Source organism: Cheilinus undulatus, linkage group 9 (genome assembly GCF_018320785.1).
Source record: "Cheilinus undulatus linkage group 9, ASM1832078v1, whole genome shotgun sequence".
Taxonomy (NCBI): Eukaryota; Metazoa; Chordata; class Actinopteri; order Labriformes; family Labridae; genus Cheilinus; species Cheilinus undulatus.
The window spans coordinates 7860377-8004555 of NC_054873.1; the positions used below are offsets into that span (position 1 = coordinate 7860377).

General features: G+C 39.8%; 2 protein-coding genes across 16 annotated transcripts in view; one reads left to right on the plus strand and one right to left on the minus strand.

The window, feature by feature from the left end:
* The first annotated feature begins 573 nt into the window (after positions 1 to 573).
* On the plus strand, positions 574 to 90868 carry LOC121515220 (ethanolamine kinase 1-like). 2 transcript variants are annotated; one of them, XM_041795873.1, is made up of 8 exons: positions 574 to 808; positions 39207 to 39469; positions 41197 to 41349; positions 54721 to 54869; positions 55407 to 55490; positions 66541 to 66701; positions 76228 to 76301; positions 90015 to 90868. In XM_041795873.1, the coding sequence occupies exons 1-8, from the start codon at positions 752 to 754 to the stop codon at positions 90082 to 90084; spliced, it is 1011 nt and encodes a 336-aa protein (XP_041651807.1). In that variant the 5' UTR covers positions 574 to 751; the 3' UTR covers positions 90085 to 90868. The 2 variants fall into 2 exon arrangements, with proteins under 2 accessions (XP_041651807.1, XP_041651806.1); XM_041795872.1 differs by lacking the exon at positions 574 to 808 and adding an exon at positions 29249 to 29642.
* Positions 90869 to 116865: 25997 nt separating this feature from the next.
* Positions 116866 to 144179, minus strand: part of LOC121515031 (transcription factor SOX-6-like) — a 232828-nt gene continuing 205514 nt past the window's right edge. For all 14 annotated transcript variants that reach the window (XM_041795585.1, XM_041795583.1, XM_041795584.1 and 11 more), the window contains 4 exons: positions 138981 to 139089; positions 134793 to 134963; positions 127938 to 128151; positions 116866 to 122713 (listed from right to left, as the gene is read on the minus strand). In XM_041795585.1, the coding sequence (XP_041651519.1) occupies positions 122368 to 122713; positions 127938 to 128151; positions 134793 to 134963; positions 138981 to 139089 (840 nt within the window). In that variant the 3' untranslated portion in view covers positions 116866 to 122367. The remainder of the gene's footprint in view (positions 122714 to 127937; positions 128152 to 134792; positions 134964 to 138980; positions 139090 to 144179) is intronic.

Here is a 144179-nt window from a genome sequence, read left to right on the forward strand (position 1 = left end):
AAAAGACTATAACTAAAACTAAATTAAAAAGTGCTTTCAAAATGAACACTGCTTGGTTATAGTAGTGGCATTAGCCTCGGAGATTTGTGGAAACTGTGAGCCACGTCTGTGAGGACTGGGACTTCACATCCCTTCTTCAGGACATTTCTGATGGAGGATAGCAGCTCACACGCGCCTGCCAGACTCAGAGGTGTGACTGCAGCCAAAGATGCATCGACTAAATACTGACTTAAAAGGGTGAATATTTCTGCAGTCACATATTTTACATCACATACTTTTATTTTATTGACATAACTTTGTAGAAATCTGTTCTCTCTTTGCCAAATTATATTGATCGTGATTGATTAATAAAATCAATAAAAGGGTTAAACATCCAAGGGGGAATACTTTTATATCACTGCGCTTTCACTGATCTTTAGAGGGCAGTATTGAGCCATCCAAGCAGAAATACAGCAGAAAAGAAGACTTTGAAATCGGCTAAAATGGACTCCAAAATGAAGGGGGCGGTAATGCACTTAAGTAATTGATGCAAACTGCTGTAAAACCAGAAGAAGAAGAAGAAGAAGACTCACATGGAGACAAAGTTGCTGCAGGTTGTCTTATCCAGAGCTTCTTTAGAGTGGGTTTTAAAGGGGACACTTAAATGCATGAGTATATACATGTATTTAAGTTTTTCAGCAGTACTTTAAAGTATACAGTAATGTAGATTAAGTTCAGTAAAAGGTGATAATGCAACAATTCTGGATGCCGAATGCCAACCGCACAAAGAAGAAGCTTTATCAGAGTTCAAGGTGATTTACATTCACAGGTAAGACTGCGCTGAGCAGTTTAGAAATACCACAACTGTCAAGTCTGTGCAGATACATCAAGGTATTTTTATGAAAGCTGGGAGCACCTACCCTCTTCACTTCATGAGCTGTTTGAGTCCTTTAGGCCTAACAGATACTTTAACTTATCCCATTTGTCTTTAAAAGCCTGAAGACTTTATTTGAAACCAACAGTTTGTTCATTTCTGCTTTAGGACAAACTTTTAAACACATTTCATGGTGATACTTTAATCATTGCACCTAGGAAATCCCAATCCCTTCTTTGAATCTGTTAACACTCCTGAGTTTCACTGTGGCGTTGAAGAGGCTGAGGTCAGATGTCTAAATTCTGATTTGTTATTTCAAGAGGCACCAAAACTCTCCTCTTCAGACGCTGAATTCCTCTGAAGCTGTCCTGGATTTCGTTTGTGAAGTGGACGTGGCTCCGCCCATCAGTGGTGCTGCCAGGCAACACCATTTAAAACTCAAGGTGAAGCTTTGTGGATGCTTCCTACAGGAATGCATCCTGGGAGATGTGCATTTTTTAGGTACTCAGGCTTCTAGTTGGACTTTTAATTTAATTCATTTGGTCATGTGTGATGCTGAAGGATAAATCCTCCAAACTTCTACCCTTTAAGCTCCTTTAATCACGTTTAGTCTGTTGTATTTGTTTGAACACAAAAATGCTGCAATTATGTTTGTTGTATGCATTGCCAAATAGGATAAACAAGAACATTTTAACATCTGGTGTTAAAGATGCACCTTTAGTTCTGTTAATTTTCTAGGTTCAATTTACTGGAGTGATAAATATGCCTACATAGAAAGCTACATCAAATATATATTTATTTATGATCCTGCATCACTTATAATACACCATGCACATTCTTCCATTTGCAGTATTCTACTGCACTTGGGCTTTTTTATTTGAATAGCTTCTGCAATTTTCTGTCCAATATAAATGGTGTTAGCTTTTTGTTGGTTTTCCTTGCCAGCCACCATAGTATGGTACATTATCAGCCAAATACTATTGTACTTTACGTGCAATCACTGAGCCAGGTAGTGGTTGGGTTTACTGCTGATCCAGTTTTTAATTGGACAGAGATTTATTTTTAGGTTTTATGCCTTTATTTGGCTAGGACAGCCTGAGGGCCACATCAGGCCCCCAGATGATTACTAAGGTCTGAAAATGGCATTTGATAGGGGAATAAATCCCCTGTTTCATCACCATGCATTACAATATTTTCCGATATTTTAAATTCTGTCATGATAAGACCATTTTTTATCTAAACTTATTTCACAATAAAAGAAAACTACTACTACTTTTAGAAAAATAGATGCAGCATAGCATTTCTAGCCTGAAATAAATCACTACATACTTTATTGAAATAAACTTCAGCATAAATTAAATTTGTCCTGTTTGATCCTGTTTACCCGATATTTAGATTTTTTTCAAATTCTATAAAAAAGTTTAAACATTGCACAGACCTACCTCAAAGTCTGCATCTTGGTGAATGTTTTGCTCTGCAAAGATGAGCATATCTGCCTTATTGCAGCTCAGTCTGTTTCCCTTCTTATCCAGGATGTAAAGCAGCTCCGTCTCAGCACTGGTTGCAGGTATAAAAGTCAGTTGCATGTAGAGCTGCGCTTGTGCACTTTCTTTGACATCCTTATCAAAATAACAGTCTTTGTACCGAGGATCTAAAAAGGAAGCAAAGCAGAAGAGTGGATCAGCTTCTAATAGCGTCTTTGTTGTTTTAAAATGATGTTCTATGACCACCTCCCTGTGTAAAAGTTGTTTCAGGGCTCTGACTGAGGGGATCACATCAGCAGCTGATCAATCCTTGCCCTTACTTCTCTTGTCAGTTGATAAAATGGAGAGAAAATTGTGACATTTTCAGCTTTTCCCCACTGCTGTGGAGTTTAAGTTGTGGGGAGATGGAAGGTGGAAGCATATGTTGTAAGAGTTAATTTTTGTTTCAAGAGGCTTTGCATCCTGTTAAACGTACTGTTCCACCACGTCGAGACGTCCTGCCGCAGCCTTTTGGTTTCATTCCTGACATCACCTGCACAGCCTGCAGGCACGAGTGAGAACTGATAATGTATCATGTGGAGAGCCATTTAGAGGGTGTGGCTCACACGGCCAGATCTCACCAGACCGCTGTCATTGCTTTTGTCATATTTTAGCATTACCTGTCATGACAGAATGCACTTTAGGTTTGTCCATTTACAATGTTTGAGACACATCGGCTACTGCCTTCAGCGCATGTCCCATTATTTTCTGATGGGCCGTTGACACTGAAAGGATGACCCGATGTTAGATAGATGAATTGGTGCATCATTAGTTGAAACAAAATTACAGCACTCAATATTCATTATTTTTGGGGTGTATTTTTCTGCATTCAGGCAGTGTTTTTCACCTGTATCTGGCAACACTGTGCATGAGCTTGCCTCCTGATCTCTTGCCTCCAGCTGCTTAGGGCATTGCAAAGGAGGAGAGAGCTTGCCGTTGGATGGAGCCAGCTACAATGCATGCAACTCTGCAGACATGGAGTATGTAGAATTTGCAGGTTAATCTAGGGCTGACATCAGAGATCAGGAACTGTCTAGTGCCCAACTTAAATAAATGAAACACTGCTTACGAGTAACTCTGAATGATAATAGGATGAAGCTTGTGCAGGTTAATTTGTGCTGAAACTGAAAGCAACTACAGAACACTTGACTTCCATGACCTTCGTGGTAAAACAAAACCTTTTTTTCCCCAGAGTTTCCTCTAGACTGCTGTGAAATTGTTCATTGTTGCTTGAGTGCACCTTAATTTGTTCGTGCCACACAGGACGGCAGGAGGTCGCTCTGTGTGGGTCAGCATTGACTCTCAAATAAACGCTCAACAGCTTCTTTTTGTACCAAGACATTCAGCCTTGATCGCACATTGAGAGTATTCAAGGCTGCAATTATTTTTTTTTATCCCATAAAGTGAGAGATGAACAATGCTGATTAATTTTCATCTACAGAAAACGAACATTTTTAATCCTTTTCTGCTGCTAAAATAGCTCTGCAGTTTGGTGTGCAGCGGCTCGTTGGACAGAGAGAACTGGCTTTGAAAAAAGGAATGAATTAATGAAATGTGGTGATTAAAATTTGAGCAGCCACAGTCTTGTTAGTTTCAAAGGGTGTTTTTATTAAGCCTGCTTTTTTTTTATTTGTGTGGGTATATGTGAGTGTGTGTTTTAGTGGGACAGACTGATGCTCTAAAGGGTCAGGGATGGTTCCAGCAGAGAACTGTCTATAACTTTTCACGCAAGCTAGTACCTCTTTACTGAGGGGGCCTTTCCTGACACTAAGACAGGAAGAGAAACAAAGTCAAACTTTATAGATTTGATGTAATGTCATGTAATGTAACAGAGCAGTTTTGTGATTGGACGATTGTGAAAAGGTGAAGCCGAATTGGACAAAGAAGCTCTGGATAATGTCCAAAAGAATGAGATCATGGGTGCAAGCAGTCAGAGGAGATTCCCTGAGGAGGGAGTCTGGGTTCAGCTTTAGGGATAGGGTGAGGCGCTCAGACATCTGGAAGGATCTAGAGTGGAGCCGCTGCTCCTTTATGTCAAAAAGAGCTGGTTGAGGTGGAGCATCTGATCAGGATGCCTCCTGAGCGCCTCCCTGTGGAGGTCTTCTGGACACGTCCAACTGGGAGGAGACCCCGAGGGAGACCAAGAACTTGCTGGAGGGATTATATATCTCCTCTGGCCAGGGAACGCCTCGGAATCCCGGAACGTTGCCGGAGAGAGGGATGTCTGGGTTGACTTGCTTTGCCTGCTACCAACGCGACCTGACCCTTAACGAAAGAAGATTGATAGATTGACTCAACCAGTTTGAAACCTTCCTCTTCTTGCCCCTGATGAACTCCTTTGTTATTTTGGCAGTGTGTGTGTGTGTGTGGGTGTGTGTGTGTGTGTGTTTGGGCACCGGTACTGTTTTAAAAGGAATAGTATATCAACAGCAGATTATTTTGCCTTTATGAGGTTGGTCTGTTGTTCATTTAGACATGATTCTATGATTTTATGTCTTCTACCATGACTGAGTACATTATGAAGTTAAAGGGTTAATGTTTGCTGCAAAGGATGTGTGTTTGGTGTAAAATTTTTGGCTTTTTACCTCAGAAGTTAACCTTTCTTTGTCAGTGGCACCCTAGCAGCTCTGTAACCCACTAATCTTCTGATGACCATGTAGTTTATACCACAGAATGATGTTATTAAATCAGCCTAAATTTGTATGCAAAAATTTTTACAGACGTTATTTATTCTAATTGAGATAAAGTGTTTAAATTTCTAGAGTACTTCCATTTTATTTAAAGTTTGGTGTAAAATATATAAGTTCCACCACTGAACAGTAGGGTGCACACAGTTTAATGGTTAAATTTGTTCATCCAATTAGCCGGTGCGAGATTTACGAGTCGGTTAAACTAATTATCTATTTGTGTTAACATTGGCTTGAAATCCTGGTCTACAGTGCTCTTTTAAACTATAATGAACCTCCAGCCAGCAGAGGCCGCTGTAGCTTCAGTAAATGGCCGCTGCCTTCCTGTCTGAGCTTCCCTTGGAACTTTAGCGCAGGGGTTCTCAACGCTGGAGTCGCGAGACACTGAGAAGGGTCTCCAGATGCCTTTAAAAAACTAAGAACATTTTTGAATTACATCAGTTTTACCAATTGTAACATATTTTTGCAACTTTAACCCCTTTTTTTTTTTAAATCAATTTTAAACCCTTTCCACTGCTGTCTTCTGCCTGTTTTTGCCACTTCTAAACAAATTCTTGCAACTCTCTGCCTATTATTGGCTCTGTTGACACATTATTGCCACTATTAACCCCTTTTACCACTTTTTTAGCCACATTTTTGCCAGTTTCTGGTGTCTTCTGCCTCAGCTAACCCTTTCTTGCTGGTTTACATCAATTTTCATCCCATTTCACCAAATGTCTACCTATTTTTGCCACTTTAACCCCATTTCAGCCACTTTTGAATCCCCTTTTACCACCTAATATGCCCATTTTTGGTAATTTTTTTGTTACTTTTGTCTAATTTTTTGGCCTTTTTTTAAACCATTTCTGCTACCTTTAAAATCTAATTTTACCACCTTTCACACAATATTTTTCCATTATTAACCAATTTCAGCTATTTTTAATTCTGTTTTTAATGTGCATGGCTGTGTTCAACCACCTTCAGGTACAGTGGGGGTCGCCGGTCATTGGCACCTTTATTTTGGGGGTCGCGGGCTGAAAGGTTGAGAACCCCTGCTTTAGCGCACATAAATATGAGAAGCTTAGTGATTAGCATGTAGTGGGAACTGGGTGGTATGGTAGATTTTTACATAATAAATGGAAATAAAGTGGTATGTAGGCTGTCGAAGGTTGAACTCATGTATAACTACTCAACCGAAGTGAAAAGAGGACACATATCAAAGCATGATTTTTATCCGCAAGGGGAACAAAGGCTGGCAGAGCTAGCTGCTAATGTTAGCTACACTCTACGCGATATATCAGGCTCACATCACACCCACTAACACAGTGACCCTGTGACAAGTATTTTCTTTAGACTAGTTGGTCAAACAGAATCTAATGTTGAATTTGGCTGAATGGGGAATTAGACGCCTAAGAGCATCCCTACTGAGCAGAAGCTGCGGCTGAGCAGTGTTGAGTAAAGATCATCTCTTTATTCTTACAAGTATTGACTAACAACAAAAATGTGGGGAAAAAGAGAGAAAAGCTCTTGAAAGAGATCCGGCTCCCACCCATCCATCCATTTTCCACTCATCCGGGACAGGTCGCGGTGGCAGCAGGCTAAGCTAGGTGACCAGGACACCCCTCTCTTCAGCAACCCTTATCCTGCAGGATACTGAGGCGTTTACAGGCCAGTAAGAATAAACAGCATAAGCTGTAGCCTCTAGTGCTCACTTGAAAAGAGTCAGCTCTTTTATGACTAACATATCACTACTTTTATTGTTGGCTATTTTGGCTTCACTTCCAGGCAGTTGTTTTTCTGTCCGTCCTAATATACAGCCTGTGGTACACACAGCAACATCTGTTTAGTTCATTCATAGCTGTGTCATGTTTTTTCCATTGTCTCTTTATAAAACCATTGAGGCCAGCTTTATTTAACCCCTGTTTACTGCTGCGCCTGTTAACACACTCGTCTGTTCTTCAACAAATCATCCAGGGTCTATAATCACACAGTGCTCCCCCTCTCTGCTCCTCTGAGCCCCTCTCCCCATTAACAGGCCACCGCTGCAAGCCTCCTCCATTTAGGCCCTGCAGTCGAACCAACCAACCCCCCCCTTCATCCACCGTACACGCACGCAGTCTCCTCTTTCCTCTCTCTCCACGCAGCATCTCGGAGGATTTGTGGGGAGATTGTTTCTCCTGCAGACGAGCGGCTGTATTTGTTTTTTCGCTCTGGCTGCCTGTAGCTGCAGACAGTAGCCGACCGCCGGGCGGACTGTGTTAACTGTCTGTGTCCACAGTTCTGACGGAGTGGATCGTGTAACTAAAGATCTGTGGCCTTTAGCTTCCAAACGTCTGACAAGGCTGAGTGTGTTTGACACTGTTTGGGATTGGCAGGAGCAGCTCCGGGTCTCCAGGGTGTTTATATTTTCAGTGACATGTGTCATAATTTCTCCCAAACTGTGCTGGACGGGAGAGGATGCCTGTGGCTTCCACATTCAGATTGAGTCTTTTTTAGGGGTTTACACAGAGATATAGCTATGATTTCTTTTGTATTTGATTCCAGTTAAATCAATTGAAGTCACGGTTGATCTCAGTCTCATTCTGCAGCGGTAAAGTAAACACAGAGAAGGTGTCATGTATGTGACCTCGCGTGTCCTGAAGTGACACTCCTGGTTAAACATTAAGGCTGATGGTTGATTGAGTTTGCCCTCGTGGAGGAGTGAGTGTAGGAGACTGTGAGAGACTGCAGGTATTTTTGTGACTTGTATTGGCAGCAATTATAGCCTCGAGTCTTTTTGAATATGTGCAAAAAGCACACGGGGGATTTCCTGCCAAACTGCTTTGTAAATCCTCTGAAGCTTGGTGGGGACTGTTGGTGCACAGCCATTTTCAGGTATCTCCAAAGATGTGCGATAGAGTTTAAGTCAGGACTCTGTCTGGGCCTCTCTAGGACGTTCACAGAGTTGTCCTGTGTTGTCTTGGGTCATTGTCACATTGGAAGGTGGACTTTTGGTCCAGTCTGAGGTCCCAAGTGCTCCATTCAGCTTTCCCTCTAACCTGCCCAGTCTCCCAGTCCCTGCTGCTGAAAAACACCCCCACAGCATGATGCTGCCACTACCATGCTTCACTGTTGGGATGGTATTGGGCAGGTGATGAGCAGTGCTTAGTTTCCTCCTGATATAAAGTTTAGAATAGAGGTCAAACAGTTCCATCGGGGCTTCATCAGACCAGATAATCTTGTTTCTCACTGTCTCAGAGTCCTTCAAGTGCTTTTTTTTAAACAAGCAGGCTTTCATGTGTCTTACACTGAAGAGAAGCTTCCTCCCTTCCCCCCTTCCTCCCCGATTGCTCAATTTGGCCAGGTGACCAGCTCTTGGAAGAGCCCTAGTTGATGCAAAACTTCTTCCATTTGAGAGTTATGGAGGTCACTGTGCCCTTGGGAACTTTAAGTGCAGCAGGACTTTTTTGTAGCCTTTCCCAGATCTGTAGCCTTCCAAAGCTGATGGATAGGTCAGACTCTATGTCTGTCATCAGGCAAATCCATGTTGCAAAGCTCTCAACTTTAACATTTGTGGCAAACCAGTTCAGACCAATCAACGCCATTAGAGGAGAAGGACGCAGTAGCTGTGGGCGGGGTTTAGTTGTAGTGTGAGCCGACAGCAACTTCCTTGTTACTCATGGTTAGCTTGGTGGAGTATAGCGGCGGTTTTCTCACAGCTTGACCACATTTCTTTGAACAATAAAGAGCAGGAAACAACATTGAAAGCTTTTCATGGCAGACCTGCTTCGGCATGAGTTTGCAAGAGTTACGGGGAGTGGTGGATGTAGTGTGGGTCTGTAAACAACGGGAGCTGGTGGAGCGGTTAGCTCAGCTGTAGCATTGTTATAGCGGCAGTTTAATCAGAACTGGAGCACATTTCTTTATTAGAACAAGTGCAAAGAGCCACACTGTAAGCTCCTCTTGGCGGAGAAGATGTTCTTGCTCCTTTCCCGACCGGCCACAGCGTTTAATCCACATCATAATCCACAGTTCCTAAACTACAGTAGCATTTACTGGTAGGTTTGTTGCAGAGCTGCGCATGCCTGCTACTACGTCACATGTTTTGTTGCTCTAATTGGCCCGTGATGTATGTGACAGACAGAGCATTTGCCCAGTCACCTTCCTGGAATTTTTGAAAAAGTTCTAACCTACCCAAATGCCTTGATAGCAATCTTTCCCAGATGAATGTGAAATATCCATACAATGGATAAATAAAATGGTCTATCTGGTGTGTCAGGTTACCAGATCTGTGCCTTGCAATGTAAAAAAATTCCCACTCTTATAATTTTTTTTTTTTTTTTTGTGCTGTAGTAAATAGCCTTTTTAGTAATTTAAATCCTTTTTGTTGAAAACAGTATTAAAATGGGTTAATAATGGTGCAAAAGGTGGTAAATTTGAATTTTAAAAGTACCAGACATGGATTAGAAGTGGCAAAAATTGGATAAAAGTGGCAAAAAATAACCCCAAAAAATGTTTAAAGTGTCAAAAACAGGCATAAATGGTGATAAAAGAGGATTAAAAGTTGCTGAAATGGATTTTAGTTGGCAGAGTGGGAGGAAAGTTGGTTAAATTGGATGAAAAATTGATATACTTTGGATAAAAAAGGGTTAACCAAAAAAGATAAATAGGCAGAAATTGGCAGCAATGGGTTAAACTGGCAAAAATGGGCATATGACTCAGTGATGTGTAATGTGGTTAAAATGAGCAAAATGGAGGCAAAAAGTGATAAACAATGGTTAATAGTGGTTAATAATGGGTCAACAGAGACAACATCAGGCGTAAAGTGGCATGAATTAGTTTTAAAGTGGCAAAAACAGTGGTGGAAAGGGTTTCAAATTGACAAAAAAAAAAGGGGTTTAAGTGGCAAAAATTGGTGGAAAAGGTGGTGAATTTGGATTTTAAAAGTACCAGACATGGATTGGAAGTGGCAAAAATTTGATTGAAGTGGTAAAAAATAACCCACAATTTAGTTTAAATGTCAAAAACAGGCATAAATAGTGATAAAAGAGGATTAAAAAGTGGCTGAAATTGATTTCAATTTGCAAAAAAGGGTGGAAATTTGGTTAAATTGGGTGAAAAAATTTATACAAACTGGAAAAAAGGGTTAACTGAGAGTGAAAAAAAGGCAGCAATGGGTTAAGTATTATGGTTAAATATCATTTAGTGAATTTAGTAAAATGTGGTTAAAATGGGCAAAATGGGGGCAAAAAGTGTTTAAAAAAAAACTGGTTGATAGTGGCAATAATGGGTCAGCAGAGACAACATTTGGTGTAAAGTGGCATGAATTGGTTTAGAAGTGGTGGAAACAGTGTGAAATTGACAAAAAATGGCTTTAAGTGGCAAAATTGATGGGAGAGAGTGATGAAAACAGGTTAAAATCAGGCAAAATTGGTGTAAATTGGCAACAGTGTAATTTTAAAAATATTCCTTGTTTTTTTTGAAGGCCTTGGGGTCAGGCCCGGGGTCCCGACCCCAACGTTGAGAACCACTGCTATAGAGAGGGGTGAACCTTTCCACATCATGTCCAAACAGTTTAATTTGGCACATGTGGGCTCCAATCAAAGTGTAAAAAAATCTCAGCAAAGATCCAGAGAAATGGGAGGAACCTGAGCTACATTTAAAGTGTTTTTGCAAAGTCTAAACATCCATGTCTATGTGATATTTCAGTTTTTTAATTTAAAAACATGTGCAAACATTTCTCAGCTTCTGTTTTCACGTTGTCCTGATGGGGTAAAGAATGTAGAAGAATAATCATGAAAATGAATTTCTTCTATTGTGGTATCAGGCTGCAACATAAATTGAAAAAAGTGAAGGTGGTCTGCTTCATGTTTCAGACTTCCTCTGTAGCCATCTTAAAAAGCTCCATGCAAACTTCGTGTTGTTCATCTTTCTGCATAGAACGTCTCTGTTGTTGCTCGGCAGAGAGCGCTGAAGCCTCTGCCTCCTTCTCTCCCCGTTCATCCTACAATGGCAGCATCATTACATCTGCATGTAAATTCCTCTGAGCGTGGCTGAGTTTGACCGCTCCTCCTCCTCCTCATGTACCCTGGCACCAGCCGCTGTACTCAGGACTATTCCAACCTTTTTCTATTCGTCACTTGAAGTCAGGATAGTCTTTCATTAAGGGGGGAGGAGAGTGATTCTGTGTGTTTGCGTCTATGCTAGTCATTTTAACAGAAGATGACCATAGACTATCCTAACCTGAAGAGCACAAACACTTTTACCTTCTAACATGATGAAGCGTCTTCTCCCAAGATTTCCCTGAGAATCACCAAACAAGGTAAAGACAAGCTGTAATTAACGCGGAGCACTTGACAGATGTTTTTTAAATACAGTACAGTGCTTTTTTCCCCCTCCATCAAAAGCCAGCCAACAGCAGCATTGAGGGCAGATCTGTGTGATTCTCCAGCAGATGAAAGTGAATATGTAATTAACACGCTGTAATTGCTGGCAGTCTCTCTTCTTTTTATTTCAAGATGAAATGATGCGAGCACTCTCCCCGGCCAAGGTCAGAGGCCCGAGCCTATGAGATGCATTTTTAATGCAGAAAGACAGAATGTGAACATATGTGACTGGAAACTCGCTGTATTTTAAACATCCTCCTCTGCTGCTGCTCCTCCTGTGAAATCAATTACTCAGTCAAAAAAATCACTGCGTAGCATCTTAATGCTGCATTATTTATTATTTTCAATTTGTCATTAATATGAAATGTTTTTTCTTTCAGTTTGCAGAGTCTCAGTCCAGAGGATTATTGTTCATTTCCTCGACTTCCAGCATAATTCAGTAGCCAGACCACAGCTAGAACACACTCTGCTTTACATAAAAGTAAATGGGCTACCTCTGCCTCATGTGCTGACGTGGTTCTGTGGCTCATTTTTCATTTTAAAATTGTTGCAGCGTTACCGCCATGCTCTATAAACGCTCTCCCGACCGCCGCTCCGCTCCCTGCAAACAGCATCACAAGCCTTAAATGGACATCAAATGAGAGCGATTTAGCTCCACAGAGGGTTTCTACGAATCCGTGCTGGCGAGGACAAGACAGCATTGTTGGACGCTGAACACCCTAAAAAGAGTGCGGTGAGTGATGGAGCTGTTCGAGCGTCTCCCCGCCGTTGACATCAGATTAAGTCAGGCTTTTGGGGGCCCGTCCGGTGCTGGCTGCACGGATGACCTCATCAGATGTGGCTTGGGCGGTTTGGCAGCGGGGGAGCGTGTGTAAGCTGTGGCAGGAGATGACAGAAAACACAGCAGAGACATTTGGTGCATGCTGGTGCAGACACTGGCAAAGGGCTGATGCTTTATGTGATGCAAGTCTGCAGGAGTAAGACTTTGGACACACACAGGGGTCTGAACCCTCAAAGAGCCATCCATAATAAAACTATTTTATTTCCTTATTGATTGCAAGATAAGTAGTGAATAAATGGTGGGAAAAGGTGCACAACTCAACATTTAATACAGACAGTCATATAAAATATACATAATAAAAGACTCTTAAAGCAGAGTAGGCAAAAATGGATAAAGTACGGCCCTGTGGTTAGGCCCATCTGTGTGGGTGGCCTGGGTGGAAGGCTATCCTGTGGCCCTATCCCATCTGATACCCCCTGTTCCTCCAACCCAGCGCGTTCTCGCCACTGAAGAGGGCACTAAGTTTCGTGTGTTTTTGAGGGCACTTAAGACATGTTTATATGTTATACAAATGGCACATCATATAGCCTTAAAACAGACTAACCAGACAGACTACTCAAGTTAGTTTGTAGTTAGGATCAGCATCCACAAGAACTGTGTAGATTCAACGTAGGACTGTGAAGAACACACAGAAATAAATAAAGTTTAGTGTGTTTTCTTCACCCAAGAAGGCAGTTTAGAGTGTTTTGCGAATGAGGAGGTTACTTAAACACGCCTTTTTGCCACCAAAGTTGGCAGTTTATCATGTTTCAACCAGCCAAGGGGGCAGTTTAGCGTGTTTTTTCCACCCAAGAGGGCATTTTAGTGTGTTTTGCCAACCAGGAGGGCACTTTAGCATGTGTTTTGGCTGCAAAGAGGGCACTTTAGCACAAATTTTGGCTCTTGAGGGCACTTCAGCGTGTGTTTTGGCTCCAAAGAGGGCACTTTAACGTGTTTTGGCTCCCAAGAGGGGCCTTTAGCATGCATTTTGGCTGCAAAGAGGGCACTTTAGCACACATTTTGGCTCTCAAGGGCACTTCAGCGTGTGTTTTGGCTCCAAAGAGGGGCCTTTAGCATGCATTTTGGCTGCAAAGAGGGCACTTTAGCATGCGTTTTCAAATATTGGGCCACAAAGGGGTGCGACTGCCCCCCCTGCCCCCCCTCTGTGCACACCACTGCAACTAGGTGTCTGAAAACAAAATGGCGGCAAAAGTCCTGAGTCCTTATTGGACATACATCTATACCTTTTATTTTACCCTGTGTTACTGTGATACATTCAGTATACGTTTCAACAAATGTATCTCCTCTTCTTACAATAAATGGCTACTTTTTCCATTATAATGCAGTAATTTGACAAGTTCTCTGGAAAATTGGTAAGAATGGACACATAATGATGGGGAGGGTATAAATTTGTCAGTTTTGTCCCTTTTCTTTTTTTCATATCAGGTGTTTTGGTCCAATCATGTTCCAAACTGCAACACACTGAAAATTTGGAAACTTGGGTCGCGATCTGTCGTAACATAGACTGGTGGGTCCTGAGGCTGAACCAGTTGAGAACCACTGATCTACACAATCTAGAAATGCTGCTGTCTTCTCTGGGCTGCAGCACCTTAAAAAACAGACTGAGACAAAATGGAAAACTGTTCTGTGGTCAAATGAATCAAGATTTGAAATTCTTTTTGGAAACACTGATGCTGTGAAGGACCATCATGCTCGTTATCAGTGCACAGTTTAAAAGCCTGCATCTCTGACGGTATAGGGTTGCATTAGTGTCTATGGTGTGTCCAGGTGCTGAACTGGTCTGCCTGCAGTCCAGACCTTTCACCAATACAAAACAGCAACTGCAATCCTACATCAGACAAGAGGGGGACACCATTCCTCTCCCAAATTCCTGTAGCTGGTCTCCTCACTTCCAAGACATTTACAGACTGTTGTTAAAAAAGAGGAGATGCTACACAATGGTAAACATGGCCCTGTCCCTACTTTTTTGAGATGTTTCCCCCATCAAATTCAAAATGAGAATGTTTTTCATGAAATGGTAAAGTGTTGGAGTTTCAAAAATCGTAAAACGTGGTTGTAAATAAGGCTAAACAACCGTGTACTAATGCAACTCAGTTTACCACTGAGGTGAGTGAAGAACACTATGGGCTGTAGTCTCTGTTAACAGGCAGATGATCTCCAGAAAGCTCAGTGCGCTCAGTTCACAGTGATGTCTGCACACCTACTCCTCATCCTGACTTCTCTTTTGTCATTAAGATCTCATCCAAGCAGATTTATGACATTTACACAACTCAGAATTGTAGTTTAAACTTTAAAATAACAGGCAGCTTTATAAAAACTTACCAGAGTCAATGGGACAGGATGGACCTGAAGGAAAACATGCACAGCCTTGGGAGGGTGGAGCCAGATTATTTGGGACTGATCTAAGCTCTAATATCAAGGTGAAACTTTAAGATTTCAAATTTATTTCCTTATTTCTGCTTTTGTCTTCAAATTTTTAAAGAAAATTTCCAAAAATAGAAACAAAAATCCTCAGCACAGTGATGCCTGGCCCTATTTTTACATCACCAACCTGCAGCACATCTGAGAAAAGGTTCTTGTAAATGCTGTACAGTAGCCACTCTACAGCTAGGCCTGTCACAGCAAAGAATAGGTGACAGGAAATCTTCATCCACGTCTAGTCTGTCAGAGCTTGGAGATGATTAATTATAGTTGTGAAGTACTTTTTCCTTCATGTAGATCAACTGTGTCTTTAGAAATTAGGCTCCCCTTCCCTTCCCCTCCCCTCCCCCGCTCCGAGGCCTGAATCCTGCACGCCACCCTCTTCACATAATGAAGAGACAGCGGGTGTCATGTGTGGACTCGGCAATCTGCTCCTGACATGAGAGTTAGAGTATTAAATGGACTAACTGCCAGCTTTGCAGCGGAGGAACACCGGAGCGTGAGGCCAATGATTACCTCCGCCCCAAACAAAAATGACATTTGTCTGACAATAAAATTGGATACTAACCTGTCTGAAAGCAGTCTCCATTTGCCTAGAACAAACATCGGCAAACAGTTTGACACACTTTCCCCTTGAATGCAAAGAGACGGCGAACCATCCTTTGGCTCACGGTAATGGCCCCTCATTGTTGGCCGCAGAGGATGTGGCGCTATTCATACCGGTGGATGATTGAAAAGAAAATTGAATCCCTTTTGATGTGATAAATGTGTCTATTACTGCATTTGCACACAAAATGTCGGTGGAAATTATAGAGGGGAGGCAGGGCTCAGAGGAGAAAATACATAGGGATGGCATATTGGCTAGCTTTGATTGGTGCTGAAATATAAATATACTGTACCGGTGGATGTAATGAGTCCAAGCTCCCTGATTTTTCCACAGGAACTTCACAAATGAAAGGCCTTGACAGCCCCAATTGTAAGACTATATAAAAAGGTTAAATGTCTGCATGGCTCCCTTTCCCTTTTTCTCTTCACAGAGCCATTTGATAAAGGACACCAACAACTGTTTGCCTTTAATAAAAGGGGAATTTTCTCTTTTCAAAAACTTCTGAAAGACAGCAGGAGCCTGAAGGAAGAAAGGAGACGTGCTTTTTTAGTGGTGCATAAACGCTTGTACTGTGAAGGACAAACTCATTTGAAATTGTTAAGTTAGTTGATGAAATAATTTCATTAATACGTGTTAAAAGTTTCTCTTAACAGGAGAAAAAAATTCTCGTTTTTAGCCATTAAGGTTAAAAATTTAAAGCAGGAATATCAAAAAGCCATTGAAACTTTGGGCCAAGTATTTTTGTCCATTGGGCATGCACAGGAAGCCCAGACAAGCCGAGGTTAATCAGAAAGTTTTGGTGGACCAGGCGCCTTAGAAAGAAAAGGATGGAAATAAAACTCAAGCCAAATTAACTTATTTCAGTTAAATCGATTTAATGCTCTTTAACTGATTTTTAAAGCCTGTATGAGATACCTATATTAGGCCAGATGATAGTCAGGGCCAAAGGCTGTTCTTAAGTTATTCATCCATTTTTGTGAATACAGTATCTCAGGAGCGCTTTGAGGAATTTCCTTCAAACTTGGCACACATGTCCAATCAAAATCAAGGATGCACTGCTCTGATTGCAGAGGCCAAAGGTCAAGGTCATTAGCCTTCATGCTTAGCAGCACTTGTGAGTGTGAAACATTACAAAAACTCTGCTGGATTCTCTTCAACTTCGACTTACAGGATGAAGTGATTAAATAAGATTTCCCACAAATACTGACAGTTTATGGAATTACAAAATACATCAAAGGATTCCAGCAGATAAGAAATATGTAAACAAATGTATATAGGCTACTTTTATTTACAGCAAATGCAGTATTTACTAGTGTTGTACTCAAGACCACACTATCTGAGACCAAGACAAGACCAAGACTTTTGGGGTTGAGACCAAGACAAGACCAGGACCATTAAAATCAATTTTAAAAACCCATGGCAAGGTTTGAACAGTTAAAGAGTATCCTCTCTTTAATTTTAGTTTCTTTTTAAAAAAAATCTGACAGATAAAAACAAGCTGTCAGCAACTCTTTCAAAGCACAACATGCAAAAATCTCAAATCTTGACAAATTTATTCAAATAACTTCTTATAAAAAATAAATCCTTGTATTTAAAAACTACTGACAAGTCCAGAATTATTTTAAATATCTGAAAATTAGATGTTTATCTAGATTTGTCAGGGGAATGAGGCCTAAATCGTTCAGAGGTATTTCTGACCAGAAAAAAGATGGACTGATGTCCGAGTTTTTGCAGGTGTAGCTTCTCCTCATTATCTCATTAATGAAGTGGAAGAATAGCAGATCAGTGCTGGTCTCGATTGGTGTTGATGCCAGTCTGAGACTGAGACAAGACAGAGTAAAAAAAAAAATTTAGGACAAGACCAAGACATTCAAAATGTGGTCTCAAGACCAAGATCATTCTTGAGTACTACAACACTACCATTCACATGAGATTCAAGACAGTCTGGCTGCAGACCATTCATTTGAGACACCATTTATCTCAGAACAGAAATACAGGCAAAACTTTTTTGAAAAAAAAAAAAAAAATCAAAATAAACTTCTGTTTAGGGTAAGTGTTCAGGTAACAGTTAGGATACCAGAAGTTAAAAGTTAAAAACCTGACCTGCACAATGTGTAATAAAACCGAGTAAACAGGATATGTGTATCCTCCATGAAAATATTCTAACACGGCAAGCATAGTTTATGTAGCTCCGTTAGCTGCATAAGCCACGTAGATAAGATAAGATATACTTTATGGTCCCCGAGGGGGAATTTGCCTTTGGCAGTAGTGCAACATACACCACTTGAAACATACACCGACGTGCATTCTTCAAGATTTAAGAATATAAGTACAGAGTCTGAAAATACCATATAAAGGGCCAAAAACATCAGACATTATAAGAATTCTACAATAAATACTAACAATTCCAACTTCCATATTTCAAAAATTCAACAAATATACACTCAATAAAAGGAAATTACAAATTACCAGCTAGACTACCTATCACACAGAGTGCTACGTAGCTTATGTAGCTACAAGAAGCTACATACTACATATCTATGCAGCTAAGTTAGCTTGAGCTATGTTTGCTAAAGCTCATGTTGCTGTCGATGATTGAGCTACATAGCTAAATCTAAGCTGTAAGGCAGCTATGTAAGTTACATAGATATGTTAGCTTTAGCTAAAGCTCATGTTGCTAAAGCTAACTTAGCCACAATGGCTACATGTAGTACGTAAACCCTCAGGGGAGGCTGTGCACATTTTACGCAGTTTTTCATTCTTCATTTTGTGATATTTTGGCTGTGTTCACAAATATGGCATGAATTTTGGCAAGATTGTGTATTTTTATTTGGTTTCGTTATCTCCAGCTCAGCTCCTATAGAAATGTCAAAAGTACACTGTTTGCAAGTAAAAGTTACACTCAAGCTGTTAAGCACAAAAAATTCACCATCGAAACGCATTCAAAATGCAATTTTTGATCTCACTTCCATTAAAGCATAAGATATGCATTTATTATATCTGGATGTCAATCAGGGCTTTTGTCTTGGAATTGATCATTTTTACTACTCTCCACCAGATGGCGTCATTTTGAGCATGTTTGGCATATGGAGAAAAAACATGCTAAACTTGCCAAAAAAAACCCCAAAAAAACAATGTATAACTAGAAAAGCACTCGGAGAGCGCAAAGGGTTGAAATGAGTGAATATTTGATATCAATAATTAGGTCAGTTGTAGGTGAAAAACTGGCTCAATGACAGTAGAATAAAATATTAATGTATATTATTTTTTATAGGTATTGAATACAAAGGACATTTTTGTGCATAGCAGCTTGAGTGTGACTAATACTAAAACAATCCCAAAGGGTTAATTATGTAGCTAGCATAGCTTTGTTAGCTTCAAAACGATAAAGTGAGCTAGCTGCTTCTAAAAGTAGCCTATACATGATTTATACATAATTGCACGTCTGGCCTTTTTCCTCTATTTTATTTATGAAATGTTTCTTATTCTGTAATGTTTACAATGTAGCTTTATCATGAATATAACTTCCAGGCTTTGTTTGGGAATAAAGCTGAATCAGAAATAAAGAATCTAAAAGTGGAAACACATTGTACCCGCGAGTTATTACGGCACTTTCTTGTCTAAGAAAAACGGCGAACGAAGATGAACAGTCTGTGAGAGGGGCTGTCAGAGATATACGGTCTGCAGCCAGACCACTCTCATGGGATTAGTATTACCTGAGGACCTCTGGTAATTCGTGATAATCATGTGGGACATCTGTGTTTTTAATGTTGTATAAATCAAGCAAGTTTGTTTTTTGTGGAGTAAAAACTCCAGGGCAAATTACCTACCATATTTAAGCATACCCCTAGTTTCACAGGTAATACTAATCTTGTGCGAATGGGCATCTGTGCATTTTAAGTTTTTTATATGTGAGGTTTTTTTTTTTACAGTTCGTGCAACATTTTCAGCTGATTTTTCTAATAAAAAAACAAATAGAGGCTGCTTAGGACTGTCAAAGTTTTGACACAGCTAGATTATAAGTAGAGCTTTTCTTTCAGTTCATTTTACCCCATGTTTGCAAATAGCCAAATTTTGCTCAATTTATTTATCTTAACTCTACTATTCAAACTTATATGTGTGCACCACTGCTCTCTAAATACCAACAGTACTTCTGCTCTGCCTCCTACAGCTTCTCTTTACCTGTGCCCGATCTCAAATCAGTATCATCTAGCCGTAAATTTAATGCATAACACAGTTTATGTTAGGAAATCTGTCGCTTAACATTCAATGATTTGGCTACAACAGCTGATCAGTGTGAGGAGGGCTGATGTTATTGTAATGATCCTAAATCAATCAAATGCAGGATAACATTGACAGCAACAGCTACATAAACATGGTTAAAGACGACAGGAAAGGTTCATATTGAACATGAAACGTCTCTCTTCTCTCATACATCAACGTGGGGGACGTTGCGATGCTCAAGGTTTCCTCTTCCTCTCTGATCAGCCATCAATATAACCTGACACGCCAGATGGATTTGTTTCACACATCCATCTGGAAAACCTTCAATACTAAGTGTTTGGAAAAGGGCAGAGGAATTGAAAAAAAAACTCTGAGGGTGATTGGATGAACGTTCTGTCACATCTTTCCAGGCCAATCAGAGCGTGACGTAGCCGCGACCGAGGTGTGCATGCACAGCTACGGAGGAAAAACGCGAACCATGGCGACTACAGACATGTCAGTGCACGACTTTTGTCGTTTTTGAAAAGAAAACAACTCACTGCTGTTCTTTGTTCTTCTTTTAACAAAGAAATGTCGTCAAGTTCTTATAAAACTGGCGCTTTAGCAGCATCCATACTGTCTTCTGTCCTCTTGTTGCTACTTGCTTACGTCACGACTATGCCGCGCCTGAAAGTACTGACCCTCGACGCTGATTGGTCCTGTCACTTTCTAACCGGGCCCAGACAGTTCAGATGGAGCTGTGTAAGATGGATTCGCCAGTGAGAAACACGGAAACGGGCATAACCATCTGCTTTACAAGGTTACTATCAATAGGCACAGGTGAGAAGTGACCTCGATGCAAGGGGCGATCATTCACTAGTTTATTGATCATGGAGAGCCTGCTACAGATGATAAAAATAGAATTCAAATAAACACCTTATGTTTTTTGGGCCTTTATTTGATAGAGAAGGACAATGGATAGAGTAGGAAACTGGTATGAGAGAGGAAAGGGTCACAGTCCGGATTCGAACTAGGGGTGCGCCTTAAACCACTAGGCCATCTGCACCCCCTCATGCATATATTTAAATACAAGTTCAGTTGGCTATTTTCGATAAAGAGTAATCTGAAAAAAAAAAATAAACATAAACTTTAGCATAAAGGAGGATTTTTTAAATAAGAAAATAAAGTCTACACATTCTCATGAGTTTGGAGGTAACTCTGAGTCTTGTTTAAATGGATGAAAGCTGGAAGATATAGATGTGAACAAACAACCAGCTCCTATAGTTTATAGACTGTTATATTCCCCTGGCCATTATTCTGTCAGAAATCCTTTGTTAACCATAATAAATGCTTTTACTGGCATTAGAGTACAGCATTCTTCAGAACTAGCGGACAACTGTCTAAAGAATGCATCATAACCATTCACATTGTTACCATCTCACAACACACAATCTGATTTTACTCAGATTCTTTGAATAACTTTCTTACATAGAAGATTGAAGTATCAAGGCCATTCTCTTTACAATGTTGAAGCCCTGATTCCCATTATAGATCTGCATCAGATGCACCCACAGCTGAATGTACACAGTCTGAGTCAGACTGCAGGGTTTATAATTACATCACACATGATCATTTCCCTCTCTGTTTCACAGCTCATATCTTTGATTCTATATGATTCTAAAGTTGTAATCAGAGCCTGTATAAATTTTACGCTATACTTTGTGACATTAAGAGGCTATTTGTTGCCAGCTTGAGCTTTATAATAAAAACATCACATTTTTCCAGTGCTGCAGCAGCTCTTAAATTGCATCCTCAAGCATGGCTGAGATTCTATTGACATTCCATGCACTTCAAATGATCCAAGCAAAGATGCACTCAGAGACCATCGTGCACAGTGTGCACACTGTGCAGCTGCATAGCTTAAACTTTGCTTTATAAATGTCTGAAGGTAAAACACCACTTTAGTCTGGATTTGAACAACTCAACCACCACTGAAAATTAATTTTGTCGACTCAAGCGATCCCTAGATTTTCTTTAGTGCATTCATTTAGTTGAAATTTCTGAAAATATTAGTTTGTACACAGTAACCCCTGGATGGATTGGTGAGAATAATGTGGAATATACAGGAAAAGATGGTACTGTTGTAAAAATACAATTTTTTTTCCTAGTGCTGTTTGACACAGCAAAGAGTTTTTAACACGGCTTTTCCAAATATCCCAGTGTTATTTTGGATGCTGACAGTATTAAACTTAGCACACAGAAACAAAATTATTTCTAATAGTCAGTTGTGTCTCTTTTTTGCTGGATAACATCCTACAGTCATTTGTTGTAGTTTTAGTCTCAGACTCGTCTCCTGAGGAATCCCAGCCCGTTCTTCTTTGGCCAATCTCTCAAGCTCCTCCAGATCTGATGCTCGTCCTCGGTCTTCACTTAACTCCGATGGGACTCAAGCCAGGGCTTTGTGCAGGCCAGTCAATAATGTTCACTTTGGTCTCCTGGAGGTAGTTCTTCTCCAGGAGACACATGTATTGGGTCGTTGTCATGTTGGACGGCAAAGCAACGACCCAGACTCAGTTTTGCTGCTGACTGCTTGAGGATTTCTTTTGAACACTTTATATACCCTTCTTTCTTCATGATTCCTTCCAGCTCTATATTTTCCACTTCCATAGTATCCCTACAGCATAATACTCCCACTGCCGTGTTTCTCTTTGAGGATATTGTTTTTTGGGCCTGTTCTTTCTTTCTCCAAACACAAGCAATGAAAGAGCTCTAGTTTGGTCTCATCTGATTAAAGGACATGCTTCTAGTATGATAAAGATTTCATTGAACAGCGTTAAGGACAGTTGTAGCTGGGGGGATGCCGAGCAGTACGACACACTGTCGTCAGGGCGATTTATACTTTTTTTGACACATTTTGATAATGTGTCTTCCTTCCTGATTTCTTGTTTTTCTGCATATTTATCATGCTTAAATGTTCTAGATTGTCAAACACATTTTTATATAAGACAAAGATAACCAGAGTAAATAACAAAAACAGATTTTAAAGGATGATTTCATTTGTTAAGGGGAAAACATCATCCAAACCTACCTGTCCATACGTGCAACATTCACACATCCATCTGGAAAACCTCCCATAGATGGGGTTTGGGAAAGGGCAGAGCCTTTGAAAAAGACTTGAATGGCGATTGGTGACTGTTACATCTTTATCAGAACAACAAAAAAAGTGAAGATTAGACACTTGCTGAACATAATTTTCGCAAGAAAAGAACTCAGTGCCGTTCCTTGTTCTTATTTCAACAAAGGAATGTCGTCAGGTTCTTATAAAATTTATTCTATAGCAGCATCCACACCTATCTTTTTCACCAATAACTCTTGTGGCTGCTGCTTATGTCATGAATCCGCTGCACCCTCAAGAACTGCCTTCTACTCCTCAAACAACACTGATGGGTCACTCTCTTACAGGACCCCGTCTGTTCAGATGGGAGCTTTGCAAGATGGACTCACCAGTGAGAAACACAGAAACGAGTGAATCCATCTGAAATTCAAGAACAAATGAGAAACAAAGTCATTGACATCTATCAGTCTGAAAAAAGGTTGCAAAGCCATTTCTTAGGCTTTGTGAATCAGTGAACCATGGTGAGAGACATTATCCACAAATTGGGAAAACTTGGAACAGTGGTGAACCTTCCCAAGAGTGGCCCCAAGAGCGCATCAACGACTCATCCAGGAGGTCACAACAGAACCCAGAACAACATCTGAAGACCTGCAGGCCTCACTTGACTCAGTTAAGGTCAGAGTTCATGATTCAACAAGAAGAAAGAGACTGGGAAAAATGTTAAAGTTCCAACCACTGACCAAAAATAAAACAAAGGTTTGTCTCACATTTGCCAAAAAACATCCCAATGATCTCAAAGACTTCTGGGAAATATTTTGTCATCCAACAAGACAAAGGGGGAACTTTCTGGATGATGTCCATCCCAACTATCACAGCATTTCATAAAGAAAACATCACTCCAACAGTCAAACTTGGTGGTGGTAGTGTGATGTCTCGATCTGCTTTGCTGCTTCAGGACCTGGACTACTTACTTTTGTGATGGAACCGTGAATTCTGCTCTCTACCAGAAACCCCTGAAGGAGAATGTCTGGCCATCATCTCATGACCTCCAAGCTCAAGCACACTTGGACACTGATCGGAAACACACCAGCAAGTCCACCTCTGAATGGCCTGAAGAAACAAAGCAAAATGAAGGCTTTAGAGTGGCCTTGGCACAGTCCAGACCTAAATCTGTTCGAGAGGCTGTGGCATGACCTTACATAGGCCATTCATGCTGCAAAACCTGCTGATGGGGTTGAATAAAAACAATACTGCAAAGAAGAGTGGGTGGCATAACCAGTTATTAGGTTCAGAGGGTAATTACTTTTTCACACAGAGCCAGGCAGGTTTGGATGGCTTTTCTCAAACCCAAAATAAATCAGGATAGGGTCTAAAACTTATTCACAGCTTGTATATATCATTATCATATGTTAATATAATATATAAAGTCCATCCCTACTAGTACAACATTGAATTTGTATAAAACTTCCTTTGAAATTAATCCCCAAGGACCATCATTTTCAGTGACATGGACACCGGACTGATTTTTTTAATAATAGAACTTAAAGAGTATAACTTCCTTTTTGATCACTTTTCTGGTGCAGTAGTAGGAATATGCTTTAAAAGGAAAAACATGTTGACATTTTTAATTTGCTGTACTTTTCATATTGCCAGGGGAATTTTAAGATTTTTCTGACCTCTGCTCAATTCAAATGTCCTGCTATGATTTGCTCCATAAAAGGTACTGCCCAAGAAAATTAAAATCTAAATTCTGAATAGTGGGAAAGACTAGGCTCGTCTATCAGGCTCAAAAATAAAATGCAATAGATAAAAATCATTTTCTCTATTCTGCTTTTCTCCATCTTCTCTTTTTATTCCCACATTTGGCTGAACAGACAAAGCTCGTGTTTTGTTGCTCGACTCGGGTGAAAAAAAAAATTGTCTAAGCAGTGTCAAGGAGTCAAGAGAAACTCCAGCAACATTAACTCAGTTTTGTTACTCTGTCATGCTGTATTCAACACAACTGTTACTTTGTTGATCCTTTCATAAATGATTAATTTTCAAGGCTCAAAGGCCCAAAAGTTAATGTCTGCATTCTTCACATCAACAATCAGGAGAAAGAATTAAAAAAGGAGCCAGACGTTTAGCTAGTGAATGTTTCTGAAAAGCGTCAGAACAGTGTTTTAATGCACGCGTGGGTTATTGTCTGTGTCATCTCTTTCAGCCAGCTCTCTTGTTCAGCTTTATTTGAGAGGTACGCACGGCAAAGCAAACACTGACTCCTCTCCTCTATTCTCCAGCCTGACCCTTACATTTTTAATCTCCACACTCATCTCTCTTTCAATGCACAACATCTTTGATGATGAGACGCTCTTTGATGGCAGGCGGATTTCATTTGCGTCTAAAAGCTTGCAAAGTATTCGGTTCAAGATGATCACCGCGTTCGTGACTTCTAGGCAATTACTGTAATGATGCAAAATGGTAAACATTGGCCCAGCATCTAAATAATTTAACAGGCTGAAAACATGCTGCTCCAATGTTTGAAATTCATTTTGTGCTTACAGAATGATCGTGTTGAAACATTTCGTGGCATTGAGTTCGCATAAAAGGTCATGTTTGAATGAACTGATATTTAAATGGATCCTCTGGATATCGCCACGATTTGGGTTAGACAATAGACTTCAAATGTAGGGCTGCACACGGGCCTAATCTGAAGCATCTCAACATATTCACGGTACCAAAACTCATCTTATTGGCCTTGTTTTTGTTAAGTGCTTACTTTAAAGCTTGAACAAAGATCAATGAGGTAAACTGTGACCCAAAATCTGCATGAACACTGGATGACTTGCAGAGGGAATGTTGGCAGTGTGGTCTATGTTGAGATTAGAACAGTACCGCATGTAACAGTAAACTTGTTACAGTAAAGTTATCACCCCTTTTGAAGGGCTTACCCTTTTATGGATTTTATGAATCAATCACTGTCAGTATAATTTTGCTTTTTTGACAAAGGTAAAAAAGTAATTGCATAAATGTGTCTGAAAGGTCCAGTCATTAGTATTCCTGGCTACCATTACACCATGAAGACAAAAGAACACCCCAAGCAACTCAGAGAAAAGGTTATTGAAAAGTACAAGTCAGGGGATGGATATAAAAAAAAAAAATCCAAGGCTCTGAACATCTCCTGGAGTTCAGTTAAATCCATGGAAGAATTATAGCACATGTGTAAGTCTGCCTAGATCAGGCCGTCCTCACAAACAGTGCAAGAAGGAGACGAGTGAGAGAGGCCACCAAGACACCTATGACTACTCTGAAGGAGTTACAAGCTTCAGCAGCAGAGAAACTGCAACAACTGTTGCCTGGGTTCCTCACTAGTCAAAGCTTTATGGGAGAGTGGCAAAGAGAAACCCACTGTTGAAGAAAACCTTTAAATAAGTCTCGGCCAGAGTTCGCCAAAAGTCTCGAGGGAGACTTCATGGTAAAGTGGGAGAAAGCTCTTTGGTCTGATGGGGCCAAAATGGTGATTTCTGGTCATCAGACAAGTTGCTATGCACACTGCACATCACCACTAGAGATGGGCGATATCGATGTATTTTAATGTGGTACATTACCGATACTTTTTGAGGTAATTTTATTGATAGTGATACCCATTCTTTGAAGAAAGACTAAAATATTGGAGTCGCAAACTTTCAAAAGGTACACATTTCAGGCAAATAAAAGGATGTATTCAGGTCATTCAGGAGTTTATTTAGGGAGAAACTTAACATAAAAATGCCCAATTTCTTTTCGTTTTTAAAAATTCAGATAGAAGGGCTTTATTAGCCACTTATAGCCATGAGTTTCAAGCAAAAATGTAGAAATACAAGTCATCAAAGACTTTTAAAAAAATATCTATCTTTTTATGCTTCTACAACTTAGTCTTCATACATTTTATGGTATTGGCATGTGGTCTCAGTATTTTCTTTATGTTTTCTTACAATTTTGAAATTTACGTAGGGACTACATTGAGTGAGAAAGACAGACGGGTTCACATCACAGACTGTAAAATTAAGTCATATACGATTGAGTGGAGTTACTAAAATCTGTTATTCATTTATGACTGGTCCCCAAAGTCACATGGTACGGCAGGAGCGACGTGTCCGATTGGCCTCCAAAGTCACGTGATACGGATGATCAGTAAAGCCAAAACAGTCTTGAGGAGAGAGAAGCAGGGAGGCACTCGGCGGAGAAGGGTTGCGAGACATATTTTATAGTACTCACTTGGTATCGATACTTTGCTGGAGAGATTGATACCAAAAGAGTACATTGTAAATATCGATATATCGATACTGTAGTATCAATTCTCCCACCAGTAATCACCACAACTCACTGTGAACATGGTGGTGGCAGCATGATGCTGTGGGGATACTTCTAGGCGGCGGAAGACTTGTAAAGGTAAAGGGTAAAATACACACAGCATAATATAGGCAAATGCAGGACGACAATCTTATTCAGTCTGCTAGAGAACTGCAGCTTTGGGGAAGTTTTATTTTCCAGTAAGACAATGACCTGACGCCTAAAGCTCTTTACTGTTCTCACATACAGTTTAGGAACTGAAAGTTTGATGAACTTTATTCCCCAATCGAACTCAAAAGTTCCTGCACACGTTTTATGACAGTTCTTGTTCTGGGATCAAGTTTCGCTATCCAAATACCTAGCAAACCAATGACCAGAAAAATTCAGATAAGAAAAACGTTTGGTTCAGTGCAAACAGAATTCGAGACAGAGGGAAAGGAAATACGTTTTCCACAATCTATTGTGTTTTCCTTAACCCATTGTTAGCGATAGCTTCTCAAACTTCCAAAGTGCAAATTAACCTTCTTTGAAAATAGATTTTTAGTGTTGTGTTCAAATTTTTGATAACAATTTAGTCCAATATTGTTATTTATAGTATTTACACTACAGCGACAGATCCGCTATGGAGAAAATGAATGTGAGTTTTACATCTGGAGCCACACTAATGCATTCTATACACTGAGAGAATTGCAATGGGTTGTGGGATATATAGTTCCCTCCATTCCAGAAAAAAATATAGACACAGTCCGAAAAATTTGTCTCTCCAGGTGTGTTTACTTTTTGCATTAAAGCCATGAGTATTAGGGTCAGTAGTTGGCATGGTTCCTTGATTTAAAATGTTTTTCTATAACCTGGCATCTGGGAAACCTCTCATACGCAGCGTTTGGGAAAGGGCAGAGCCTTTGAAAAAAAAACTCGCAGGGTGATTGGATGAATGTTCTGTCACATCTTTATGGACCAATCAGAGCAACAAAACACATGACGTAGCCGCTACTGAGGTGTGCCCCTACCGGTGAGTAGGCTAAACTCCGTAAGAACTGCGTAACCATGGTGACCTTAGACATGTCAGTACACAACCTTTGTGGTTTTTGAAAAGAAAACAACTCAATGCTGTTCTTTGTTCTTCTTTTAACAAAGAAATGTTGTCAAGTTCTGATAAAACATACATTGTAGCAGCATCCACGCTAATGTCTAACGCCATAATTGCACCGGTCTCTTGTTGCTGTTCGCGTAAGCGGTTCAGATGGGAGCTTTGCAAGATGGATTCACCAGTGAGAAACATGAAAACGGGCGTATCCATCTGCTTTGCAAGGTGAGTTTTTTTGTAAGGATTTTGTAAAATATGTAAGGACGGCTTGAGTGGCGAATGCTGATTAACGTTCGGAAACAGAGCTGCTGAGTTTTTACCAAGTGGCAACCTCTGGTCCTGAAAAATGCAGCCAATGCGGAAGTGCAAAAATTTGCTATATCGCGAATGTCCTCTTGAGGCTGGCCGCAGGAAAACCAGAAGTTCTGTCTGCACACATGTTGAACTGGTTTACAGCCCGGTTCAAAACATCAAACGTGTCTCATTAGCTAGTGTCTTATTGTGCTCCCACTGTACGGGGGGTGAATTTTTTTGTACCACGATCGTTTGGATTATATTTAGGATAAACTTCACTTCACGGTGATTGGCGCATCTCATTTGATTGACAGATAGCTTGGCAGGCAGAGTCTGTCAACCGGAATGCTAGCTAGCAGGCTGACCAGAAGTCGCGCTTAGTGGGCGGCCCGTTAGGTTGATCTAAAGTTCGGTTGAGACCGCAATTTCAATATGGAAGCATCCACAAATGGGCTTCAAAAGCCGTTTGAGTTTGCCTATTGTAAGCAGACGACCGACGTCACACAGTGTTTGTCCAATTCTTTCTACAGTCTATGGTTTATACATGGTACACAGTGCAACCAGAAAGTTAAATATACAATTTCTCATTACTGCTGAATTGTGCACAAAAATTTGGACATACTATTGCACATTGCAAATATTACTAGTGAATGTTTCAGTAATGGAGAGCCTCTTAACTGGACTACTGGGAGGAGTTCTGCATAAAAATCTGACTTTAGAAAGGAAGGACTGACTTGTGGTATAAGGAAAAATTAAAAGTGTTGTAAATAAAAAGGGCAATCATTACAGAGGCTTAAATCCCATGGTTGTTTCCCCCACTAACTTTTGTCACTGGGTTTTTATTAACACTACACCTGCCTGCAGCAGAGCTACGACCACCAAAGGTTAATGTGTAAACTCTGCAGTGTGTCTATGAAGATGCCCACAGGAACATTGGCCCCTGATAAGGCTGCTGACTCACTGGACACACGAGTGGACAACTTCAGCTGACTGAAATATCTCTGGATGGCTCTGATAAAGCAGCTTTAAAGCTTTGGTGTTCGTCTTTTATGGTTATTAGATTGGATTTTTCTGACTAAAACCACATTTAACTAAAGTTGTCAAATGCTTCGATGGTTTTGATGGACTTGTAACGTAACTGAGCAGGTCTCTGGCGGAAAACTCTCTTAACACATTCTGGGCTTTTAAAGAAAACACAGACACGGCTTTTTAATAATGGACAGACGCTCCGCTGGTGCTGGAAGCTCGTTTTTCCATGTGGATGTTCATATTGGTGAGCAGGAACCTCGCAGAGGAATCCTGAAGCTCTTAGGCAGACTTCGTCCTCACTGGAGGGCAGAGGACATTCAGATGAAGGCAAGTGATTGTTCTGTTTACCTTGAGTTACCTGTATGAGTCATTCATTCAGTAATGACTTTGAATCTAGATGAAACACGGTGGATTTGAAGGACAGCACTGACCAAACTCACAAAGCAGATCTGTCTGATTTCATGCTCAGGGTTGAAAGACCAGACGCTCTTATAATGTCACACAGCTCGCCTCTAAGTGGCCAATGCAGGTGTGGAGTTTCAGGAAAATTGTCAGTTTAGGCTTTTCAGCATTGATAGGCTGATGTAAAGCTAGTACATGGTGACATTTTGGAGGGACATATTTCAACTCTTTGCTACAGTCTGCATGTGCATCAAAAAAGTAAAGATTTAATCCTTCGTTAAGGTTTATTCTCCAGACTGAAGAGAGTAGCTGGGATATCTCAGGTATAATTTTAAATGCAGAAACACTCCTCTTAGTGTTAGACCCTTAACCCAATCACAGCAATCCAGAATATTTTGATCCACTTTTTTTCTGCTTAATTTTCCAAGTAATATTACAGTATACAGTGGAACTTAAATAGTTGCTGAAGACAGCCTGTCTATTCTTGGATGACCTACTCATGGGTCTGTATGTGACTGACTGACTGAGTGACGATGCTTTCAGAGTCGTACATACAGAGCGGCACTCATCAGTAATGGCTGCCTCCACTGCAGATAACCTTGGATGTAGCTTTAGCATAGCATTTTACTGGAAGTAAACCATGTTTCTGTGTGAAATAAAGAACAACAACAACCCTTAAAGCCTTTTGTTATGTGAAAGATGTTTTGGTTTTCTGCTGTCCTGCTTTGGCATGAGATTATGAAAGTTATGGGGAAAGGGTTAGTTGTTGTGTGGGTGGTTGTGCACAACACCTTCTAATAGAGTGATTAGTTCAGATGTAGCTAAAGTTTTTCAGAACTGGACGACGTGTCTTCATTAAAGTAAGTACAGAGAGCAACACTGACAACTTTTCGTGACAAAACATATGTTTTCACTCTTTTCCTGGTCTGCTTCAACAAGGGTTTGTTATCGTTACATGTAAGGTTTAGCGATGCGTCCAATGGCTGCTGCCACAGTAGCTGTTAGCTCGGATGTAGCTGTAGGAAAGTGGCAGTTTAATTGGAACTGGACCAGATTTCTTTTAAAAACCCAAGCAAAGAGCCAAACTGAGAGCATGTCTTGGCAGAAAAGACATTGCACATCTCCTGATTGGCCTTGGCATCAAATTATTCACAGAAGCTCCGCCATTAACAATCTATGGCAGCAGTAACCTCTGCAAACTTTAGCACCTTCGTGCTAACAGTAAGGAGGGATTGAATTGTTGCTGCTTAGAGAGAGACAAAGCCACTGTCTGCTTTGTTTAAATATCCAGGACTAAAGACAAGTGAAATATAGATTCAAACACACCTTCAGCAGGTCAGATGTTTGTTTCTGCTGCATCTGGTTCAAGTAAAAATTAGACAAGCACTCCATCAGTTAGCCTGCCCCCTGACCTTATGGTGAACTCTGGCCAGAGTACAGCTGTTTGGCTCTGTGCCAGAGCAGAGGCAGAAGTTGGGGATTAAATTTACTGTTTTCTGGCACAAATCTCTCTGTAATGATACTTTAATGTTCACTGTGGCTTTCAATGAAGGCAGTGACATGGGCTTACAACAGACTGTACTGAGATGAACTGATCTGGGATTTTATATGCTTATAGCTTTGGGGGCGGGGTAATTCCCCATAGTGGCCCGTGATGTAGTGGGTCCCTATATTTGCCCTGCTCAAATTACACCAAGCCAGGAAAGAGGTGGACAACTTTCTAATAGTCTAAATCCAAAATTCAGTCAAATGTCAGTACTTTCACATGTTTGCAGCAGCCTTATTCCAACATATCTAGAGTGTTAGGACACAAAGTTTGTGTTCCCATTGGTTCCTGACCGGTGCTCTCCCTTCCCTGTCCCCCATCTGATCTTTGCACGCCATTCCTATGACGGGAATGCAAACGTGCGACAACGTGTCTCTTTTGCTGTCCCAGGCTTGGGCGGGACAGACATTGACAACATCAGAATGTCAAAATAAGCAGAGAAACTTTGAAATGACTTCTCTCAGTAATTGGTTCCCAATTTAAAAAATTTAGAACTGGTGTTATCTATCATATATCTGAGTTTTTGTAAGAACTTCTGTTGCTGCTTTTTGAGTACCTTTAAGTTGCTAAATCACTTGTTTAGAGAGCCCTGAGAACAGAGCATGGCAATAATCTAACCTGCTAAAGATAAAGGCATATATGAGCTTTTCAAGGTTAGAGCCCTGCTGTTCAACAACAATATGAAGGGCATTTTGGGGTGTTTTATGCAGAAAAAAGTAGGCCTTGAAATGACAGGAGAAGTCAGATATGGACTACTATTTAGTGGAGTCTGGGCTTTTCATGGACAGGATTACAACCAAATGGGCAAAAACATGTAATAAAAATGCCTAAAATCTATAAAATGTTAATTTGTGATAACTCCAAAGTTATGTTTTAGGTGAAATAACAAAACTTCTTGTTAAATGTTCCATTTACTTGTTAAATTTTGCTGAAGATAAAATCCTACCGTGGTTGAGATGTTGGTAAAATGTCAGAAAACCTAAAATGTCACATCGTCTGCACATATGTCCCCCTATAGAATAACATCCCTCAAAACCAGCAGAGCGTCCAAGGTTACAGGACACAATAGCAGACTGTATTATGTTTTTTAACCCTGGGAGAAGATGAGCAGTGTTGTCAGAGCAGCTGTTCAGAACACGATAATCCCTTTTCTGGTCCCATGTGCAAACACAAGGTCCAATCTTTCAGAGAAATAGAGTTTCTGTTTGTCAGGTGGCAGCACGTTGGGTGGGTGACCTCTCAATCTACAGCAGGTCCACATATGTACACAAAGGAGTGGATGATTCCTCTCAGCCTGCAGAGCCCAAACTGTCCCTTTAATGATGTATTGTGTTCTTCTTTTCAAGATTATACTACACAGTGAAAGGGAAAGGCAGCCACTAATGCTACTGTACTGTCGACTCTTTATCTGAGACCTGCTCTGTCAAATTACTTCCTTTTCAGCCTTGTTTAGCGTGAATATCCGTTTGACTGTTCTTACTTTTGAGGCTTCCTTTGAGGCCCTTTTTAATCTATTTTGGAACAAATAAGCACTAAAACTCAAGGTGATGCCTAAGTGATTTATTGACAAAATGCAATTCCCTGAAGGAAACAACTAATTACAAAGGGTCTCAGTAAATACTGGGGTTTGATTGGCTGCAGGTTGGCACTGAATTCCTGGCAATTTGCAGCTATTAAGCATGTATGGTGAGCAGTCTGTTTGTTGGTGCACAACCCCAGTTCCACTGTTGGGGCAATAATAAAACAGTGTTACTCAGCCCTGCTCAACCCTTAACCAAAGTGCCAAATTGTTGAAAAATGCCTTTGCAAGAGTCACAATCTAAGAGGTGAAAGTGGCAAAAATGGGCTGATTGGTAATAAAAGAAAGTTAAAAAAGGCGAAACAGTCAAAAGCAGCAAAGAAGTAGCAAAAAATGGACAAAAATGAGTTACAGGTGGCAAAAATTTCAAAAAAATGTAAAAATCAGTGAAAAGAGACTAAAATCAGTGGACGCCGAATAAAGGGGCAAAACTGATTTAAAAATGGATTAAAAGTGGCAAAAAAAGAAAACAACAGTAAAAATGTGGCAAAAATTAGTAAGAAGATAAAAAAAATGGCAAGGGCAGGAAAAAAGAGGCAAAACTGATTAAAAAATGGATTAAAAGTGGCAAAAAAGGAAAATACAACATTAAAAATATGGCAAAATGAGTGAAAAGAGACTAAACTGGGCAAAAGCAGCATAAAAGAGGCAAAACTGATTTTTTTTAAAAAGTGGATTAAAAGTAGCAAAAAAAGGAAAAAACAGTAAAAATGTGGCAAAAATGAGCAAATAGAGACTTAAATGGGCAAAAGCAGGATGACAGAGGCAAATACTGATTAAAATAGTCTAAAGGGTCTAAAGGAAAAAAAATGTAAAAATGTGAAAATGAGTGAAAGAGACTAAAATGGGCAAAAGTGGCAAAAATTGAAAAGTAGCATTCAGTGGGAAAAGGCAGCTAAAATGGGCAAGAAGGGGCAAAACATGGGGGGGGGGGGGGTGCAAACAGAACAGGAAAAAAGAGGCAAAAACTGGTGACAGGGCACAAATAAGTGGCAAACTTAGGCTAAAATAGCAGTTGAAATTAATTAAAAGTGGCAAAAAAAAGGAAAAGAAATGGGAAAAAAATGCAAATAGGGGCAATCAAAATATATTATAATATATTTTTAATATATATATGTATATATATATATATAATATATATTATTATAAATTAAGGGTTGACAGTTAAAGCCAACTCTACAAGGATGGGGACAAATTGATTAATGTTACTTGCAATGGATAACTTCCAAGGTCAAAGTTGACCTTTTTTAGGTTTTCTGGGGGGATAATATTTCAAATAAAGACACGAAAGGGACACATGTGAATCAGGAGCCACATGTTGAGCATCACTGGTGTAAAATCTAAATAAACACAGAATGTAACGCTTTTTAATCTCATGAACCCATATTTTATTCTCATTATACCATAATAATAGACATTTTACCAGTTAATGAAAATATGAGCTCATTTTTAATTTGATAGCAGCAACACATCTCAAAGAAGTAGGGACAGGGCCATGTCTGCCATTGTTAGCATCCCCTCTTCTTGGAAGCAAGGAGACCAGTTGCTGGAGATTTGGGAGGAATGTTGTCCCATTCCTGTCTGATCTAGGATTCTTCTTTGCTGGGTTTTTCCTTTTAGGATGCTCCAAATGTTTTCCATTTGTGAAGGTCTGGACTGCGAGTAGGCCGGTTCAGCACCCGGACTCTTCTACTGTAGCCATGATGTTGTGATGCATGTGGTATGTGGTTGAGCATTGTCTTGCTGAAATACGTAAGGCCTTCCCTAAAAGAGACGTCTGGATGGGAGCATATGTTGTTCTAAACACTCTGTATGCTTTTCAGCGTTGATGGTGCCTTTCCAGATGTGTAAGCCGCCCACGCCATAGGCACCAATTCAACCCCTTACCATCAGCGATGCAGGCTTTAGAACAGTGTGCTGATAATAAGCTGGTGGTCCCTTTTCATTTTAGTTTACAGGACATGGCATCCGTGGTTTCCAAAAAGAGTTTAGAATTTTGATTCATCTGACCACAGAACAGTTTTCCATTTTTGCCCGAGTCCATTTTAAATGATCTTTGGCAGCGAGGAGACAGTGGTGTATCTGAATTGTGTTCATATTTTGCTTCGTCTTTGCATGATACAGCTTTGGCACAGGGAACTGTGTTGACAGACAATGATTTCTGGAAGTGTTTCTGAGTCCGAGGATCCCGAACTTCTAACATTGACCTTCTGCATTGTCACAGAGATTTCTCCAGATTCTCTGAGTCTTTTGATAATTTAACTTAACCTTTATTTAATCAAGTTAGTCCCACTGAGATCAAAGATCTCTTTTCCAAGGGAGCCCTGGCCAAGAATGGCAGCAATGCAAATATTCAGAGACACCAAGTCCTGCAGTTTTAAACTCAGCCTGCAGATCGTTCAAAGCAAAAGGAGCAGAAAACCTAAAATCCTTCTTTCCCAACTTAGTTCAGATTTTTGCACAAATGGCACAAAGTCAAATGAACACAGGTTGTGCAATCCATCCTTGAAGATCGTAATATCATGTACCATAGTTGTGGGATAATTAAAGTCTTTGCAGTTTTACATTTGACATTTAACTTAAATTGTTCCATAATTTTTAAACATATTTTTATGCAGATTGGTGAACTTCTGACCATCTTTACTCCTGAGGGACTCAGCCTCTCTAAAATGCTCCTTTTATACCCAGTCATGTTACTGACCTGTTACCAGTTAACCTAATTAGTAGGGGTGGGAATCACTAGTGGCCCCACGATATGATATCACAATACTTGGGTCAGGATTCGATATTATTGTGATTTAAAAAAATTTTGCAATACAGTGAGTATTGCGATACCATCTATACCATCTTTTCAGCTGTTTAGCTGATCTAGCATTAGTCTTGTCCTCATGTTTGTCTTCTTTCTGCAGTATTTTATTTTCGTGTAGCACTTCTTGCAAACCTCATGTGTCATGCCCGTCTCATTCATGCCCTGCTTGCATTCCCAACGTCCTTTCCCTGGTGCTGCCATATTGGTGCTGACTTTCTCTTGCTGTATGACCACCACCTCTGCCGACCTCACTGGACAAACGATTGATTTTATTTTTCCATTATCATAGACTTCAGTTCATGTTGGCAATTAATTTGAAAAAAATCAGTTGCAAACTGCACATACTTTTCCAGCCTTTTGTTTCCCCATCCCTACTTTTTTGAGACGTGTTTCTACCATCAAATTCAAAATGAGCTGGTAAAATTTCTCAGTTTCAACACCTGATATGTTTTTTATGCACTATTGTGAATCTCATACGGGTTCATGGTGTTTCATTTACATTTAACACAGTGCCCCAACTTTTTTTGGGAATTGGGTTATTCAGCTAGGGAGGAACCCTAAAGAGTTAAATATCTAACAGTTAACTTAAAGGAGCCTTTTTCACCTGCCAGTCTCATAGTTGAAAACCTGCTTCTGATCATTCCAGCTCATAGATTAAGTTTTAAATGTCAGATTCAAGTTTCAAGGTTTCCTTTTATCCACACAATAAATAGTTAAAGATGTTAAGGTGGACATGCTTGTTCACTCTCCAGTCTGATGAAAACTCTTGTGTGCAGAGAAATGTGAGACTCAGAGACCTCAGGGACTGTGACACCGAATGAGAGACTCTGAAACCACTGAATGACAACAAAAGCCCCATGAGGCTTCAGCAGACAAACAGTGGTCAGTGTGGTGCTGCTGTGTACACACACTCGCTGTGGTGGGACTGCGATGTGGAACCTCGACAGGTTCAGCTCTTTCAGGCTCTGCCTCTGTTAACCTTGGATTACCATGCTGTTGTTCCTACTCATACAGATTAGGCCGAATTTTTCTGTTCGCAGAAGAAAACAGCAGAGAAAGCTGATGACTGCCCACCATCATCATCATCATCTTCTTTGTGGGATGTTTTTATGTGAATGATGGGAGCTGCTTCCCTTTTAGCCTCTGTTCATTCTCATTAACCTCAGGATAATAGAGGTCTACATCCCTCTACCACTGGCACACCTTTGCCTAGTGGGAAACAGTAATATTAAAGGGATATTTCAGTATTTTTGAAGTTGGATTGTATAAGAGGGTGGTTCTCAACCTTTTCAGCCCGCGACCCCCAAAATAAAGGTGCCAGAGACCGGGGACCCCCACTGTACCTGCTTGAACACAGCCATGCACATTTAAGAACAGTCATGTGCAGACAAGGCTGACCATTAGGGGGGAAAAATGGGAGAGCTTTCTTGGGGCCAGCAAAATCACGGTCATTGTAAAGTTAAGCTGTGATATTTTATATTTAATCTGAATAATTACCACTCTTATCAAAGAAACAAACATAGTTTTAATTCATTTGTGTAGTAAGTAACCCTCTTAAAAATGTAAATCCTTTTGTTAAAAACAGAATTAAAATATGTTAAAAATAGCTAAAATGGGTTAATAATGGCAAAAAATGGTGGGAAAGGTGGTGACATAAGATTTTAAAAGTGGCAAAAATGGGTTAGAGGTGCCAAAAATTAGGTAAAAGTGGCAAAAAATAACCAAAAAAGGTAAAAAATGGGTTAACTTTTTGACACAATTACCCATTTGTGACATTTTTTTGGTTAGGTGGTAAAAGGGGATTAAAAAGAGGCTGAAATGGCATTAAAGTGGGTGGTTAAAATAGGTGATAATTTTGGAAATGGAATGAAAAATTTATATAAATCTGCAAAAAAAAGGGGGGAGGGGGTTAGCAGAAGCAGAAATAGGCAGAAATGGGTTAAACTGGCAAAAATGGGCATATCAAATTGTGAAATTGAGTGTAAAAAGTGGTAAAGAGTAGTTAATAGTGGCAATAATGGGACACCAGAGCCAACAACAGTGTGGCAAGATTTGGTTTAGACGTGGCAAAACAGGCAGAAAAAAGTGATGGAAAGGGTTTAAAACAGACATTAAAGGGTTTTAAGTGGCAAAAATGTGTTAAAATTGGTGGGAAAAAGTGATGACTACGGGTTAAAATTTAGCAAAATAGGTATGAAGTGACAATGATGTAATTTTAGAAAATATTCTTAGTTTTTTTATGGCATCTGGAGACCCACCTTCACAGTGTCTCGCAACAGGAATTTTTTAAAGGATTCTTTACTATTGGGAGATAGGGCTAATGGCAGAGATCTGCACTGTTACCACTTCGGTGAGACCATGGGTGAGACTGTCAGTGCATCTGTTGGCACCGGCAGGCAATGCTTCCACCATGATGGTCCACCTGACAGTAGTGAAGCCAATGCTTGCCTCTCCATGTTTCCACCCCACCAGGGAGGGAGTAATCGGCGAATGCTGTGGTGGAGGACACGGGGAATTTTTTAAAAGATTCTTCACTATTGGGAGATAGGGCTAATGGGGGAGGTCTGCGCTCTCCGAGTGCTTTTCTAGTTTGCTAAGTTTTAGCTCTTTTTTTTTTTTTTTTAAATTTATTTTTGGGCCTTTTCGTACCTTTATTACATAGAGGAGGATAGTATATAGACTTGGAAACAGGAAAGAGAATGGGGGAGACATTCAAACCTGGGCCGCCCACGTACATGGTGCGCGCCTTAAACCACTCAACCATCTGAGCGCCCCTAAGTTTTAGCTTTTAAATGTACCAAAGATCATCTGAAGTTTTGCTGCACTTTTTTTGCCTCCTGAAGCTCTGTGGAAGACATGAAACTCAGAGTGAGGTTTAAGTAGCGTGCCAAATGTATACTTAGGACATATTTCACTAGGGATACTAGGAAAAAAAGCTTGTTGTGCAAACTAGTGTGACCTGAGCACTCAGTAATGGTAAAGTCAAAATGTTATCATATCCATAAACTAGATCTTACATCAGAGAAAAAGCCTCTTTTACAAGGCTATGAGTTGTCACAGCGTTATCGCTGTTATCTATAAAGTAACACCATAAGCACCAGTTTACGGCCTTCTTAGAATATCAGAGTTGATTTAAGTCTTGTGGACTTTTTGGAGACAACAGGAATGATGACTCTGTAAGAGCCAGAGCTTAAACCCTGAGGTGGGGCCCCTCTGCCTGAGGAGATAAGGAGGAAAAACATCAGAAAAATCTGAGTTTCAGTTTTCTTTAAAATCTCATCTTTTTATTGTTGCTTTATCTTTTCATTTCTTTTAATGCCTCTTCATCACTGATAGCCAGCAGCTGGAGGCATTAAGTTTTAAGTTGGTCTGTCCAGCCAAAGGTGATGATCTAGATTAGCATTTTCATTGCACCTTTTGGTTCCACATGTGACCAAGAAACTGAATTCTACGAGCTCTTATATTTCTGTAATTGAATTCCTTTTTCTCTGTAAATGAGCTGATCATTGTGTCATCCTCTTTACCTTTTGTTTTATCCATGTCCCTTCATTTCAGACCTTCACAGAGGGGATCACCAACCAGCTGATCGGCTGCTTCGTGGGCTCCCTGCAGGAGCCTGGTTGTGTTCTTGTTCGTCTGTACGGCAGAATGACGGAGCTCTACGTGAACAGAGACAGAGAGGTGGAAATGTTCCAGGTGCTTCATGCTCACGGATGCGGCCCTCAGATCTACTGCAGCTTCCAGAACGGCATCTGCTACGAGTTTGTGAGAGGGACGGTGCTGGACGACGAGCTGCTCCGACAGCCCTCCATCTACAGGTCTCTGCCAGATCAGCTTTTAATGTTTCTCTGATTTCTTTTGTCAAGACATCGATAGATCTGATCAGAGAGCGTGCACTGAGAACGAAAATGTTGGGCAATCTCTGCATTCACATTCCTAGGATAAAAATACAAATAATACAACTTAGCAAGAGTCAATCTTACCATTATGTTCAGCACCAATAACTGCACCACCGTGTAAAAATTCAATCTTGTAAAATAGAGCATAAAACAACAGATAATATAGTCGTTGCTTTGTATTAACGAAGATAAAGTCCCCATAAAAAGTTGGTGGTGTGGAGTGTTTTGCGACTTGTCTAATGGCCAAAAAGCTCTGCTTTGGTCTCATCAGACCAAGAACCGTCCCCCACGACCATGGAGAACTCTGGAGTTTTCTTCAACAGTGGCTTTCTCTTTGCCAACAGTTGTCTGCAGAGTCTCTCCCATCTCAGCTGCTGAAGCTTGTAACTCCTTCAGAGTAGTCATCAGTGTCTTGGTGACTTTACTAGTCTCCTTCTTGCACGGTCACTCAGTTTATGAGGATGGCCTGATTTAGGCCGATTTACACGTTTTTCATATGCCTACCATTTCTTGATGATGATTTAACTGAACTCCAGAGCTTTGGATTTTTTTTTGTATCTATCCCCTGACTTACACTTTTCAATAACCTTTTCTCTGAGCTGCTTGGGGTGTTCTTTTGTCTCCATGGTGTAATGGTATCCAGGAACACTGGACCTTCCAGACACACACTTTTTTTTTAAAGGGACTGTACCTGTTCCACAGCTCAAGTCAAAAGTTTATCTTAGACCTCACAGTAATACTTGAGTAGGTGGGACATAATGCATATCTAATACTCAGGTTCATGGGTAGAATCACACCACTTGTGCTGCTTGTAGTAATGAGTGTTGGCCTTTGTGAATTAGTTTGTATTTTCACCAAGACTTTTTGCATATAAAGGGAGGAATTTTGGGCCAAATTTTGGGATATTTACTCATTTAAATGCATGCAAACTGGACAGACACACCCAAAGTACTATTTGCTTTGCAGAGCAGTTTGCACGTTCTCTGTAGCTCAGATGCTGTCCTTTTCTGCCCTGAATTAGCACTGACCTGGCTCGTAGATCCAGTGGCGATTTAACATTTAGAACTGATCTATTTTAGCATAAAGAGAAACCTCGAGCATCTGTTTTCACTGACAGCAGGCTGTGTTTCCCAGACTAGGACCATATGACTGCCTATCTAGTCTGATGGGTTTGTGTTTGTATGTGTGTGTGAGCATTTCACTGGTGCTGATGCAGGTGTTTTCTTTTAATTATTTCAGCTGAGTCATGTTTCATGTTGAGCTATGTTGTTTAGCCGTGCCCTGCGTTTCATTCATCATGTTCATGATAACAGACCGGCATCATAACTCTCAACACAGGACAGAAGGACACAACGCAGCCAGCCGAGCTGAGCGGCCAGGGCCGCGACACACATCAATCACCCCTCTGTGCCTGATATGCCGCCAGGGGAAACCCAGGGAATTTTCTGTCACTGCTAAGAAGCTTAAAGAACAAGCTCTCAAGTAGTCAAAAGGTCACGAGAGCAAAAAAGGCCATTTTTTTTTTAAAAGGAGAGCCAGATAAGAGTGCTAAATGGAAAGGGAGTTGTGTTTCTCCTCTGATAATGGTTGTTTGTGCAATAACAGCATCAGCCTGGCTCATCTGAGAAAATGTTTTCTCTCTGCAGATTGATCGCGGCCGAGATGGGGAGAATCCACTCCATCCAGCCAAAATGTGGTCAGCCCGTTGAACCCTTCCTCTGGACCAAGATGTCTCACTTTCTCACACTGGTGCAGAGCAGTATGAATAGCAGCCCGGCTGAGCAGCGCTGCATGAGAAGGTACTGACAAAATGACTCAATAGATTTATATTTTAGACCCTGCTCAGAGCGCTTTTTCTCCTGAGATATTCAGTGCAATGTTTCTAAATATTTGAAATGCAACCAAAGCCACACACAGCTGAGCAGCAGCACCAGGAATGAAGACTCTTTCTCTGCTCACTTTAGCTGATTCTCTGCAGAGCCACATCACATTAGTCATGATCAGTTTTTGCTTTTTAATACAACACCATGTACCGTACTTATTAGGAGTGCTACACACAATTGAATATGGAGAAAGCAAGGACAGAGAGATCATCATACTGTGGATGGGGTTGTTAGGTGTGGTAAATTTATAAGAGGGGTTTAGGTTTTTTAGACATCCAGAAAAGATGGAAGTGAGCCTGACAAGCCAATACCATTGCTGTGTTTACATGCAATGTTTTTCAGTCTGATTAAAGTCATTAAAGCCATATTTAAATGGATGCTAAAAAATAATCTGATTATAACATATGCTTTCATCATATCCGGATCAACGTCAGCTGTCATTTAAGTATTCAGGCCCTGCGATTCTAGTTAACCTCCTGACCAGCGTTATCTTATAAGACAAGAAGAGACATGTTATCCAAAGTTAAATAACTTTTGTACAATAAATCGTAGCCACTTACTTGTCTTTTTCTGCAGAAAACTCTCCGTTGTGCCATTCTAATGACGCTATCCATGCCTTTGTAGGTCTTACAGAATGTTTTCTTGTGAGCCTGGAACTTGGGTGACATTCTGAGGTCTTTAAAGATGAAATCCACACCAGTAACTCCGATATTGACATCCTTTTAATCCATTTTATTATCAATTTTTCCATCGCTCCTGCAGCAAGCAGCTAATTCTGTCCACCGTATTGTCTGTTTGTACCCCACAATGCATTGTGACTCGGTTGTGACAACCAGTGGCAGGCTGTTAGATAGTCACACCATCCTTTGTGTGTAGCAACCACACAATGACACAAGTTAAACTAGGGCTGCAAGCAGCACTGAAGGGCCCTCGCACCCCTGTGCATGTCTTTCTATTTGGATTTGGGCATGGACCCAAGAGGCTTTTTTGTGGGTCTTTTGATGACCCATATGCAGACCAAAAATCATAAGCCTAGGCCGAATGGTGGACGGGGGCTGTATATTTAAAGGGAAAATTTAAAAGGGGGCATATTTTACCCTTTTAAGAAATTAATGTGTGATCATCCCTGTGAAGTTTGGTGATGACTGGCATTAGCATTAAAAAGTTAAAATGGCATTATTGGTATATTTTCACTGGAAAAAAATATACAAAAATCAGTTTAAGTTTGGGCTCTGGTAACGGCCCCACTCTATGGTGAAAACTCACAGTTTGCACAACTTTAGATCTTCAGGTTATCTTGTATGAGCACAAAAAATCTGGAGTCAATCGGGTGAAGTCCCTCGGATGAGTTTGCAAAAATATGAAACTTGTGAATCGCCCAAAAATGCAAAAATTTGAACTTAAGCTCTTTGTAGTGCACTTCCAGTACATTTTAGAGGATGACCCCAAGAGACTTTTTTTTTTTCATCTAATCATGACACATTTGTGTACCAATTTTCATGCCTGTAGTTTTTACCCAGTACCCTATCTCATGTTTGCTTTATGGACTTGCTGTTCCCACCAAAATACAAAGAATTCTACTGGGGACAAGTTTTTGAGCATGTTAAAGCCCCCAAATTAGCGACTCTTTCCTCAGAAAAATTACACGTACAGACACAATAAGGCCCTCGCTGACCCTAGGCTGGTGCTCTGACCCTAATTACAACCTTACAAGTGTCAGTGTCAGGTTTAGTGTGGGCACGTTGACCTAAGAGAGAACATATGCAAAGCTGATAGAACATGCCATAGGTTTTAAGCAATTATTATGAAGTGATAATTTATTATTATATCAGGTGCTGTTACAAGTATGATCTAGCAACTTAAAAAGAATATGATGGCAGCAGAACCAAAGATATTTTATAAATGCTTCAAATTATATATGCTTTTGTCACCTTTATTGTTTGAAAAATTAAGAATCTCTATCATCAACTGCATTTATCTGGCTACGGATGTTAAAAACCTGTCAGAAACTATGCAGGGTGAGTCTTGGCATAGCCATTTCCCTCTATCAGGTGGAGGAAAGGATTGATAAAACTGTTGATTTTCTACTGCACTGAAAGTCAGATCACTTTGAAAGGAATACATATTTGAGCTTTTGTTGGGAGGCTGCCTGATCGCCTTTTTGCATTTATCCTTTTGATAGAAACCAGCAGCATTCTCCACATCTCTATCTTTCAGGCAGCTGCACTTCCACTGCTGCCTTATCATTTTCTCACATGCGAAAAGCTCATTCATCAAAGCTGCAGCTCTCCGCCTAAAACCTCCACTGTTCGCTCCGATGGTGTTGGCACATTCACCTCTCTCCCCATGTGGACAGAGCCCCTCACACCGAGCTGTCATTGGTCAGAGGGACGAGGTGGGGGGCGTGGCTTGCGTAGCATTGACATTGCATTATCTCTGACAGGGGGTTACGGGGTTAGAGGTGAGTGGGGGGGCTTTCAGACAGTACAAAGAAACAGAGCTGAGCTACAAGCTTCCTGCAGAGCTCTCCCTTATCGGTCAAACGTTCACGCTTGTTTATGTTTGTGTGGAGGGGTCGGAAGTCCACAAAACTCAGGCTGGAGCCTCGCTGTGGAACAACTGAAGTTTCTTCTTTGAGTTTTATCAAATGGACATTTAGATCAGAGAGAGTCATCTATTAGAAATAAGGATTGTGGAGGAGACAGTCTCTTATGATAAGAGGTCTCCACTTCCTGAATGCAGAGACAAAAAAACTCCAAAATAAACCAGTTTCACTTCTATTTACTATTCAGCACAGCTAACACAACTTTCTTTTCTTTTTTCTTCTCATACTTTTTACTGTGCAGAACTTTTAGGCATGTTTGGTCCAAAAATGGTGGCTGTAGTAAGGCATCGATGTCTAGTCAGCTGCCTAGGTGGGATTGACACATCCATGTGGGCTGAGTAAGAGGTGGATGCAGTGAGTAAGCACAGCCTAGGGCACCATCCAGGGTGGTAGTAGGGTTGCCATGAGCTTCTGGTCGTACTGTGGATGTTCCAAGGGCTTGAATAACCAGCGGTGGTCTTTGGGCTTATTACCAAGTAAGATGTCATCGAGCTTAACCTTGCACAGCGAGTTTTTTCTGACTCTTCTCACATCCTCTACCCTGGGTATGAACTTTTACCTTTCTTTCGCCTACCTTTCTGGTAGGCAATGCAGAGTCCTTAAAAACTCATTTGTGCCCACCTCAATTAGGATTTTGAATAATGTTTCCTGAAAACGTCGCTGGATTGTGCGGTAACGTCATAGTGCTCTATGTTCTTTTTGCCTGTATTTTTTATTGTTATTTATTTTTAGCATTTTAAACTATTTCTAAGAGAGTCTTGTGCAATATAGGTAGCAATATTTGTGTGGTTGAATCTTTTATTGATATGTGCAACTCTGTGTACACAAGGTCATTGCAATATCAGGTCCTCAAATCTTCCCATTCGGCCCCCAAAATGCTATTAAATTTAACAGAACTTCTGGTCTTCTGTCTTTATATCCTGATAGCTATTAAATCAACCCCAAAAAGGATCAATATTGAAACAATTTCATTCAGAGTGATTTAGATTTGGCCCATTTTTACAGAGACCAGGAGCCCCTTAAGTGACAATTAAGTGTATCGTATCATATGTCCAAATAAGTCCCTATGGAGGACTCCTAGCCCCAACAGCCAGGCCCAAGCCACTCCTGATTCTCCTAAATGTCTCCATATCAAAATGCTGTGGGGGCTGGACTTGACATGAACTGAAATAAAATCTGTTTTTTGTCTGTTTAACACATACTCAAGAAACATTATTTCCTTCCAGTAATGGAACTTTAAACCTTTCACAGTGAGATCAGTCCCTATTGCCCATACCGCAGCCAGCCACAAGGGGGCGTTTGAGACATTTTAGCTACATATTTCTGGAGCCCTCTTGATGTCTATCACTGAGCTTGATGCTAATATGCGTGTGTGTCGTGAGTGGCCGAAAAACGTGCAGATCTGTGAAGATCCTCGGGGGGAAATAACCTTATGTGGAAAATTGATATGAAAACTTGAACTTTGATCAAGATAATAATGAGTATGTGCTTACATGCCAAATTACAGAAATACTAGTTTGCTTCTTGTTTGATAAGCTGCTAGGTTGGAGGTTTTCTTTGGACTTCAAGAGAGAAAGCAAAACTATATCATGCCATATTTTTGCCCCCTCAAACTGACTGAATTCAATAATCCTCTGGGGGACGGATGGGAAGCCATGGGGGCCTGATGTGGCCCCTGAACCTCCAGTTGATGAACACTGCTATAGATATATTGAAACAATGAACTGGTGGTTTACTTTGTGGTAAATGGCATGCAGTTAATAAAAAATAAATGGTATGATGCTCTTCTATGAGCTAATGGAGGATTGTTGGGTATTTATATTCCTCATTTGGGTCTGTCCTGTAGTTTCCTGGCTTTTTTTTTATTTTTATTTTTTACAGAAAACAAAATGTTTTGTGGAATATTCAGTTCACTCACTATGATTGCTTTTACCTTAATTAGGACGGGCCTCATATTGGAGCCCCTAAATTAAGATATTACCTTGTTTAATTCTGTAAACCAGGGGTTCTCATTGGTCCCGAGACACTGAGATGGGGCCTCCAGATGCTTTAAAAAACTAAGAATATTTTTTGAAACTACACTGTTGCCACTTTACACCAATTTTGCCAAATTTTAACACGTTTTTGCCACCTAAAACCCATTTTTTAATCAATTTTTAAACCCTTCCCACCACTTTTTTTCTGCCCTTTTTTGCCACTTCTAAACCAAATCTTGACACTCTCCGCCTATTGTTGGCTCTGTTGACATATTATTGCCACCATTGACCTCTCTTTACCACATTTTTTGCCACAATTCAAAATTTAATTTTTGCCAGTTTAACTCATTTCTTCCAATGTCTGCCTCAGCTAACCCTTTTTTGCCAGTTTATATCAATTTTTCATCCCATTTCACCAAATTTGCACCTATTTAAGACCATTTCAACCACACTTAATCCCCTTTTACTACTTAATATGCCTGTTTTTGCCACTTTAACCCTTTTCTGCCAATTTTTTTATGGTTATTTTTGCCACTATTATCTAATTTTAGGCACTTCTAACCCATTTCTCCTACTTTTAAAATCCGATTTCACCACCTTTTCCACTTTTTTTTTTTTTTTTTGCCATTATTAACCCATTTTAGCTACTTACTCCACAAAATTAAACAGATATTTGTTTCTTTGATAAGCGAAGACCACTGCTTAACTTTACAATGGGCCATGATTTTGCTGGCCCCCAGTAAGCTCTCCCATTTCTCCCCCCTAATGGGTGCCTTGTCTGCACATGACTATTCTTGAATGTGCATGGCTGTGTTCAGCCAGGTACAGTGGGGGTCCCCGGTCTCTGGCACCTTTATATTGAGGGTCGCAGGCTGAAAAGGTCAAGAACCCCTGCAGTAACCCCCTCCTTAAATACAACAAAAAGGCAGAGCGTTTCATACAGATTTTCTTGTGGTCGATACAGTCAGTAGTTCTCACTGTAAGTTGTGTTCTCTCCAAGCGTAAAGCCTGGAATTTTTCCCCAAACCAAGATAAAATATATTTACATAAAAATAAAAACTAGAGATATAACTGAAAAATGTGATGTATTGCATGGCCCTGATTGTAGATGTAAACTTATGCAGGAAATGAAACTAAAAAGTGAGGGAAAAGAGTTAAATCTAAAGAAAGTAACTTTAAGTTTTTGTTCAGTTCCTGAAGAGAATCTTTGGAGAACCAAGGTCTTTGTGTGACTTTGCATCAACTTTCTTTCTGGCTCCACTCTCTCCCAAAGTGAAGGGCTTTAAGCATGAGTCACAAGTGCTATAAAAGCCCTAATCTTTACAGTGTGTTGCTTTGTGTACGTTACAATGTGACACCAGAAGTGCAGAGTTTACGGCTGAATCATGAGGATCTTTTGTGCATCTGGAGAGGCAGACTGCACCTCATTACCAGGCCCAATAGATGGTGCTATATTGTGAGACTTTAGTGTGAATGGCGAGGTTTGCAGAGTCCACCGCTGCTCAAACACAGACATGAAAAACAACTCCAAACGATTAAGAAAATATAAATAATTTGGGTACATGAAATAATAAATAGTGTTGGAAAAGTAAAGCGCTAAAGCATAATTTATGAGAGGCTAATTTATGGTTAAAACTCACGTCTGTGGAGTGTGGGTCTGTTTGCATATTCAGTGGTCTCTTGAGTGTATGAGACACACATACTCACAGAGACAGAGAGGACTAAAAGAGATTTAAAAAAGGGGGTTTTAAACAGGCATCAGAGAAACTTTTGTGCTGGAGAATGTACGAGGGGCTGCGATGAATGTGATCTTCAGAGGAAACGGTGAAAGAAAGGCAGGAAGAGGGTGCACCTGCAGAGGAGGTCTTCAGCTCTCAAGCCACCCGCTGTGCAAAGAGAGAGAGAGGGAGAGGCAGCTGCATGGCTCAGAGAGAGAGAGAGAGAGAGAGAGAGAGAGTGAGAGAGAAAGAGAGAGTGCACAAACCAAGAAGTCAAAGAGAAAAGAGAGAAAAGCAATGGAAAGCAAGAGTGCAGCATCTTCTCCTTCCCCTAAAAGGCCCCCTGCTGTGACTCCGTTTGCTCTCCCATGAATCGCATAAAACTGCAGCTAGAGAAAAAAGAATCAGCAGTGCTTGGCTGGTGTTTGAAATCATATGTAAATAAGGCACATTGATAATGAAGCGCCAGAGGAGGAAATTCCACTAATTACCTTACAGAGACTTGACAAGGAGCAGGAGGCGAACGTACTTGACGCACTGTTTGGTATGAAAAGGCGAGAGGAAAAGATCTGATGGCAAGACGACAGGTTTCCATTTCGAGTCAGCGCAAGTCTTTCATTTAGCTTTTGACTCGGAGCAATCGCGGCTTTCTGTGATAAAGTCAGTTTTGTTAGGTCAAAGAAACGCAAGAGTTGAAAAGGAATCAGGGTGATTCAATGTTCCTCTGTGTTTGAGTTCATCTTTGAGAGGAGATGGATGAATTATGCATGTCAGAGGGGGTCGAGTTAAAAACAAAGATCTCATATGCTGATATTTTTGAGTGGCAACTCTCTTTTAGGAAGATCTTTTTTCTAAGTGCAATTGGACCAAAACTGTCAGCATATGAACAATCAGCGCAGTACTTTCTCTTACATTATTAAAAGATCCAAACTTAGGAAGAAAACTTCCATTTTCAAAAAAATACCTGTATTTTTGCACACTCATCTGCAGGTTAGAAGAAGGATATTTGTTATAATGGGTGCTTTTATATACTCAATCCTCCTTTGGTCAATCCAAAACAAAATAACACACTTATAAATCAAAGAGTTACCCTGATGACAACCCAAACGTCACAGAGTAAACCTGGTGACCATCCAACAGTCACATACAGTCCCCTCCAAAAGTATTGGAACGGTTGGCCCAATTCCTTTCTGTAGTCTAAAAACATTTGGGTTTGACATCAAAAGATGAATATGAGACAATAGATCAACATTTCAGCTTTTATTTTCAGGTTTTTACATCTGGATCCACTGAACCATTTTAAAGATAGCACTCTTTGTTTGAACCCACCCATTTTTCATGTGAGCAAAAGTATTGGTACACGTGACTGTTAGGTGTATTTTGTTGCCCAGATGTGTCCAATGACATTGATTATTCAAACGATAAATAGCCCTGAATGTACACTCTCAATTTCAGATTTGGGTTTTGCCTTTGGAGACTGCATTTATAGTTAGAGGTGTAACCAACATGAAAACCAGAGAGCTGTCTATGGGTGAAAAACAAGTAATTGTAAAGCTGAGAGAAGATGTCAGATCAATCAGAGCCACTGCAAAAACATTGGCCATGGCCAGTACAACCACTTGGAATGTCCTGAAGAAGAAAGAAACTACTGGTGTATTCACTAACAGATGTTGCTTAGGTAGACCAAGGAAAACAGCAGCAGTTGACGACAGAAACATTGTGAGAGCTGTAAAGAAAGACCATAAAACAACATTAAGTGACATCAGCAACAACCTCCAGAGGACACGAGTGAAGGTATCACCATCTACTGTTAGTGATATGAGCAACAATCTCCAGAAGACACGAGTGAAGGTATCACCATCTACTGTTAGTGATATGAGCAACAACCTCCAGAAGACACGAGTGAAGGTATCACCATCTACTGTTAGTGATATGAGCAACAACCTCCAGAAGACACGAGTGAAGGTATCACCATCTACTGTTAGTGATATGAGCAACAACCTCCAGAAGACACGAGTGAAGGTATCACCATCTACTGTTCACAGAAGATGTCATAAACAAAAGTACAGAGGCTACACCAGAAGATGCTAACCACTCATTAGCAAAAAGAACAGGAAGGCCAGGCTGGAATCTGCCAGAAAGGACAGAGATCACCCTCAAACCTTCTGAACAAAGTTTTCTGGACTGATGAGACAAAGATAAACCTTTACTAAAGTGATGGAAAGACTAAAGTTTGGAGAAAGAAAGGATCTGCTGATGATCCCAACCATATAAGCTCATCTGTGAAACACACTGGGGGTAATGTCATGGCTTGGGGTCGCATGGCTTCTTCTGGGACGGGCTCATTAATCTTCATTGATGATGTAGCAGAAATGATCTCAGAAGTCTACAGAAACATTTTGTCTGCCAATTTAAAGAAAGATGAAACCAAACTGATTGGGAGATCCTTCATCATGCAGCAAGATAATGACCTAAAACACACTGGCAAAACAACAAAGGAGTTCATCAGGGGCAAGAAGTGGAAGGTTTTAGACTGACCAAGTCAATCTCCAGACTTGAACCCTATAGAGCATTTTACCTGTTAAAAGAGGATACTGAAGGGAGAATCCCCCAAAACAAATACAACTGAAAGAGGCTGTGGTGAAAGTCTGGAAAAGCGTCAGGACTTGATGCAGGTATTGCAAGAAAAGGATTTCCAACTAAATATTAAGTCTTCACTTGAATCTGCTTGAAGTCTATCTGTTCCGATACTTTTACTCACCTAAGAATTTGGTGTTCCGTCACTAATAATGCTGCCTTCTAAGTTGTTTGTCCGATCCAGATGTAAATACCTGGAAATGAAAGCTGAAATGTTGATCTCTTGTCTCATGTTCATCGCTTTGTGTCAAATCTAAATGTTTTCAGTTTACAGCAAAAATAAAGGAACTGGGCCCACCGTTCAAACACTTTTGGAGGGGACTGTAGTTACTCTGATAACCACCCAACAGATCAGATAAACCGGGTGCACTCAGGTGATCATCTCCCTAATTGTGAGTCTTCTTGCACCAACTGACTGGAGCTTTGTTGAATTAGGTTTAATGGAGGTGACTGCTGTCACTTTTTTGCACAGCATATTCTTATTTGATTGACATTACTTTGTAGAAATCTGTTTTCACTTTGACCTTCACGTCTGTTTGTTTTTTGTCTGTCAAATTATTGATTTAAAAAAATCAATAAAAGGGTAAAACATCCATGGGGGTGTATACTTTTATAGAACCTGTCACACTTAGCAGAAACACTTTTCACCAACCCCTCTGATTTGGGGGTTTTTGAGTACTTTTGCATCTTTTGAGGTTGCTGAAATATTGTACATAAATACGCTGGTGACATGTGACTGTGCAGTTAAGGCAGTGAACAGAAGTTTGCCTACAGTTCTTGAAAATAAAAAGTAATTTTCTCTTTATTTGCTGTATAGGACTTCTATTTTTGTTGCCGTATACAGGAATGGATATTGTTTGTAGGTTCAGAGAAGGCTATTTCACATTATAGATGCTGTTATTTAATCAATCTTCCATTGATGAATCCAAAGCAGAGAGGAAAACTGAATAGATAAGAGGAAATGTACAAAAAATTGCCTTATGAGGATGTGTAGGAGGAATTGTGTAAGGCAGCATAAGATGGTCTGTGTCATGACTATAAACAAGGCTTGGCTCCTCTGCTTTTATTGTGCGTTCCTAACAGGCCTCACTAAATTATGTCTCCCAGTGTGTATAATACCAGAGCATTTGTTTGTTCCCCTTTGAATAAATAGGTGCTGTTTAAATTGCACTGTTTAAATTAGCCTCTTATGGTGGCCTGACCACTGAAAAGGAAACATGGAAATTAATTAGGAGAGGCGTGCTTATGCTGCATTTTTTCCAGGTGCTTTTTCGTCTGACGTCCAAGGACGTTTTGTGTGATAGATGGAGTAATCAGGAGACGCAAAACAAGGCCTGTGACCTCTGGTGGAGGCTCGCCAAGCTGCTGCGGTTTACAAACATGTTGATCCTGGAGGAAAAGTGTGTCTGCATTCTTCTTTTTTTTAATGTTGCAAATCACATCCAATCAATTAAATTTAGCACAGGTGGACTCCCATCAAGGTTTAGAAACATCTCAGCAACAATTGAGAGAAATGAGAGGAGCCTTAGCTAAATGTCAAGTGTTTTGCCAAAAGTCTTAATACTTATGTCAATGTGATATTTTAGTTTTTCATTTTTAATTAATCTGCAAAAAAATTTAAAATTTAACTTTGTCTATGTGGGAAGTGAGTGTAGATTAATGAGAATAAAAGTAAAAATTTTCAACTGTAGCATCAGGCTGCAACATAAAAAACTGAAAAGGGTGAATGGGATCTGAATGCTTTCTAAATGTGGGGTTTATTGGACATCCGTGAGTCATTTTGTACATGCACTCATGCATTTTCTTCATGCCTATCAGTCTTAAACACTGTCTGTCACAGAATAAGCTCTCCAAAACTGTCTCATATTGCCATGTCAAGTACTTTTATACAAATTAAGACAATTTTAAACATGTTGTTAAAATATGTAGTAATAATAATAATAATACATTTTAATTATAAGTGCCTTTCTCAGCACTCAAGGACACCTTGCAGAGATAAAAACATTTACAATAAAACAACAGATAAACGCTTAGCACATTATAAATAGGACAAAGTAATTACGATGAGTATGCTATGTGATTGTACTAAGCAATCAAAGCATTTAAAAAACATTTAGCATGACTTAACTGAGACTGAACAATAATTAAATTAAATCAGGATGTAAAAATTGAATGCATTAGTACCAGACCTTTATCACATTATGACAAAGTAGATATTACATCTGAATAATTATGCAAATTATATTTTTCTCTTTTTTTTTTCAAAAAATAGAAAACTCAAAATGCACTGTTCTGAATTATTATGCACAACAGAGTTTCAAAACATTTCATAGGTTGTAAAGAACTGAAAATGGTCATTTGTTGAATTTGCAGCATTAGGAGGCCATATTTACTGAAATCTGTTGGGACATGGTGGCCATCCACCAACAATCCACTACTCCTCCATCTGGACCATCCAGGGTTGCACGGCACTCACCAGTCAACAAGACTGTTTGAAAATGAGTCTCCATGTATTTTTGGACCCACTGCAACTGTTTCTGCTTGTGAGCATTGGTTGGGGGGGCTGAATAGTAGGTTTATACATGACTGCAAGCCTCTGGAGGATCCTACACCTTGAGGTTGGTGGGACTCCAGAGGCACCAGCAGCTTCAAATACCTGTTTGCTGCTTTGTAATGGCATTTTAGCCGCTGCTCTCTTAATCTGATAAATTTTTCTGGCAGAAACCTTCCTCATTATGCCTTCATCTGCACAAACCTGTCTGTGCTCTGAATCAGCCACAAATTTCTTCACAATACGATGATCATGCTTAAAGACCCTGTAAAGTGAAATCCTAACTTTTTGTTGTAACACACTAGATATGTTGGAATATGGTTGCTGTAAACATGTGAAAACACTGAGCTCTACATGTGACTGAATTTTGGATTTAGACCATTAGAACATTTTTCACCTCTTCTCTGGCTTGGTTTAATTTGGGCGGGGACAATATGTGGTCTCATGATGTCACGAGCCCACAGTGGGGAATGACCCCGCCCCCCTAGCACTACAGTATAAAATCCTAGAGCAGTTCATCTCAGTACAGTCTATTGTTAGCTGATGTCACTGCCTTTTTTGAAAGTTAACAGTCAGTTAAATGCTGTTCTTTTGCTCATTGTGAGGTAAATTTGCCAAAGCTATCAGCCATAACAGAGATTTGAGCCAGAAAAAATGACTTTTTCCTCTTCTTCCAAGGTCAAAAAGGTCAAGAAGCAGGCTAATGACATGAGAGCTTCTCTCCATTCAGATTGCAGCATTTTTTCTTTAATTTGAGAATCTTGTATTTCTCCTGAGTGGGTGTGGCTTCAGCTCATTCAACAGACACGCCCACACCATCCTGGAGCAGATTTTACTGCCTCATTTTTCATGATTTTGAAGCTTAATTTTATGAACTTAGAGATGTTTCATCTGACTGCAGTTTGACCTGGGGGTTCATAACACAGTGACCTGTCATACAACAAGTCTAAATACAAAATCATTTTCACTTTACAGGGTCTTTAAGTTTTCCTGGAGTGTCTAGTATTTTCATACCTTGTCCAGGGCATTGCACTATTTGAGGCTTTTCAGCAGCAGAGAGATCCTTTTTCTTTCCCGTATTGCTGAAACCTGTGGCCTGCTTAATAATGTGGAACGTCCTTCTTAAGTAGTTTTCCTTTAAGTGGGCTCACCTGGCAAACTAATGATCACATGTGTCTGAGATTGATTTCAGTGATCCAGAGAGCCCTGAGACACAATACCATCCATGAGTGTCATTGAAAAAACAAAAAACTTAATGTTTATGAGACTAAAATCCAAATTGCATAACAATTTGGAATGCTGACAGCCCTACAAAAGACGAGTCATGCTTCCTTTTCCCAGTCAGTTTAATCAGCTGTAAGAATCTTTGCCATGGAGCAGATTATAAAAAAGCCATTTTTGGTAACTCATCTTTGGCTGTTAATTTCATAATGATCCTCACACCCTGAAGCAGAGGAGATAAGTGGCAATGTGAGAATATGAAACATCCATTGTTAGACATGCTAAATATGCATAAGGGTCTAAATGTCTTTATTTAAAGCACAGGGTGGTTATCCATTGCTGATTTTGCTGCTTAAAAACTGTTCGGAAAAAGTAAGAGTATACCAGCCTTCAATTTCCAAAGATGATGTGATGTTTGCTGTTTATTTGCTTTGCCTTAAATGACTCTGGAGTGTTTTTGTAAATTTTGGACAGCTTTGAATTAAAGACACCCACTTTCTTGGAAAAGTCAGTGTAAGTCAGTGTTGGCTCCTGTGTTGCAAATAAAATGTATAATTTTATTGGTTGTCTGTGTTACAGCGCTGCAGCTGTGCGAGAGGTCCCCAGCTTTGAGACGCTGTCGGAGGAAATGGAATCATTGAAGAGGCACCTCTCCCAGATCGACTCGCCGACCGTCCTCTGTCACAACGACCTTCTGACCAAAAACATCATCTATAACCACAAAGAGGGTGAGGAACAGCTGCGCAAGCCACTAACTCTGCAAGAAGAGCTGCATGAAGAAGCTCTAAAGCTGCTTTCTCAGCCATTATTGTAGATTTTCATCATTTGGAGGTTTTAAAACCAGCCAAATACCACAAACAGACAGTTTTAGCTGCTGCTCGGTGATAGGGGAGCCTTTTCAAATTAAAATAAATTTTTTACATCAGATTGAAATAATGCCAATCATAGTCTTTATACCTCTTTCCTTTATTTTACATACGCAAGGCAACCTTTGCTCTGCTGAAAACTTGCTCCTTTATTATAAGTCTTACCTCATTTGCAGGATCTTTTATTATGTTTTCTTTTCTCTCACATATTTTACAAGGATGCTCAGGGTGACTCTCACTAAAAAGGGACTCCTTGTTCCTTTGACTCCCACAAGGTTCAGCACTTTTCAATAAAAACCAGGGAGAGTTTTGAGTTTTCAGACGTGTGCCCGGGTAAAGAAGAGTTCGCCATGTTGTCTTGGTAACCGCTGCTTCTTTTCCCCTCTCTTCCTCCATTAGGAATGGTGAAATTCATTGACTACGAGTACGCCGATTACAACTACCAGGCCTTCGATATTGGCAATCACTTCAATGAATTTGCAGGTAGGTATGTGTTGTGATGAAAATAATCTTTTCTTCATGAAGGCCTAACGTGGAATATTGAGAGAAGCACGTGTTGTATTCAGGATGTGATGTGCAGAATCATTGTCCACTTTGTGACGCATGTTCAACTATGATATCGTTTATCTTTCTGCCATAATAAAACGATGTCCTCTTTCTGATGCAGCCAGGACAAATTGCTGCATTCAGAGTGTTTTCTGCTCGCTGATAAATGTCTCTTTGATGTACCAGCTGTGTCCCAGCAATGCCTGTCAGGGTTCATGTGAACATTTGTGGACTAATCAGCAATTTAAGCGTATAGTTGCAGCTTTCACATCTACACAACTCCAAATGATTGTATCTGCAATAATAACAGAAATATCTCTGTGTAATTCAGACTGCTTAACCATGAGACTGATGGAAATAAGAGGCTGGAATGGGCATGATTTCACAGTTTTTACTTATGTCTATCAATGAGGCTGCTATATAACAAGAAAAAAACAGAAATTATCAATGCTGTTAAAAGTATTCATCCCTTTTATTAGTTTTATAAATCAATCATGGTCAATATAAATATGTTTTTATGACAAAAACATTACAAAAACCCTCTTAAATGTCAAAGTGGAAACCGATTCTACAAATTAATGCCAATTTAAGAATAAATTACTGCATAAATATTCACCCCCTTTAAAGTGACTGACCTTATTAAACAGAAGTCCAGCTAAGTGGTGCTAGTAGTCTCACAATTATAGAAGTGGGGATCACCTGAGTGCAGACACACCTGTGTCTGGAAGGTCCAGTCACTGGTTAATCAGTATTCCTGGCTACCATTACACTATGAAGATAAAAGAACACTCCAAGCAGCTCAGAGTAGAAGTCAGATTTTTAAATCTGCCCAGATCGGGCCATCCTCACACACTGAGTGACCGTGCAAGAAGGAGACTAATGAGAGAGACCACCAAAACACCTATGAATACTCTGTAAGAGTTTCAAGCATCAGCAGCTGAGATGGAGAGACTCTGCAGACAAGAACTGTTGCCTGGGTTCTTCACCAGTCAAATCTTTATGGGAGAGTGGCAAAGAGAAAGACACTGTTGAAGAAACTCATTAAATCTCAATGAGAGTTAACCAGAAAGCATGTAGGAGACTCCATGGTCAAGTTGGAGAAAGTTCTTTGTTCTGATGAGACTAAAATGGTGCTTTTTGGACATCAGACAGGACGCCAAACACTGCACATCACCACAAACACACCATCCCCACTGTGAAGCATGGTGGTGGCAGCATCATGCTGTGGGGATGCTTCTCAGCAGCCGGTCCTTGTAAAGGTAGAGGGTAAAATAAATGGGAACACTACAGGATAATCCCGGAGGACAATCTTCTTCAGTCTGCAAGAAGATTGGGGAGAAGATTTATGTGTCGGTGAGACAATGACCTGAAGCATACAGCAAAGCTGCACAGAAATGTTTTATAGACAACAAGGAGAATGTTCTGGAGAGGCCGAGTTAAAGCCCAGACCTCAATCCAATAGAGAATTTGTGGCTAGACTTGAAAAGGGCTGTCCACACCTGATTTGTATGCAAGCTTGAGTGTTTTGTAAAGAACAATGGAGTAAAGTTGCACTGTCCAGATGTGCAAGCCTGATTGAGACCTATCCACACAGACTCAGTGCTGTGATTGCAGCCAAAGGTTCATCGACTGAATACTGACCGGAAGGGGGTAAATATATGTCCATCCATTATTTTCTTATCCGCTCATCCCATTTGGGGTCACAGGTGACAGGAGCCCAGCTGTCATTGGGCGAGAGGCTGGGTACACCCTGGACTGGTCACCAGTCACTCACAGGGCTGACATGAAGAGAGACACAACCAGGCACGCTCACACCTACGGCCAATTAAGAGTGATCAGGTAACCTAACGAGCATGTCTTTGCACAGAAAGTAAACTCCGCATGGAAAGGCAATGACCAGGAGGCAAACCAGGACCTTTCTTGCTGTGAGGCAACAGCGCTAAGCCCTGTGCCAACGTGCAGCCCATGAATATTTTTATTTAATTGCTTTTACTTTGTAGAAATCTGTTTTCACTTTGACATTAAAGATTTCTTTTGTAAAAATTTGTTGTCAAAAGAGCTAAATGATATTTAACATGATTGATTTATAGAATCAACTTAAGTATAAAACATCCAAGGGAGTGAACACTTTTTGTAGGCACTGTACTTTGGCAGCTTTATGTCAAGACTAATCAAGCTGGTTGAAATGGCATTGATTTAAAAGTTTCTCTGTGTAATACAAACTTTCCTTATCCTGAAATTGCAATGGTGCAAAATAGCCAGAGGTAGTCTTACCTTTAGGCAAAGGTAGGCAACTGCCTGGGGCCTCATGCTCCAACAGACCTCATATTATAGTCTAAATGTGTACATGTGCGTTAAATAATGAGGTATATGTCTAAAAAAATTACTAATAAGGGACTTAGCACAGTTAAAAATGCATTAATATAGACTTGAATTATCCAAAATAGCCCCAAGGTAGGATCCCTGGCACAACAGAGGGTGCAGCTTTAGTGTGAACCAACACAGAGTGATTGTAACAGCAGGAATGGTGAAGTTATTTCTTCATAACAAGCTTTTCTGATCCTGAAACCTCAATCACTTCTACAAATCAAAAACGGACGGGGGCTTATGCACAAACACACACTTGTCACAATTGTTCCTGAGACTCTGGAAGTGCACACAAAGACATAAACATGACAATTCCCAACTATAGTTAGCTCGCACTGTCCTGCTCTACTTCTGGGATTTCTTTGCCCAGCTCTTTGGGAATGATCCAGCACTTGGTACTTGGTAAATAGTTGTTGTGAAGCCTAATGAATGGCAATTAGTGATCCCACATTTTCCTTGATTCATTGTTGCTGTCTAAAAACAAACAAACAAAAAAAAAACAACAAACAAAAAAAAAAAAAAAACCAAAACAAAAAAACAAAAAAAACCCCCCAAAAAAACCAAAAAAAACAAAAAACAAAACAAAACAAAAAAAAAAACTACATAAACAACGTATATTTTGGTACTCTGCCTTAAACTCTACACGGCAGCACTTGCGTCCAATTGAACCTGAAGCACTTGATGGCACTTACTGATGTTGTTTCTTCTTGTCTAGATCATTGCTTGTGTTGTTCTTGCTCTCAAATGTACGTCGCTTTGGAGAAAAGCGTCTGCTAAATGACATTGTAACATTGTAACATTGTAACAATTATTTCTTTAAGAATTTTTCTTTTAAAAATTGAAGTTATTTGTCTGACATATTGGGAAAATCTGCAATGAAATTTTCAGGAGTTTTGATGGGTTTTTTTTGTTTGGATTTTTTTGGGGGAATTGGCTGAAAATTTACAAATAATCTCATGAAAAGTTGGGGGATGTATTTTTGTATTTGCTTAGATTTTTTGTATTTCTTTGTGAATTTGGTAAATTTGTTGGGATTTTGGGGAGAATTTGAAAATGATCAGGGATTCTCATGGAAATTCTGAAAATGTATTGGTAATTTTTTTACCTGAATTTCTTTTTTTTTTTTTTTTTTTTTGGGGGGGGGTATGAATTAAACTTGTAGGTATTGATTAAGAAATGCGTTTGTACATTTTTGTGAATTTAGGGATATTAAAGTCCTTTGAATTTTTCAGTAATTTCAATGAAAGTTTGGGGGAATTTATAGGAAATTTGAGATTTTGACTTAGGCATTTTAATGTATTCTCATGAAAATTTTAGGGATATATTTTTATGTTTGCTTTGAAATTTCACTTATATTTGCATGAGAATTTGGGAAATGTATTGTTAATTTTTGGGAATCTTAATGGATTTTTTTTAGCGTGCCTGTGGGGGATTTGCTTTGTATTTTTTGTAGTGCTGTGAATTGATTAAGAAAATTAATCAAGTTTGTTGTGGTAATTTTTAGATTTTTAAACATTTGTATTATCAAGTGTTTATTTTTATTATTTTAACTTTATGTATAGCACTTTGAAAGTGCTTTTTACTAAACAAATTTATTAGTATTATTATCATCATTATAAATTAACATTTGAAATACTACTATTATTTGCATTGTTGTTTGAGATAAGTTAGTACAAGTACAGTGTTTAAATGAAGAAATATTTAACAAACTAGAGTTTTTAAACTTGTGGTTTGTAAATCAGAGTGTCTTAAATCACTGAGCAATAACATTTATAAACTGCAAAGGAACCCAGCAGACAAACACATCAGGTACAAAATAACTTGCTGTAAAGTGAATGATCGGGTGTGCTGTTACCTCGAGGTAGCTGAAGTTGCTGACTGATGTCCAGTGGTCTCTCATCAGTGTAATAAATGTAGCTCGGGGCAGCTGCTCCATTTTAGTTGCCTTTTTAGCTGTCATACAGTTCATGGATTCTTGAGACAGTAGTTCTCGTAGGTGTTCTGTGGTGCGGGTCATCAGAGGCGCCACAGATGATGTCTTGAGGCCCCTTGTTGTCAGCAATGTCTACGGTCTGCAGTCCCTGGTGACCCATTAGCAATCGCATTACTCAGCTTAGATGTTTTTGGGGACAACTCCATGTCTGCAGGACTGCGCCGGTGTAGCTTGCTGTTATGGCTTGATCCCATGTTGTTGTTAGCTACTTTGCTAACATTAGCAACATTAGGTATCATGGCTTGATCCCATGTTGTTGTTAGCGTCTTTGCTAACATTAGCAACATTAGCTATCATAGCTTGATTCTGTGTTGTTGTTAGCGTCTTTGCTAACATTAGCAACATTAGCTATCATAGCTTGATTCTGTGTTGTTGTTAGCGTCTTTGCTAACATTAGCAACATTAGCTATCATAGCTTGATTCTGTGTTGTTGTTAGCATCTTTGCTAACATTAGCAACATTAGCTATCATGGCGTGATCTCGTGTTGTTGTTAGCGTCTTTGCTAACATTAGCAACATTAGCTATCATGGCTTGATTCTGTGTTGTTGTTAGCGTCTTTGCTAACATTAGCAACATTAGCTATCATGGCTTGACCTCGTGTTGTTGTTAGCGTCTTTGCTAACATTAGCAAATATGCGTTTTGGCTGGAGGTGGTACTTCACACTCATGCTTTGGTGTAAAGACAGTTCATCACCACAGTATGTACACACAACTTTTGTTTCATCCAGACTTCCCCTGGGCAGCTTTTTAAACTGTGATTTGCAGTGAAGCAGACCTGGGTCTGTCTCCTCACTCACCACTGCTGGCTGGGTTTGACCCGCCTTTAACCTTTTCACCCCAGGGACGTAAACATCCGCGCAGGAGGACTACAGGAGAAAATTGTGGTCAAAGTTAGTCATATGATTAAATTGCGTTATTATTTATTTACCGCATTAAGCTTTCCAGATTAATCAAGAGTGTAATGTGTTTATATTAACAGGCCTAATTTTTCGGTATTGATTTAGAAATCTATTTTTAAATTTTTGGGAATTTGATTGGGGATTTTTGGGAAGGGGTGTTCTTTGAAATTTTCAAGAATATTTATGGAAATTCAAGGAATTTAGATTTTTGAGAGAATTTCCTTTCATTTTGGGAATATATTTTGCAGAGTTTCATTGGAAGTTTAGGGGGAATTTCCTTCGAATGTTTTTGTCATATTCATGGTAATTTGGGAATTTGGCTATTTGGGAGGGAATGTGAAATTTTTCTGGCATTTTTATGAAAATTAAAAAAAATCTATTCATATATACATATATTAAATTGGATTACATTCATTTTTTAGTTGAGGGTTGCTTTTAATTTGTAGGTATTTATTTAAAAATGTATTTTTTTTTTTTACATTTTGGGGAATTTGATTGGGAATTTTGGGGAAGGGGACTCCTTTTGGAATCTTCAATGAGATATCCATTATCTATCATATCTATTATCTATTTATTTGGATGTTTGGGGAATTTTCTCCATTTTTCAGGGAATGTATTTATTAATTTGGGAGAATTTGATAAAACTGTTAACTGGGGTTTGCCTGAACATTTCAGGAATTTACTTTTTTGGAATTCAAAGGCTGTTTGATAAAGCTTCACTGAAACATTTTGGGAAGAAATTTTGTGGTACTTTTATGAGAAACTTTAACTATAAGTTAATTAAAATAAATAATGAGTAAATTATTTGAAATTCAAGGGAATTTGTGAGGATTTTGGAAAAGAAAATTTCCAAGAAATTCCGAACCCATAGTGGAATTTTGATGCCTGCTTGGCCTTAAAAAGTTCTTGTGGTTTATCATTAAAATAAGAGGAAAAATTACTTCAGCATTCCTCTCTCAGTGACTGACACCATTTCCAACTGACCGAAGACCCCCAACAACCAGCTGACTCAAAACTAAACCAACCCAGCATTTTATTGTCTGCAGAATCAGGACCCTCAGGAGATTTTTGGGTATCATTTTTGGTTAAAGAAAAAAAAACAAAAAAAAAAAAAAAAAAACGACTTCCTGTTCAACGACATGGCTGAGCTTTTAAATTTAAATGAGAGAAACTGAAAACAAAAGCTCAGATCCCAGGAGGATTTACCTACGAACGAAGCAATCAAACAGCTAAAAACCTGTAAATATCATAGTAGGTCTTCTCTGCAGCTTCCTCATGAACACACATCCAACTGAATGTGATCACAATAAACCTGGGACAGTCCCACTTAATATAAACTGGACTGAACTCTAAAATTACAATAATGAAAAACCATCCGAACCAAACCTCATACACAAACACACTGTGTTAGTGTTTGTCTAAATAAATAAATAAAGGTAAAATCCAGTCTTTTATGGTTCGTGCAGCACAGATCTCACATTTTTATGCGCTGATTTTCAGTTTTCCTCTGACGTGCTGCAGATTTCATAAAATGTCAATGACTCTTAGTTTCTTTTATTATGTATGAACCAATTCATGCAGTGTGCCGTGGCTGAAGAGGTATTCAGGGTCAAGTCCTGCATGAATAATTGTAAACAGTGAAAGTATGAAAATGTCATCTGTTAAATTGAACTCAAGTATGAGAATTAAAAAATAGAACCTTAGGGAAAAGAAATTAAAATACTTGAGTAAAACACATCCTTGTCAAATTTGCACAAAACAATGTACTCAGTTAAATTTGAGTGTTGAAATCACGTTTTTGTTACATCCAAATAAAAGTAAAGCTTTTCACAGTTTCTGAATTTTTTAACCAGACTTTAAACAGAGAAAATTGAATTTTAGAGCACCTAAAAATTAGCAGGAAGTAGCAGGAATTTTCTAATCAACTTCAGTAAACACAAGACAATTATAAAACTTTTGTCCAAGAATGGTTACATTTTTTCAGACCTCATTTATCTATCTGAAATTTAAAAATGAGTGCATGTGATGTTTTTCATTTCTAAAATTTCATTTTAATCAAGGCATGTGCATTTTAATATGTTAGGATTAGAAAAATGCTTTTCATATCTGTTTCATATTAATGTGTTTGGTTTGCTGTATGGGAGTTATTTCAAAGAGAATACATAAATTAGTCACACTGGGCCTCATTCATCAATTTCTTCCAGGGATTTTTGTCTGAAATTTGTTCTTCAGAAAGTTTTATGAGAGAAACCTTCCTCAGATTTATTACGTGGTGTTATACAGCTGAGTCTCTCCTCTGTTTTGAAAGATGAATGCTGTGTGCTCTTATAGCTGGAGTCCCCTGTATCTTTTTTTCTAATTTAATTTAATTTCTAATTAACATAGAGACACACCTTTATGCTCATATAAGGGCATGAGACTGGAGGCAGTGAGACATCAGTGATATCAAAATTCAAATAAACAGTAATAACAATTACACACTGGACTCCTGATATACTTAGATATATCTAAAGTAGTTCTTAATGGAGTGTTTTTTTTTTTCCAAATGAAACCAGAAAAAGACCATTTATTTCTATATATTCAGGGACAGTAGTGTATAGCATAATATAAGCACTACAAACAGGAAAATTAGATATCACTCTTTAAGATAAAGCTGTTGTGCATGTTTCTATCAGAATAAAGTATGCCCTCAATATGAAAAATTACAGTGTCACATTAAAAACTTATTGTTATAGGATAGGCATTCCTTTTTTTCCCAAATGAATGGAAGCTTATGTTTATTCTAGCAATGGAAACTATTAAAAGCTGGCATCATTCAAACATTTATATATCCATCAGGGTTGGACATTAGTGTCTGCCACTCATTAGCCTCGTTAGCCTCATCAGCCTCATAGCATAAGTTATTTTTTGTCCAAATTGTGATATCTGCCTATCTCTACTCTCCTAATGCTGCAGATTCATTTTGCATTATTGCTGACATCCTCAGCCAATCAGAATGCTCGTTAACATCCACAATCACTATATGCCTATGTCATCTATTAATTTTATCTATCAAGTCACTTATATTTGTTTTGCAGTCCTTGTTGTTGCTTTTCTTTTTTAAGAAACTTGTTCACTGGTAGAACTTACTGTTACAGTATAAATAAAAAAATCCCACGTGTTTGCCATCATATGTATTTTATTTTTTCTGAAAACCTTAAAATATGACTATTATGCTATGAGGCTAACAATATGCTGGTGTTTTTGTGCAGTGGCAGGTATATAAACCAAAGTGATGAGTGACAGAAAACACTGTATTTGAACTCCAGTCTTATTTAAGGAGCAAAGACACAATCTTCCTCATAAAAGCTCATATATTTCTGAAATGAGTAAATCATTTTTAGTCCTTATTGAGGTTTAGTCAAAGTCAAACTAAACTTTGTAGACAAAGCTCCAATTGAAGCTCTCAACTGCCGAACCTTCTAACTAAAACAGGAAAAATAATGCCTTTTTTCTATTTATGAGTGAGTGTTTTTATTATTTTAACAATTTTTTTTAAATATTTGAATTCTTTAAGTCTTTATTAAAATGTTAAACATCATTACATTACCCTGCCAGTTAAAAACATGATAGACTGATAGATTATTTTAAATCCACAAGCTACAATTTTATAAAAGTCAATTTACAACCATGATACCCATGAAGGAAGGTTTATGCTGTTATAAAAAAGTGTTCAATGAAAACAATCCTACTAACCTGTGAAGTTTGTTCACATTCTTTTAAGATTTTACAATTTCAATGAAACATTGCATGGTTAAATTAAATTTGACCCTGTTTAAATCAAGCAGTTATGCATATGACTTAAACATATCAAAGTGCTACATTAAAAAAAAATGCAGCCAGTTAATATTAAAAATAATATTATTAAGCCTTTATCAGTTTACTTTATTTAAGTGCTGATAATTGCACTTAAATGGGAATAAGAATGCTCTCTGGTGTTCTCACATTTTGTTCATAAGAAAAACAAGAAACAAATAAATAAAGAAAGAAACAGATTAGAGGACTTTGGTGAATGTCAGAATCTTCTTGAAAACTGTGTAAAAATGTTTTGTTGCATTGAGAATGAAGCTTGAAATAACTTAAGATCCTCATTTAGCTCATTAAATTATTATTATAATTATTGTTTTTATTATATTAAAATATTATTATTACTAAATAATAATAATAATAATAATATTGATGCTTAATTTTTTAAAATTATTTTTTGACAAGAAATAACACCAACAATGAAACAATAAAAACAAAACAGTAAGACATTACCAGACATTCAAAAAAGTTCAAATTTCTGGTTACCGTCAGAGTAACATGAGGATTTTTAACACATTAGTTCAGAAATTACAAAATAATCAGAGCTTAGAGTAAAGGAGTGGTACATGAAATTCTGAAGATGTGAAAATGACTAAGGCAGATCACCAGAGGTGTTATTTATTCTTTTAAATATAATTTCCATTTAGCCCATCTTTTAATCTATAAGCCATTTCTCAGTCTCAATAAGAAAGTCAGTCTTTCTAATTCATGAGATTCTTTGAAAATTTCAACACGGTTATCTGTTATGAGAGGATCTATCTGTGTCCATTTACGGGATATTATTATTATTATTATTATTATTATTATTATTATTATTATTATTATTATTGTTGTTGTTGTTGTTGTTGGTATTATTGTTGTTATTATTGCTATTATTATTGATACGATGATTATTGTCATTGTTATTATCAATATCATTATTATAATTGTTTTTATTATTAGTAGTAGTGTTAGAATTGTTATTGTTATTATCAATATCATTATTACTATTATGCTCTGGACCTACCTTCTTTGTTGAGCATCTTGAGATAACTTTGGCTCTGAATTTGCACTATATAAACAGAGATTGAATGGTTGATTAGATTAATTAGAACTTTTTGCATTTCAGTTTGAAAATATGAATGTTGGTCTAATAAATTCTGATGAAAGTGATTGTATTTGTTCCTTATGGAAAAAATGATTTGGCCCTTTTAAAGTTGTCCATCCCTGATCCAGGCTTTTGTATTTCACATTGTTGAGGTCAAGTGTGGGATTGTTTTTAAGTTTTATTTTAATTTTGAAATTTCTGACATCAGGCTACTTCTTACTACTGTGTGCCTTATGTGTTTGCACACAGCCCTGCAGTCCCATGCCCTTATATGGGCATAAGAGGAAATGTTCTATTCTAATAAGGAAAAATGTGCACAAGCTTTCAGCTGACAATCCAACAGCACTCATCAGTATAGAAGCAATATAGAAGCACAGAAGAGAAAAATGTAGCAGTTTAAAAACAAGCCATGAATCTGATGACGTTTTAAGAAGATATTGGCCAATGAGGTTTACTGTGTCCATCAAAACTTTCAGGTAAACTCCTGCACAGGATTGTGCAAACAAACATTTGTTAACAGTGCTTTCAGTTCTGAATTTTTGCCTGTTGACGTGTTTGCTTGTTAGACAGTGCACAGGAGTTTCCATGGAGGAAAATACACGACTTAGTAAGCTTGTGTTGAGCTTATATAATTTGAACAGCTGAAGTGAAATTGACAAGTGTTGACAGCAGAAATGAGCTGATGTAAAGCAGCGCTGCAGCAGATCTTCAAAGCTCTCCCTGTGCATTAAACAGACTCAAACACTGACAGTAGATCTGCTAACACGTGCATGTGTGTGTTTTTCATGTTGGAGGTGTGAACGATGTGAACTACAGCCTGTACCCGAGCCGGGAGCTGCAGAGAGAGTGGCTGGCGGCGTATCTGGAGAGCTACAAGCACAGCTCAGGACGTGAGGTCACTGTTACAGAGGCAGAAGTTACACAGCTCTACATTCAAGTCTGTAAATTCTCACTGGTGAGTGTGTGCTGCTGCTGAAAAGTTGAAATCTGTCATTATGAGGGGCCTCAGCGCTTTGGAAAGACTTTTAAAAAGTGACAAATCTCTCAACGGTTATTTCCGTTTTTAAAGTTCTGCTCTTGGAGGGATTCAAATATCTCAATATTATAAGATTAGTGTGTGCATTTCAACAATATCCATATGTGTGCAGATCCCTGAAATGACAGGGCGGCTACACCCCACCATCACATTTTAACAATTTACTTTTTCCAGCACTGTGAAAAAAAAAAACGCTCCCCAAAGAAAACCAACGCGGCTGACCCACCAAACTTTGATGGACTCCATCTGAGCTGATTAGAAGCTGCCGCAGGGAAAAAATGAAAGACAGCAGCCAAAATTATTTTTCTTATGACCACAATTTTCATTCTTTGGTGGCTCAAGTGGTGCCGAGCTATCACTCTCAAAGTGCTTTCATAGCTCGACACAATACACAGAATTGTCCCACCAATTTTGGGCCGGTGTGAATGTCTCTTGAAATAGCCCAGAAATGATGAGGAAGCATATTACTTTTTAAAATAACTCGCTCCTCGGCCAAAAAACAGACAGGGAGAAGTGAGAGGAGGGAAAAGAAATAAAGCCTGGAATGGAGGCAGAGAGGCGATAACATCATGTTGATTGAAATCAGATTTCCTACGACAAAACCGAGGACGACTCTCCACTCGAGGGGAGACAGAGAAATTGATCACTGATGAGCCAAGTTTCCAGCTCGGCTCGGTTTGACGAGCGCCGTGTCAGAATGGAGGAGACTGAGGCTGTTAATTGAGAAAATAACAGGGTCTATTTCTCACCATTTCAGAGGAATAGTGAGGATGTCTGTGTTTAAAAACCCTCACAAATATCCCTGTTTTCCCTCTTATATGTGATATTTATGACAGCATTTTGTTTAATTACATTTTGCCCTCAAAGCTTTTATAAAAGGCCTTACAGTAAAAGAGACAAAATGCCCGACCAACAGCATATTTCCTCTTATCAAATGATAATTACACATTAAATAAGAAAAGACTCTCTGAGAGGTGCTGTTTTTTCTTTTTGAATAATTTCTTTTTTGGAGTGTACGTCTGAAAAAAAGGAATTATCTCAGTATCTGGGTTACTGCAATGAATGAATTTGTTTGTGCAGAAAATTAGTAACCACAGCAAAAATTAAAATGCAAGCGAGATTATTTTTTTAATTTCTTAATTAACACAATTCAAGCTCAGTTCACTTGAATCACACTCCTGATAAACATCTTATTTTAAGAAATAAAAAGATACAGCTTGACTTTTTTGTTATCATCTGTTGATCTTACAAATCAATCATGGTCAATATAATTTTTTTGACAAAAAATAAACCCTCTTTAATGTCAAAGTGAAAACAGAACTCAGTAAAGTAATGTCAATTAAACAAAAATGTGTAAGTAAAATGAGTGACTGTGTACATTTTTACCCCCGTGTCTGAAAGGTCCAGTCACTGGTTAATCAGTATTCCTGGCTACCATTACACCATGAAGACAAGAGAACACCCTAAGCAGCTCAGAGAAAAGGTTATTGAAAATTGAAAGTCAGGGGATGGACACACACAAAAAAAACTTCCAAGGTGCTGAACATCCCCCAGAGTTCTGTTAAATCCATCATCAAGAAATGGAAGGAATATGGCACATGTGTAAATCTGCCTAGATCAGGCCGTCCTCACAAACTGAGGGGGCGTGCAAGAATGAGACTAGTGAGAGAGGCCACCAAGACACCTGTGACTACTCTGAAGGAGCTACAAGCTTCAGCAGAGATGAGAAAGACTCTGCAGACAACAGCTTTTGGCCGGGTTCTTCACCAGTCAAAGCTTTATGGGAGAGTGGCAAAGAGAAAGACACTGTTGAAGAAAACTCAGATTAAATCTGGACTAGAGTTCACCAGAAGGCATACGGAAGAAAGTTGTTTGGTCTGATGAGACCAACATGGAGCTTTTTAGCCATCAGACAAGATGCCAGACACTCCACATCACCACAAACACACCATTCCAACTGTGAGGCACGATGGTGGCAGCATCATGCTGTGGGGATGCTTCTAGGCAGCCAGCTCTGGAAGGCTTGCAAAGGTAGAGGGTAAAATGAATGCAGCAAACTATATGAAAATCCTGGTTGACAATCTTATTGAGTCTGCAAGAGAAATATGGCTTGGGAGAAGACGAGGCCCAGACCTCAATCCAATAGAGAATTTGAGGCTGGATTTGAAAAGGGCTGTTCATGTCTGGTCCCTGATACCTGACAGAGCTTGAGCAGTTTGGCAAAGAAGAATGGAGTAAAATCTCAGTGTCCAGATGTGCAAGCCTGATTGAGACCTATCCACACAGACTCAGTGCTGTGATTGCAGCCAAAGGGGACTCTACTAAATAACGGGTTGAATTATTGTACTTTATATATCTCTTATCTTTATATATTTAATTTACATGACTTTGTAGAAATCTGTTTTCACTTTGATATTAAAGAGTTTTTTTTGTAATTTTTCAATCAAAGGGCTGAATACTTGTTATTGACATTATATATCATAAAGACTTAGTTTCTATCAAGCAATCAAAGCCCTGATTTTTACCTTCACATATTTTAAAATGATATATTTTTTTTCAATATCTTTTTGACAAGGTAAATAACCAGCCACTTTCCAAATAACCCTGTCTGTCAGAATCCTGGAATCATTGATAAACAACTCAAAACATTTCTGTCTAATCATTTCTGTCCTTGCCGCTCATCAGTCAGGTTTCAGTGCCATGAACGGGACCATCAATGCTGCAACTTGTGTTGTTAAAAAAGACACACAGTGCTGCTGTTGTCACTTACATAATACTGGCTATGATTCAAACTCACACAATTTGTTTCATTTGTTTGTTTCATAACTTTACTAACCTTTTTAACAGACTAAAGTGTGTAAAGTCTGGGAAAATTCAATCTGAGTTGTTATCTTTTACAAAAGGATCAGTTCTGGTCCCTATTTCAATTACAATCTACATCAATAAAGATGTAGATTGTAACTGATAGATTACAGATATTGAATATCTTACTGGTTTACTTCACCAGAAATAAATCTAATTGTCCTATTTTTCAATCTGTGCTGGATTATGGTGATATCATCTACAGAGACGCTGCTGCTTCTGCTCTCAAATCTCTAGACTCTGTCTCTCTGCTGTTAGATTCATGAATGGGGATCCTTATAACACTCATAACTTTGTTCTTCATGACAAAGCTGGTTGGACCTCTCTGGCATGTAGGCGTGATAAACACCGGTATCGTTTAATCTGGAAATCTCTGATTGGACATGCACCATTTTACATAACATCTATGCTGAACTGGACCACTGGACATCATCAAGTCCAAAGGGTTTCCTCTTAATTTGGAAAGTCTGCTTTTGGTTTTTATACTTCAATAATGTGGAACAATTTACTACAAAGTCTCAAGATTGATACACTCATTTCCCTTGGTCAGTTCAAGATTAGGATCTCAAATTATTACTTTACTTTAGTGTGTTATTGTTTCTACTGAGTATCAAACTTTCTTTGTTCTAATTGTTTATTTTTGTATTTTGCCATCATTGTAAATAAGGTGAACCAAAAAGATTTTCTAAACTTAAACAAAAGAAATAATAACAAAAGAATGTGGCTAATAATAAGTGATGTACAGTACAGTCAGGGTATTATTGGTGTCAGCAGATGGTAGCATTTAACGTTAATTTTCATTAAAAGAAAATGAAGAAAAGCGAAGTCCCACACAGAAAAGGTGAACATCGATTTTACTATCACTTGTACTTAAACCATCTATTATATAAAAAAATATTCACCCCCTTGGAAGTTTGAACCTTTTCTTGATTTTATAACTCAGTGGTTGTCAATTCATTAAATTTTGTTTTATCACTTTTTAAAAGTATTTTTAAATAAAAAAATGTGTAATGTAAATGGATTTACTTATCAAGTGAGGATTTTCCTATACTTTGCAGCATTAATTTTACCCTCTACTTTGAGAGGCCTCTTAATGCAGTGTGCAATAGGGGGCGGAGCCCAATGTGGGCGATGCTCAACGTTGGGCATCGCCTACTCAGCGCTGCCTTAGCCTTCCTATGAAACCTGTGGGGTACGAGGAAAACAGCAGTGAAAAAGAGAGTTTGCAACCCACCAATAAAACAATACTTAGAAGAGCTAAATGGAACAATAAGTATCTGACAAAAATCATGATAATTGAAGGCTTAACAACAATATAAGTGGAACGATATGATGTTGATTAATGTGATGATGACGTAGACCAAACGTCTGATTGGATGACAGCTTGAAGTGGGTGGGGCCCAACGCTCGATAGTGGGCGATGTCAGACGCTTGTTGGTCACCGCCCACTATTGCACATTTCATTGAGGGCTACTAGTCTACTTTTGCAAGGCTTCCAGGGCCAGGAAGCATCCCCACAGCATGATGCTGCCGCCACCATGCTCCACAGTGGGAATGGATGGTGTGTTTGTGGTGATCTGTAAAGTTTGGTGTCTGCCAAAAAGGCCAAAAAGCACCATCCACGTAGCGCATGTGCACTATGTAATTTGTTGCTCTGATAGCCTGTCATGAATGGGACAGACAGAGCCTTCCTCAAATCACCTTCTGAAGATTTTCTGAAAAAGTCCTGCCCTTCCCAAACGCTTTCTATGGGAGCATTCCCAGATGAAATTTATTTAGTCGACAGGATTTTATTTTTCACACTTTAAGGGTTCACAATTAAGTCAGGCATTTCAACAGGCATCCCAGACAGTTGCGGTCGGCCATGTAATAGCTTTTAACCTAGTCCTGTTTCACCTAACACTGTTGAAAATGTACGAATTTAAATACTTGACATTTTTGAGTTTCTATAGTCAAAACTTTAGACTTTTTAAACCTGATATTTTTAGCTTTTTCTTGTATTTGTAAGACTTTTTAAACTGAAAATCAGAGTTTATTCCTTATAAATGTCTAAGACTCTATAATCATTTCTTTTTTCATTTGTTTTTTACTTTTTAAAGACTCTTTAATCTTTGAGCGTTGCCTTAATACATAATTTTTAAATCATGGTTTTAAAAATATATACATTTGTATAACTAATTTTGACAACATCAGAGCAGACATGGGCCCTCGCTCCCCCTGAGGTCTTTTGCGTCCCCCCTAGGGGTGCCGGGACCCCAACTGCTCTGTTTCATAGCACATCTGGCAAAAACTATGCTATAAGCTCCCATATCTGTTTATGTGTAATTGGCACTGGAACGTGTCCTAAACTCTAATAATTAACAGTTCAGTCCGATGACATTTTAAATTGTTGTGGATGTTTTTTTGTATTTCCTCTTTAGGATTAAATGTCATTTCATCTTGTGTATCGCTGTCATATCTCTGTAATTGCCTGCAATAATCAAACTACATTGAAATCACTCCATAGATAATAACAGATGCATGGTAAAAAAAAAAAAAAACAGGACCAGAGGAAACCAGTCTGCTCAGAGGGAAGCTGTGTTTATACATCTGCGTCGTGTGCCATCCACAAAGTCTGGCCGGATGCCAGCGCTGTGCGGCGTGAAGCTGCCTCCTTCACATCGTAATCTCTGGAAGACTGTGCCAAGTCGCAGTGGGGTCTTTACCACTCGTTCTCTCCTCGGCAGGGATCTCCCGTCATGTCGAGGCTGAAGCCCGCAGCTCAGTGATGTCACCCCCCGCACGTCTCTCATCGCCGTTTTTCTCAATGGCTCCCTGTCACCGTGGGTCTCTGCTTAGTGTTAGACTAATGCTCTCTTAATGGAGAGCAGTTATTAATCATAATGGAAACACGCTCCATCTCTCCCTCCAACTAAAGACAGAGATTAGAGATGAAAATCTGCCAGGGAGGGGAGAAAGCCAAGGGAAAACCGCACATCGCTCTTCAAGTATTTCATTCCACCCTTTATTTGATTATCAAATAAAAATGTGATTATATCACTGGGCCGCAGAACAGAGGCCTGTCTGGATCTTATTAGGACTCGCTATTAGTGGTCCTACCATGAAGATTTACAATAAGGGTGGAGAACAACAGAAATTTATGGAGGCATGGAAGTCCGCAAGCCTAAGTGAGCAAAGCCATTAAGGAGGGAACCATTCAATACGGAGGTTTGTCATTCTGACTGAGCAGCGTGCAACTGGCAGGCAGCAGTTATAGAAGCGGTTTTACACAACAGCCGGAGGTCACTCGAGTGTTTTTACAGTTCTGCTCAGTGGCACAGGAAAAAATAGCAAAGATAAACCAAGCCAGTGAATAAACACTTCTATGCATTTATTTTAAGTGTGCAAACAAAAATAACCCGGGCTTTGCACTTTGCTTTATTCACTTTTGCAACCCAGCCCCACAGGAGTATCACAGACAAGATAAATGTAGTAATTTATGAGTCTGTTATTCAATCAGAGGGCTCCAGCTCAGGCTCTGACACTACACTTTGGCTCAAGTGTGTCTGAGCAAAACATCTGACCCCACCGTGACCTCAGACTAACAAGAGGAGGGAAGAAATGCTTTTCTTCAGCTGTAATCAGATCATCAAATGCATGTATTTCTATATAAAAAAATGATGTTGTGGTGTTGCTGTTGAGAATGGTATGTTGGAAAAGTCCCGTACACCAAGGGTTGAAATTTAGAAGTGGCAGTAAGCTCTGATGACATGTAAATGTCCTCTGGCAGCCCCCCTGCCAGTGGCGGCTGGTCAGTAGGGGGCACCAGGGCACTGCCCCCCCCCCCCATTTTAATATTTGTTCACCAACTAAACAAATGCAGATGTAAAAAGGCATATTAATATAACTTAACTCTCGATGTAGTAACGCCTTTTGATGTACCTTACATACATTACATATCAAATTGGGATTTTGTTGCAGCCCCGCCTGAAGAAAAATGCACCAGCCGCCACTGCGCCCTGCAGTACATTGTGAAGTACTTTATTACACAATAACTGGTGCTAATTTTTCTTCATTTACCTTTGTAGCCGGTAACATCTAAACTGCTGTTTAATAAAAACAGAATTTATCCATTCCTATCCTGTTTAATTTTGAAAAGGCTCTGTGCACAGCAGGGTGTATCGTATTTCCGGTGGAGTATTAGGCTGTTTTACAACTTTCGCCCAACGATACGTGCCAGGTAAAAACAGAATCTTAACCATCCTATACTGGGTTTATTTATCTCTTTGGTTTTTTTTGACTGTTTTTTGTGTTTAATCCTTACCATAATGGTGTTGAAACATTTTAAAAAATGTTTGTTTTGGGGCGCAGATGGCCGAGTGGTTAAGGCGCGCCCCATGTACGCAGACGGCCTGGGTTCGAATCCGGCCTGAGGCCCTTTATCACATGTCTCTCCCCCGCTCTCATCCCTGTTTCCGACTCTATCCACTATCCTCCTCTATCAAATAAAGGCACAAAAATGCCCAGAATAAACCTTAAAAAAAAAAAAAAGTTTCAAAAGCGGGTTAATACCACTTCTGGATATCATTGCTGTGCACTACAATGTACATCTTCAGCTAAATTTAATTCGTCATTGACAGTCAGATTTGGTAACTCATGCTAACCGCAAGTAAACCGCAATGAATCTGCCATCATATGCAATTCTCTTCTGTGTTTAAATCTCCCGACTGGGAGATTTAAACACAGGGAGCCGCCTAAAGCCAAATACGGGAGCGATTTGTGCATAGAGCCCATAGCCACATACTTTATGGAAATATTGGACTGCTCACTGTTAGATTTAGAGTTGATCTCTATGCAGACGATCCAATGCTATTTATATCAGAAGGACTTTAGTGTTAGATTTACAGTCTGTTGCATGGAGTAGGCCTTATATTGTTACTAGAGGCTAAAATCATTGTTTCAGGGTTATTTGCCTCTTTTTTGTACCATCAGATTCATTTTTAATGGGGATGTCTGATGTTTTCTTTAAAAGCTTGGACCACAGAACAGGTCCCCTCATAAGTGGCCAGTAAATAACCATAACTAACTGACTAAATGATTAAATTCTTTCAAAAATGTCATTTTTATGTTCTGTTTATAGTTATTAATACAGGTGTAACGGTTCACAGGTATCAGTTTTGGGGCCAAAGTTTTGTCACCGTTTCAGTTCAGCAGGAAAAAAGAAGTATGATTCTAGGTTTCTATTATTATTTTTTAACTGGAAGTAGGGACAGCTACAGTTTATTTAGTTTTGTGTTATTTTAAAACTGCCTGTCATAGCTGGTACACCGCAGTGTATTTATAGCCTCACATGCCAGAGAGACTGATTCAAATATCCATGACATAGTAAGCATTTTGAAAGAGCATGAGTGTCCAAAAAATTCTAAGTAGGTGACTGGACGAATGTTCTGCCTGTCACATTCGTGACCGGGCAATCAAAGTGACAACACAAAATGAGGTTGTACACATGCGCTACACGCTACCACTACCGTAGATTGTTAATGGTGGAGCTTCTCAGTGAATAAAATCGATGCCAAGGTCAGTCAGGACACATGGAAATAATATCTTCTCTGCCAAGACAAGCCTTCATTGTATTGTAGCCCGTTTCCGCCAGTAGAAAAAAAAAAAGGAAAAGTTAAAAAAAAAAACAACTTAGTAAACCAGTATGACTTAGTAAGTGTCACATAATTATGACTTAGTATCTCATTATTATGACTTAGTTTCTCATTATTATGACTTAGTTTCTTATTATTATGACTTAACAGTTTTTTTTTCTTATCCTTTCCTATGATAATGGTATGGAAACGGGCTTCCATATCATTGTGGTTCTATGCTCTTGTTAAAAAAGAAATGTGGTCCAGCTCCAAGTAAACTGCCGCTTCCCTACAGCTACATCCGAGCTAATAGCCACCGTGGCAGCAGCCATTAAATAAACCAGCAAATCCCACCTGCAACCATTGCAAACTCATGCTGAAGCAGACCGGGAGAAAAGTGAAAAACAAGTATTCAGTGTTTCTCTGTGCCCTTGTGTTGAAAAAGAAATGTGGTCTAGTTCTGACAAAACTGCTGCTGTGGCTAAGCCTGAGCTAGTCATTCCACAAGCAGCCGTTGTATACTTCCACTCACGCAGTTACGAACCCTTTCCCCCGTAACTTTTACAAACTCATGCTGAAGCAGGTCCTACATACATCAAGTGTTATTTTACTTTTTATTTTATACAGAATTGTGGTCCAGCTCTGGTAAAACTGATGTTACACTAAGGCTACACACAATCATATCACTGCACTAGGAGCTATCAGCTTTCAGTACAACTTAACCTCGCCCATAGCTACCGCCTCGTTCTCCTCAAATGACGCTGATTGGTCCGAACAGTGTTCAGTTCAGAACAAATGTTGCAGATTGGAGCTTTTTAAGTATTGGTGTTTGTACTGGTATCATCATCACTAAGTTTTGGAAACATTGAAAAGTACAACATACTCTTAAACTTGTGTGTGCTTTAAATAGAGTAATGCATAAAAAGAAAGTGGCCTGGCCCTTTAACTTTTTTTTCTTCTCCTCCCCCCAGGCATCCAACTTCTTCTGGGGTCTCTGGGCCATCCTGCAATCACGCTTCTCCTCGATTGACTTTGACTTCCAAAGGTTTGTATTTCCGACAAAGACAGCTCAAAGGTCCCATGGAGCAGGAAGAAAAAAGCCTTTTCCATGTGGCGACCGTGTGTCCACAGTCGGAGGGTTGTGTCTGGGTGTCACTTTTCATAAATATTGTTCCAGTTTCCCAGAGCTCTCTGCTTCTGACATATTTTAGATTAAATGCTGAATAAAGTGGACAAATTGTTAACATTACAATCACTGCCTGCTGACACAAAGCACCACCCTTACATTAACACCACCTCAACAGCTGTTTAATGTTAAAAAACATCCAACCACAGAGACTTTGATAATTCTAGTGGACAACTCATGACCTAATAACTTCATCCCTAATTAAAAGGAAGATAATGGCATGTTGAAATCAAGCATTTACAATATTATTGCAAAATTTAGACAGCGAGGATTATCATTACGGGTTCTCAGCAATGACAGGCATAAATGTCCTAAAAGTACTGGAAATTTGAGGCTGTAGTGAGTCAAATGTCTCATTTATTCTTCATGTCTGGCAGAAACAAAGCAGGGCAGGTCCAGTTTTAATGCCTGGCTGTCCCTGATGGCCTGGGCCAGGCATTATGTATTCACGTTGTATGTCCTGTCCTATCCTGTCCTGTCTACCCATCTATCCATCTGTGCCATTCTTTTTGAGACAATATCTAAAAACCCCTTCAAACTCAAACACTCTGACTCGAGGATTAACTCTTCAGACTTTTGAGATCAGTTGTATTCAGCCTAATGATAAGAGTATATGCATGCTATCCCAACAATGCTCTGAGAGACTTTCATATAACTCCACAAATGTCCACTCTGACTAAAGGTTGAGCTGATCAGATTTTAAAGGTAGAAGGTTAAGGTAAACAGGCCTCATCATCTTCCCTTGTTTGTCTGTGCCATTATTTTCAAGAACCCTACAAGGGCTCATCTTTAAACTATGCACAAGTGCCCACACTGACTTGAGGATGATTTGACTACACTTTAAAGATCTTAGGTCAAAGTTCAAGGTAACTGGTTGTAATAATCCCTTGATTGTGACAAGAGATCTTAAAAAAGCTTTGAGAGACTTTCTTGTAATTTAACACAAGCGTCCACTCTAACTCAAGGATGAACTCGTTTGTTTTTGGAGGTAGAAGGTCAAGGTTACTGGGCTTTCAATTTTACCCTTACTTATTGGTACAAAATTTCAAGAGGGCCCATTGTGCCTTATTATCATTCCTTGCCTATGAGTGCAGTATCTTTAAGGATTGTCTTCAAGAATGCTTTAAAGGACTGTCTTTAAACTTCGCACAAATGTCCTCTCTGAAATGAGAATGTAATTATTAGATTCTGGCCATTAAATGAAAAGGTCCATAACCTTGCAAAGCAGATATGCCCGTTTCTGTGTTTCTCACTGGTGAATCCATCTTGCAAAGCTCCCGTCTGAACAGTTTGGGCCCGCTTAGAAAGTGACAAGACCAATCAGTGTTGAGGGGCAGTACTTTTGGGCACGGCGGAGTTGTAACGTATGCCAGGGGCAACAAGAGGTTGGTGAAATTATGGCGGAAGAGCTTAGTGTGGATGCTGCTAAAGGGCCAGTTTGATCAGAATTTGACATTTCTTAGTTAAAAGAAGAAAGAAAAACAGCAGTGAGTTAGTTTTCTTTTAAAAAATGACAAAAGTCATATACGGTCATGTCTACAGTCGCCATGGTTCACGTTGTGCAGTTCTCTATGGAGTTTACTCTTCATAGTGGCTATGTCACGTTTTTTGTTGCTCTGATTTGCCCTGTAAAGATGTGACGGACAGAACGTTCATCCAATCACCTTCAAAGTTTTTTTCAAAGGCTCTGCCCTTTCCCAAACGCTGTCTGTGAGAGGTGTACCAGATGGATGTGTGAAACAAATCCATCTGGCGTGTCAGGTTACCACGCCACTCTGTGCATCCACCATTTTCATGCTGTAGAATCAAGAAAGTGAGTGGAGCGCAAAGCACGGTGGGTACGCAATGTCAGATGGGAATTGTAGTTCCCATGTCTATTAGCTCTGCTCCATTAAAAAACTACTCTCTCTGCCCTGAAGACATAACGTTTGAAACCGTAACATGTACAGGACGGGATTTAGACACTTCTGATACCAAAGCACCGTGATACTACACATCCCGTTACACCCCTAATATTTACACTCTGGACTATCTGCTTTTAAAATTCTCTGCCCTGACAGGCTTAGCTTTCACACAAACTTTTAAAAGACATTCAAATAAATTAAGTTTCTTCTTAAGTGTATAATGCTCCACAAAGAGCAAGTTATCGTTAAACAAGACCAGGAGGAGACATTCCTCACTTCCAACAACCAGACAATAAAGTTCAGGAGGGCAAAATGTCTCCCTTCTCCCCCACTCTTTCTTCCTCTTTCCCTTCTCTGTGTGCCCCACACCCGCCACAGTTGTGATCGTGATCCTAATCACTATTGACATACGGCACCCTCCCCTCTGTGTGGCTTTCTCTGCACGCTTGCTAGATCAGCGACAGGGCCCCCGCCTCATTTCGATCCGGACTCTGGAGGAAATGTGATCCAGAGGGGTGCCGAGGCACAGAGGCACTATTGTTCCTGTGCCGTCGGTCCTCCCTTACATATACGTCTCTCATCCCTGGCTGGGCCACATGCGCCTGCTAGACGTCTGCTCCTCTAAGCCGCCGGCTGAGGTTGTCCTAAAGTGCACGGTGAGGGTCGGGTTACCTTTCTTCTGCTGGAAGGCTGCGTTGAATGAACTCAGAAAACAACAGTTATGGAAGCAGGTTTTACTCTTGGAGTCTTTGCTATCTTGAAAACAGTGCCATAATACACACAAACACACACAGACACACATAAACTATATACTAATTACATGTGGCAACACTACTTTAAAAACTGATCTATCAAGTTCTAAAGACAGAGACAATGCAGATGGCAACGGTCAAGTTTGTCCTCGCTTTCAGCCTTTCATTTAAATACATTTACAGAGAGCACACACCAGTCAGAACATAATCTTAGGAAACCGTCCTTGCCATTTGTTTAAACAGCATAAAGCAAACTGCTTCATTTGAATTCAATGGCAGAGCTGTAAGTAATGTTACGTCCTCTTATTTTCTGTGAAAGGTCTCAGAGAACATGTTTAATTGGATGCATAGAGGTCAGGTCGCACCAGGTTCTAAAATGGAGGAAACACTTAACAATCAGCTTTAAAGACTCTTTTCAGCAGAACTGTATTTTTGTGGATCTGATATTACGGTAATTACAGCCGGCTTTGTCTACAGACAAACAGTCGCACAGAGGGTAGGACGCAGGATTCCTCTGTTTTTTACTTCTGTCATTCAGATTGCTGTTTTACAACCCTAGTTCAAGGAAAACAGCCGGCAGTCAAAATCTATGAATCAACTAAAGAATGTTTATTTCATAATTATGTTGGAAATGTACACAGAAAAAGGTGAAGCTGAAACTACAGTCTATTTAAGAATTATTAACCCCCTTTGGATGTTTTAACCTGTTATTGAGTTTATAAATCAATCATGGTAGATATAATTTAGCATTTTAATAAGAAAAAAGAAATACAAAAACCCCTTTAATGTCAAAGTGAAAACTGATTTCTACAAAATAATGTCAATTAAATAAAATGATTTAGTCTAAATAAGTGACTGCATAAATATTCACCCCCTTAAAGCCAGCATTTAGTCAATGCATTTTCTGGCATATCCATTTCCTTGTTGAGATGAGTCCAATTTTTTTTTTTTTTGACAAAATAAATAAATAAATATAAAAAAATATCCGTTTTCTTTTTTCTTTTTTTTTTTTTTTCATTTTGGTTAGAAAACAAACAAAAAACAAACAAACAAACAAAAAAACAGAAAAACAAATAATTGGCTCAAATTGTTTTTCTATTTCATTTTTTCTTGTTTTTATGAAATACTTACAATATTAGGAGGAAAATAATTGAATCTGCAGAGATAAGCCTGGAATGCTTGTGACATTTATCCATGTACACAGCAAGAGTCAGATATTGAAAAGGTTTATTTACTATTGATGTTACACAATAAAAAAGTATTTAAGTAAATACATAATTTTAAATACATTGTGCTGTATTTTTTAATACATTGTGTATTAAAATAGGCCTATTATTATACTGTAAACAAGTTGATGAGGGCTTTTATTTTTAAATGATCACCTTTCCAAATTGGTCACATGATTTTCTTTCCCCCCATGTATTTCATTAAAACATGAAAATAAAATAACTGAATTGGAAAAAAATAGACCTCCCTAGAAAAAAAAAAGTTTCTCTGTGACTGAAGTGAAAAAATTAGACAACGGCTAATTTGTCCTATTTTCTGTCAAAAATTTAAAAACTGTATAGCAAGAGTTTTCCTAATTTTAAGTGTCTTTGAGTTTCCTTGAGAAGCACTATGTAAGTCTGATGTATGATTATTATCATTTTTATTTTTAAGGCTTTTTTCAACCAGGAAAGTGAACTGCCAGCGAACTGAGTCAGTGTCGATACGTCTCAATTACACGTGCACACCTGGACTCTGCAATTTTACTCCGTTCTTCAATGCAAAACTGCTCAAGCTCTGTCATGTTGCACAGAGATCAGGTTTGAACAGCCTTTTTCAAGTCCAGTCACAAATCCTGTATTAGATTGAGGTCTGGACTTTGACTCCAGAACATTCACCTTGTTGTCTGTAAACTATTTATGTGTAGCTTTCGCTGTATGACCAAAGAACTTTCTTCCACTTGCCCATGGAGTCTTCCACATACCTTTTGGTGAACTCCAGTCAAGATTTAATGAGTTTTCTTTACCAGCAGCTTTCTCCTTGCCACTCTCCCTCTAAAGCTTTGACCAGGAAACAGTTGTTGAGTGCAGAGTCTCTCCCATCTCAGCTGCTGAAGCTTGTAACTCAGAGCAGTCAGAGGTGTCTTGGTGGCCTCTCTCACTAGTCGCTGTCTTGCATGGTCAATCAGTCTGTGAGGACGGCCTGACCTAGGCAGACTTACATGTGCCATATTCCTTCCATTTTCTGATGTTGGATTTCATAAATGTCAGGGGGATGTCCAGTGCCTTGAAAATTTCTTGTATCCATCCCCTGACTTTCGCTGTTCAATAACCTTTTCTCTGAGTTGCTTGGGGTGTTCTTTTGTCTTCATGGTGTAATGGTAGCCAGGAATACTGATTAACCAGTGACTGAACTGTCCAGACACAGCTATCTTGGTTGATAAAACAACCAAAATTCACTCATTCTCACATGCATGTCCATTTAAAATGTCTGTACACTACAGACTTTTGCGACTTTTCTTTTCCAGACATCCTTAATGACCCACAACTATCCGTGCTGCTGTCACAGTCAGCAGGTAATGGCAGACACTGAGCTGACATCACATTTTCAGTGGCCATGGTAAGATTGCAGCGCTCGCAGATCAGTTGTTAATCTACAGATTAATCTACAGATTATTTATTCTCTGAAACGAGACAATATTAGAGGTTGAAAAGTTAGAGAAAAAAAGGTTTGAATAGCTGAAAGCATGCGTCTTTTGTTGAGAAAACACAGTTAAGAGGCAGAAAGATTGAACCAGAAAATCTGTTTGCCGTAAAATTAACTGCAGATTTGGATTTTATTTTTGTTTTTGTGGGTTGATTACTGCAAGAGAGTATTAAACAGTCATTTGATTCGGTTTCAAGAAAATGATTAATTCAGCTTTAACCATAATTTTCCCATCATCACCATGGTTTTGCTCAAACTTAACCAAGCACTTTTATTCCTTTAAATGGGGGAGAGAGAGCACAGTACAGTTTTTTGTCTTTGTTGAGAAAAAGAAAAGAGATAGGAAGTTAAACCCTGAAAATGTGTGTGTCTGTGTGTGCGTGTTTATGTTTTCCTCCCACTGTTTTCCCCCCTGAGCCAAATCCTCGCCGACTTCCCAACGAGTGACAGGCGTCGTCGAGGCCTTGTGCTCTAACCAGAGCCAGATGTAGAAGTGACAATAGGGAGCCACAAGGGGAATGCAAGCCTCCCTCCCTCTGCGCTCATTATTTACTTTTCTTTATATGATTTTATTCATGTGTTGAGAGCGTCTGCAAGTCAGCGGTTTAGATTTGTGGACGCGTTGGCGAGGTGAGTCGCTGTTTGACAAAGACATTATTATGAGGAAGTGAAGGAAGGAGGAGGCCCTCTGTTTGGAGAAGCATGACTACAAAATTGGGAGAATTGTGCACAAAAGCACATTGTGAAATGGGATACCTGCTTCGGAGGGAGTTCATTTTCCCCCACTTCTGCTAAAGAGGAAAACGTCTCAGTTTCATCTCTGATGATGATGAATGTTAAGCACGCTACTTTTAGGTGTCAGCCCTAATAAAAATAATGATGAAAGGCATCTCCTCTGAAGGTTGGTTTTCTTTAAATAAGAACACTCAAATATAATTCTACTTAAGAAGAGTTTAGGTTTAACGGATTAAAAGTTCAACAATAAAAAAAAATACTATGGTTGGAGTTATTTCATGGGCATTTGTGTATCCGCTCGTACTGAATTTCTTTGTATATTTTATTGTGAAACTCCTGTGGGAAGTTTTGAACAGGGTATGAGTTAGATTTAAATTAATGTTAATGCTTGCAGAAGATCCACTAAAACAATCTAAACTATAAGCATCAATTTTCAAAATTTCTTAAGTTACTTTGTAAGCTCTCAAAGTCCAGTTTTTAAAATCACATTGCAGATTTTGATAATTATAACACATCACATTTTAACCACATTTATGATTTTGCATTGAGGCATGCCAGGGTCTTGATTTTAAAATAAAATGAATGCAAATAAATGTATTTCATAATGTGCTTCTGCTGGCGACGACCAACAGCAGGGACTGGGGCGGTTTACGGCTGAGTGTGAAGTAGACCATGGCCTAGACCTCCAAGTCTAAGGCCATGGTTCCCTGGATTGCTTCCTCCAGGCGGGGAGTGAGTCTTTGCCCCAAGTGAGGGAGTTCAAGTATCTCGGGGTCTTGTTCATGAGTGAGGGTAGAATGGACAATGAGATCAACAGGGGGATTGGTGCAGCGTCAGCAGTTTTGCAGGCGCTGTACTGTACAATCATGGTGAAGAGGGAGCTGAGCCGTAAGGCAAAGCTTTCGATTTACCGGTTGAACTATGTTCCAACCCTCACCTATGGCCATGAACTCTGGGTAATGACTAAAAAAATGAGATCCACAGGTGGGTGTCTGGGCTCAGCCTTAGATATAGGGTGAGAAGACGCCAGCTTACAGTTTCATTTCACATAAGCTTACAACTGGGACTGGTGTTACTGGCGTTAAGGACCCTTGCCAAAGGGCCCACACTGAAAACTTGTGCTCTGACTTGGAATTGAACCCCCAACCTCCCATACCACAGTCAGAAATGTAAACCAATGAGCAATCCAGCCACAATAGACCACCCACACAGTTGAGGTGGTCGAGGCATCTGATCAGGATGCCTTCTGGGCACCTTCCTGTGGGGGTCTTCCAGGCACATCCTACTGGGAGGAGACCCCGAGGCATGACTCCCTGCAGGGATTATATATCCCATTTGGCCTGGGAGTGCTTCAGAATCCCTCAGGAGGAAGTGGAAGACAGTGCTGGGGGAGATTCCACTGCCAACTGTAAGAGATGTTATTAGAAAGTGGAAGCATTTAGGAACAACGGCAACTCAGCAATTAAGTGGAAGACCAAGTGCAATTTACTAAGTGGGGTCAATGACAGCTTAAGGTGCATGGAGGGTAAAGGTCACCAGTGCTCTGTTGATTCCATAGCTGAGAACTTCTGAACTTCCACTGGCCTAAATATAAAAACAAAAACTTTGCAGCGGGAGCTTCATAGAATGGGTTTCCATGTAAGCATAAGCAGTGGGGTAAAGCACACCAACAATAGACCGTGGAGCAGTGGAAACGTGTTCTGTGGAGAGGCAATTGACACTTTTCTGTTCAGCAGTCAGATGGGTGAGTCTTGGTTTGGTGGATACCGGGAAAATGTCACCTGCCTGACTGCATTGTGCCAACTTGGAAGTTTGGTGAAGGAGGGATAATGGTGTGGGGCTTCTTTTTTTTAAAGATTTATTTTTGGGCTTTTTGTGCCTTTATTTGACAGAGGAGGACAGTGGATAGAGTTGGAAACAGGACAAGAGTGGGGAGAGGCATGCAGCAAAGGTCCACAGGCCAGATTTGAACCCGGGCCACCCGTGTACATGGGTCACACCTTAAACCGCAAGGCTATCTGTGCGCTGAGTATGGGGCTTTTTTTAAGGTTTGGGCTGGCCTCAACTGTGGCAACAATTCCAACATGACTGTACCCCAGTGCACAAAGCATGGACTATAAAGACATGATCTGATGAGTTTGGTGTGGAAGAACCTGACTGCAGAGCCCTTACCTCAACCCCATGGAGCACTTTTACTGCGGAGTAAATCGCTCCCTCTCTAGTCTATCAGAGCATTTCCATAGCCGGCGCTCCAGACCGGCAGCGGCGCGTGCCTGGAGCGCCACTCTGCCCTGCTTCGTTTCAAATGTGCTGCAGGTCTATTTTCAGCACCGGCTGCTGCCATACCGTGTCAATACTCATTGATCAGAAAGCTCCAGAAGAGGAAGTCACAAGCGTACAACAGCTGGTATTTTCAAAATAAAACACAATGCATTGACTCCCGATTGTAAATCATCACTATATCGACATTATGTTTCATCCTGCAGTGAAAGCAAAGGGTCACCGAGAGGTCAGTGGGTCACAGAGCTACAACGGCGCCATTGAAGAGGAAAAGTTAACTTTTGGGGATATCTAGCCAAAGAGTTTTGCATAAAACCACAGATCCTTTAAGCAAACATTAACCTTTAACTTCTTAATGTACTCACTCAATGGCGGAAGCAATAATATCATGGACTTACACCGGAAAGGATGATAAATTCACCCCAAAAGGTAAAATAGTCCGCTGTTGACGTACTATTCCTGCATGAACTCGCAGTTCTCCCGTGATCTCTTCCTGCTGATCAGGGCTGTGCACCGTGGCGCTGCGCTCTAGACATATTTTCAGTGGGTGAGGTCGTTTGCCTTCGGTTGAACCAAACCCGCAGCGCTTCAGTGCGCAACGCACTCGTCCTGTGGAAATCGCAGGTTTGGGATGAACTGGAATGGGTATTGTGAGCTAGGCTTTTTTGTCTAACATCAGTGTCTGGCTCAGGAGAGCTGGTGGTTTGGCTTTCAATCAGGTCTTCATTCGGTACCAGTTTGGCTCTTTAAATGTGAATTAAATAATGACAACAATGGAGGAAAGGAAACTGGCACTCAAACAGGGGCTCGCTAGTGATTCACATAAAAGAGCTGTTTTGTAGAACATATGCTAAAGGAGCTCAGCTAGCCTCTTAGCTCAGTACAAGACTCCTAAAGACTCTTGTCTCTCTTCCTCTGGCCAGACTACTCTAGATACCAGGAGGTCAGTGGGACTGGGTTATTTATACCAATCACCTCCAGGTAAATCAGTTATACTGTGGAAGAAATCACTTTTTGTAAAGTGTAAGGATTGTACTCAATGTATCTGGTCGCTTCCTGCCCCCCATGGAGCATTCAGGATCACAAATGAAAAAGTTGGCAGCGTGTGAATCCCAGACATCAGTAACATGCTGATTCTATGACATTTCAGAAGAAAGGGCCACTCACACAAACACAAAGATGTACAAAAATGATGAAAAACAACCAGTGCGTTTCCTGGTCATGTTAACTCAAGCCCATTTTACAGGATTTTCTAAGGGCATTACTTTAATTTCGTTAGGTTAAAGAAAGATTTATGTTGCTAGAAACCACAATAAGTGCTGTTGAGAACGTCTGCAGACTTGATGGCTTTGTGGGTGAACTCTGATTCTTTCCCCCCAACTTTTACCATTTTCTACTCTCCAGTGGCAGAGTTCAAACACACGTTGCTCCAACTATCTCGAGAACAAGCTACAGGTGGAACGAAAGCACTCTAAGAAAAACAACAAAGAGCAGATAACAGAAGCCAGACTGACACAATAATTAGAGAGCAGTTTTGCCCAGAGATGCAGGTGGGGAACCAAGTGATGGAAAACAAGTAACTAAAAGGCATGTGTCAGAATAATCTTTTTGTCTCAGCGAGCAGTAAGAGAGAGAAAACTGATTTGGCATTGAGGAGTTCAGTGAAAGCACTGATTAAAGGACAAACTCCTCTCTGTGCCTCCATTTTCTGTGCTTTTCAAACTTCACTTAATTTCAAAGGGGATAGTATAATGGCCAAGGGCAACAGCGTACTCAGACATCAGATTTATTGAAGCCTTCGATAATATGGTTTGAACAAATACAAAACCACTTTTCTCACAGTTAAGTTCTGAAATGCGCCGAGGCTTTGACACAGCTTTCAGACTGTGTGCTTTATTGAAAAGAGCTTTAATGCTTAATTGTTATGCAAGTTTTGCAAACAAAAAAAAAAACGATATTGCCCACGTTGAGCTCTTAGCAGGGCCGGCAGTGTGACCTGTAGACGACACAGGAAACTGGAAAGATTACAAGTAGCCCCGATGAATAAGTCTTTTGCTTTTATTGTAAGCCATTATTTCTTCCATCTTTTATATTATAGATATTTAAGATGAGATATAGACACAACATATGATTCATATAAAAAGACGTATTTGAAATAAATGGCATTACCAATGTTCCACCTCAGGGAAATAGAAAGTTTTAGAGAGTGAAGGAAAGGCCAAGAACGGCAAAGAAAACTTCAAATTCTCTTATCCACAATAGCAAATTTTATGATATTCAAGTTCTCATTTAAAAGTGAAGTACGTTTCCATTACAGCTGCTTTGAACTTTAAGGGACCTGATTCTAGTTTCAGTTATGAGACAGGTTTACCAAGAACTATGGACTGAGAGGAGTATGTAGGGTTTTTTGCCCTTAAGTTGCCGAGTTTATTACAAATTCCCAACTCCATAACATTACCTCTAATATTTCCACCAGTTTTCAAAGCATGAAAAGCCACCATGACAGACAAGACATCCGTTATGGTGGCGGATTGCCCAGCTCTTCCTTTATTCTGCTCCTGACTTTATCAGGTCCCGTCCACACGGAGACGAATTCAGTGGTATACGCAAAAGTTTTCTGTCATTTCGCCATTTCATCCACATGGAAAGTGTTTTAGGAGGCCGTAATGTCAGAGTGGACATTTGTGCAAAGATTGAATATTTCAGTTCGTAAAAGTTAAAAATTAGTAGTCTTCGTAAATGTCCATCTTTTCCCCAAAACGTCTTGTGGGCCAAAGGTAGCCCGAGAAAGTTTGACACCCCCAGTCTAGCCATTCTGTCACAAGCCCAGATTGGTGGAGGGCTGCAGTGCTGGTTGTCCTTCTGAAGACTTAACACAGGATCTTTCCATCAGGTTCTTGGTCACCTCTCTTACTAAGGCTCTGATCCCCTGATTCCTCAGTTTGGCTGGGTGACCGGCTCTTGTAAGAGTTCCGGTGGTGCCAGACTTCTTCCCTTTTAAGAATAATTTTTTTCATAGCCTTCCCCAGATCTGTGCCTTGCAACAATCCTGTCTCTGCAGGCAGTTCCTTTGACCTCATGGCCTGGTTTTTGCTCTGATATCATTGTCAGCTGTGTGCCAGTGTTAATTTTGTCGACGAGGACTATAACTTTGTTTGTTGATGAACAATTTACAATTTACAACAATTTACCAAAACCATGTTTTTGGTACCAGATTGAAGTAAGAGAATAAATGTTTGGACTAAAAGTTAAGAGTAAAATGCTAGGACTTTTTATGGACTAAAGCTATAAAGGGTAGAAATGACTAAAATGTAACTAAAACTAAAAGGCATTGCATCTAGACTAAGGATTAGGCTGAAATTAAACGTGGCTGTCAAAATTAACACTGCCGTATGCCTTTCCAAAAATGTCTAATCAATGTAATTTACCACAGGTGGATTCCAGTCGAGGTGTAGAAACATCTCAGTAACGATCCAGAGAAATGGAATCAACAGATATGAATATTAAATGTTTTTGCAAAGGATGTGGATGCTTATTTCAGTGTGATATTTCTTTTCTTTTTAAAATAAATTTGCATAAATAAATAAATAGATAAATTAATAATATAAAAAAGAATAAAGAATGAATGAAATAAAATAGATAAAAATGTTTTTTTCATTTTGTCATGATTGTATGGAAGCAGATTAATGCCAAATAAAAAAGAAAAAATGTGAAAGTAATGTGATTCTTAAAAATAAATAAATAATGAAATATCAAACAATTCAATAATAATTATGAGACAAAAAAATCAAAATTATGAGACCAAAGGTCGCAATAAAAAGTTAAAAAGTCAAAATTATGAGATAAAATAAGTCGAAATTATGAGATAAGTTATATTTATGAGATGAAAAGTCATAAAAACGAGATAAAAGGCATAGTAATGAGATTAAAAAGGCAAAATTATGGGATAAAAAGTCAAATTATGGGAGCGCAGATGGTCGAGTGGTTTAAGGCACTATCCATGTACGCGGGTGGCCTGGGTTCGAATCTGGCCTGTGGCCCTTTACCCCATATCTCTCCCCACTCTCTTCCCTGTTTCTGAGTCAATCCACTGTCCTTCCTCTATCAAATAAAGGTGTGAAAAGGCCCAAAAATAAATCTTTAAAAAAAAGTCAAAATTATGAGATAAATGTCGTATTATGAGGAAAAAAAAGTCATAATTATGAGATAAAAAGTCAAAATTCTGAGATAAAAAGTCATAATTATGGGGAATAAAGTCAAAATGATGAGATAAGTCAAAACTATGGGATAAAAAGACACAAATCAGATAAATAATCCAAATTATGAGAAAAAAAATTATGAGATATAAAGTCATAAATATGAGATAAAAAACAAGGGGATTAAAAGTAATAATTTTGACTTTTATCTCAGTATTTTGACTTGTTTTTTTTTTTTTTCAAGTGCCTAACTTCCACATTTTTCTCTTTTACGTAGCAGAAATTGTCTTCCATATGATTGGGTGTTGAGTGTAGATTAATAGGAATAAAAATGTTTTGTTTTTTAACTGGCATCAGGCCGCAACATAACAAATTAAAAATGGAGGGGGGTCTGAATACTTTCTGAATGCCTTGTATATCAAAGTGCTTCAATTATCCAGATATTTCTCTGGATGTGGCCCTCAGTTAAAAAAGTTTGGACACTCCTGATTTAGAGGAAAAGTTGTGCTGAATTTGCTTTCCAAAGTCACCAAGCTTTTTCTAAATTCATCTTTGAACAAAAAGAACGGCACATATTCAGAGTCTCAACAACAACACGTACAAAAAAAGACACATTTTTATGAATAACTAACGGACCAAAACTTCTGTTTGAATGGAATTTGGTCTCCCTGTAAAGTGATGTGGTTGTTTACTTTCATATGACAGTTGCACCACAGAGATTGAACAGAGCTTCACTCTAGTGTCTTTTAAATGTGCCTAATTTTTGTTGAACTAACAAGGACGAGACGCCCTTCTAAAAACCGAATTTATCAGGGACAGAGTGAAGACAGAAGTAAGGCTTTATCATGCAGATCACTTTTATATTCACAGAAACATGACATGAATGTCTATATTTAATTAAAAAAGGAAAACAGTTACTTTTAGTTACAGTGGATTTGTTTCTAAACTTTAAATTATTATCAGTATTTGTCAAAAAAAAAAAGATTGTTTTTTTTTTCTCTGCTTTCCTCTCAGATATGCCATGGCACGACTCAACTATTACTTTGAGAAGAAAGAGGAATACTTTGCTCTGACTATGAGCTAGAAACAGGATAGAAAAGACCGGACACTTCCAGGATCAGCAGTCCCAGGAGAGATCCTACGATGAGATCCATGTCCTCCTCTGTCGCCATGTTGGAAACGAAGGCTTCTAAACGAGCTCGCCATTGTTTGTTTCTCCGAGCTGCAGTGTGAGTTCATATGTTTTGCTATCACTGTGATTTTTTAAATATTTGTTCTACCACAGTCAGTATGCCGATAAGCCTATTTGGCATATTGAGATGAAGCGGGTGCCAGAAACACATTAATTGTTCCCACATTTAGCAGAGTCGCATGAAGCCACAAAAACTGAGCCCGTACATAAAAGCCATAAGATGCTTATTTGCATGCTTATTCAGTGTGCACCACAGATCTGATGGAAAACAAGTTTCCATTTCAGAGTATTTACTTTAGCATGCAGAGCGTTATTTTAAGCCTTTTTTTATCCTAGGAAATAATGTTGTAAAGCTGCTTTTATTTAAGTCTGTTCAGCAATCATACAGTTCAGTGCTAACACTGCTTACACTAAATTCAACTAGTGATTGTATAAAGAGTCCCAGCTGTCTTGTTTTTTACAGGATGTGCTAAATGTTTACTAAATCAGTTGAATGAGTGTGCAAAATTTACATCAACGTGTAATTAAAGTATTCAAATACTAATGCAGAGATTCAACATGTTTTAAACTCTGGTTGGCCAAATCTTTGAACCAAACTGGGGTCATGTGATGACAGTAAGGCCTCTTGGAGGGACAAAAAACTTTGTGATTAAAATAAAAAACATTATGGACAAGACTTTCCTTCTATGCATTGTCATTGTTGGCAGTTCCACTGGACTTTAGAATAACATTTGCATTGTTTTAGTGAAATAATGTCCAAAAGTGGATTGTTAGCTGCACTTTCAGGGCTCTGTGTGATGAAATATATATGAATGGATATATAAATAGGAAAAATATTGCCCAACTAAAGCCCTTTTATCTTAGACAGCCTTTAAGTAGCTGAGCTTTTGGTCAGGTTTTTGGTGATCCTAAGAGCAGGGTCTGGATTTTTCTTTCTCGGGTAAGCAAATATTATGTGGGTAAATCAAGTGTACTTCATTTACTCCACTTCTTGAAATGTAGTATTTTACCATATTTAACAGGCTTTTATTTCTCTGCCTTTCATGGCTAGCTTTACTTACAATAAAAGGGAATTCCAGTTATAAACGTAATGTTAAGGGGAACCTAATTTACAGCAAGCTAAAGATGTATTTTTTTCCAAATTTACATACAACAATTTTTTTTTTAAATGTACACGTTATTACCTTTAAACTCATTAATGGATGTTGGTTAACATCTGCTAATTAGAAAAGTCCAGTTTTTTGAGTCAAAATGTACACTTTTAACAGCCAACATGCCCACTTTTTATTGACCTGATGTAAAATTTCCAAAGTCTTAATGTCCAATTTTTTGAGTCCAAACGTCAACTTCTTACAGCACGAGTGTCCCCTTTTACCTTTTATCAAACTTTTTACAGTCCAAACTGTCCCTTTATAAAGTCCAAATGTTCCTTTAATAAAGTCAAAGTAACATCTTTTTATAGTAGAAAAGGCCAGTTTTATTAAATAACATGCGTTTTTCTTTAGGTCAAAATGTCAAGTTTTTTTACAGTCAAAATGTCCTTATAAATTCATAATGGTTTTTTAACTTCCAAAACGCAAACTTTATAGGCAAAATGTCAATTTCTTACAAAGTGCCCAGTTTTTATAGATAATTTCTCACCTTTTCATAGTCAAAATGTCATTTTGTAATCAAAATGTCAGGTTTTTATATATATTGCCCTCTTTTTATAGTAAAAATGTCTATTTTTTTTGTCAAAATGCTTTATATAGTTAAAATATCAACATTTTTAACCATCAAAATGCATGCTTTTTCATTTCAGTTTCACTTTTTTACAGAAAAAAATGCCCCCTTTTACAGTCAAAATGTCCATTTTTTTGACAGACAAATGCCTTTTCAATCCACATGCCAACTTTTTTTAACAGTCCAATGCCCTCTCTTTTAAAGTCAAAATGTCTGGGTAAAAATGCCACTTTTTTGTAAAAATGTGATTTTTTTATTGTCCACATATAAACGTTTTCAGTCCAAATACCAATGTTTTACAGTTTAAATGTCACAAATGTTCATTTCTTGTTTTATTCCCTGTTTTTATTGTCTAAATTAGGGCTGGGTATTTAATCGCAAATGAGATTAAATCACAATATGGCCTGCTGCAATTTTCAAATCACAGTCCAATATTTTTTAATCCTGAAATTTGTTGAAATAGCAGTTATTATAATTATTATATAATTATTTTCTCAAATCGTTCATCCCTAGATCTAAATGTCCAATTTTAATAGTCTAAATTTCTCTTTTCACAGTTAAAACTGCCTCTATTGACCAAATAAATGTCCTCTTTTTGCCAAACCCAAATATCAACTGTTGTAAGCTCAAACATTCACTTTTACATTACAAATGTTCACATTTTGAAGTCCAAAGGCCTAATTGTTGCCTCCAAATTGCTGCTTTTTCAGTCAACATGTCCTCCTTTTGAAGTTGAAGGCAGAAGTGAAAGTCTAGATGCAGCCACACGAACATGCTAGGACATATTTTTAACCTTGTGTTAAGAATACATCTGACCATTCAAAGACAGCAGGATGCCTTTTTCATTATATAACTAACATAACCATCATAGGATCAACAGAGAGATGGGATGTACTTCTCTGTCCACAGGGGTTGTCAACATGGAAGAAAATGAAAATCCTGACATTTCTAATAAGGCTTCTTCTTTCAGGAGCACAGCTGAGCTCTTAAGTTGAAATCCATTCATAGATTATAGATCGTTTGTTTTTTTCATGCTGTTACTTGTTGAAATATTTCCATGAAAAGGCCTATAGAGTGAGTCAATCATAATAACATAGATTAATGTTATTCGTACCACACCTCTGTCGTTTGTAAAGATGCCAGAACTTTAAGTTCATGCAGCAGTTTTCTGTGTTACAGTATCTGATCCAGGGTTCATAATGTGAGGTAAAAATCCACACCACCAGCTGAGTTACACTGGAAGTCCAGTATGCAGTAAACATCATATGACTGTGTGCACAGGGATCCATTTGTCACTAAAATGCAATTACTGTTTCTTAATTAGTTTATCTTTGGAATAAAATCCTGAGAAGAGGATGTTTTGATTTCTACGCTCCCAGACTGTGTGTCCCTGAATCCCCCTATCTATATTTCACCTGAGGAGAACTCACATGTCAGAGCTTTGTTAAACGCTCATACCTTCTCCTTTTATAGCAGTGTGTAGATTAAAATGAAAGGAAATGTCGGCAGCTCCAGGCAGTGAAGCTAACAGTCTAAGGAATAAATGACAACAGCAGACTTACATCAGCACGCTCGAATTCTTATTAAAGTGGATTTTTCTGCGTGTAAAGAGCTGCTCATCAAATCCTCTTCATAGTACAAATCTCAGCTCTACTTTCTTGTATTCATAATCACTGTCCAGTCACTCTGCCCATCAAGTTAGGAATAAAAAGCAAACAAACATTTCAACCAAAACCAATTTCTAAGAAATAATGCCAGTTAAATTAAGTAATGTAACAGAAGTGACTGCATAAATATTCACCCCCTTGCTGCTTGCTTACATCACAACTCCACCGCACCTGAAAGCACTGCTGATTGGTCCTGTCACTTTCTAATTGGGTCAAACTGTTCAGACGGGAGCTTTGCAAGATGGATTTGCCAGTGAGAAACACAAAAACGGGTGTATCCATCTGCTTTGCAAGGTTAGCTATCTGACATGATAAATCTAATCTATGGCCACACCATGTCACCCATATGTCTCACTTCACATGGTTCCCACACATATCACCATTTAATGCAAGTTTTGAGGCATTTTTATGTACACCCAGAAAGCAGCGAACAGCGCTATTCTGGACTGCTCCACATCTGGATGGACTATAGTAACTGCAAACCCCTGCACCATAGTCTAATATAGGGCAAACACAGGATTTATACAGCTGTGTGTGCATTTCATATCCAAGATCACAACAAAGTTTAACTTTATTAAGGACAGCTCCCAGAGCTCTACCTGCAGATTCTGATAAAACTAGCACTCCTTCATCAAATGTAAGGTGTTCATCAATAGTCGATCCTAGATACTTGTATTTCTCAGTAAATGAAAGGGGAGTAGAACCAAAACAAAAGTCAAACTCAGTTTGTGACTGCCCCTTCTTCCTGAAATGCATAATCTGAATTTTATTTCTATTTATCTTTAATCTCCTTTACTGCACCAACAGTAAACTCAACTTAACAGACTCTGAAGGTCATCTTCAGTCTCTGCAAGGAGGACTATATCATCTGCATACAGCAGGGTGGCTTTGACTCATCTACTTGAGCACCAGTTGCAGTTTGTTTAATTTTGTTTATTAAATCATTTACATAGATTGCAAACAGCGTAGGAGAGAGCACATCACCCTGTTTTATCTCAGAACCTCTGGGGTTCTTTTTTTTACTTCTTATACAGACTCTTTCTTTAGACTACTTTTCACAGTTCTCTTGAACATGTTTGTAATAGTGTTTATTCACTGTTGACCCTTCTGGTTGACCAAATGGTGTTGGGAACCAACCAACCAACCTGTTCTATATTCATTTACCTGCACACAAGATACTGAGTTTTGATAGATAGCTTTTAGAGAATTATAAAATTTTCCATCAATACCTACATTTAATAATTTGAAATTGAGAAGCTTGTGATCAATACAGACGAAGGCTTTCTGAAAATCTATAAGACAACTACAGCACCTTCCACATTTATGCAAAAGACACTTTTCTCTTATTTTCCTAAACATTTATGCAAATGACATCAAGCCATCAGCCGTTAATTCAAATGTTTTTGAACAAACTTCATAATGATAACCATTATTTAAAAAAAAAAATAAAAACCTCAAAATGCACTGTTCCACATTATTATGCAAAACAGAGTTTCAAACATTTTATAGGTTGTAAAGAACTGAAAATGGACATTCATTGAATTTGCAGCATTAGGAGGTCATAATTACTGAAATCAAAAGCTATTTCAATTATAAACATCTTAACAGGCAAAGTTACATGTCAACATAGAAGAAATTTGTGGCTGATTCAGAGCACAGACGGGTTTGTGCAGATAAAGGCATAATGAGGATTGTTTCTGTCAGACGAATTCATCAGATTAAGAGAGCAGCTGCTAAAATGTCATTACAAAGCAGCAAACAGGTATTTGAAGCTGCTGGTGCCTCTGGAGTACCACCATCCTCAAGGTAGGATCCTCCAGAGGCGTGCAGTCATGTATAAACCTACTATTCAGCCACCCCTAACCAGTGCTCACAAGCAGAAATGGTTGCAGTGGGCCCAGAAATACATGAAGACTCATTTTCAAACAGTCTTGTTGACTGATGAGTGCTGTGCAACCCTGGATGGTCCAGATGGAGGAGTAGTGGATTGTTGGTGGATGGCCACCATGTCCCAACAAGGCTGTGACGTCAGAAAGGAGGGGGTGGAGTCATGTTCTGGGTCGGATTCATGAGGAGAGAGCTGGTAGGCCCCTTTAGGGTCCCTGAAGGTGTGAAAATGACCACTTTCTTCCATGGTACAAAAAGAAGAACCGTGCCTTTTGTAGCAAAATTATCTTCATGCGTGACAAAACACCATCTCATGCTGCAAAGAATCCCTCTGTGTCATTGGCTGCTATGGGCATAAAAGGAGAGAAACTCATGGTGTGGCCCCCATCCTCCCCTGACCTCAACCCTATTGAGAACCTTTGGAGCATCCTCAAGCTAAAGATTTATGAGGGTGGAGGCAGTTCACATCAAAACAGCAGCTCTGGGAGGATATTCTGACATCTTGCAAAGAAATTCAAGGAGAAACTCTCCAAAAACTCACAAGTTCAATGGATGCAAGAATTGTGAAGGTGATATCAAAGAAGGGCTCCTATGTTCACATGGACTTGACCTGTTAAGATGTTTTTAATTGAAATAGCTTTTGATTTCAGTAATTATGACCTCCTAATGCTGCATATTCAATGAATGACCATTTTCAGTTCTTTACAACCTATAAAATGTTTGAAACTCTGTTTTGCATAATAATGTGGAACAGTGCATTTTAGGTTTTTATTTAAAAAAAAAAAATGAAGTTTGTTCAAAAACATTTGAATTATGCTCTAACGGCTGATGACTTGAAAAATATTCTGTCATTTGCATTAATGTTTAGGAAAATAAGAGAAAAATGTCATTTGCATAATAATGTGGAAAGCAGTGTAAATGTAGACCTCCTTTCCTGTATTCTAGTGCAGACTATTGTGGATAAGGAATGTGAGCAATACAGGCTCTTTTCTTTTGGAATCCATTCTGCTCTTCTGCCAACAAATCAGATGCTTCCTAGTAAGAGTACAACCTCTCATTAAGAATACTACAGTAGTTTATGAACACAACAGCTTCACTCATCATAGTGTTGTGCCAAGTTGGAGAGCCGGAGAGCAACTTTTAAATTCAGTCTCTTTTACGCAAACTTGTGCCAGGAAGCAGCAGGTGATGCTCTAATAAGCCAAACCCATTTCAATGACTTAGACTGATGCAAAAAGATGTAAAAAATTGAACCTGTTCTGGAAAAATTAATGACAAAAGTTTGAGCGCCAGTGTGGAAACATAATATGCACAACAATAGATGTAATTTCTTTTTGAACGTGCAAAAAACAGACGTGCTGTGCAAATGTTTTAATGCTAGTGTTGATTTCACTCCTTAAACAGTTAATAACACACCAAGAAGTCTGACAGAAACGAAGCAGGAAACAGAACTTTAAAGAGCTTCAAACATAAAAAATATCACTCTGCTGCCACTTCAAATGCTACGTTTTCTGCAGGGAACTTAGCTACGTGTGAAACTTCCCAACATGTTCACTTTTTGTTGTCTTAACCCAAGGCTGCAGGGCTTTTCTTGTAAACAAACTGCCAGAGGCATTCAGGATAGTGAACAATGCGCTGGCACATCAGACTGTGCAAAATGGATGGATGCAATGTCAATGAGTCCTTTCCTCGGCATAACTGAGTCTGAGAGTCTTTGTCTCTGAGGCAGCCACAAAAAAAGAATGTGATTGTAAAATCAGTAGAAAGGATTATGATGGGTGAAAAAAGAGAGGACAGACAACAATGCTCTTCTTTACCTCCTCATGGCCATGCACAGTTCTGCTCATCAAGGCTGCAGCCGTGTCTTTGAGTCAAACAATCCAGCCGCTTTTCAAACTGCATTTTTCGTTAAACATATGATATTTTAATTAGCGGACTAATGCACTTAGAAAGACCCAAGGACTCTGCCTGAAAAGGGAAAAAATTGGCCCTTTGTCCACTGCCAGTCCAAAAAGTGCTGTAGATTCTTTCTTTCACTTCTAATTGCATTAAAAAAAGAAGTATGGGCCTTTATGCAGTGTTTCAAAGACATTGAAACACAGACACAGATAAAGCAACTCCATTCAAAGGTTTTTCCCCATGAATTCTTTTTATTCAGGTATTGCATTTAGCTTTTTATTTATTGTTTAATGCTTCGCAAGGCTGCTGACCCTTGGAATATTAATAAGATCCCTCTGAATTTATGATTGTTTTCGATTTTTATTTTCTAATACTCTTCAACAATGTAACCAAGTTGAGGTTTTGTCATGCACCTGCTAATGTACAGAACATTTTTTCAAAAATTAGATTATTTTAGTTTTATCAGCACAAGAACATTAGTAGAAACCTTTTCTTTAGTTACACATTATGCATTTAAGTGATGCTTTGATCAAATCTAATTAAAGTAAGTGCTTTATTTTCCTGTATTATACGAAATCCTTCAACTTAATCACAGAATCTGAAAGCCAGTCAAAGCAGGTGCTAATGTTCATAGTTCATTTATTTACATTTACTTGTAACTACTCAGTTCCTTTAGTTGTAAACCAGCAGGTAAGACCAGAGAAGCTTTGTAAATCAGGAATGCCTGTATGCTGTTAGTCCTGTCACTCAGGCTGTAAATAAAGTTCAGTAAGGACACAGCAAACTCACTCAGCAGACAGAAGTCCATTTTCTTAAAAAAAGAAAAACTATGAAAGTTAAAGAAATAAAATTTCAACAAATCTTAAATTGAAATTACAAGATAAAAAGTCAAAATTGTGAGATATAAAGTCATAAATATGAGATAATGGCATTAAAAAGTCATACGAGGTACAGGTATTAAAAAATGAGACTGCACTTATAAGGATAAAACCTTGGGGGTTCGCAGTCACGAGTGTTCTACGCTCACCGGCCACTTTATTAGGTACACCTATTCAGTTGCTTGTTAACACAAATAGCCAATTACATGGCAACAGCTCAATGCATTTAGGCATGTAGACATGGTCAAGAAGACTTGCTGAGGTTCAAACCGTGCAGCAACTCAAGTAACCACTCCTTACCACCAAGGTATGCAGAATACCATCTCTGAATGCAAGACACGAGGAACCTTGAAGTAGATGGGCTACAGCAGCATGGGTGCCACTCCTGTCAGCTAAGAGCAGGAAACCGAGGTTACAATTCAAGCAGGCTCACCAAAATTGTGCAATAGAAGATTGGACAAACGTTGCCTGGATTGATGAGTCAATTTCAGCCATGACATTTAGATGGTATAGGGTCAGAATTTGGCATAAACATTAAAGCATGGATCCATCCTGCCTTGCATCAGCAGTTCAGGCTGGTGGTGATGTAGTGGTGTGGGGGATATGTTCTTGGCACACTTTGGTTGTACCAACTGAGCATTGTTAAACCGCCACAGCTTACCTGAGTATTGTTGCTGACCAAGGACAATAACCTTGCAAAGCAGATGGATACGCCCAATTCTGTGTTTCTCACTGGTGAATCCATCTTGCAAAGCTCCCATCTGAACAGTTTTGGCCCTGTTAGAAAGTGACAGGTCCAGTCAGCGTCGAGGGGCAGTACTTTTAGGCGCAGCAGAGTGGTGATGTAAGCAAGCAGCGAGAAAAGACCGGTGCAATTATGGCGGAAGAGATTAGCCTGGATGCTGCTAAATCTTCAGATTTATTAGAACTTGACGACATTTCTTGTTAAAAGAAGAACAAAGAACTGCATTGAGTTGTTTTCTTTTCAAAAATGACAAAAGTCGTGTACTGACATGTCTACAGTTGCCATGGTTCTCGTTATGCAATTCTCTATGGAGTTTACTCCTCGGTAGCAGCTACGATGTCACGCATTTTGTTGCTCTGATTGGCCCGTAAAGATGTGACAGACAGAACATTCATCTAATCACCCTCTGAATATTTTTTCAAAGTCTCTGCCCTTTCCCAAATGCTGTGTATGGAAGGTTTATCTGGCATGCCAGGTTAGTTTCAGCGGGCGTATCCATCTGCTTTGCAAGGTCAAAGAAAAACACCATGGTCACCAAGGATGAAGAAAGCACAACAAAGAAAGTCCATATTCGAGACCATGCTGATTGGTTTCGTTGACATTAGGAGTATAACTTTGGAGGAGTGGATCCCAGAAGGGTCAACAGTGAATAAACACTATTACACACAGGTTCAAGAGAACTGTGAAAAGTAGTCTAAAGAAAAAGTCTGTGTAAGAAGTAAAAGAAAAGAACCACAGAGTTTCTGAGACAATTGTCTGAAGAAGACCTACTGCACTGATTTAATTTGTGGAAGATCTAAATGCAGCGGTGTGTTGATGCAGGAGGAGTATAATGAAAGAAAGACACTGGAAAAATTGTATTACATTAGCATTAGTCTGTTTTTTAATAGTCATATCTCATATTTGACCATGCAGTTTTTTTACGTAGAGAACCATGTGGCATTGTTAACAGAGCCTTTAGGGTGTGCTTTTTATACACAATCCTAATTCTATCACCTGTTACCACTTCACCTACTTACCTGTGGAACATGTGGTGGAGAGTCGTCATTTAATACAGGCACTAATTAAAGCAAAACACTTGCCTGTTGCGTCCCTAAAGGGAAGATAATTTTGAGAAGACAGAGGCAGATGTGGCGGACGGTGTGTCCTGACTCGAGACGGTTATATTGGCCCATCAGAACTAGACGTACAAACTTGGATTTTCATTTTCTTTAATCAACATCTATGCTCCCCAGAGGATCAATCCCACTGATCTGTGCTCTTTCTTGTGCCATCAACACGAGGATGAAATTTGTGGTTGTGAAGAAAATGTCTCAACTCACAGAAGGATTTATAAGAAATTTGGTTGAGACATCAGTTTTTACTCTTGAGAGGACTTTTGAGAAGTTTGTTGATCCCCCACAAAGACTTTTCATCGAGTGCCATCATCACTTCGGTTGATGGCTAAACCATTTTCAAATTAATGACATTAGCATGAACCGCAGCTGTATTTTCTCTGTATTTTGGTGATTAGCTCAAAAGAATTCAGGCACATCAAGTCAATGGGTGGCTTTCTTTTGTACAACACCTATTTTAAGGGTTTTTTGGATGAAAGTCCAAAGGAATTTTTCCATGAAAAGAGTTAATATCACCAAACAGAACATTGTGGATTGTTTTTTTTTTTTCTATCTTTGATTAAAAAGTGTGCCTGACTTAGACTGACACTAAGCTTTTATGGTTGTGGTGTTTATTTTGTATTGAATATTTTACTTTGTGGTACTTCCGGTTTCCGGAGCTGGTTGCTGGCTGCTAACTTGACTCTGTTTCTCCTGAGGCGTTCACCCTGCCCCCCTGGTGCTGTGGAGAGGCACACCTGCAGCGAATCCTCTAATTACACCTGCTATTTAGGACTGGCTGCAGCTCTCTACAGCGCCTGAGTCTTGTCTACATTACCTCACGGTAAACGTCGTCTCCGGGCTCCTTCTCGTGATCCTTCAGAGAAGTTCTTTGTGCTTTTGATGATTCCAGTGATCTCTAGTGTTTGCATTTTTGTGTACATTGTCGCTAACGTGCCTCTCCTCCTTTTTTCCAGTGCCTCCTGCTCAATTCACCACAGCCAGCTCCAGCACTCCCTCACTCCCTCCTGGACTCTTGGTATCCCCTTCCCTGGTGCACTTATCCTCACAATAAAACTGTTAAAACTGCTTCCGTCTCCGCACCTGAGTTCAACCCTTACACAAAACATCACAGAAGACTCAGGCCAGAAATGGACTCAGCGGAATCGGACACCCTCAAAACAGCCATCACCCACCAAGGACAACGCCTAGGACATCACGAGTCCATGTTAAAAGGTATCATGCAATCTCTTCAGACTCTCAACACCCAGGTCTCCACCATATCCGAGCAGTTACTCTCAGCCACTCAGCCTCACCACCCCACTCCTGAGCCTCCACCTGTCAGTGTTCAGCCACCCTCAGTAGATCCCTCACCTTCTCCTCCCCTCCCCCACTATAGAGAGCCTCATGTACCTCACCCTGATTTCTTCTCAGGAGAAATAGGTAGCGCTAGTGGGTTTTTGTTAAGATGTTCCCTTGTGTTTGACCAGCAGCCCCTGAGTTACCCTACGGACAGGGCCAAGATAGCTTTGTAATTAATTTGTTACGTGGGAAAGCCTCCGCTGGGCCACTTCTGTTTGGGAGAGAGAATCCCCAGTGTTAGCTTCTTACTCGTTATTTTCTAGTGAACTATGTCGGATTTTTGATCATCCTCCAGGGCCAAGAAGCAGCCAAACGTTTATTTTCCTCTACCAAGGTAACCAATCAGTAGCTGATTTCTCCATTGATTTTCATTGTAGCCTCTGAGAGCGGGTGGGGAGACCGAGCTCAAAGGGGTTTTTCTTAAGAGTCTTTCTAGTGAGCTTAAGGATGAACTCGCTTCCCGGGATGAACCTGACTCCCTTGAGGGTTTAATTTCACTAGCCATTCGCATTGACAACCGTTTGAGAGAAAGACGCAGAGAGAGGAGTCAGCAAAGGCCCTCCAGCTCCCGTCCCGTAGCTCCCCCCTCTGGTCAGTCTGCTCTTCAGTCTCCTGAACACACTAGGTCTTCCCGTGACTTTTCCCCCACTCCTGTTGATGAACCCATGCAGTTAGGCCGCACCCGACTAACCCCCAGTGAGCGCCAAAGACGCTTTAACCTTAGACTGTGTATCTACTGTGGTCAGACAGGTCACTTTCTCGCTACTTGTCCCCAGACGCCAAAAGACAGGGCTCACCCGTGAACGAGGGCACTCGGGTGAGCCAGACCTCTTCCTCCTCTAGCCCTCCCCTGCGCATAGCCGTTCCCGCTAGTGTCCTCTGGGGGCGCGATTCCGTGCCCATTAGTGCGCTTGTTGACTCCGGAGCTGACGACAACTTTATTCAGGACACGTTAGCTCAACAGCTCCAACTCCCCCTTGAACCCTTACCGACTCCTAAGAACGTCACGGCCTTAGACGGCAGGTTGCTTGCTAAGGTTACTCACCGGACAGCCCCCATAACCCTCATTATCTCGGGTAATCACAGTGAAAAAATTCAGCTGTTTGTTATTCCGTCCCCTCACGCTCCCGTTGTTTTAGGTCTCCCCTGGCTCCAATTACATAATCCTCAGATCAATTGGAAAACCACTACCATAACCAATTGGAGCGTACACTGCCACTCTCACTGCTTGCGTTCAGCCAATCCACCGGTCAGTCGTCCTTCCGTCCTCCTCCTCCTGATTTATCCAATGTCCCTCAGGAATACCATGATTTAGCCCCGGTCTTCAGCAAGGACCTAGCCGTCTCTCTCCCTCCTCACCGTCCCTATGACTGTGCGATCGATTTGCTCCCTGGCGCGTCCCTGCCCAGTAGTCGCCTATACAACCTCTCCGCCCCGGAGAGGGAGGCCATGGAGACTTACATCCATGATTCGTTAGCCACAGGTCTCATCCGTCCCTCCTCGTCTCCTCTAGGAGCTGGTTTCTTTTTTGTCAAAAAGAAAGACTCCACACTCCGCCCCTGTATCGATTTCAGAGGACTTAATGACATCACGGTAAAAAACAAATACTCACTTCCCCTCATTGACCCCTCTTTCGAGCCTCTCTGTTCAGCCCAGGTCTTCTCCAAGCTAGATTTAAGAAATGCCTATCACCTCATCAGAGTTAAAGAGGGAGACGAATGGAAAACAGCCTTTAAGACCCCTATTGGCCACTTCGAATACCAGGTCATGCCTTTTGGTCTCACTAACGCCCCTGCAGTTTTTCAGGCTCTCATTAATGATGTGCTCAGGGACATGCTCAATCGCTTCGTGTTCGTATATCTTGATGATATACTTATCTTCTCCAGGTCACTCCAGGAACACCAGCAACATGTTCGTTTAGTCCTCCAGAGGCTACTAGAGAACAGACTTTATGTCAAACCCGAGAAATGTGAGTTTCACACCCCATCAGTCAGTTTTCTAGGTTTTATCATTGCCCAGGGCCAATTACAACCCGATCCTGCTAAGATCAGAGCAGTCACTGATTGGCCCGTCCCAGGTAACCGTAAGGAACTCCAGCGATTTCTAGGCTTCGCAAACTTTTATAGAAGGTTCATTAGAGATTACAGTAGGGTGGCTGCTCCTCACTAGGCTCACCTCCCTAGTTCCCCTACCGGTGGTCACCTGAGGCTGCTGAGGCATTCACCAGGCTCAAGACTCTGTTCACGTCAGCTCCCGTCCTCAAGCACCCTGACTCCTCCCTCCAATTCGTGGTGGAGGTGGACGCCTCGGAGACCGGAGCCGGGGCTGTTCTGTCGCAAAGAGACCCCGTTACGAAGAAGCTTCACCCTTGTGCCTTCTTCTCTCGTCGTTTGTCCCCGTCGGAGAGCAATTACGACGTGGGAAACCGAGCTGCTGGCTGTGGTGTGGGCACTACAAGAATGGAGGCACTGGCTGGAGGGCACGCGACAGCCCTTCATCATTTGGACTGACCACAAGAACCTCGCCTATCTGCGCACGGCGCGCAGACTCAACTCCCGTCAAGCCCGGTGGGCTCTTTTTCTCAGTCGTTTCCACTTCACCCTCTCCTACAGGCCAGGCTCCAGAAACACTAAACCTGATGCCCTTTCTCGTTTGGACTCCCCAGCTCGTGAGAGTGTTGAGCCGGACCTGATTCTTCCCCCCTCCTGTCTCGTCGGTGCTGCCACATGGGACATCATCCAGGCAGTCAAAGACGCCCAGAAAGCCCAACCGGACCCCGAACTGGACCCCCAGACCGTCTCTTCGTCCCGGACTCAGCTCGCTCTCCAGTGCTCCATTGGGCTCACGCATCAAAACTCACCTGCCACCCGGTTTCCAGAGGACCCTCGGGTTCCTACAGCAGAGTTTCTGGTGGCCGGGCATGACCAGAGACACCCGTGAATTCGTGGCTGCTTGCTCCACCTGTGCCAGAGGAAAATCCTCTCATCAACCCCTGCTGGCCTTCTGCGTCCCCTGTCCACTCCTGGCCGCCCCTGGTCGCACATAGCCTTGGACTTCACACCGGTCTCCCACCTTCTGAGGGAAACACAGTCATCCTGACTATAGTGGACCGGTTCTCCAAAGGCGTCCATTACGTCCCTCTCCCCAAGCTCCCCTCTGCCTTGGAGACGGCTCACCTGTTGGTCCTCCATGTCTTCCGTATCCATGGAATTCCTAGCGACCTCGTGTCGGACCGCGGACCCCAGTTTGTATCACGTGTATGGAAAGAGTTCTGCAAGGAGCTGGGGGCCACAGTCAGCCTATCCTCGGGTACCACCCACAGAGCAACGGCCAGACTGAAAGGGCCAATCAGAGTCTGGAGGCGGCCTTACGCTGTGTTGCTGCCCATCATCCCTCTACCTGGAGCTCTCACCTCCCTGGATTGAATATGCCCACAACTCTCTCACCTGCGCTGCTACCGGCATGTCTCCGTTCATGTGTTGCCTCGGTATCAACCCCCCCTGTTTCCCGAACAGGAGATCTCGGTCTCCGTCCCTTCCGTGCAGCACCATCTCCAGCGCGTCAGAGAGGTGTGGCGGACAGCCAAGGCGGCACTCTCGCGCACGGCCGAGCGCAATAAAAGACTGGCTGACGCCCACCGCACTCCTGCCCCGGAATATCTCCCTGGCCAGAAGGTCTGGCTCTCTCCAGAGATCTACCCCTCGAGACAGAATCCAAGAAATTGACCCCCCGCTACGTTGGACCTTTTGAGATCACCAAAATCATCAACCCCTCGGCAGTACAGCTCAAACTTCCTGAATCCATGAAGATCCATCCCACCTTTCATGTGTCACTACTCAAGCCGGTCTCCTCCAGTGATCTGAGCCCTCCTACCGTCGCCCCTCCTCCCCCCCGGATCATCGATGACCATCCCGCCTTCACCGTTTCCAAGATCCTGGACGTTAGACCTCGAGGCCGGGGTTACCAGTTTCTGGTAGATTGGGAGGGGTACGGCCCGGAGGAGCGCTCCTGGATTTCCAGAAAACTAATTTTAGACGACAACCTTCTTCGGGATTTCTACAAGGAGCAACCTGAAAAGCCTGGCAGGACGCCAGGAGGCGTCCGTTGAGAGGGGGGTACTGTGGTGTTTATTTTGTATTGAATATTTTACTTTGTGGTACTTCCGGTTTCCGGAGCTGGTTGCTGGCTGCTAACTTGACTCTGTTTCTCCTGAGGCGTTCACCCTGCCCCCCTGGTGCTGTGGAGAGGCACACCTGCAGCGAATCCTCTAATTACACCTGCTATTTAGGACTGGCTGCAGCTCTCTACAGCGCCTGAGTCTTGTCTACATTACCTCACGGTAAACGTCGTCTCCGGGCTCCTTCTCGTGATCCTTCAGAGAAGTTCTTTGTGCTTTTGATGATTCCAGTGATCTCTAGTGTTTGCATTTTTGTGTACATTGTCGCTAACGTGCCTCTCCTCCTTTTTTCCAGTGCCTCCTGCTCAATTCACCACAGCCAGCTCCAGCACTCCCTCACTCCCTCCTGGACTCTTGGTATCCCCTTCCCTGGTGCACTTATCCTCACAATAAAACTGTTAAAACTGCTTCCGTCTCCGCACCTGAGTTCAACCCTTACACAAAACATCACAATGGTCTTCTTTTAAATTCACTTGGCATGTCTTCAGGTAAACCTAGCTCATAGTGAAACACAGTTAATGCATGCCATGTAATAAAAGACCTTGACTTCCAAATGCTTTAAATTCTGACACCTTTCTATTCAAAGACAATTTAGAAACTGTTGAATTTTTAAAGACTCAGTATCTTGCGAGATCTATGCTTAAACTTCCAAGGAAAAAGAACTGAAGACAGGACAGAAGCAGCCTGTGGCTGCAGCTAGACTTTGTGTGCAGTAGTTTGTGATATCTACGCTGATTGGTAGAGTTACGTTAGCTGGATTAGCATCATAAGCTATCAGGCAGCCCAAAACGATTTTCTTACCTCCTTTGCTTTGTACCATCCTTCCTTGCACTAAAGCTATCACATACTGGGTGATGGTGTGTTGTTTAGATATGATGAGGTAGCTCTAACACCCATGGGCCCAGCCTCTGGGTGCATGTTTGAGGCACGTTACTGCCATGCTGTTCACTCGCGCTGTTGCAGCTTTCATACCAGGCATGTGTGCTGCATCGCTGTTGCGTTTCCCTGCTGTCACAGCCCTGTCTGCCTCTGCAAGTTTTACCCATAGACTGTAAAAAGAATTGGACAAAGCCTGTGTGACGTCAGCCGTCTGCTTACAATAGGTTGGCACGAACAGCTGTCGAAGCCAATCCGCGAACTTTTAACTCAACTTCCTTTCAGCTAGCTAGCATTCTGGTTGACAGAAAGGCAGCTTCTGCCTGTCAAACTGTCAATCAAATGAGACGTGTCAATCAGTGCGCGGTGAGGTTTATCCTAAATATAATCAAAACTGTTGTGGTACAAAAAAATTCACCCTCCGTACAGTGAGAGGACATGACGACATTAGCTAATGAGACACATTTGCTTTTCTCAACCTGGCTGTAAACAAATTTATTTCTAGTGTAAAAACTGTCTTTTAAACATGTGTTGTGGACAGACTTCTGGTGTTCCTGCAGCCAGCCTCAAGTTGAAACTCGCCGTATTGCAATATTTTGCATACCTGCATTGGCTTCATTTTTCAGGACCGAAGGTTGCCACTCGGTTTTCCCTACAAAAAAGGTATTCACTGTTAGGGATGAGTACCGAAATCCAGTACCAAAGTGGCACCAGTGCCATAACGTCTGATACCTACCAAACTGAAAAGCAAAAGATTTTGGTGCCACATCTTCCACGGTTGAGCTCCACATAATACACGCCAACTCATGGTTTTTAAAGTGAGGTTTAGGTGTGAGAGGGGGTGGATGGGGGAGCGAGCAAGAAGGAAGCAGCTGATCTGAATTATCCACCACCCATCTTAAGGCTACATTCACACTGCAGTTAAAAATGTTTTTTTTTTTTTTTAACTCATATTAGACTCATATCTGATTTTTTTTCCCAACAGTGTGAACAGCACAAGTCTCACTGAATCTGACCTTTTTAAATCAGATTCAGGTCACTTTCGTTTGTGGTTCTAAATCAGATATGTATCTGATCTTTCAAGAATCAAGATTCCTTTATTGTCATTAAGTGAGAACATAACGAAATTTTGGGCGGTAGCTCCTGGCTGAGGTAGTGACTACAGTGTGAACAACCAAACAAAAAAATTCTGATCTGAGAAAAACATCAGAATTGAGCATTAAGGCCTGCAGTGTGAACGTAGCCTGAATCTCTGAGAGGGCTCTGGCTGCAGCTCATGTGAGTGCGCTGCATATCTCAGACGAAAGTTAAGTCCTGGTAATTGAAGAAGAAGAAGGAAGCAAATGTCAACTTCATATAAACACCAACGAAGAAAAAGAGGAAGTGACGTCATTAGTCATTGACTATTTCACATGTAACGGTTCTAACAAACAGCACACCTCAGACGCAAAACAAAGGCTTTGACTGTCTAACTCATAAATAGATGTATAGCTAAAACGCTTGACCTGGAAGTGTAATCTGGTTTTATTTTGAAAGGTTTGTGTTAATTTTAGCCCTGACAGTGGTAGATTTACAGCGGACGTTTAAACCTATTTTATTTTTGGAAGTTTTAGCGTGCTTTTATGCTCTGAGATGCACTGCATCTCAGATGTGTGGTCTGTAAGTCGGAGATGTGCCGTAACAGATGGGCGGTCTGCAGCCAGACTGTCTTGAAATTTCTTCTAAAATAATAATAAAATAATTGAAAAAAATTTCGGCATTGGTGTGCAAACATAATGAGAACAACATAAGACCGATTTTCTTTTTTAATTTGAAAAAATTTGGAAGAAAAAAACTGACTCAGTGCAAAGGCCCTAAGTTTTGGTTCTTATAAACTTAAATTTCAAATTTTTGAGTTAAAAAATGTCCTAAATTAATATTTTTAAACTCAAGCATTCTGAGTTTGGCTTTTATTAAAATAATCACTTTATGATCTCAAGTTTATGAGCTGAATTTTGAGGATTTTCTACAAATTAAAGCATTTATTTTTTTTATTTTTTAGAGTGGATCTTACATGCAGTCACATATATCATTTGTTTAAGATCTCAGTAGTTAGTTTTGTATTACTAAAGGAGTGATCTTACACATTTAATTTATCTGTATTAAGTTCTAATTTAGACTATTTTTAAGTTAAGTTTCTGTTTTGTACTGTTGCTTTAAGAAGCTGAGGGAATCAGCCACAGGTAGGGATGTCATGTGACTATACTAGGGAGTAGAGATGGGAATTTTGGCTCTTTTCAGTGATCCGGGTCATTTGGTTCGGCTCAGCAAGAAGAGCCAGCTCTTTCAGCTCTTCATTAGGGTACGATTTATGTTCATTTGAACTGCCAGATTTGTCAATGTCATGATATATTATTAACATTCGTGCTGGTATTCAGTGTTGGGTAGCGTTACTTTTGAAACTAACTCATTAGATTACTGCGTTACATACTGAGACGAAAGAGAGATGAAATTTGTTTTTTCTTTTCTTTTAGTAACGTATTACTTTTATGAAAATGTAACTAATAACAGGATTACTTGGAGTTTAAAACTAACGCGTTACGCTACTCGTTACAATAAAAAGTAATCTGAGTACTGTAATGGATTACTCTGCAACGTGTTATCCCCAACACTGCTGGTATTGTAGTCCAACTGTGCTCAGTTTGTTGAATTGAAGAAAATATAACACTATCATTTCTTTAAATATACCGTCCCAAAACACCTTGAAATCTGCTCACTGGCTGGGCTGTATGAAACACCTGATATAAAACAGTACTGTTATACCATCAAACTTGTGTCTCTGATGGGGGATGTGCCTGTGAATGTGTATGTAGAAAATATCATGCTAAACAATCACATAACACCCAAACAACATACATAAAGATAATGAAAAAAAAAAATGTTATAATAATATGAAATGGCTCTCAAATGGGATCCAGCTCTTTAAACCGGCCCGTTCATAAACAACCCATCACTAACAGGAAGTAGTGATAAAATGGCAACATGGCGGTGTATCATGGCATGTGAGAGAATCCTGTAGCATCTGCCATTCATCTTCAGCCTTTGATAGAACCGTGGGTATTAATTATTTGTTTGATAGTAATCTTTATGCTCAGACATGTAATTGCAGGAGGAACGTTTGATTTTGTGAGTTCGCTGTCTCAATTGTTTAAGATGCCTTCTGCTCAGTAGCGTACTGTTGGTTAGCTGTCAGGAGTACAAGACGATAAATACAAATAAATACTTAAGTAAGAAAATTAAAACAAGAGTTCATGGATATTAAAATGCAATAAAAACAGAAAGGTTAAAAACAGATGTAATTCATATGACTGTGTGATATATGCAGTGCTCATGTACAAGTTATAAGGAGCATACACAGACTTTTTTACAGCTTCAATCAACCTGTGGACAAGCTGACAAAGTCTTCAGAGTTTTGAAGTTAGGAAAGAGTTTAGCTGTCTGTCAAGATATGCACAGCACATATACTGAGGACGGAACAAAAGAAACAAAATGATCTGAATAGAAGAACATGATTCTGAATCGTATTTGAACTTTTCACAAGGTTTTACAAGAATAATAACAAGACCACTGAAACGTTTGGCCTATGTTTTCACCAAGTCGTAGCATCTGTGGGCGCGTATTTTAAGAGTGGTGTTTGATGTTTATGATGTTTACTTTTGGTGTGATTAATTAACCAAAATTCATGTGTGATTTTTCAGCCCTGCTAAAAATGCTTCTCTAGACTTTTCAACCACCTCCTTCTCAACAGTTTGTAGCCTTCAAAACAAACACAGTGCATTAAGAACTGACAGCTTTAAGAAGAGTGAGGGTCAATTAAACCTCTTTTAAATCAAAAGCATTTCAATGAATAAGCATCATTAACTCTGAAGGAAAAGTCGTCTGCTGCTCCACCATGACCATAGACTTCAATGAGTCTCCATGATCATAAAGCAGGACGCTTTGATGCCTCATTGAAAGAGCCTCTCCACCACGTCTGACTGGGGCTCCTCCTTTGTAATAACAATTTATAATTCTCTTGATCTGAGGCTCTGATTTGTGAGGACAAAAAAAAAGGAGAGATTTAGTTCTCTTTACTCTTCAAGATGGTTTTTAAAAATCAAAAAGTGGATGTATGCCTACAGGGCCTGAAAAAGAAGAAAGTGTGTTATTACCCTTCATCATCTTCACACACAGAGAACCCACAAGAAGAGAAAGGTAGATTCAAAGGTTGAGGAATCCCTGCTCTCTTTATCACTTCGTCCTTTTCTCCCTCCCATGAATGGAACAGTTAGCACAGAAGCTAGTAAAACACAATGTTGGTCCAGCCCTTTTATTCTTTACATGTTTTATTTTGATGGTAATATTTGCTCAGAGGCTCCAACTTTTTAAAGTTTCTTGGTCAAAGACTGAACATTTGTTGCATTTTAAAATGCTGAAGATGCAAATCTGGCTTGCATAAGTAAAAGTTTAGCTCAAGTAACACCAAGTATGAGTATTTTCTTTCTTTGAAGATCTCCACTAAAAACGCATTTTGTAAGCTACTAAGCGGTTAGGGTTAGGGCAGGGTAGTAGGGTATACCCTGGAGCCTGAAGTCCTAGGGTTAAGGTTAGGTGTTTAGAGCCCTGAAGGGGGGTTAGGTTTAGGCATAAGTCACTAAGCTGTTAGAGTTAGGGCAAGGTAGTTGGGTAGGGCATACCTTGGAGCCCACACTGAGTCCTATGGTTAGGGTTATTACATAATGCGGTGTTATTACATAATGTGGTGCTACACACATCTTAGCGGGCCAATCAGAGCAAAAAAACGTGGCGTAGCCACTACCGAGCTGTGCGCCTGTGCCCCTACCGAAGGTGTGAACTCCACAGGGAACTTCACAACGCCATAAACCATGGCGACTATAGGCATGTCAGTACTCAACTTTTGTCGTTTTTGTAAAGAAAACAACTCATTGCTGTTCTCTGTTTTTCTTTTAATAAAGAAATGTCGTCAAGTTCTGATAAAACTGGCGCTTTAGCAGCATCCAGGCTAATCTCTTCCGCCACAGTTGCACTGGCCTCTTGTCACTGCTTGCTTACGTCACAAATCTGCTGCGCACGAAAGTACTGCCCCTTGACGCTGATTGGTCCTGTCACTTTCTAACTAGGCCCAAAAGGTTCGGATGACAGCTTTGCAAGATGGATTTGCCTGTGAGAAACATGGAAAAGGGCATATCCATCTGCCTTGCAGGTTAATTGTACCTGGTCTAAGAATGAATGGCACAATCAGCCTCATTTGAATCTTGGCCTCACTTATGGGGTGATTGGTTCACTGGGCATCGTATCTGAGCATTGTACGAAAATCAGTCTTTCAGTCCTTGGTCTTACTATCCTCTTGTGAGGTCTGGACGCTGACTGATTACCAGAGACATCGGCTGGACTGTTTTGTGATGACTTCTCACTGGTGCATTTTTGGTTATCATTGACAAGACCATCTGACCAAAGCTGATGTGCTGAACTGTGCTTCTACAGGCACCTGGCACACTTTCCTTGGCCTTATCCAGCTCACTGCTTACTGTGTGCCAGGATCCTCTAACCCTGTCAGAAGATTTGGCAAATTTTTCATGGGCGCAACTCACATACTCAGTTGGAAAACCTGTTTATTCCCCTTTTACGTGGTGCCACATTTGTAAGGAACATGCATTTGTGGGATGAGCAGCAGAGCTGAGTATGTGGGTTGGGCCTGTGAAAAATTTGCCAAATCGTCTCTACCAATGCCAAACAGCTTTTTCTATCTCTGACTCTCGTTTGGTGGATTGGATGATGAGGTTTGAGGAAACAAGACATATTGACGATTTACTCATTTAACAACCACGAGCCTCAGCAGTGAGTCAACGAGCCTCCTCATGATGGTCACCGGCCTGGTCACACACTGCTGTGGGATGGTATCCCATTCTTCAACCAGCATCTGTCACAAGTCCGCCAGTGTGGTTGTGTCAGTCACTCTGGCACCAGCGGGGTTGAGGTCAGGACTGCCACACGCCACACTTTGACCCTATGATTCAACTGCCATAGGCAGAATCTGGACCCATTGCTGGACATAACATTTCTCTACATGTTCAGGTTCTAGCATGCATGATGCAGACACCGGTGCCAAAAGGTCTGATGGTGATAGGCAACGGTAGAATAAGCTGTTTGGCATTGGCAGAGACGATTTAGCAAATTTTTCATGAAAGCCACCCACATACTCAGCTCTGCTGCTCATCCCACAAAGGCATGATCCTTACAACTGTGGCACAATTTAAAAGGGGAATAAACATGCTTTCCAGCAGTATAAGATTTATTGCGAAGAAGCATTATTACAACAAAGAAATAATTCACGGACGTACAAATTTGTATATGAAGATGAAGGTAGAACCCTCATTTATATCTGGTGGATTGTATCCTCTCCAGGACATACAGTCTGTCTGCCACACATTTTTCTACTCCTTCAGACAATTTTAAAATATTAACATTTCTAACTTTGTTCAGTTTGATTTCACTGTGCTATTTTGGGCTCTGAACTCTTAATGTAAAGCTACCAGTAGCCTCAGTGATGAGGAAATCCTGCAGACTGAATGGAAAATCCTGGATTACATCATTTTTCTTCTGAGATAGATGAAGTCTGTATATCTGAACGGGCATGTCCCACTTTAACACTTGGACTGCTGTGTAATGAACGACACCACACTCGGTGAAGGCGCTGAAAGCTTCGCGTACACACAGACACAGAAACAATCTGTCAATGTGCAAACAGCTGAGTGTTCATCCTGCAGAAAGCAAAAAGGAAATGTAAATTATGATGACTTATTTAACGAGATGAACATGGCAAAGGCACAAGTATGATTCAAACACCCCTCCCAGGCAAACACTGTTGCACCACACACACAATCACTCACACGTGCACACAAAGGAGTGTGTGATAAACTCTGCGGCGCCCCTCGCAGGGTGACGCTACAGTTGATTTGGGAATTACAATTAGATTTATGATGTGGCTGCATATGGCTGAGCTCTCTGTTTCTCCCTCTCTCAAATGCAGGGATTGGCTGCAGCGAACACCGGCGCCGTGGCGTGTACACCACAGCGCAGTCAGAATGTTTCCTCACGCACACTCCTGCACACAATGGAACAATAGGCCACATTTACTGTAATGGGCCACCAAAATATAAAGACGGAGTGGAATAGCTTGGTGCTGGAAACAGAAAGCCTTGTGTTGGAAATTATTAGATCCCTGGAAAGTCGGAGCACCAGTGAGAGCAATGGAAATAAAAAATCATGCAGCACTACCTGTAACGTTTACACAGAGCTCCTACATGCACAAAACAGTACCAGGACTTTTCCTCAAATTTATCCACTTCTGATCTTTTAGCAACAATGACCACAACTGCTGTCATTGTAAATACTGACATTATTTAAATTAGATGTTAACTTCTGGTGTTAGAAAAATAAAGCCAGGGACGCTGATGGCCAGAGGGTTAAGTAACACCCCAAGTGCAGAGACTATTGTCTCCCAAGCAGGTGGCCTGGGGTCAAATCCAACCAGTGGATCCTTTCCAGTGATGGTTTCATCAGCCTGCAAGTCAGGATGGAAAGTAAAACAATTCTGATGTTGCTTTTCAAAATTTAAGTCGTCAGTAATGATTAGCAATGGAGGCTTTTATTGTGACAGACTTGGCAGGAGTAGACGTGTCTATCATCAGATATTTTACTAAATTTGAGCATCGCGGTGCTAACAGACAGGAGGGATGGAATTGTAGCTGCTTAGAGAGAGACAAAGCCATAGTCTGCTTCTTTTAATCATCCAGGACTAAAGACAAGTGAAATATATATTAAAACACACCTTCAGCAGGTAAGCTGTTTGTTCCTGCTGCGTCTGATTCAAGTGAAAAATAGACGAGCACTCCAGCAGTTAGCCTGCCCCTTGACCTTATGGCGAGCTATGGCCAGAGCGCAGCTGCCTGGCTCTGTGCTAGAGCAGAGAGACAGAAGTTGGGGAATCAATTTACAGTTTCCTGGCACAAATCTCTCTGCTATGATACTTTTAATGACCATTAGGCCAGTGGTTCTCAACGTGGGGTCCGGGCACCCCTAGGTGGGGTGTTAAAGGTCTAAGGGCAGAGGCGCAGTATCCCGTCTGTTCTGGCATTGTCCATATTAGGTGTTTATATTTTTCTCTGTGTTAGGGCCTGCCTAAAAGACAAAAAATAAAAATAAAAATAAAAATAAAAAAATAAAAATAAAAAATAAATAAAAATCAAGAGTATCCATTTAGTTTTGTGCAAAAATTCAAAGTCTATTTTTTTTTTAAAGTCAACATTTTTTAGATAATGTATTTGTATATTTATAAGAACTCAAACTCGTAATTTCAGAGTTTAAAAAGTCAGAAGTTTACAGGAAAAAAAAAATTTCTCTCTTCAAAATGTCTCAGATTTTGTCATTAGAAACTCAAAAGTTTCAAGTTTTAAAAATTGTAAATTTTACAACAGTGTAAAATAAAAACTTACAAGAAACCAAACTGAAAATAGTGATTGGATTTTCAACTTTTTGACTTTATAATCTTAAGTTTTGGTTATTGCACATTTACATCGTAAAGGTAAACTTTTTTTTCTCATAAAATAACAGCTTTCTAAAAGGGCTGTCTAAAGATTAACACTTTTAATCACGATTAATCTCAGAATTTCTGTCGTTAATCACAATTAATCAACCTTTTTTCACACTTTAAAACTGCACTATTTTGCATTTTAAATAATTTTTGTGACCTTTTTCATTTTCTACTTAATTGGTTTAGGGGCAATTTACTTCCTGTTTTGATGCACACCTACTTTTATTGGTAGAGTTAAGATTTTAACATGAACTTACTCACTGAAAAAAAGAACTTGTTATGGATTAACAAGAAATGAACATTAAAGGTTCAGATGACTCTTGTCTACTGAGCTGTCTGTACATTTTTCTTTTAGGTAAAATGAGATATCGCGGAGCAGTGGTGGATTTATTTTACATCACTGTGGCTGTAAGGAGACTCTAAAGCGAATTGTACTGAAAGAGAAAATGAGCATGTCATTGATCATGATTAAAAATAGTGTGCTAGTTGTGGACTTTGATTAATCATGATTAACTAGTTTAATCTTGACAGCCCTTCTTTTTAAACTTGAGAATTTTGAGTTTTTTCTTCATCTTTGACAGATCCTCTTTACTACTGTTTTTTCTAGTGTTGTAATAATGGATGATTTATACATGGATCTTTTGTAAAGGACAGCTGCATGCAGGTTTATTATGTTGGGATTTTGTCCATGAAACTGATGTTTAATGTTTCCAAGTGGGTCCTAAGGGGCTTGGCTTTCTTAGATATTAACAGGGGCGTACCTGGGGATTTTGGTCCCCTAGAAGAATATTACACAGGGCCCCCCTTAACCTGCTAGCCAAGCAACAAATGTGCCATTTTTACAAATATCCATGCATATTAATGTATTTTTGAACCATAATTTCCCCCTTTATGAGCAATATTTTCACTATGGTTCAACTAAATTTACTTGCATTGTTTTGCAGCACTAGACTACACCATTTGGACATTTTTTAAGGGAGGAACAGGGGCCCCAGTGTTGTATCTTACTCTATTTGATGCGAATTTCAGTCTGCTGACAGATTCATTTTGTCGCTTTTGATTCAGTAATCACACAAATCACTAAGAAAAAATACATAAAAACACACTTTCCATTCCAGCCCCTCCCTACGGTTAGCCCAGGTAATCAGTACCCTTTTCCCCCCCGCGCTACGCCCATGGATATGAGTAGGGAGGACCCTAAGGAAGAAAAGGTTGGGAAACAACTGTGGCTGAAAGATTTGGGGATTTTACCTCACAATCAGTAAAGGGGGCAGAGCAATTCCCCGTCAGGACTAGTGATGTCATGAGCTTTTCTTTTCCCTGCTGAAATCAAGCCAACCCAGGAACAAAGTAAAAGAACCTCCTAACAGTCTAAATCCAGAAATCAGTCTCATATAGATCTCTGTGTTTTCAAATGTTTACAGCAACCTTATTCCAATAGATCAAGTGTGTTGAGACTCAAAGTTTGGATTTCACTATACAGAGACTTTAAGAGTCAGTCTTAAATTTGCATGGGCTACAAAAATATGAAGACAGAGTTGAAAAGCTTTAGAAAGTGAAGCTTTGTACTGGAAATGACTAGTTCTGTGCAAAGTCAGGAGAAAAACGTCACACAGCTCTACCTGTTACTTTTGTACTGAGCTTTTACACGCTTGGCTCAATGACAGTTAAAAAAAAAATCTTGAACAGGAGTCAGAGAAAACACTTGAAAGCAAGAAAAGTCTCCAGTCTTCCTACTTTTTATTTATTTCTTTATTTTTTTTTTGATTGTCTTTCTCACCAAGTTGTACTGACACTTTTTAGAGCCAAAGCTGGCTAATAAATACAATGAAATGTTAAAACGCACAATTGAATTTCAAATACAATACTCATCACAAAAATATGAGAGTGACCAGGAAGCTTGTGTTGCGCTCCTGCAGGTCACAGCTGACGAGAGCATGAGGTTACCATTTTCAAAGAGATCAGAGGTGATGTGACCCCCGTCAGGCGGCACGAGAGCTGCGGCATCAACAAAAAAAAAAACAAAAAACAAAATGCTTCAATAAATGAAATGTTTCTAAAAAAAAATGGCAATTTACTTGTGCCTCCCTCGCATGTGAGAGGCGTCCTATAGAGTCCAAACATTTGACTTTTGACTGCTCTAGTTTTCATTTTAAAAATCAAACACAACTTCACATTAGTTAATACTAAAAAAAAACATAGAATTTATATCCAGTGCTTAGGATGTGTGACACTAACAGAAATGTCTATGCATGAGGCTTTTTTCAGGTGATGCAAGCAAAAACCAATGTTCAGTCCCAGCTTGTGAAACACTCCCAGAGGTGGTCATGAAGAGAAAGAAAGAGTCCGTATAAAAAGAGCAACAGAGCACCCAAAATACACCCGAGGTCGCAGGTGTTGAAAACGCAGAACGGAGTGAAAAAAGAGACAAAGAAATAATATTATGTGTCTTTAGAGAAAGAATGTGACATTTGAGGAAAACAGAGGAAAAAGCGTGCACACCCAGCGTGGTGCCGACCGCCGAGACGTAAAGAGGAACATCTCGCTGTGGAAAAACTTGTGTGTGCTCCGGCTGAGAGGCTGAATGGGAGCTACGCACGTTTATTTTTCCTCCATTCTTCTCGTAATAATTTACTCGTCTTCAAAATATACATGCAACGTAGAAAAACGTACCCTTTTTGAAATAACAGACCTATTAAACCCATTTTTTGCAACTCTATAAATTCTTTTTTTAAAACACAAGTTTGGTGTATCTTCTCCCCTTGTTATAATTAAAATACATTTACAAATATTAACAGGCTGATAAAAAATAGTAACATTTTGTACAATTTCAAATACAGTGACGGGATCCAGAATTAAAAGTCCTGTCCTACAGTAAAGGGGGTGTTCATACTCTGTCCTATGAGTCTGAGCTACAAGGCTGACATTTAAGACTAATGATCTCAAAGAGTCCGAGCAGAAATTAAGCCAACAAAATGTCTAAATATTAAACCAGATTAAGAGCGAGGTTGCCGGGAAAAGGGATTAATAGAGCTCAGCAGTGACCACCCACTTCTTTTTTGGCAGATCTGGTTCCTTAAGTAAATTTTCCCATTTAAACTTGGCATTCACATGCCAGAAAATCCAAACGGCAATATTTTAATCCTGGAAACAAGCCGACCAGCTACCAGAATACCTGTGACATTAAAACATTCTTATCAGCATTAAAATAAAGAAAAAGGCATTGTACAAGACTGTGAACATAATGCTTTTTTGAGGGGGTGAAGCAACTACACATCCCACAATCCATTGTGTTTGTTTGTTTTAAATTTTAAAAGATCTGACACGACCCAACAAACAATAATTAAACACTCCTCTTCCACAACCTACATAAACTTCTTTCTATGTTTATCCTTGTTGTTATATTGAAACTAAGGCTACCAAAACATTAAAACTTTAATAGCAATTCATCCCAGAATTTCTGTAGTTAATCATGATTAATTGCAACCTTTGGAATTTGTTTTAAAATTCCACTTTTTTGCATTTTTGGCTGTTTTTATGTCATTTTGTATTTTTCCACTGACTTTAACTAAGGAAAATTGACTTCCTGTGTGGATATAGACATGCTTCCAGAGGTAGATAAAAGACGACCTCTAACAGGAAGTGAACCACAGAAAAAAGAACTTATGTATTGAAAAGAAATAAGGGAACAGAAAAAATGTTAATTTTTGATAATACAAGATGCACATGAATTTTGACTTGTCCACTGGTCTGTGAGATTTTCAAAGTAAAATGAGACATTAAGGAGCCGTTGTGGACTTCTTCTACATTAATGTGGCTGCAGGGAGACGCTGACGTGGCTTAATCAAAGTGTCTTGAAAGAGGTGCGATTAATCATGATTTAAATCAAATCAGTGCACTAATTGTGGATCTTGATTTATCACAATAAACTCAGTTAATCTTGAAAGCCCTAGTTTAAACTGTGTCCACAGGCTCAGTTTTTTTTTTTTTTTTGCACTGCCAGTACCCAAAACCTCTTTTTTTAGAGCACTTCTCAACAGTATTAATACTTTTTAGGCTACAAAAGTTTCCTTGGCAGTATCGGTAACACTGTTTTTCAATAGCTCTGTGGGATTCCCATTCAGGGTGTCAAACTCAACCACAGCAGGGGCCAGATTCTGAATTTAAGTCTAACATAAGAGCCTTAAAAGGTCAACTTTTAACCATAAACAGTTAACCTCATTTTCACTAGAAATAAGATATTCAAAACATGTACTGACAATAAGTCGTTTTGAGATTTAAAAATGTGAAAATAACTTTAAAGCTCAAAATCTGAGATAAGAAGTCAAACGTATTAGTTCAAACATGGAATTGTTATAATAAACATGTTTGTTAAAGGGAAATATATGACAGAGTAAAAGTCATGAGTTTAAAAGGTCAAAATATGAGTTAAAAGTCACGTTTTTGAGATCCAAAATTGAAAATCTGAAATGAAAATGCAAATGAATTTCTTTAACCACATTTCTGGCTTTTTTCTAACTTACCATTTTTAATCTTGATTTTATTTTTATGACTTAAATCAGACATTTTAAATCATCAATGTTAAGTAAACATTTTTATAAATCTGCAGACATCATACCGGTGGGCCAGTTAAAATAGACTGCACCACGGGCTGGATTTGGCCCCTGAGTCTTTAGTTTGACACCCATGATTTAAAGGAATCCTGCCCTGGTTTTAGACTTGAAACTTTACTCTTATAAAGACTAGCTGGATCAGTTTGTAAGCTGCCATCGTTGTTGACAAAGCTGGTATCATAAGAACCTCCCCTTCTGATTTTGATTGACCAATTAGGGAGTAGTGACGTTGCCAAGTTCAGCGCTGTTCTAAAGATAAACTGTTTTCAACTGACAGGCAACAAAAAAAGCACTGTTTTCGTATGGAGAGTGAACGCTGCAAACACAAACAACAGTAGCTGTGGACACAGATACTAATGCTGTAATATGTTTTTGTGCATTTGAATTAAAACTAAGCAAGAAGTGAAAAGGTTCTTTCTTTTAAAGACATTTATATTTAACTTTCTTGTTGACACTGATGTTTAGGAGGAATTTTTGGAGTTCTTGGCAGTTTGGACCACTGTGACTTTTTAAAACAGGTTTACTCCAAAAGTGTTGACGAAAAAGGTTTTGTCCTGAAGCGGACACCTTGCACAGATTTACTGACTGCACAGAGGACTTCTGTATTCTTAAAAGGAACAGAGAAAAGTAGAATTACCTTGGCCCCCTTGAGTGATCTATAGAAGGTGTATTATTGTTAAATTCAATTCAGAAAAAATCAAACGTATGATATTCTTCTACTTACTAGAAAGCACAATCAAGTGATAGCTGCAACTAATCATTATGAAACCACAGCAAAAACAGGAAATATGTATGTTCTGAACATTTATGACAAATGTTGGCTTATTTCCTCTGTTTGTGATTGTTAAATGCAGATTTTCAATTATTAAGTTAACAAGTGAGTATAGTAACATTATATTATGAAGCACTTCATCACAAATATATACCAGACAGTCCAGTTTTTGTTTTCTATTACTCCAGATCAGGCTGCTTTTGTAAAAAATGGTTAATATATAAAATATGAAGAGTTGAGATGGTCTTATTAAGCTTGCTTCATCAGCACCAACTATCCACACTGCTGTCACAGTCAGCAGGCAACAACAGATGCTGAAGTCCAACAGTAAAGGCGCCAACTACAAGATGGCAACAAACACTGACTGCATATATTGTGTGGTAGGGGTAAACATTATTATAGTAACAGCAGGCTCCACTGTTCCGACATGTTGCTGCGACTCTAGGATTGTGGGTAGTGTAGTTCTTTTCCCCAAGGATGCGGATAAACCCTAATTGATATCAAAAACTCCCTTGAAAGGTTCTGACAGAATGGCAAATGACTGAATCAACTCTGGAGAAATTAATGTGATTTTTTTTTTACTTTTAGAACCACACTGTTGAGCTCTATTTTCTATGTGTTTGGCCTCAAGGAACTATGGGCATTGTGGTTCGTGAAAGCACCGGAGCAGTGGAAATGAAGCTGATGCTGCTCATCTGACTACATCTCAATGCTGGAAGGACAACAAACCCATCCTCCCTTTGCTCTGCCAGGAGAGGGGCCAGCATTTACAGAGAAGAAACTCATGAAATTAGATTGAAAAAGGTGATTGTGTAAGACTTTTGCAGCATTGGAAGTTAAGACTACAACATCCCGAGTGAATGTGAATGTAGGTTTTGGCACATTTGACGTAAATCTGTACAATGCCTGGGTACTCTCTTAATAATATAATAATAATAATAATAGTAATAATAATAATAATAATAATAATAATGGTTTATAAGGGATTTTACTCCCTTTATTCCATCAACAGTCGAAAAATTCCTACCACTCCTTTTTGTATGAAAACGAATGAAAAAAAAAAACATTCACAAGCTGGCACATCATACCTGAGCTGGGATATTTAAAAAAAAAAAAACAGTAATGTAATGTAAGCAGTTTGTCAGAAAAAAAAGGTGTAGATGTATCCGTAAGAAACAAAAGTAAGACTATAAGATTACAATAGCTAGGATTTATATTAAAACTTTTCAAATTTCAAGTTCCGACAGTCCAGAGTTTGTACAGGCAGTGACCTGTCAGAAAGAGTCTATGGAACAAAAAACAAAAAAGGAAAATAAAAACCCACAAAAAGTAAATACATAATGATAAAAACTAATTCACTCCTTAAACATTTAAGACCAAATAGCTGTTGAAGACCAACTCCTGATGCTTCAAAATCCATGCATGCTCTTTACAAACCACACAGCAATGTGTTCGTCACTCGTTTCCTTTCTCCCCCTCTTTCTCTTTCTCTATCGCTCTTGTTCTCGCTCCCTCTCGTGTTCCTCTTGCTCGCTCCTGTTAAGATTGTCAAAGATAAGGAAGCTGAAGTTCATTGTCAGTTGGACGTCTTAAAGTCTTTTCAGGTTGTTTTCCGGAGTCACATTTTTTTCCTATCAGCCCTGTTCGTTCATCGCCACACCGTCCGAGACCTTTGTGAGCATGTCCGCTGAGTGTGAATCCTGTCCGGGCATGCTCAGTGCATGAATACATGTCCTGAAAGTCTGCCTGGAGGTCTTTGTTATAAACTGCGTTTTAAAAAGTGTCTCTGAGTATAACAGGAGTTCATTTTCTCTTTTTTGTTTTTTTGTTTTTTTTTTTACAACAGAGCGCTCAGTTGGCGCTCACGGCCTCCCGTGTCTCGTGGTCGCTGCTATAGTCTGACTTGGGCTCATCCTCAAAGTCCTCATACATGTCCATGTCGTCATCTCCGTTGGCCGGGTCGCTGGGCAAATGATCCAGCCCGCCGACCCCGGCGCCGTTGCTCCCCCCGCCGGGCTCGGACTTTATCCCGTACGTGCTCTGGATGACGGGAATGGCGGGCTCGGGGCTGGCTGAGTTGCTGGAGCAATCTGAGGTCAGGTGTGGGGATGGGGTGGCTGTTGTGGCCATCGTTATGGCACCTGGGTAAACTCCTACGCCACCTGGGCTGCTGCCGAGAGAAATCGGGGGCTGAGGCCTGAGGAGCAGGAAAAGAACAAGAAACAAGAAATTAGCACAAATACACATAGATGAAGGGTTCACAGCTTTTTAAGCAGCTGTGTGGGGATTCTAACAACATGCTAACAAGCATTTTAGGCAACAGTTAACCCCCTTTGGAATTCTTCTTAGCCCAACGCCACTGTGTTGTGATTAGCTTGAGAGCTAAAAGGTCAATAAATGGCAACAGCTTTCATCATGAATATTGACTTTATATTTCAACTAAGCAGTTAACTCTAGTTTAGAAAAATAACTGTAACCTTGCAAAGCCGATGGATACACTCGTTTCCGTGTTTCTCACTGGCAAATCCACCTTGCAAAGCTCCCGTCTAAACCGTTTGGACCTGGTTAGAAAGTGACAGGACCAATCAGCATCAAGGGGCAGTAGTTTCGGGTGCGACAGAGTCATGACGTAAGCAAGCAGCGAGAAAAGACTGGTGCAGTTATGGCGGAAGACATTAGCGTGGATGCTGCTAAAGCGCCAGTTTTATCAGAACTTGACGACGTTTCTTCGTTAAAAGAAGAACAAAGAATAGCAGTGAGTTGTTTTCTTTTCAAAAACGACAAAAGTCGTGTACTGACATGTCTGCAGTCGCCATGGTTTATGGAGTTATGCAGTTTTCTATGGAGTCCACTCTTTTCCCAATTTTCTCTATCTAATTTTCTACTCTACTGTATTAAGTAAATACATACATTAAAGACTAAATAAATTAGATAATAGATTAAGTTAAACTACAAAAAAGGATGTAATTCCTAAAATGTCCACTAGAGGCTGGCTTTAAAAGTCAAGGAATCCCCAATGGATTTCATACTGAAGTTCTCATTTTTAAAGAAGAATTATAAATGTATTCAGACAAATTAGAATAAGAATTTGTTATGAATAGCTAATTTATTTTTTGGTTCACAATGTGCAGGACACGAATGCATTCCTAAATCATCGGTTTTGATTTTATTAAGGAGAAGAGTTCTGCTTTAATTTGCATAGTTAGTAGCATGGCTGAGTTGACTTACAGGTGGACGTGTTATAAGTATTTGCCAGGCGGCTAAAGATCTGACTCTACTGCTACATCCACTGTGGTAGTGGTTTTAGCCAAGCAAATTCTAAATACCTCAATAAAAAACTGGTAATGGAAACATCTGAAATTCGAAAACATCTCAAATATCGCTAAAAAGTTTTTATGCTCTCATGAGGAGGTTTTTCAGACATTTGGATATAGAAGTGTATCCCAAAAGCGCTATGGAAACACTTTTTCTACATTTACACATCACAGGACATAACGTACGGTGTAACATGGCCAGTTCACTCAAGAAAACATGGCGCGGTACGTGTGGACAGAAGAGGGGAACAAGACCTTCTTAACATCACACTTAAGCCCTTATACGTGGCGTTTGCCATACATTCAGACTTTGCCTCTGAGCTATCATCCGTTGCCTTCGTATTTTGTTCAAAATTATCAAGGCAACTGCTGTAGATATAATCATAACCGTACCAACACCAAAAGGTTTTGCAGCGGAGTCTCGCGAGATGACATTTTATGAGAATTACAAGGCTCATGCCCAAAACTCCCTTCAATGGAAACCTATTCAAAGCACAATTTTACTCACTGGAAATTTAAGAAATGTCACAAACGCAGCTTATGCTAGTTTGATTGTGTTTTTTTTTTTTTTTTTTACAGTACAGGTTTTATAAACACGCAAGTTGGTCTTCCATTTCTGATGTTTAACTTTATGCTTCATGTTTGCTTTCGTCACCATGACTGTGTTTGTTGTGCTTCCTCCTTTGGTCAGCTTGATTTATGATTGGCTATCTTCTATTAAACCACAAAGTATGTGCTTAGTAAGAACATGTTTAATATTTACAATTTCTAAGCAGATAAGGAAGGGTGAAATCAATTCTAGCAACCCTCCACCACAAAAAAAATTAAGCAAGATAATCTTAAGGACCAACAGATAATGGGGCCTTTGCTGCCTTTGGTTGTAAGGGGGAAATGGGTGCAAAACCGACATGATTATCTTGTAGTAGGTACACCAGTTGAGATTTGTGCTCTAGCTAGTAACAGAACATTAGGGCATGGTTAGCCAAAAGCAAAGAGTAAACCCAATATTAAAAATAAAGCCTCTTCAAAATTATTCTAGGAAAATTCATGTTGGAACATGGCAAAATTAAATGGTGGTTTGTTGGATAAATTTGTGCCTTTTCATTCAAAAATTTAAATGTTAACTTGTGATGATCTTACAAGGAAAATCACCAGAGGGACCACTGAAGTTGGTAGCATTTGGCCTTTGGCCCAGAATTCAAGGTCTTCCATTAATAGCTGATTAGATATTTAAGTCTGGGCTAAAACCATTGGCTGAAAGACCAAAAAAAAAAAAGGTTTTCTATCTGTACAATTTGGTAAAGGCAACAGTAAATACACTGACTTTTACTGTACAAGGCGGTGTGATCTCTCCATTTGAGGGATTTATGTAACATCCTTTGAACAAACCGCTTAAACAAAGCATTAATTCTCGGGCCGCTTGAGTTAAACCGGCAGCGCGTTTCATCTGGCTGGGCATGTCCTAACGTGGATCTCGCTGCCAGTTCTCAGCAGCTAAATAACCTGTTGAGATTGAGATGGAATGAGGGTAAAAGCACATCACTCAAACAGGCCCTCTGGCTCCTCAAATGAGCCACATAAAGCAGGAAAACTGCTGTCACTTTTCTCACCTAACAGTTTTCCCCCCTCCGTCTCCTGAAACAATTACTGCCGAACGCTCTGACAGACTCATTTTCACATTAAGCGCTTTAAAAACAACACTGGTTCAGCTAGAAGGAATGTGCCAGAGACTGGTACTTTGCCGGCTCCCGGTAGCTGTGATTGAAAGTCCAGGCCTGAAGAATCATATGCTTTTTTGTTTTCTACATTTGCTTGACCACACACGGTAAATGTGGCGTTCAGCATGTGACGTCTGCCTTGCTCTCGCTCCCTCTCAAACATCTGCTTACATTTCATATTCCACCATGTCTGTCTGTGTCCAATTTCACTGCCCGCAAGCGCCCGCCATTGTCCTAATTTAATAAATGACAAGCTATTAAAAATCGCTCCCATTCAAAGCCCATAGCCTCTGGTAAATCCATCTAAAACACAGGCTGCTGTGATAGCTTTAAACACATCCAAAGCTGGTTCCCATTAGGACAATGCCACTGTTTTTCTCCTCGCTGCACCGACTACACTCTAAATAAAAGAGAAATGGTCTTTAGTGAGCGTTTAAATTGTATGGCAGATAGACGTAGGCAGTTCTAAGAATAAAACTGGAATGAATGGTTGATAAACCCTGACAGACACTGCACAAAACTCAGCAAGATCAGTACAGATGAAAACATTTGCACTGAGAATGTTCTGAATTTTCCACCTGCAAAACGCTTCAATGCAGAAGTAAAATGCATTACATGACGATGATGATTACATTATTGTTGCTCTATTTATTGATTACGGTGGCCTTGAAGGTCAACTGTAAAAACATTACTGTGCATAACCTTTAGGCATGTCCAGGTCAAAAATTGAGGCTAAAGTAAGATGGAGATGTGGCAAGTAATCCCCCATGAGGGCACCATCAGGTGGGAAGAAGGATTGATACAATCCTGGCTGTGCTCTGGATGTCCTTGCATATTAGCATGGGTGGGAAAAGCTGTTGAAAAAATAAAGTCTGCACCTTTAGGGCAGACTAAGGGTTGGATGTGGCGAGTAAGCACAGTCTAGGGCACCATCCGGGCAGGTGGTATCAGGGTTGCCAAAGGCCTAGAACTGCTGGTGGTTTTCAGGCGTATTACCAGGGACAAGAGATGCTGTTGAGCTTGACCTTGGCTACAGAGTGGCACATGTGACCTTGGTTGCCCTATCCCCCCTCTCCAGCCCAGTTGTGGCCCATCAGGCCCAGAGAAAAATCTTTAAATGCCCCAAAATTATGCACAACTCTATATTTAATTGAGCACAAGGTATTTCATGATGCACCAACACAGTACATAAAACACAAAATGATGCACATATGCAAAAAATGGCAATAATAAAAAATAATAAAAGAAAATACATAAAATAAGATAAATTAAATTAAATTAAATTAAATTAAATGTTTTTGAGTTTATTAATAAATATAAATTTCCAAAAAAAATTAGACAAATATCTTTCAAGAAACAATATCTTTTGGAATTGTAAAAAATTATCATGAAACTAGGGCTGTCAAATAATTCAAGATTATTCAAGCATGATTAATCACAGAATTTCTGTAATCGATCACGAACAGTGATCATTTCATTTCATTGGTATTTTTGTCTTATAATCAGGGTAACTGACTTCCTGCTTGGATACAGACCTGCTTCTATTTTGAAAATAAGGACCTACAGGTAGATTGAAGATTAATGTGTTGATTAAACCACAGAAAAAGGAACTTGTTATGGATTATGGCACCAGTTATTGGTGTTTACTCCACTATGTCTCTACCAATCAGTTGGTCAGAGGATAACGATGCATTGAGGTAGAAGAACACCTAGGCTACTTGTTGGATTGTAAAATAGAGCCAAACTCAGAGGCTTTCTAGAGGAAATAACACTTAAAAATTTCTCTGCATAGCATACATGCCAACATTGACTTTTGTCCCTTTTTGACCTTAAATACGCTCGATTCCCTGGTTCAACTGTGAAAAACTGAACAACTGAAAGCTCTCGTGGCTAATAGAACTGCCGTTACCAAGTACCTTATACAACCAAACTTCAAAAACACTGAAATATCCCTTTAAAGAGTGACTTTAATACAAAGGTCACAGGTGAAACAGTAAGCGAGTTGAAGACTTTTTGAGTAGAAAAACTGATGAGAGGCTCACGACTGTACATGCACAATGGCCCACTCTTCAAAAATGTTGAAAATTCCTTCTAATAATGTCTGCCGTGAATCAAAGACGATAAGTAAATAGAAGAAGTCAGGTCTGAAAGTGCACCCTGTTGTCAGAAGGTTGATGTAACAGAAAAATCCTCTCCATGTTTGAAATGAGACACCATCAATCATTGTGTTTCAGTACATAGTTTGACACTTTCAAGAGATTTGGAATTTAAATCCAATAAAACTCTGTGATTAAGTGTTTTTTCTACATTAATGAGGCATTACCTCAAAGGAACACAAATGATTCACGAAAAATAAGCACCTACGTAGAGAGTTACAAGGACGACTCACCCCACGAAGAACTGCCTCATCTCCTGACGTCGTGACCGCATCAGCTGCTTGTACTCTCCGATCCTCAGCTTCTTGCCGTCGATGATGCAGGTCCTCTTGGGCCTGGGCTTGTACTTGTAGTTTGGGTATTTCTCCAGATGGATCTTGCTCAGGCGGGCCTGCTCTTCATAGTACGGCTGCTTCTCCTGGTTGGTCATGGCTTTCCAGCGAGAGCCTGGAGGAGGGGTGGAACGTTTAGTTTGGCCTCTTATTCAAGTCTTGATTTCTGTTCTTGGTAGTAAATCATGAATGTTAAAATGAGTAAAGGGGCTTCACTGTCATTAAATAGGTACGGTTTTATCATTTGATATTTTTATGCACACTTTAACAATGCCTTGCAGTCTGTTGCATTTTTTGAATTTTGAGGGACCAAATGATAAAGAAAATGTTGAAACAGATTCAATAAAACAAGTCTAATACGTCTTCATAGAAGGATTATCGACATTAAATTTTCAAAGCAGTCTTATAAAGCTGAGTATCCCATCATGCTGTACTGTACCGTATCTTGAATAGTCAATTCTGATTGGCTCTGGAAGTTCCACTGGTGTCCATTAACTTCTGATGTATGGACACCTATGGAACTGCTCAAGCAGTTCAGGTCAGAAATCTTTACACTGTTCCGAATTCATGCGCCGCAGCCGATATACGAGAAAAGTAACCATAGTAACATGGAGCAGAAATACTCTATAAGGCCACAAATTAAATACAACAATGACCGAATTCATACTTTCATTTAATTTATTTGGTGAATACGACAACTTTGACGTCTGAAATGCTGGTGAGGAACGAGATAAGTATCCTCTGAACATCATGTGATGGTGTTGTAACACATGAGCTACGAGAAGCATGACTTTTTTTCCAGGCTCACCTGAATACTGAGAGGTAAGTGTCGCAAAAGAAGTCACCTCCCTCCTGTTCTGGCTTCTATAAACTATTGTCAGAGGATCTGAATAACGTAAAACACAAGAAAGGAGTCATTGGGCCATGTAGGCGAGTGGCTGGGGTTTGAATCCATCCTGTGGCCCTTCCCCACTCTCTTGTCCCTGGTTCTGACTCAATCCACTGTCCTCTATCAATAAAGGCACAAAAACCCAAAAATTAAAAAAAAAAAAAAAAAAAAAGAAAGAAAAAAAGCCATTATTTCTTTGTAGAGCCAAAGAAAACACTTCTGATACGCGTCATGATAATATCTGATAAATACTGATGTGTCTCACTGAGAATCAGCACCTGCAGAGTGTGAACAGCTCTGTTTCACCTCTGTGACCTCGTAGTGCAGAAGGGGGAATTATTCTGTGTATTCAAACGGCTGGTCTGTTAAAACCAAGCTTTTAATCACATGACTGTCCATGTTAACTTAAAGGTTTATAGTCCAATCACGGTGACTCTCCGTCTTCCTCGCCTTCATGCCTTTATACTAAGAAAGTGCAGCTGAGTGGACTCATTTTTTTGTTTCTTTGCTACTTCACATTCATGGCCCGTCCTATTTACTGGAGTACTGAACGACATTTACATTCCCTAAGAATGTTATAGGCTTGGAAACATATGAAAGGATAAATTTGTGGTTTTATTAATTCTTTTACATTAACTCTTACATATTGCATCGCACTGCACAGCATTGCCTCGGAGACCCGCCTACTTATATCTTTAAAAGCTGAACTCCTCTGCCAAAATGCCCACAAAAAAGTAATGGATAACTGTAAAAACTCTACATCAATTTTAATAGTTTAATTTGTCTTTTTTAACATGCGAAAATTTCAGGTGATAAAAATGGACTCAGTGTGCAAAGGCCTTAGCACTGTAAAAGGTCAAGAAATAGGCAGGGGTGCATGTACAAAATGACTCAATTTTCTTTTGCAAGTGACCATGGTATAAGTGGGTCAATGCCTGACAAGGTGACCAACAGTGTTAATTTTGTGGACTAAAACTATGACTAAAAATGTTTGTGGACAGCCTTTTTTCCATGACAAAAACTAGACTAAGACTAACAAAAATAGATCTTTGATGACTAAAACTGGCAAAAACTACGTTTAGTTTTCATCAAGATGACTAAAACTAGACTAAAATATAATGTTGTTATCATCAGACATTAAAAATCTGTGATATTTCTCCACTGTGGGTAAATCTGTTGAAAAACCATGCATATGTAGCTATCCTGCCTCTCAGCTGTAGAAAGCAGGGACCCCAAGTTAAGCAGAGTGCAGATAACACACTACCATGATTTGGTACCAGATTTAGGCAAGAAAATAAATGCTTGGACTAAAAGTAAAGACTGAAATGTGAGGACTTTTTTTGAGTTTTCATCAACTAAAACTAAAAATGGTAGAAATGACTAAAATGTGAATAAAACTAAAATGCATTTCATTTTAAGACTAAAACTAAGACTAAATTAAAAATAGCTGCCAAAATTAACACTAGTGTCTAATTATCAGGGATAAATAGATGACATGGAGGAGCTCCACAAAGTCCATTTATCCCTGATAATTGGAGACCTCGTTGGGCATTATCATATCGCATCACACTGCACAGCATTGTATGGACCCTCATCTCATTGGACAGTATCATTTTGCATCACATTGAATCATACCATATTGTAAAACCTAGAATTTCAGAATAAAATGTCTACATTTAGTTAAAAAAATAGCAATGCTACATATTTTTAGATGAGAACGCTGAAGAAACCTTTAATCTTTATATATACCATAGACACCAGACATTAAATGTTTACTGTTGCCATGGAAACGCTGGATGCTACATCAAAGACTGCTGCAGAGGAAAGTATGAACTGCTTTAAGCTGCTGTTCTGTTGCTTTATCTAATTCATATTTTATGCATACTCTTATCTGCCATCAGCTGCAGGTTCTGTCCCCTAAATCAGGACGGGGAATCGCTCCTTTGATTGTCTGCTACCCCTCTTTTGTTGCTGTTTTGATTAAGAGCTCCTCAGTGGTTGATCCATGTGACAACTAATAATGGTCAAATAATAACTTTGAGAAATCAACACTACATATGTCTCTTTTTTTTTTTTGGTTCTTTAGTAAGCGATGAAAAGAGTTAACATATGTCTCTAAGCTGTTTCAGTGATACTCTTTGAGCAGTTTGTGGTAAATTAGACATAATGAGCTGTGACTCAGCCATGCAACAATGCTAACATAGCTATCAAATCATTGTCACATTAAATTAATCACATAAAAGAGCCACAGTGTGACGGTTTACTCAGAAAACTGCAGTATTGCTGGTGGTTTCTTCCTGTGAACAGACACCATCATGTCTAGTGGCTCTCGCTCTGCGTCCTGCTGGCTGCAGAGGAACGCCACATTGTGTACTTCAGATTTTCCCCGGTAAGAGGACCTTCTGAACAAGAGGACGGGGCCATTACCACAGGAACGCAGTGCATCTGTGAAGCACTCTGACAGCTGATTATACACACTCGGCCTCGCCTCTTTGTTTATCAAGGTTCATCACAAACTTGGACGTGTACTTTTGTGACACAGGAAACAGAGGGGAGGTTTTGTTGAGCCTGCCACCCACTCCTCGGAGTCCAGCTGTGTTATTATGTTGGAGGGACATGGATTGTACACATGCAGGCACGTACACGTACACAATTATGTGCTTAAATGCTGCTATTTGCTCCTATTTTGCAGGAGGTTTGGAAAATTACAGGGAAATTATTTCTACTTCTCGTATTCTGTGAAACAAGGACTATAAAAACTTAAATTTAGATACTGTTGGTGCATGAATTATACATCATATCAGTGCAAAAAGCATTTAGTCCAACACAAATGCCCCTTTATTAGAGCTCATTCAAAGTGCCTTCTCACAGACCCACCTATGAAACACCAATTTGTAAAAGTTGCTTTACATTCAGCGCCCCTGCCGCTCACTGGAGCCCTGCGCGGGACAGTGGAGGTCTTAAGAACATTTCACGAACAACCGTCATGCTCAGCACCGTGTGAATGGCTATCTGTGTCGGGGAGGTTAGTATCAACACGGCGACTTTTTAACTGAATGCATCCATCACAGTGGTCAGGCGGACACAGTGGAGCTCTGTGTGCGAACTGTTCCAGGTTTAAAAACACACTGATCCTTCTTATAGTCGGCAGCCCACTGCAAAGAAACTCAGTGAACTGTAGTAATGAGCTGAACCAGGAGGAAGGTGGAGGGAAAATGCCACAGATATGGATTTGTTGATCAGCTGGGTCTGTCTGTCTTTCAGAGTTTCCATCTTTTATTCCATTCTTTATGACAGATTCAAACAAAAAGGCATGCAGAGCAGATAACTTATTATTGATTGCTGAATTAGAGGAAACTTTCTTTTATTTGCTATCTATGTCATATTTCTTATCATATATTTAAATGCATTTTATCTTTTTTTGTCTTTTTTTAACAGTGTGATGTGTCTTTTAATGCTTTAAAGAGTTTTTAACTCTGTATAGCACTCGCTTTATGTTTAACTTTGCCTTTCCTCTCATATTAAATCTATTTCTTAGCACAGTGTTACCCAAATTGGGGCTGAAAAACAAAAAAATCAAACCATTTTGCACTGCTAAGAAAGCATGTCACATTTTGCAAGAGGACCATGTTAAAATACACTCCAAATAATTGGAGTGATACAGTGCCCATAAAAAGTATTCACTTCCTCTTATATTTTACCCCTTTATTGAGGTATTATTATCTGGTTCAACAACAATTTGAATTTTGAGCTGCATACCACCAAACTTGTACAGTCATGCTTTTATCACCTCAAAAAATTTTCAAAGATTCACTCATCTTTAACTTTTAAAGACACAGAGACAATTTTACATGCTTTGATTTCATCCTGTCTGGATTATTGCAACAGCCTTTTTACTGTTCTTAACCAAAATCCACTAAACGTTTTAGGATAGATTTTAAGATTTTATTAATCACTTTTAAAGCACTCAACGGTCTCTGTCCAAGTTACATCACTAACCTTTTAACTCCCTATTCCCCTGCACGCGCTCTGAGATCCTCTGGCAAAGGTCTGTTTGTGCCAGAAGCTCAGCTAAAAACTAAGGGTCTAAGTCACTTGGCTGCAGGTCACTAAGTCACTTTTAAAAACATATTTTTACAAGAGAGCTTGTCCTGACTTATGTAGGGGTTGAATATCACATGTTTTTAACTATCAGCTTGTCTTTGTATCTAATTGGGTTTATGCACCTACCTAGTGCATAAACAAAACTGTCCACATGGAATTTGTTGATGGTAATCTGTTCTGTTGTGCATGTCTTCTGTAAAGCACTTTGTAACGTCTGTTTTGAAAAGTGATTTATAAATTAAGTTTATTAATATTATTATTATTTTATAAACCCATCATAGTCAATATAAAAGGCTTTTTGCCAATAAAAAATCCTCTTTAAGTGATGTCAAGTTAGTAAAAACATGTAAGGTAAAATAAGCGACTGCATAAGTATTCTCTATCAAACTTGCACATCTGGACACTGTAATTTTACTCAATTCTTCTATGCAAAACTGCTAAAGTTCTGTAAGTTTGCACAGAGACTGGGCATGAACAGCCCTTTTGAAGTCCAATCACAAATTCTCTATTAGATAGAGGTCTGGGCTTTGACTCATCCACTCAATAGATTTACCTTGTTGTCTTAAAGCCATTTCCATGTAGATTTCTCTGTATGCTTCAGGTCACTATCTTGATGGGAAATAAACCTCCCAAGCCGTAGTCCTCTTGCAGACTGAATAAGATTGTCCTCCAGGATTTTCCAATATTTTCCTGCATTCTTTTTACCCTCTACATTTACAAGCCTTCCAGGGTCAGCTGCCAAGAAGCATCCCCACAGCATGATGCTGCCACCACTGTGCTTCACAGTGGGGATGATGTGTTTGTGGTGATGTGCAGTGTTTTTTCTAATGGCCAAAAAGCCTTGCCTCTCTCACTAGTCTCCTTCTTGCACGTGTTGCACAGGACGGTCTGATATAGGCAGATTTACACATGTGCCATATTACCTCCATTTTTAATGATGGACTTAACTGAACTTCAGGGGATGTTCGGTGTCTTGGAAACGTTTTTGTATCCACGCTCTGACTCATACTTTTCAATCACTTTTTCTGTGAGTGCTTTGGGTGTTCTTTTGTCTTCTTAGTGTAATGGTAGCCAGGAATACAGATTAACCAGTGACTTGAACTTCCAGACACAGGCATCTTTATACTGCAATCACTTGAGACTCATTCACATTCATTTTGTCAAAAAGGCCAAATTATATTAAGCATGATTGGTCAATAAAAGGTTAAACATCCAAGTAGAGGAATACTTTTATAGCCACTGTAGCTCATGGTCAGTCTACTTTGATTTGTTGTGACATTAAGGCTAGTAATCAAATCTGCAATGGAGCAAAAATTAGATTTTACTCCTAGAACCTCAAAGTTAAGTCATATTGCAGCTGCTTACAGAAAAAGAGGCCCTCTTGTTCTTACAAACTACTTCTAGTGACAGAAAGTCTGGATGCCTTGGTTGAAATAAGCTGCTTCTTATCATAAAATGTATTGTATGGTGTAGTTGTGACGTACATTACTTTTCATTTTCAAACAAGTCTCAAACTGTAGTCTCTCCAAATGACAAAAAAAAGTTTTTTTCTTTTAATTCAATTCAACACAAACAGATACCTAGTTTGGGAAAACTAACTCTGAGATACAGTCCTCCTAAACTTCTTTTGAACATTGTATTTTCAGAGTTAAAATCAGGTAAATCATTAAGACTGCTCATCTATTTACAGCTTTAAGATTCAAGCCTGAGTCTGGAGTTTGCAGGAATGTAGCTTGAGTATTGATAACTATGAAAAACCTCACCGAGGATCTTGCTGATGTTGGAATTGTGCATGTCGGGGAAGGTCTGCAGGATCTTCCTCCTCTCATCTTTGGCCCACACCATGAAGGCGTTCATGGGCCTCTTGATGTGCGGCTCGTTGTTGTTCCTGCCCCGCGCCTCTCTGAACACTCGTGCCTCTGCCATGTTATTCCCTGTGAGACAAAGGAAACACTTTTCCTATCAGTCCAACATTCATACTTCTCTTTCTTTCAGATTTAAAGAGCAGGAATTGAAGTGATGACAGTGAATCCTTCCTATTTATTTCTTCTCTCCTCAGGCCTGGATGTACATTATGAAAATGAAACAGCACTGGGATGTCTTTAATATGCTGATAGAAACACTCATGAAGTAAAGTCCCCATGACCAGTTTGCTCCCTCCACTTGCCTGTTTACTCCTCTGATTGTAAACTAAACCACAATGAGCACTGCTGGGCTGTAAACAGTGCAGCTTTATGAGCCACAGGTGTGTTTGGAAGAAAAAGGATTAAACAGAGAGTCTGTCTGAGGTTGTTAAATCGTATGCTTCAGTTACCTCAAGTACAGAGAAAGCACAGAGCAGAAACATCCCTCTGTGAGAAGGAAACTTCACCGACAATTCATAAACACCAATGAAAACACACAATCCACAAAACCTTGAAAAATGCTTTACTTCAGTTCTTCTTTGACTAGTATCAAGCATCTTCAATAATGCACTCAGACGTCCAGTCTTTGTCAGTCTCCCTTCACATTTCACATCTCTGTTTAGCTGTACAATCAAATAAAGGTAAAGGTCTAAACTAAAAAAAAAAGCCTTTATTTGCTGAATTTTGATGGAAAATCATAATTAAGCATATTTCAATGAATTCAAAGTCAGTTTTCTCACTTTTTTGGAGTCCATGCTGACACTATGGAGCTGTCCTTACTGTTTTCATTCATTACCACTTTTAACACACATATTTTATTCTCCAGATGAAGGCAGATAAATAAAAATGTGATAGGCTGTGCCTCTATGGTCTTGAAAAGATGACCAGCAGGAATTGTGGGTAATAAAGAGGAGGGACAGCATGCAGAAGGTGGGTATCAAAACTTTGCTGCATTGAGGACCATAATCTCTGTACGTGGGCTAAGCGTTTCACTGCCTGTTACAATCTCTAAACTTCCAGAAGCTTTAACTTCGACACACTTGTTGTTTGTCCTCTCCTGCTTTTGTTTGCATACTTACTCTGGATGGGATCGTGTGTCACAAACACTCATCGTAGAAAAAAGAAGGAGTGTTCAGACTCTTGTCAACCACTTGGAGGAATAATAACTGTTAAAAATTTTCAAGAGAGGAAAATGTTGACATTGAAGACTCTGTTTAGCTGTTGAGGGTGTCCTTCAGTGTCACTTACTGAGGAGCACAATAAATATTTGTGTTCCCTGAATACCTGTGTTCTCGCTTTCTAGAGGATGCTTTCGTCTTCTTTTTTGAGCTGCGAGACCTTATGGAGGGGGGGCATCCTCTTTACATGGGGCCCACTGAGTTGAGAGTTGCTGGTATTAATTAAGTCAGAGGAGGATATGACCACTTCTAACTCAGAAACTGCTCCTTAAACTTCTCCAAAGCTTTCAAAGTTTCATCCAGTCTTCTGTGCATGTGCAAAGTACAAAAACGTTAGCAACCAAATTTGAAGAGGCTGACAGATTAAGGCCTTTCTGCACAGCGTTTACATGCACAGGGACTTTACATATCAGTACAGTGGCATGGGAACAAATTGGAGGCGATGGCTGTGACAATATAGCGACAGCTAGTTAGCAAACTAAACCGCATTACCTAAGGCAGAGCTGAGACCAGGCCCAAAAATCCCAGCCCCATACACGAGCATGTTCTCTTCAAGCTGGCCTGGCCCATCCCATTCATTATGGTTTTAAGTCTGATTCAAACTTTTCAATAAGTTAGCTGTTAAATTAAAGTTACAAGTACAGAGACTACAGTCTACACTGCTCTTCACTCTGTTATTGCACATCAAGTCTGCCTTCTACGCCGTCCTCACCTGGTCGGTTGAGCTGTTGGCTTGTGCTTGCTTGGATAAAGTTAATTCTGGACCTGAAACTTTCCGTTTTATAGGCCTAGAAGGGCCCCTCTACATCTGTCATAGGATTTCTTTACACGCTCGGCCCCTTGAGGCTTCAGTGGCTGTCTGGTCTGGAATGATGTGTTTCTTCATTATTAGCCAAGCATCAATAACTGTGACTTTTGCTCCTTTGCCATCCAGTGGCTGATAGAGTCTTGTTTTGTGTTTTGTTATAGTGGAGGAGCCTGTGTTATAGGGTGGATTTTTCTATGGTGGCCTGACAAAAATGTCCCATTAAATACTGTAGCAAAATAAGTCTGAAAACTCATCTCTGGCCTAACCTGTGGATCCTGACCCAGACTTTGGGAATTAGTGATTTAATCCATTCAAGTATTTGCTTCTTCCACCTGTGTTTGATTGTGTGCCGCGCTCCCTTTCCCTCACGCCACAGCTCTGTTTTACTGCATGCTCACTGTGTGCTGGTAGTGCCACTTTTGAACAGCTTTTCTCCCTCATTATGTCAACAACTAGCATTGTTCCTGAAAACAGACCTGTTTAATTGGCGTTGTTTGAGGGGAATAAGGTAGTAGCTACAGGTGGGGTTTAGTTGTACTGGGATGGTGTAGCAATTAGCTTGGATGTAGCTATTGTATAGCAGAATTTTCATCAGAACTGGGCCGCATTGCTTCATTAAAACAATCGTAAAGAGCCCCACCTAAAGCCTCTCTAGAGAAGACTTTTCTGCTCTTTTCTCCACCGGCCTCGGCATGAGTTTTATCCACAAACAAGCTCCACTGTTCATACAGCCTGTCTAGCTCAGGTTACTACTGGAGCTGCCCATGCATACAACCTTATTTTGTCTTGTTGCTCTGATTGGCCCTTAATACATAGACAGAATTTTTTTGTCCAATCACCCTCCAAGAACATTTTGAAAAGTTCCGCCCTTTCCAGATGCTTTCTATGGGAGCTTTTCCAGATGGATGTGAAATATATTCTATGCAATGGATACATGAAACAGTCTATCTGGTGTGTCAGGTTATGTTTTTACAGTTTACAGTAATGATTTGCAACGTGGTGTTAGGACCCCCTTGGGCAGGGGTGTCCAAACTTTTTCCACTGAGGGCCAAATGCTTAAGGATGTTGGGGCCACTTTATTTTCCGCAAGGTGAGGTATATGACATTGAATAAGTCAGAAGCAGGATAAAGGAGGAGCTGGGGTGGAGGATTTAATGGCTGACAATGCAAATAGACAATTTTTTTGGGGGGATGCCAATCAGATTTCAGAGGGCCACGTTTGGCCCTAGCTACCACTGGCTCTGCCTCTGTAATATTAATGGTATTGCTATTTGCTGCTGTAACCTATCAGGGAATTAGAAAACAAGATATTGTTGTTATTTCAGTTGCCAATATGTTAACCACGTACAGAGTTGTCTCAATGTAGTCAAAAAAAACACATAAATAAATTCTTCTTGTCAAGATGTTAGTTTACAGAATTAGCATGGTAGCACTGTCTTGTGCTGAAACTATAAAGTACAGTACAGTCAACCAAAAGCTTCATGTTCAAATGTGGCCATATTTCATTTTATTTCTTCAATTTGCTGCGGGCCAATCAAAATTGGACTGTAAGTCACATTTGGCCCTCGGGCTATAGTTTGGACACCCTTGACCTTTGGGGTCCCAAGCCACCGAGATGGGGTCTTCAAATGCCTTCCAAAAGTCAAAGACTATTTGGTGAGATTTATTTGGTCTCTGGCACCTTTATTCTGGAGTCGTGGACTGAAAAGTTTGAGAACCCCTAGTTTAGAGAAAGAAAATATTTTGGCTTAAAGGAACATCCAAAGTGTTACAATATTTTTAGCAACTTAAACTGAATAAAACTGTTGCATTTTGGACTAAAATTTTAAGTGAGTGAAAGTTACTAAAACGGGACTAAAACAAAAAGGGATTTTTAGCTCAATTGGTAGAGCAGGCGCTCATGTACTAAGGCTATACAGCTTAACACACTGGTTGCAGGATCATTTCCCGGTCTCGGTGCACATCTTCCCCCAAAAAGTTTAAAAAATAGAAATAAAAAACTGGTTTTCATCTAAAACAGATGCCAAATTAACAAGAATGACAGGCCATGAAGGTGCTTACCATCCAGGTCTTCAGGTCTCGTCAGGTCAATGACTCGATGCACCATCTTCCCAGCTTCCTCTCCGAGCTTCCCGAGGTGCTGGCTCAGCGTCTCGTAGTGCAGCCGCTCCTGCATCACAAAGAAGACAAAGAAACTCCAGAAAGCTGCAACATGACGCTGCAGCAGCCGCTGCTAAAGAAATATTACACAAGCTGCCAAATAATACATCTTTTTAAGTCCTTATTCCGTTTCTATTACTTAATGTGTGGAGCGAGTCCCGCATTATGCCAGCCATCTTTTAAATTGGGTCACTAGGGACAACTTTGATGGTGGTGACAATAAAACTAATTGCTGGTTTGAGTTGGCATGGAGGAGAGTCCAGTAGGGGCCCCAAAAATGGCATGGGAACTATTTTTTTGGATGCAGTATGACTCCTTTTCTTTTAAAGAGTTTGTAAAATAGTAAGATATGATGTTTGTTGAGTCAAAACCCTTTAATGCCATACTAATCATCTTCTTCCTCTGATCATGCTCTTCATCATCTCTGATTCTCCGTCTGTCTGCCACTCCACTTCTGAGACAAATCACTTCTGCCTGCCTCGGGGCCGTCCGGCTAAAATTACTCCACCACGCTCCCAAATTGTGGTGGAAACATCGAACCCTCCGCACAGCCGCCGCACAGCTTCTCTCCTCTCCCTCTCTTCGGGCTCTCCTCCTTTTTCTGGTGACAGAGGCATTTTGTTTGACGCAAGGAATGGTTGCCGGGTGAAGTCATGCCGCGGTAGCCGCTGGCAGAGTCGGTGGAACTTAAGGGCCGGTGTGTGCGCGCTCGTATGAGTGTGTATTTGTGTGTGTTTATAGATGAGGAGTCGGCGCGGGCCAATGTCAGCACTACGGCAGGGCTGTAATCAGGCCCACCGCAGAACATGTGCCTGGGCAGTGCCATGCTCACCGCAGGAAGCAACCGCCTAACAAAGGACTAAAGAAAAGAGAGAAAAAGAGAGGGACAGGAGAGAGATAGGGAAAAAAGGGAAGAAGAGTGGATGGAAAACTTAGAATAAGGCACCGAGGAGTTCTTTTTTAAGCCTGCGCTGCTGAACAATAGAGCGGGGAGAGCACTCAGATGTCTGGAAGTCAAAGTTTGCTGCTCCAGGTTACTGGAGATCAGATTTGAAGTTCTCAAAATGATGCTAAACATGCAGCTTTTCCATGTTGTGTTTAGATAATCTGCAAGGATATTAGATGAAAACAATTTCCAAACATCCAAAGTGGTTAGAGATGTAGAAATGTTCCCGCTGAATGGGAGGAGACTGGAAGGAAAAGCAGCAGAGTTTGGAAAATGCACCAGGACGGCATCAATAGAGGTGGACTGATCCAAAATACAGATTAACAGCAGACCTGGGTCAAAATTTGCAAATCCTCCCTGCGGTTGGTCTACTTTTGGTCGACTTGAAAGTTCTTGTGGCAGATGCAGTAAGGAGCTGTCTTTGCTTTGTTTAGGCAAGATTGAAATAGGTTTGGCGTGTGCGCCTGCTGGTTGGATTCTGGATGGCTGCCCCCTGGAGCAGCTCTAGAGGACTCTCTCTGTCTCCTTTTCTATTGTGTAAACTTGCATTGTGCTCGCTTTTGTCTTTGATTTTGCTTCTCATTACCTGGTTAAACAAAAAATCAGCAGTTTGGTCGCCATGCTGCGTAGGTTTTCCCAGCAAAAATAAATCAGAGTATTCAGGAATAAAAAACACTTTTAATGTGGCCCTGCTGCCTCTGAAGAGCTTCGAGAGCATAAAACCAACCCATCACATGCTTGACATTACGGTACTATTAACCCATGTGTGAATTGGAGCAAAAAGCATGTGGCACTTGACTCAGAAGCAAAGAATTTATCTTGAACCAAGGCCTTCATGAACTAAACACAACAAGGGGCAAAGATGAATTAAAATGAAGAGGAAATTGACAACTAATTAAAAATAAATTACAAAAAAAGGTAGAAAAAAGGGAGGTTAATATTAAATTCTGCAGAGCAGAAAGAAATCGGCTCCCTGCCGCTGCAGCGTGTTTAACACAGTGATGCGTTCACTGACTCTGACGTCCAATACGGCGCTGAATGTATATTTCTACATTTAAGAGACACCCGACTCCTCTTGTTCCGCCTGGTCTCGCCTCTTCTTGGCGTTTGCATCCCCAGCGTTTCTACAGTAACGCTCCAAACATTTCTTTTTTCTAATCCACACCGTATTGAGCTCATTACCACAGTTACAACTCGCCTACCGCCAGCGCGGCGTGCCTCCAGCTGACCCGCAACCGTTTACTGTCTTCTCCCGGACCAATCAAGTTTGGCAACCTCCCCCTCTCTCTCTCTCTCTTCCTATTTCCTTCATCTTTCTTTCTCTTTTTGGCTCTCCAGACTTTGCTGTGCGCCGATAGAGCTGTCAGTCAGCCCTGATCCCCCCTGCACCTCCTCTCCTCCTTCTCCTTTTCACCATTCCTCCTATTCATAGCCCTTAACACCCCCCCAACACCACCAACAGCAGCCCTTCACCCGCCAAGGCTCTGGCTCCACACAAGTAGACACTCAACAGTCTATTTGCAGGTGCCAGACTCGGCTTTGTAGTGTACATTATTATAATGTATATCATTCAGGCTTCAAATCCAGCCGAATTACGTCGACCTTTAATCAAGACTTGGAGGCGTCGGAGCAGTCGGTTTCACAGGCTCGCTTCCTACAAAGACCAAACGCACCAGCAGGGCCAATATAAACGTCTATACAACTGTTTCCTGCCTCCTTCCAGACTCGCTGTGCTCCAACAACACAAACTGCAGCTTCATTCAACAGGGTTCAGACAAAAGACACGTCGCCGTAATGAGCTGCGTTAGACGTGGAGATCTGGTGAGTCTCAAAACAGCAGAAAAGTTGAAAAAGAAGGACAAAAGTTTATACTGTGTGGACTGTGTGTGTTTAAGAAAAAAAGGTGAAATCTAAACAGTTAAACTAACAAATACAAACATGCATGAGCTTTTTAAATAGTGTGGTGAGGATATTATGACTTTAAATGGCAGAATTAAGGGCAGCTCTAAGCTCTGGTTTCAGTGAAATGCCCAGATTTACAGTCCTTATATCTTTACTAGTTTTCCTTCCTCACAGCCTCAGTTTTAAGACAAAAACATATATTATTGTTGTGTTATTGTTACAGGTATTCTTTAAAAACTGAATGAATTTTCAAAGCTGCTGAGGAATGTGCACACATTTATTTCTTTTCTTACAACTGAAATAAATGAAAATCTAAGAACTACCTTGCATACGGATACTTTAACAAATTCAAACTTTTGGAGTTTTTAGTTATGTATTCACAGCATTAAAATTTATGCACACCCATACACATTCACTAAACAGCATTTTACAACACTGGACAACACATGAGAACACAAGAGCCTAAAAAAAATCTTATTTTCTAAAGTTATTTATTGTAAGAAAATCTCTATGCATATTTGAGGAGCAGCAGACCACCATATTATTGCTGCTATGTGCATATTAACAGTTCAAGGTTTTTCTTTACATACCTCTTACTTTTCAGCATAAATCTCACCCAATCACTGTGGATGGATTATAAATGGAAATATTTTATGCAAATTTTACAGCAAAGGGTAAAATATGCCACTTAAAATTTCAATTATTCGGCGCACCGGTAGTCGAGTGGTTAAGGCGTATGCCATGTGTGCAGGCGACCCATCATTGCTGTTTAGAGGCACCACGGTCCTCACTTTGTGAACCCCTGGTCTAACTCCGCCCCCTCTTTAGAGGTCATCATCAGGCATGTGCAGATGTAAACAAAAAAGGGGCATGCGCACCTGCCTTTCAACCCAACACCCTAAATCAGTGTTACTCAAACCTGCTCAACCAAAAAGCCAAATTGCTGAAAAATACCTCTGCAAGAACCGCAATCGAAGTGGTGAAAAGTGGCAAAGACGGTCAAAAAGCGACAAAAAAGTGGCAAAAAAATGGCATAAATTGCAAAAACTGGGTAAAAACTAGTAAAAATGGGGAGTTAAGCGGCATAAATGGATAGAAAAATGGGTTACAGGTGGCAAAAATGGTCAAAAGTGGTAAAAACTTGACTAAACGTCAAGGGGGGGGGGGTAAAAGCAGGATAGAAGAGGCAAAAAAGGGCCAAAAACAGGATAAAAGTTGCAAAAAGAAATTGAAAAATGGGCTTAAAACCAGAAAATCGATTAAGAGTGTCAAAAAAATGAAAGAAGGGGAACAAAATTGCAAATAATGGCAATGTGGCAATGGAAATATACAGGCATAAAAATAAAGGTTTACAATTAAAGCAAGCTGCACACAAGTGGAAAACACACTGATGAATGAAGCCTGCAATGGTCAAAGTTGACCTTTTTTAAGGTTTTCTGGGTAAAAAATATTTCAAATGCAGACAAAGAAGAGCCACAAATCATCACAAAAGAGCCACATGTGGCTCAAGAGCCACGCGCTGAGTGTCACTGCCCTAGATAGACTGCCATAGCCATTGAATGGGTATATTTCACATTCATCTGGGAAAGTTCCCATAGAGAACGTTTGGGAAAAGCAGGACTTTCCAGTAAATTCTCAGAAAGTGATTGAACAAATGTTCTGTCTGTCTCATTCCTTACGGGCCAACCAAAGCAAGAAGACAAAATGAGGAAGTAGACTTGCATAGCTGCAGTACTAACCCAAGCTCTACAGGCTAACGCTACTGCAGTTTATGAATCGTGGAATGAAATTCACGTTGAAGCTGGGGAGGAGATGTGCAAAAACATCTTTTCTGTGAAGGAAAGCTTTAGGTGTGTCTTTTTGCTCTTGTTTTAATAAAGAAATTTGGTCAAATTCTGATCAAACTGCCACCATACTATTGCTACACCCCAGCTAATCACTGCACTGGCAGCAGCCATTGCTATCTGCTTTCAGAACTAAAAAACCGCCTGTAGCTACCGCCTCATTCTCCTAAAATGACACTGACTTGTCAGAGCTGTTTTAAGGTCTGGGACAAACTTTATATTTCCCTGATGACAGATATGAAATCTGGCGATTGCATCTGCTTTGCAAGTTTCCTGCCATTCAGCCCTCTGTGAAGAAACGGCACTTTTCTCAAATACCAGTTCACCTTTGGCTGTTCCAGTCATATATTCATTCAAGTTTTTTGAAAAATTTCCTTTTATTAAATTCGGATCCCTGCCACTGGTCTG

Excerpts from the sequence above, each read along its gene's own strand:
- LOC121515220 (XM_041795872.1), top strand. The coding sequence starts at position 29,502 with ATGGACAGACGCTCCGCTGGTGCTGGAAGCTCGTTTTTCCATGTGGAT. Across the intron at positions 41,350-54,720 it reads GAGCAGCGCTGCATGAGAAG|CGCTGCAGCTGTGCGAGAGG; the intron begins GTACTGACAAAA and ends TCTGTGTTACAG. Across the intron at positions 66,702-76,227 it reads AAGTCTGTAAATTCTCACTG|GCATCCAACTTCTTCTGGGG; the intron begins GTGAGTGTGTGC and ends TCCTCCCCCCAG.